General features: G+C 41.4%; 3 protein-coding genes and 2 long non-coding RNA genes across 11 annotated transcripts in view; 2 read left to right on the forward strand and 3 right to left on the reverse strand.

Moving 5' to 3' along the window:
- Window positions 1-6,784: 6,784 nt before the first annotated feature.
- On the forward strand, window positions 6,785-87,796 carry WASL (WASP like actin nucleation promoting factor). 2 transcript variants are annotated; one of them, XM_032768828.2, is made up of 11 exons: window positions 6,785-7,215; window positions 40,524-40,658; window positions 43,952-44,038; window positions 44,723-44,819; window positions 56,224-56,247; window positions 66,750-66,921; window positions 72,516-72,558; window positions 73,033-73,186; window positions 81,291-81,805; window positions 83,403-83,511; window positions 85,092-87,796. In XM_032768828.2, the coding sequence occupies exons 1-11, from the start codon at window positions 7,099-7,101 to the stop codon at window positions 85,151-85,153; spliced, it is 1,515 nt and encodes a 504-aa protein (XP_032624719.1). In that variant the 5' UTR covers window positions 6,785-7,098; the 3' UTR covers window positions 85,154-87,796. The 2 variants fall into 2 exon arrangements, with proteins under 2 accessions (XP_032624719.1, XP_032624720.1); XM_032768829.2 differs by lacking the exon at window positions 6,785-7,215 and adding an exon at window positions 7,655-8,023.
- On the reverse strand, window positions 82,320-106,271 carry LOC142046764 (uncharacterized). Its single transcript, XR_012655775.1, has 3 exons — window positions 106,107-106,271; window positions 82,765-82,834; window positions 82,320-82,667 (listed from the first exon to the last, which is right to left on the reverse strand). It is a non-coding gene; the product is annotated as an uncharacterized LOC142046764 (long non-coding RNA).
- Window positions 93,393-96,120, forward strand: LOC142046762 (uncharacterized). Its single transcript, XR_012655771.1, has 2 exons — window positions 93,393-94,661; window positions 94,699-96,120. It is a non-coding gene; the product is annotated as an uncharacterized LOC142046762 (long non-coding RNA).
- Window positions 106,272-109,254: 2,983 nt separating the features above from the next.
- On the reverse strand, window positions 109,255-116,949 carry LMOD2 (leiomodin 2). Its single transcript, XM_032768836.2, has 3 exons — window positions 116,503-116,949; window positions 110,242-111,609; window positions 109,255-109,377 (listed from the first exon to the last, which is right to left on the reverse strand). The coding sequence occupies exons 1-3, from the start codon at window positions 116,773-116,775 to the stop codon at window positions 109,351-109,353; spliced, it is 1,668 nt and encodes a 555-aa protein (XP_032624727.1). The 5' UTR covers window positions 116,776-116,949; the 3' UTR covers window positions 109,255-109,350.
- Window positions 116,950-140,221: 23,272 nt separating this feature from the next.
- Window positions 140,222-144,179, reverse strand: part of ASB15 (ankyrin repeat and SOCS box containing 15) — a 35,189-nt gene continuing 31,231 nt past the window's right edge. For 5 of the 6 annotated variants that reach the window (XM_075065272.1, XM_075065278.1, XM_032768821.2 and 2 more), the window contains 2 exons: window positions 143,720-143,873; window positions 140,222-140,976 (listed from right to left, as the gene is read on the reverse strand). In XM_075065272.1, the coding sequence (XP_074921373.1) occupies window positions 140,804-140,976; window positions 143,720-143,873 (327 nt within the window). In that variant the 3' untranslated portion in view covers window positions 140,222-140,803. The remainder of the gene's footprint in view (window positions 140,977-143,719; window positions 143,874-144,179) is intronic. The other variant, XM_075065285.1, reaches the window with a different exon arrangement.

Consider the following 144,179-nt stretch of genomic DNA (forward strand, 5'->3'; position numbering starts at 1 on the left):
GGCATCTGAGGCAAAGGATAACTCAGACTCCATGTTGGGGAAGCTTCTTTACGGAACGTTGGCAGGAAAGAAGCCAACGGACATTTGGAATTAGTTCCAACTGGCTCCTGTAGAGCTACTTACCTTAGAACTTTATTGTGTGCGTCTTTAAAAAGATTAAACCGAAGCTCGGGGGATGTCCTTTATAGAGACAGTTTTGTGTGCTGTCAGATCTTTGGATCAAGCCCACCAGACCAGGCAATCAGATCAAGATCATCAGCAATTGTAAAGACATTAAAGACTATTAACATCTAGTCACTTACCTTAAACATCGTGTTCCTGAGTTCCAACTGTGATGGGTTAGATCACAGAGCCCCCCTTGAGAGCAGCCACCTGATGTACCAAGACTACTTCTGCCCCTGCTTTCCCGCCCTGTCAGCTTAGGACTTCAGTGCCCTCCCTGGTTTGAGCCAGACTCACTAGCCTGCTGCACACCCAGACCCAGGTCTGAATCACATCCCCTAACAGCTGTAGTCTTACCTGAAAGCAGCTAGCAGAGGTGTTCTTGTCCTTAACACTCAGATGCCCAACTCCCAATGGGGTCTAAACCCAAATAAATCTGTACCTTGTATAAAGCTTATACAGGGTAAACTCATAAATTGTTCGCTCTTTGTAACACTGATAGAGAGATATGCACAGCTGTTTGCCCACCCAGGTATTAACACATACACTGGGTTAATTAATAAGTAAAAAAGAGATTTTATTAAATACAGAAAGTAGGATTTAAGTGGTTCCAAGTAATAACAGAAAGAACAAAGTGAATTACCAAGTAGAATAAAATAAAACACTTCAGTCTATGGCTAATACAGTAAGAAACTGAATACGGATAAGATCCTCACAAGTTCCAGAATGCTTTCTTTTACAGACTAATCTCCTTTTAGTCTGAGTCCAGCAATCACTCATACCCTTTACAGTCACTGTCCTTTGTTCTAGTTTCTTTCAGGTATCTTTGGGAGTGGAGAGGCTTCCTCTTTAGCCTGCTGAAGACCACATGGAGAGGTCTCCCCTGGGCTTAAATAAACTTTCTCTTGTGGGTGGAGACCCCCTCCTCTCTCCTATGCAAAGTCCACCTAAAAAATGGAGTTTTGGAATCATCTGCTCAAGTCACATGTCCACGCATGACTGAGTTCCTTACCAACCAAGCCACATTCTTAGGAAAGCCTAGATGTGGATTGGTGTTTCCAAGTTCATTGTTGGCTTAAGTATTTCTTGACTGGGCAATTACTGAGAATAGTCTTTTCTCAGGAAGCTGACCAACTGCTTCACTACAACCTACTTAGAATCAAACAAGTATTCAGCCAATATTCATAACTGAATACAAAAATGATACATGCATGCCAATAGGATTAATAGATTCAGTAGATCATAACCTTTACAGAGATATGTTACATGGCATATGTAGCATAAAACATATTCCAGTTGTGTCATATATATACACTTATAAGCATACATCCATAAAGCCTTATGGGAGGGGAGCACCATCACACCACCATCTTACCTTTGGGACTAGTCGCCAGGATCCTGAGCACTCTCATCTTCCGGTCCCACTATTTCAGCTTCCACATCCCATGAGTCCATGAATTACGTGTGAAGACAAATGCATCTTAACCTCATTCCTGCTGGTTAAGAAAACCTAGGAACAGTACAGTATCCTGGGGTATTCCTTTGTTCAGTTGTTGCCAAGGTTCGGGTTAGTTGGGGCCTGAGTTTTATACTCGCCTCCGTTAAACCACAACTCACTTGTTATTTGGTTATAGTTCATGATTTTCCCATTCCCGTTACTTCCCTTAAATAAATCTGTTGTTTTGGGAAAGTCCTCTATCTCTTTTGTCCATTACAGCACACAAGGGAGATGGGAGGCCCACCAACTTCTATCTAACCCCAGGTGATAGAGCCTGAGGGGTGAAAAGATCCTGCTGCTGAAACCAGTATTGTAGCTGGCCTATTTACTCTGAGTTTCAGGTTAATAACTGGATATAAGCAGTGTTCCCTCTAACTTTTCCCACACATATGTGGAATAAATTTTGTTGTGTGCACCAATATGGAGGTGATGCGTGACCTGCATATTCGTGCACATAACAAAATTCATGTAGTGAGGGTGGGGCCACGTGGTTCAGAGTGTGGGAGGGGGCTCAGGGCTGGGGCAGAGGGTTGGAGTAGTGGCGAGGGCTCTGGGAAGGTGCCAAAGATGAGGGGTTTGAGGTGCAGGCTACCTCGGGGCTACAGCAGGGAGACAGGATTCCCCCCCCAGCAGCACCTGGGCTGGGGGGGAGAGGTGCCTCTCCCCATCGCAGCAGCTCCAGGAGGGGGGCAGCAGGGTAGGCACCCTTCCTCCGGCTACAGCAGGTCAGGGGCTGAGTGGGTTAGGGGGAGGTGTGGCTGCAGTAGGTCCAGAGCTGGGTTGGGACCAGGGCATGTCCCCCACAGCTGCATCAGGTCCGAGTCGGGACGCCCTCCCCCAGCCGGTCTAGGGTTTGGGCTGGGGGAGGTGCGTTTCTCCCCCAGCCGTGGCAGGTCTAGACAGGAGCTGGGTTCGGGTTGGGAGAGGGGTGCCTCTCCCCCAGCTGCAGTGGGTCTGAGCCGCGCAAGTTCCCTAAGTGCCTGCATGGTACTTAAAAAGCAGCCACACAGCTTACAGGGAACTTAGAATACAAGACTTATCCCTGATGAACTCCCACTAGAAACACCCTCCCAGTCTGACAGCAAACCATTGATAACTATTCTTTGAGTAAGGTCTTTCACCAGTTGTACACCCCCCCTATAGTAATCTCATCTGCACCATACTTCCCTATTTACCTATGAGAATGTCATGTGGGACTTTGTCAAATGCTTTATTAAAATCAAGATATACCTTACCACAATTAAGATATTAACAGATATGTTTACAAAGATAAATCCTCTAACAAGAAATAAACATTACTAAAATTTCACATTAGAAAAAGCCTACAAAAATAATTGAACTTGCTCATATTGAAGAATGTATGTCCTGGTGTTATGTGATGGGCACTTTTATAAGTAGGTTAAAAAACAAATGCATTTGTATGACTCTAAGAACAGCCACCAGTTACCACAAAGAGTGACAGAGATGTAGTCACTGTCACAGCGATCCACTCGGTTTGAATCTTAAGAGGACAAGGGAGAAAACTAGAACAAAGCCAGGAGAAACAAGAATAGAACTTTTCAGGAAAAAAAATAATCTAAGGTTCAGAAGCCCACCTGGGCGGTATATAGAACAGCAGTCCCCCTAAGAGCTTTTCTCAGGAGCCTTGCAACCTCTTAAAACAGTAGCCCATAATTCTGGTTGGTGACCTAGCAGATTTATTTGGGACTGGGGAACAGCAGCTCTTTGGTTTTGGTGCTGCAAATGCCATTATCAGAAACAAAAAAGTGGTCCCCTGATCCCCTGGCCAATTATTGATCTTTTCTATCCCACTGCTATGCCAATGCGGCAGGAACAGAAGGGAGTTTTGCATAGATGGGATTCATACGATAGTCATTTCCCCTCTGCCTATCTACTACAATTAAAACAGTAAGCAAGATCCTTTGGGTGAGGACCCTATAATAACTGAGGTGGAATATTGGAGTTTGGAAGTTCTATGACAGTTAGGAATGATTGCTGAACAGCTGAGTTGACCAAAGAGGTGCATGTGGCAGGGAAGAAATACTGCCAGTAGCATCAGGACTCTCAGGTGTGTGGCAGTGAATGGAAGAAATACAGGAAATGAGGAATAGTCAATAGGAAGTGGAGAAAATGTCACAACAGTCAGGGTGAACAAGGGACAATACAAAAGATGAATCTGCCAGGTTTTAATGGCTGGAGGTTTGTCCAATTTCCAGTACATGGTTTGGCCAGCAGTTAAGCCAGGTTTATGAATTTATCGACAGTAGCTATTGGCTACAAAACAGTGCACTATTTATAACACACAAAAAGTTGCAGTAGCTTGTAAAGTATTTCCATGTGTTATCATCTGTGTATATTTTCAGTCAATGTAATGCTGCCAACATTCTAATAAGGGGCTTCCACTAAAATGTTTCTCTCAGCACGTGTCTCAAGCATGTATATGCTTACACAGAAGAGGGATGAGGAACTTCAGTATCTATATAATAAAATTCCAGGATCATCACCTGTCTGCATCACTCTGAAGCATAGAATGTCTGTTGAGTCAGTGTGAAGTGATGGAAATAAGCAGGGCTGAGGGCTCTTCTGGTCCAGAACGTCACCAGGTTCAATCATCACTGGGATTCGTGGTTTATTGCTGTCCATTTTTTAAGTTTTCAACCATTTTGACTTTACCAATTACACCCATGTGACAGCAAGGCATGTATTGATGCCATGCCACTTCCTAGGCCATTGTGATACAAGAGATAACTCAACCAATCACCACCCTTACTCTACAGGTAATTTGCATGCAAAATTTAATTGATTGTATGAAGGAGACTGCACAGATGGTGGATTACTTGGCCCAACTGATACACCCATGCAACAGCACGGGCTTTCAGCTACGAGTTATTGAATGTCTTTGAAGGATCAGGGCCTAAGCTATGTTTTCCCTTTTTAAATAAATTACTTTCTCATAACCAAGGCCCAGGTCATCTCCTCTTCCTTCAAAGATCTGCACTTCCCACGCATTGATCTCAATCTCTCCACATCGGAGGCTCAGGACTTTCCACAATACTATCCCTCCCTCACATTCCCAGACTCCACAATAGGCTCTCTTAAATTTGAACCTATTAATTTTTTGTGGTTTCCCCCAACCCTCCTCAGTTTATTTTTAATGTAAGAAATGGATTATTAGAAAAGGTTGATTTAGCATTATCCAGGCAGGCGGCAACTCCAACAGAGAGAAGGAAGCTGACATAATATTCCCTTTAAAATGCTGAGAAAATTTTAGCTAGGGGCTCTGACTGACATCTGCTTTCATCTCAGCCCTGGTGGAGGCTTGACTGTTTCCCCTTTGCAAGTTGGGGGCTATGTGAATTGCTCTAAAGTGTGCCTATAGTTGTCCTAAGCCTCCATCTCACCAAGACACCCCACCCTGCCATAGGGAGGAAGAAGCCTAATTGATAAAATTACTGACTTGCGTATCTGTTTTATGACGACGTCTAATAGCTTGTCCACAGAGAACCTAAAGGATCTATTGCCATTACTACTAGCTAAAAGGAAAGTTTCTTTGCCTCAAATGGCCTGTGTTTCAGAGTCTAACATCCCATTATTCTCCTTCCTGCTCTCCACGTATGTGTGATTTATTACAGAGTTGTAATAGCCTCTCTACATTTAGGGTTTTATTAGGAAATGTATACAATCCTATTTTACCCACACTACAACTTTGGTTTGGGAAATTAGATTGGCTTGAAAATTTGTCAGATGTATTCTGAAAAGAGAAAAAAAAATCACAGGATTTTTAAATTACAGGCCACTACAAAATTACCTTGAATTCAATTTTTGACTTCTATGTAATGTTCCTTTTTCCCCTTTCACTCAAAACCAATACCCCTTCAAATACTCCATAAAGTAAAACCTCCTTGAAAACTCATACACCAATTATAGATCATGAAAATAAGTTACAGCTAAGAAAATGTTATCAATGAGTTTTTTTTAAGGGAATAGTTCTTGATACAATCACACTCCAGTTAATTTTAATGGAGCTTAAGGGTCAAATCTCTCTCCCTTGCTCCTTGGGAGTTGTTGGGTTTTTGTTGTTGTTGTGTAAGCTATTGACATCAGTGGGAGCAAGATCAGGCACCCTGGGTTTGATTTACAGAGTTGCTGAACATCCGCAGCAATCATTGACTTCAGAGAGAGTTGGCAAATCAGGCCCCAAACCTGTGTGTGAGTGCTACCTGCAACTGTCACATTGCAGATGAGAACCAACATAGGGCTATTTCTATAGCAGAGAGCTAATACATAGCTTCAATAGAAGTGGTAGAAGTTATTAGCAATCCAGGTTCCCTCACCCCATACCCTCCCAGGCTATCTGCAACCCAGGCTCCTACCCATCCCTTCCAGGGCCATTTGCAACCCAGGCTTCTTCCATCCCCTGCCCCCCTTGCCATTTGCAACTCAGGTTCCGCCATCCCCTCCCCCCAGTTCATTCACAACCCCGGTTCCTCCATCCCCTGGCCTAGAGTCCTGCCCCCCCCCCCCCCCCCCCCCCAGCCATTCACAACCCTGAGGCTTTCTCATCCCCGGGCCATTCGCAACTCAGGCTCGCCTCAAGCCAGTTACAACATATGGCTTCCTCATCCCCTAGTGACTCTCAACTCAGGTTCCCCCATCCCTTGGCCCCCAGAGGCCACTCATAAATCACGGCTCTACCCTCTCCGCCATTATCAACTCAAGCTACCCCACCATCTGGGGTCCCACCCAGGTACTAGCAGAGCAGCAGCAGGCTCCCCCCTCCCCGCCATTACCGAACCAAGCTACCCCATCATTCGTGCACCCACCCAGGTATTAGTAGAGCAGCAGCAGCAGACTCCCCCAACCTAGCCTATTTGCATTCCTGCAAGCGCCTTAGTCCCCGAAGCAAGAGCCCAGCACCGCCCCAGGCCCCTCTCGGCTCCGCCGCGCTCGCTCGCCTGCCGCACAGGCAAAGCAGGTCGGACCAGGGGACGGTAGGGCAGGTATTTAAGGGGAAGGTGAGGACGGCGCTGCTCACTAGCTGCACCAGCTCCCAGCCAGCCAGGCGCGGCCCAGCACAGCGGCTGCAGGCGGGGCCGGGCTCCGTCAGCGTGTGGCGGCAGCGGCGGCGCAAGTCCCGGCCTCCCCTCTTGCTCCGGTGCCGTGTGGTCTCGCCCGCCCCCGCTGCCATGTTGGATTGTGTGGCCGTGGGAGCCGGGGAGAAGTTAGAAGTTTAGTGCTGGTCCGAGGGGGTGGGGGCGATCGGGCAGCGGGAGCCTGTGCTGCCCCGCCCCGTCCCTGGGCTGCCGGGCGCCGCCAGCTGCCCCCAGAGGAGAGGAGACGCCGCTATGCAGCCGCTGTGAGACCGCTGGGCCAGGGGACGCGGACGGCGAGTTGCGAGAGGCGAGGGCACCGCGGAGCCCCGGCGGCCAGCCCCGGCCATGAGCAACAGCCAGCAACAGCCCCCGCCGCCGCGGAGGGTCTGCAATGTGGGGTCGCTGCTCCTCACCCCGCAGGAGAACGAGAGCCTCTTCGGCTTCCTGGGCAAGAAATGCGTGGTGAGCCCCGGGCGGCGAGGGCAGGGAGCGGCCCGGGGCAGGGGCAGCAGCCCCTGGGGAGGAGCCGAGCGCAGTGCGGGGGGGCCAGGGGCTCGGGCGGGTTCATTCACCCGCGCCGAGAGGGGCCTGGCCCTGCCCGCGGGTTCGCTGCGCTGGGTGGCGGCAGTTCCTTGCCGCGGCCTTTTCCCGGGCCCCTTGGGTAGCTGCCTCGCCCGAGGTGCTCCCCCCTGTCCCAGGGAGCTGGCCCGAGGAGGCACCGGGACAGCTCGCTCCCGAGCAGGGGCTTCCTGCCTCCCGCGAGGAGAACCGGGGGAAGGGGCGGGAGGAATGAATGAAGCTGGGGCGAGGGGCGGCCGCCGGCGCTACCCGCCTCCTAGCGCTCTGCGCTGCGGAGGTGCCGGGCGCAGGTGACTGGGCTTTTCTTGCCGCTCCCTGGGCTCTGGAAGTAGGAAATGCTGCTGCTCTGCTTCCCCGGAGCAGCGCCCGGAGGGCTTGTTTCCCCGAAATTCTCCGCCAGGCCTCGCCCTCTCCCCCCGCCCTTGTTGGCTCCTGGGATGCTGCCATGCGCAATGGAGCCAGCGTCTACGCTTGCTGGTTCTGGAGGACTCGGGAGTTGGGCCAGATTGAGGGAGTCCCAACTGCTGAGGAGATGGGAATGTCATTATGGGAAAGGGGCAGGAGTATTCGTTACAGTGGCCTGGGTGGTGCAGATCTGCTCAGACCTGCTTTTTCAGCGGCTGGGCTCGGAATGCTGTTGGCAGCTCAGTTTCTCCTCCCCTCTTCTACCTGCTGCTGAGTACTTCTGTAGGTATGTGTGACCAGGGCTTGCCCAGTATGCAGTGCAGTTAATTTATGACTTGGTATGGGAGCTAGTCAACAATAGAGCTATTGCTGCATCCGGTAGAAAAGTTTAATCAGTTGACTAGATTGAACAAATCTGGCCAGAATGCACCTGTAGTAGGACATAGCAGAATTCACAAAGCTACAGGAAAACTCTTAGCAGAGCTGCGTCTAACTTCGTTTTAGCTTGTCTGTCCACGTGAGTTTGTTAGCCTAAACAATGGATTCAAACTTGCAGATGCAGTAACTCCGTTGCTGCGTTCATCCTTGCAGGGAAAAAAAATACAATAAAAATTTTTTAAAGCCATTCATAGACCTGGTCCTAGCCACCTTAATTAGTTTCAGGTTGTCTAGATGACATCTTGTATTCTAAAGGTAGAGGATAAGCTGCTTTGAGGTTGCAAAAATGGAAAGATTACTATCCAGATCTTTGCCAAGGAGGAATCGGATCTATGGAATACTCCTCATAATTTTTGAAGGTTTTAAGAATCATCCCTTGTTAATCTGGTATAAAACTCATTGATAGGCTATAGTATTGTACAGTACATTGACTTGATACTATTCTTTGTATGCCATGTGCCTAGATCATCAGTAATAGGCACCTAATATTTTTATAATATGTTTTTATTGTATGTATGGTTTATATTGTAATTTAATACTTAGTTTTAAATAGGGTATCATGCACAAGTCTTAGCAGAAGTCACAAAGGTTACACAGTTTAAGTGAGGTCTGATCAAACTGACTGCTTTCTAAATTGTAAGGGAAGTATGGAAAATATGGTGATTGAACAGGAGGTATGCAATATTTGCATGTAGACAGACTCCATAAAATTATAGTAATTAAATTACTATCACCTTATTCTAGGTGTTTAGATGGTTCAAAATGTGTAGTCATGAAACATGAAAAGGAAGAGAAAAGACAAGAGAAGATTTTTAGGGTAAACTTAGGGCCAGCTTCACCCAATTACCCGAGCTACTCATTTACTTGCACTATAGTAAATTAAGCCTATGCATACTTCGAAGGTCTAGAAGAAAGATTTGATTAGGTCAGTGAATTCATATATGCTTGATTGCAGAAGAAAATGTAGTGGCTTGGCTCTTTAAAAAAAAAAAAAAAAAAGGCATACAAATTACTTTTTTTTTTTTTTTTTTTTTTCTTTGAAGAGAGACCTCCTGGGAAGAATTGTTGGTTTACAAACCATTCTACTACACTAAAGACTTTCTAACATTTTTTAGGAAGAAGAGATAGCTCCGTGGTTTGAGCATTGGCCTGCTAAACCCAGGATTGTGAGCTCAATCCTTGAAGGGCCCATTTAGGGATCAGGCAGGGGGGGATCTGTCAGGGACAGTACTTGGTCCTGCTAGTGAAGGCAGGGCACTGGACTTGACCTTTCAAGGTCCTTTCCAGTTCTATGAGAGAGGAATATCTCCATATAGTAGTAGTAGTTTTTTTTTATTATTATTCGCCATTACTTTGCTCTCCTATAATGCTTTCTCAGAGGCACTCGCAACTCATTATAAACACTGATGAATTAAACAACTTCTGAGGTAAACACCACTATTCACATTTTGCAGACAAGGAAACTGAAACACAGATAGTTATTTGGTAGTGTCAGGATGTCAGTGCAGATGGCAGCTCTTTTGGGATGACTTTTTAAACCATGGTGGCCAAATAACACTGGTTTTATCCCATCTTTTCTTAGATTCTATGCATATTTGTGGCATACTCTGAATCTTGGTTATTTTTTAAATTGGTTGAAGATTTTAGGAATTCAAGAAAGATTATGCTTTTATTATGGTCTGACTAGTAGGGCTGCCTAGAAAACAAGAGTTCCATTTTGCAAAAACAATTGAGGTTTTAGCATTTGGTTTTGTTCTGTAGCAGAATGAAAACTAGGCCTAAATTTTTTTGTAGAAAAAATCAGACTCCACTCTGGAATAGGCTGTAGTCCAGTGATTAAGGCACTGACTTTGGATAACAGGGAATTGAATCTGGGTCTCCTGCTCTAAATTAGGCAGAGCAGGCACTTGAACCTGGTTTCTCACACCAAATTGAGTAACCTAACCATTAAGCTCGGCACGCTTGTTTTTTTTGCTGGTTTTGACCAGAAATTCCATCCTGGATCTGCAAGACATTTTTGACCAAAAAATTGTCAAAACCATACATTTCCGCAGAATTTTGGTTTCGCAAATCAGCATTTTTTGATGAAAAAATGTTTCTTCTAAAAATTCCCAACTAGCTGTACTAATCACACAGCACACTCCAGTTTGCAATTAGGTACACCTTAATTGTTGTTGTAGGGACCTGTAACTAAAGTCTGCCTATTGAGTCTTCTGGATTAGTCTTTGGACATCTTGAGTGTAGTGTTCTGGATGCATTAGGACCATCTAGTATTCCACAACCATCCTCCTTAATGGTGTCTCCTGTATCATCCTCTCAAATTGTTGTGCTATGCATTTATCTGACAGATGAAACATGAGGCAGAGGCTAGAGTACTGGTGACTTGACAGGCTTCAGCATCAGAGTATTTAAAGTGCATCAGCGTAGCATACAACGCTTTCTTCTCTGTTAAATACATGATATTTCTTTACTTTTCTAGGTGGTGAGCATTTGCCATTTTCTGGAAACAATTAAGTATTTCTCATTATGACAAGTTAACCTAACTTGGGATCTGAGATCACTTGGATTTAGATTGGGTTGACTGTGCACATGGGTTTGTGTGCAGGTCCAAGTCTAGATGGGACATGTGTCACTAGTCTGTTTTTACCAGTTTAGCTCACTAATACGTTATATTGGATGTTCTGTCAGACTTCAAAGCAATTACTGTTTACACAGCTAGTAAAATCAAACTAAGAGTTATTGGGGTGCATTGCTGGTGGGGAATGTCAGTGCAACCCTAAACACTCTTTATATTAGTAATAGCTTTAGGGCTAATCTACACTGGCAATGTTAAAGCATTTTAATGTGCCTTGTGTATTCGCAGGAGAGCATTGGGAGAGAGCTCTCCCAGCACCCTTTTTTTTTTTTTAAAAAAAAAAAAAAACCTCCATGAGGGGCATAGCTATCAGTGCTGGGAGTGCGGATTCCAGCGCTGGTGCACTGTCTACATTGGCGCTTCTAAAACTTGCTGTGCTCAGAGATTCTTTTCACACCCCTGAGCGAGAAGCTTGCAGCATCGTGTAGGCAAGCCCTTAAACAGTACTGCTGGGGAGAACATGGTGATGGCATCTAAAATATATGGGTTTGTTATCTGGGACCTCATCATTGTTTGATATTAACTCTTGTGCTAAACTTTCAGCTGTAAAGGTCTAACAGTCCTCTTTGGGACAGATTTATTAGAGAAAGTGATGTGTGGTGTCACTTGGAGGGTTTCATCCTATGCTAGCATAGACACAAAGATAGCTTTTTGTTTATCTCTTCCAGGTGATAACGGTAGAGTGTCCATGTTGAGGTCTTACATTTGTTGGTAAATTTGGTACTGTTGACCCTTTCAGGATGGTATGGCCTAGTGTGGCTGTTATCTTGGAAGATGTCTTTGTAAGTGCTCTTACACTTAGCACGTTCTGCTACCTGTCTTGTTACTCAACATGTATTGTTGACCAGTAAGGAGATATAGCAAGGTGATTTTGGCTTCAGAACAGTGGGTATGCAGATTGCAAGCAGGTTTGTCTTTTACTGGACCCAGCCCAGACACTATTGGTGCGTGACAGAGGATGGATGACAGTAAAGTAGAGGAATCTCAGTCCATACAAGAGAGCAGATCTTGTTCAGATAAGCATCTAAAGAGGATGATCCTGGCAATGTCTGCCCCATCATTAACAACAAATGAGTTTACCTGTCATTAAGAGTTGGGTTTAAAGGTTCTCATGTGGTCTGACTACTTCTGGTGGTTTTGATCTATAAAAATACCTGTTTTGTTAGAAACTGGCATTATATTAATGGCTTTTATGAAAGAAGTGGTCATAGCCTTTCAGGTTAGACTGTCATAATACTCTCTTAGTAGACCTACATTTGAGATTATTTGGGAGCTTCATCTGTACCAAATGTGACTGCCTGCTTGTTCGTGTTTGGAATACTATGTTGGCTTTTTGTTTGCTTCCAGGGGCAATTCACGGTGCTGAAACAGAATTGCTTTTGGTCCTTGTTTGCACACCATCACATTTGCCCTCCCTGTGTGCCGCCACAACAGTTGAGACTACCTGATGAGTTCATGCTAACAATATTGCGTTCACCTAAATTCATGTGTCCATTTAACAAATGGAAACATAAAATTGCACTGCTAGGTAACTTCACTACGTGCTTGTTCAACTTATCATTTTAACAATAGATCTAAAGCTTATTTTTGTTCTGAACTGATCATCTTTTTTCAGTGAATGTTGCTAGTCTTGGTTTTTTGTCTTTTAGACAAAGCTACTGTTATGGTTTTTATTTATATATTGTATTTTAGCTAGTCTCTAGTGACTTCCTGTCTATGGCTTTGTTATAAATTCAGTTTACTGATTATCGCCTATCTTCTATAGTCACAGTTGGGCTTGATGGAAGACATTTTGGTGATCCTAGGCAGAGATTAATAAAAGTTAGCAAGGCAGGTTATAAACATTACTACTGAAATCAAGTGCATTTATTCACAAGCCTGTAAGAAAGTGGTGGGTAGGGTTGGGGTGTGTGTGTATGTGTTTGGGGGAGGTTGATCCAAAAGTTGGGGCCACAGTGTGTTAAGCTGTATGTCTTGAACTGCAACTTTACGTTCCAGAGTAGGACAGCAGCACAGAAGAGACACTGTCTCTCCCACTTAGGTCTAGAAGTCTGACTTTTATATGCAGAAAAAGCGTTGTTTTGATGCAGGTGGGACGTGGAGTTTTTATTAGCATGGGGGGAGGGGCCTCAGAAAAAGGTTGAGAACCCCCAATCTAGACCATCTCTGACAGGTGTTTGCCTAGCCTGCTCTTAACAGTCTCCAGTGATGGAGATTCCACAACCTTCCTAGTCAATTAACAAATATTTAAATTGACTGTAGATTTCAGAGTTAACAACTCATTGAGATGAATTGTGTAATTAAGAACTCTTATAGTAGTTTTGTGCTGTCTGGTCAAACTCTAAGACAACTTTCCATGGGCTTATGTTCAGTTCGTGTTTGGGAGATTTCCTTTGCAACCAAAAGAACTAAAAGCCTTTTAAAATGATACCTTAAGTTCCTCTCTCTCAGCTGCAGGTGTGGGTTCTGTGCTTACTCCACAGCCATAGAATATGTAGGGCCCTTCCTACATATATTTCAAAACTTGCTAATAGATTGAACCTGTGCATTCAAGGGTTTGTTACAAGGCATTAAAGCACCTTACATTTTCTTCATTTTCTGTCCAGATAGAAATCAACAGTCTGCAGAAAAGAAACTTCATTATAAATTAATACTGACAATTTCAAAATCACAGTTCTTATGTGCCTTTAATGAAAAGTTAATACCGTTAAAATTACATGGGAGGGATGAGAGCAACAATATATAATTGTTTGGATCATTAGAGCTAGTTGGAATAATTCAAATAGCAGATTTTAACAAAATAATGTTAATTTAAAATCACAGGTGCTGTTACGTTTGACTGAACTTCTGATGGAACACTGCCTGCCAAGCAGATTTCAAAACCTGTCTAATTTCCTGACAGTTTCTCTTCCCTCTTCATCCCTCTGGAAAGGGCTCCTCAGCAACATACATTATGGGCTGCTAGGGAGCCTGAGCTGTCCTGAAGCCAGGGTTTCCAGGTTCACTGCTCTGGAGCACGGTTTCCACTCCTTTTTTTGCAGAGAATTCTGAAATTTGAGTTTTGTTCCAAAGCAGAACTAAACCCTGTTTTGACACACTGAAACAGAATTATCTTTCTCCATCCAGCTGTAGTCATGAAGCTAGAATGATTGTTTAATATGTACATTTGTGACACCTTTTCTCAGCACTCTCATATCAGTGCAGTATTTAATGTTAAAGTACTAAGTGCTAATCATAAAATAATTTGAAGCATTTAAGTTCTTTCTTCTCTCTGATGTTCCATATCTTTAGATACCTGGAAGTGGCTTCAACATAGTTTAAACTCAAGCAAGCTAGTATTGATACTTTGCTTCTAATCTTCATTCTTATAAGCATTTAGAGGAACATGAGCACTCTGTTTTCATGGTAGTACAACACCTAATATAGTGGGGCCCCATTCCTGATTAGTCTCTGGGGCTCTATAAATGATGGGGTGCATTTCCACCCATACTGTTGGAGCAGTGCATTGAATCTGACAGACATCTTGTCAGTTTTGTCTTTTTACTCTTGCCAGTGTCATAACTGTCCTTGACATAGGAAAAGTTCTGAAGAGGAATTGCTCCTGCAAACCAGGAGGAAACAGAAAACGAGGGAGACCTAAGTAACTGACACATGTAGCAGAGCGGGACTGGGGCTCAACCCTCCTTGAGGGCGGAGGGGAGCCATACCAGCTCACCGCACTCCGTCGGTCCGAGGCCCGTCCCTTGCTGCGGGGCTGAGTGAACCAACAGCAGTTAGTAAGTGGCTCAGGCCCTCTGGTGCAGGGCTGAGCAAATGACTGGCCCCTAGACACCCAGGCCTTGGGTCAGGGCGGGGCCGTCACACAGTCTGAGCTCAGGCCTTTCAGCAGGGGCTGAGCGAATAACCACTGTGAATGGCCTCGGGCCAGGGGAGGGGGAGTCTGCCACCCTTGAAGGGGTGGCAGGGGGAACGCAGGCCCTCCCACTCCACTGTGTTCCAGCCCAGGGCCCTAGCAGCGGTCAATGGGGAATCCTGACCGAAACACACTGACATTGGCTCAGGTGAGTCTGCAGCCTCACAGGAGTCGGCTGCCCCCGGGCCACTTCCAACCTCCCCCTCACTGGGTACCTGCCCTCTGCCAGTGTCGTCTGGGGGGTCCCAAACCATGGGTTCCTCAGGGTGTCCGGCGTCGGGAGGTCCCGTCCACTCGTCGGGGTACTGGCCCCAAGGGAGGTCAGGCCAGTACCCCTCCGGATACTGAGCACAGGGTAGGCCGGGAGCTCGGGCCCCAGCGTCTGCCTTCTCCGGCAGTCCTCTCCTAACTGAGTGCTGGGGCCGGGCTTATGTACTTCCTGTCCCGCCCCTTGACTTCCGGGGGGCGGGGACAGGCAGCGGTGGCCTGGGACTTCCTGTCCCGCCCCTTGACTTCCGGGGGTGCAGGGACAGGCGGCGGGGCCTCTGCCCGTGGCCACGCCTTTTCTGGCCTATTCCCCTCAGGAGCACGGGGGAGTGGGGCCCCCTCGCTACATAGCGGCTTCCATGTGTCACAGTTTCAGGGCTGGCTGCATCTGTTATCTTTTTGATCAGTTGGGGTACTTCCCCCAGGTGTCTATCCTTGTGACTTTACCTTTCCTGGCATGAAATACCACAATTCTCCCATTCTTACACAGGGTACTGGAGCCCAGGCCCTGGTGCATCAATCTTGCTTACCCAGCAAATTCCGTACTTGCATTTCTTCCCATTGTGAATAGTGAATACAGTGAACAAGCAGCCTTTTTAAAACCAAAGTATTTAATTTTAATAGTAGAAACAAAGTACTTGCAAGGAAAAAATTTTAAAACAATAAATAGTCTAACTACGCATCTGTTTTACCTAAAGCCCTACGATCTTGTTATGGTAGCCTTGGCAGGCCTCACTTCTTCAGACACCCTTGTGAAACTAGGCTTTCCCCAAATATCTCCCTTTCTGAGACGGAGACCCTCTTGTCAGTTCCCGGACTTCTGGCTCAGTTTGTCAAAACCAGGTCTGTAGGCTCAATGGCAGGCTGAGTCAAGCTCCTTGGAGCCAGAGGCTCTGTTGTTGTCCCATAATGACCCTCAAGTGTTTGCTAAGGGGTAGCTTATCCTTAGCTTTTTCTTCATCCTTTCTGCTTGTTTTCTTTACAGCCTGCTAGTAAACTAAACCAACAAATGACTGGTCAGACCATGCTTTAAAGTTGCGTCTAAAGATCATGACTATTCTTAATGTACATGGCATGTTCCCTTGTGAGATAGCCAGAGTGGAACATTAAATCCTAGTGAAAGCCAGCATGACAGGTACTCTTGCATTCACGTGGATAATGTCCTACTGTCAATTCAGGGATGTCTGACAGTTGGGAATGGACATCCAAATTGGTTCAAGCACATATGCATCCAACTTGATATATGGGGGCCAACACCGAGGGACACCACACCCAGATAACTTGATTTCTCCAGAAATAGCAGTTGCACATAAACTTCTAGAGATGAGAGTAGTCCTGTATGGTTTAATGACCTTCAGAGATCTGGAATCTCCAGCTGAAACTCTTTGTTTTTACATAACAAGGAATTTACCAGTTCTTGCCTACTGGATCAGGAAGCACTGCAGATCTATGTCACAAAATATTCCTTGTTGCTATATTCTTGACAATGAAGAAGAACATTCGTGTGACAGATGTCGATACCCTTGAAAACCCTTATTGAATTAAGTTTAAGTATCTTTGGAGTCCAGTGCAAAGGTTCTGTATTATTGTGGGACTGGAAAATCAGAGGACTATATTGAACAATGTGGCAGACAAGAATGGTTTTTTGGGATAATACGTGTGAAGTGGATTTCTTGGGAAGTATCTAATAGTAGGTGAAAACCAACCTTTTGATGCTGACTCCTGAGGAAAGGACCGTTGTTTACTGATTACCCATTCCCAGAACCTGAAAATCATAAGCGAAGGCTGAATAAAGGAAAGACTAACCTACGTATGGGTATGCTTGCTCTGAGTTAAATCTGTTATGAACTTGTAACCACAGAAAAACCTGCTGGTGGGGTTTGCAGGACTGACCCTTACTGAGGACCTTGTTGGAATTGGGGGTGATCTCTGTTAAGCTTATTAGCATTCATGCAAGTTCTTTACTTGTTTTAATGTCTTTTTCTGTAATGCTTTCACCTTAAGAATAACTGTGCTTGTTTAGAAAGAGCTATGTGGTAGCTTATAACTGAGGCTCAGATTTTGTCAGGGATTTTTTTAGTAAAAATAAGGGACAAGTCACAGGCAATAAACAAAAATTCATGGAAGCCCATGACCTAAAAAGATCCCTGACAAAATGGGGAGGGAGAAGGGTCCAGCACCCACAGTGGTTGGGGGCTCTGGGATCCTCTCTCACCTTCCCCTTCCCCAGCAGCTGGTGTCTCTGGGGTCCCCTTGTTCCCCCTACACACATGCAACAGCTGCAGAGGGGCCCCTCACTGCCTGCTGTCACTGGGAGCTCCGGGGTCCCCTGCTGCCTGGCTAGGAGCTGCTGGGGGCCCACTGTCAGCAGTGGCCGAGAGCTGCAGGGCTGCCTGCTGATAGCTCCAGCCCCAGGGCAGAAAATGTCACGGAGGGCTCTGGAAGTCACAGATTCTGTGATCTCCATGACGTAATCATAGCCTTACTTATAATTGTGGGCAATTACACTGTTGATAGCCTCTGGACAAAGCAAAGTACAGATGCTGGCCTGTTCTATGGGTCGGATTTGCTGGGAATAAGACAGTATGGGCAGAGAAATGTGTGGCCTGGAAAACCCCCAGTTAAGAGTGGGAGTGACGTGGTTCTCTGCCCAAGAAGTGCGATGGCTGAGAAACTTAGGGGCTGTTCATGGTTGTGGGAAGAAATACTGGTGCAGTTTCCCTGAACTATAACAGATATCAGAGAAGCTGAATTGGTTCATAATAAATCCTTGCAAGAGATTCCTGAGTCAGAGAAGCAGATCAGATTTTCCCCCAGTGGATAATGGCCATGCCACTTCTGTCTGTAGAGGGCTCCCCTATCTATTGTATATGCTATTCTAGAACATCCCTCCTTGCCATAGCATCTGAGTGTCTTCAAATAGTGCATTAAGTGATGCAACTAACATCAGTCACATGTGTTTTGTTTTCTTTCATTCTCTCCCTAGTAGGCAGAGTCCACTCTGTTTTTTGCCGCCCCAAGCACGGCAGTCAGGTGGCCTTTGGCAGCACACATGCAAGTGGTCCGCTGGTCACACAGATTTGGCGGCATCTCTGTGGGTGATCTGCTGGTCCCGTACCGAAGTTACGGGGTCGGTGGACACCTCACAGGTATGCCGTCGAACACTGTCGGACTGCCGCCCTCACGGTGACCGGCACGCCGCCCCAGGTATGCGCTTGCTGCGCTGGTGCCTGGAGCCACCCCTGCTAGCAGGAGAATTGTATGTGCAATATAGTTTTCTTTTGGTAAGTTTGGTCGATTTTTTTAAAATGTATATGCTGCTATTTGTTGGACAGAGAAATCAGGTCAAAGAAAAAATAACAGGAGTACTTGTGGCATCTTAGAGACTAAGAAATTTATTTGAGCATAAGCTTTCGTGGTCAAAGAAATGTGCCTTGCACTTGAAGTGGAAAGTGATGATGTTTATAATCCTACCTTAGTTCATGTAGGAGTTGATTTCACAGTCTTGGACCAGCTCCTGAGAAAGCTCTGCACAGATGAGCGTTACTTTATGGTAGAATGTTCCTTTCCACCTGAGAAACTGAGTTGTTGATCACTGTCCTCGTTCCCGTGTATTAAGGGTTCTTTTGGCTATCCCGAGCCATGACACTTCAGTGTCTGGAAGATCAGGGCTAAGACTTTGAACTTGATATTCTATAAGAAGCCAATGTAGAGGGGAAAAACAGGTTTAGTGTACTTGCAGGAGCAGTATCCTGTGTTGCTTAGAAGACACTGCAGAAGTATGTCCTAGCTATAGCTTCCTAAAGGCTGATGGCTTCGTAACCTCATATGTTGCATTGCTGTAGTCCAGATAAGAGGTTAAAGAGGCATTGCATAACTGAGTTCAAGTCATTATTGGGATCTTATAGCTAGTCACAGATGGTAGAAGGTGTTACTTATTACCCTGGGATAGAGGGAATTCTCAGTTTGTCCATTTTATGTTTACTGTGTACTAGTCAAACAATGCAAAGCAGACTAAGTGGACCCAAGACTTCAACCTGGGCTATGATTTTGTTTGACATTTTGGAAGCAGTGTACCAGGAAGGCCAAGGGGAATAGGATTGTTTGTACTTTACCACTCCTGTATGATCCCCTTACTTGTCTCACACAGCCTGACTGAGTCTAACTTAAGTATGTGTGGCTGCTAGCTCAACCTTTCATGAGTGAGGTAGTGGCAGGTGACTTCTTTTTTCTGCAGCCCCTTGTCACATTGAATCTCCTATTAAAAAGCTTCTTGTGGTGGGTAGTGTCATATCCAGTGATGGATCACTGGATAATGAGATCAATGCACGAATATCCAAAGCAAGCCAGGCACTTGGCTGTCTGTGTGTCGAAGTTTTAAACCACCACAACATCCGGATGTCAACAAAACTGCTTGTGTACAGAGCTACTGTTCTTTCATCTCTTTTGTATGGGTGTGAAACATGGACACTATATAGGCGTCACATCAAGCAGCTCAAAGCATTCCACATGCGTTGCCTCCGCAACATCTTGAAGATCCGCTGGCAAGACAAAGTGCCCAATCTTGAGGTCCTCGAGAGAGTCCAGATGACAAGCATCGAAATGATGATCATGAATGCACAGGTACATCAGACCGGTCGTGTCAGCTGCATGGATGCCAACAGAATCCCCCTGCAGCTTCTCTATGGTGAGCTCTCCCAGGGCATCTGGCATATAGGTCGTCCATGAAAATGTTACAAGGATACCATCAAAGCCAATCTGCAGTATAGCAGTGTCAAACCCAGGGACCTTGAAGACGCCAGCGACAGAACACAGTGGCGTGCAACAGTCAGAAATAACAGCCTTCGAGGAAGACTGCTGCTAGTGTCTACAAGAGGCACGCGAATGACATCACAGAACACCAGCAGTGCACAACCCATTGACTGCGTACTTCCCATGCACCATCTGCAGCCAAATGTGCACCTTTAGAATTGCACCTTTATAGCCATCAGAGGGCATACCATGAGACCAACAATAGATGATTTGTTATCGTCGGATCGATAGCCTACCAAGAAGAAGAAGAAGAGAGGTGCTGTGGAATATTGTGGTCCTGAAAAAGGTGATGAAAGCTTCTCTTGGACCACTCAGCTTATTAGAGCTTATTCTGGGGTGTTTTTTTGCATCACGGGTCACTGTAACCAGGAAAGTTATTTCAGTTTGCAGGGTTTCAGGCCCAAATGGCAAATTCACTTTGTTTCAGATTTTACACGGATAAAGTAGGGCTAAGAACACATGCTAGATTCCTCTTAAAGATAGTGGTGGCATTATACACTAATAAGCATAACATCCTGTAAACATTTCTTAACAGCTGTACCCCCATTCCAATGAGACCTTTATTCTTATGTTCTATATCAAAAGATCTTAGTGTTCTTCTGTTGTGCAGACTAAGGCCCTTAATGTCCATCCAGCTTTCTTGTTTCATATACATTTTCTGGACAGTGTGGTTGGTGGATCTTCTATGGTTTTGATACGGCCAGTCTAAAACTAGAAGGTTGTGTCAAGGCTCATGGTCAAAAGTGAGAAATATTCCTCATAGGTTTTCCATTTTTTAACATTAAAATATATTTTCACATGGTCATAATGTTAAAATGTCCTTTAGTGTAGAAACTTCTATACCTAGCCATAACCCAAAAAGTGAGATTTTTTTCCTTGTGTTTTGAAAAACTAAGGGAACTTTAGCGTAGCTGTTTGCATTCTATAAATATGGAAAAAATACCTTTCCTATCTTTTTTTAAAAGTGAGAGGTTTTTAGACAGAATTGTAGGGAAAACAGCTGAAACTTAAATTTTTTCCATGTACATAGCCTTCAATAAAGAGTGTCTTTTTGCTAACTTCTCAAGGAATTTGTGTTAGACTAGTTATGCCAGTAAAATTGAACCCTTTATGTGTCAGACAAGTATGTGTCCTTTGGAGCCAGGCTTTGTACTGACCAACTTAAATTTAAAATATACAGTAACTCCTCACTTAAAGTCGTCCCAGTTAAGGTTGTTTCGTTGTTATGTCACTGATCTATTAGAGAACAAACTAATTTTAAAGTTGTGCAATGTTTCCTTATAATGTTATGTGGCTGTGGGGGCTTGGAACCAGGGTGGACTGGCGGCTCCCCTATCAACTCCCCTTCACGCCCCCCCTCAGCACCTCCTGCCCACAGCAGCTGGATCAGCAACTCCCCTCTACCTCCCCACGCTTCCCACCTGCAACAATCAGCTGTTTCACAACATTCAGGAGGCGGGTGGGGAGGGAGGAGCAAGGATGCAGCATGCTCGAGGGGAGGTGGGGGGAATGGCGGTGGGCCTAGGTCAAAGCTGGGGATTGTGCACACACCCTGTCCCCTGGCACTTTGGAAAGAACAGCAAGAGGAGCAGCTGAACCAAGCTTCAGTCACTGCTGATATTTAAAATTGTTTAAAACTTATACTCTATATGTATATAATTTTTGTCTGGTGGAAAAAATTTCCCTGGAACCTACCTCCCCTTTTACATTTATTCTTATGGGGAAATTGGATTCACTTAACATCGTTTCACTTAGTCACATTTTTCAAGAACATAACTACAACGTTAAGTGAGTCGTTACTGTATGCCTTAAAGTTAATATGGAATGTTAAGGTTTTTATCAAAACCCTATAAAAACTTGACTTACCAGTAGTACATTAATGGAACAAATATTGGATGGAAGAGGGAGCGACGGCTACTTTTCAAGATGAGGTTTGAAACCACTGAATTTTGTAGTATTGCTTTGAATGTAATGCAAGTTATTTCCTGTTTTTGTATTCTTATGAGTTTTATCTCTTTTTCTAAGTTAGGGCCAGACTTTGTATGTAGACATTCTTCCTTTGCTCACTCTTGCCCCCAGCAAAAACCAATAGAAGCATCATTTGGTTTGTGAACAGACTTGAAAGGATTAGATTTTTATCAGTAAATGTTAATTTCATTGTACACATTAAACCCAGATAAAATATTTCAGTAGGTGATAATTGAAATGTACAGATGAGCAAAATAAAAAAAATACTACTTGAGCACTTACTAGATTTTGATTTAAGGATATTTGCTTTGTATATTTTGCAATGTGATGCTTACAATTTGTTAACTGTTGTAAAGCCTTAACTTTTTGAATCTCAGCATATTGTTAAACATTCTGCCCCCTCAATGACTGTCCCCACCATAACTCCTGCAACTGTGAAAATATAAATCAACAAAAATAAAAATCCTTAAAAATAAACATTGACATGTCAATTATTAAAAAAAATAATAATCTGCCCAGCCTATTTATGATGCTAAATATGGACAGCCACATCTGAGAAAGCTCTTCTCTCTATATAAAGGCCAAGTTGCTTTTTTTTTTGGTTAATTGAAAACAGAGGAAGAACGTTATGAACCTCCTATAGTGGTGTGGTTTTGTGGTTTTCTTTTTTTTTAAGTGAAATACCACAGATTAGCTTCCTCCTTCAATTGTTAAAAGGAAGCAGTAGGATCAGAAAAATGAAACTGCTCAAATGTCTTTCCTACTGACTTTAGTTGATAGTGAAGAGTATATATCAAACAAAATCTTTTTCTCCTAGAGGGAAAATAAGACTAAATGATTCCTTCAGTCATTTCACTAGTCAGTTAAACTTATTATTTTGTATACTTAGCAATTGCCATGTACCTATTTTGGGAAGGGGAAAGTTGAGGTGATGAATTTAGGAATTAGTCCCAAGTCTACATTAATCAGGCTCTTTATTTGGGAGTGAAGGATTTTAGGCCTACAGTAGAAGTAGAATATGCCTTGTGGTTTGAACATCTTTGGGTAATAAGCTTGGCCTGTACCTTTGGGCATTATATACCACCATTCCTCACCTTTTCAGTCTATGAATTTCTATTCTACCAGTTTGCATTGTAGACAATTTAAATGTCACTGCAGAAATATGAATTGTATTAGCTTGATTTCTAGCAGAAGGCCCAATGATATGAAAAATCAGTTCTTAAATTAGAAGAAATGAATGATTAAATCAGCACAGATGCAGGTTCTTAATTGATTAAACCAATGAGGCAGATTGCTGCACCTGAGATATATTGCTGACGCACAATTTGTAATCTACCACAGTAAAGCCACTAAAATGTATTTCTAAAGTCCTCCATTTATGCAAGACGTGACAAGCTCTTGACCTGTCTCCAATACTGCTGCTGTATTTTCTGTTGCATCAGAGGGCCACCAACCACTGAAGAGTCTCTCATCAATTTCAGTAAATTGAGAAGAGATTCCAGTACTTTCACAAATTGATATAGAAGTATATAACACTTCAGATCTAAAATGTGATTAGTATGCATTGATATTCTTTGGACTTGTGATACTTGCTGACTAAATTTCCATTGAACTTCAGATTGAAAATTTTGTTTTCATATTTCATTCAGAAAGGAGAATATTCCCTAGGAGTTATTTGGCTGTAGAATTGAAGCAGCAACACTAACACTCAGCACTTTTTTGTTTCAAGCTGTAGTCTAAATAAACTAAAAAAACTCAGACTAGCCCAAAGGAGTATTAGATAGTGAAGTGTAAATGGAAATCTGTACTTAATGCAAAAAAATGTGGTGTGGTTTTGAGTTTGGGTTTTTTATTTGGTTGAAGGTATTGAGTGTATTTTATATTCAGAGCTTCTTGTCTTTCCTAAATTGAGTGAACTTCAAATGGTTCTTATGAGTCAGAATAGTAAAAACTGAAAGCTTGTTGTTTTTCTAATTTGTGTAATATTTTGTTTATGTGGTGCACTGGGTTGCTAGTACAAACCTGAGTGGCATTATTGACACCTTGAAGGCTGTAACAGTATCTGTTCTGGGAAAATTCACTTCTGAACAAAACTTAAATTCAGGTTGGTTGTATGTTTTATGACAATGTACAGTTGTAATTCACTGATCATTTTGTTACAGAAAGCTGTGAAGGCCCATGAACAGGTCCACTGGAAAACTGCAGAAGCTGATAATGCATTTTCCTGTTCTTGAATGGTCAACCTTAATTCTGGATTTCCATGCTTGACATTGAACCATGATTTTCTTTTAACAAAGTTTATATAATATCAATATATGTGCAACTACTCAAATTTAATATAGTCTTAACCTAGGAAGCAAATGTGATTGATTGGAGTACTGTTCTGCTTTGTAAGCTTTCCTTAGGCTAGAAATCAAATCTGTGACCTACTAATAATACGCAGTATGGTATATTAAGAGTGTCGTTTTTTTTTTTCAGGTTGAAGTTTTAAAGTTGCTTAAATGTATTAACACACTTATGAGAATCATATTGAAGCCTGACTGCTATATTACCCCTTCTGTACTCAATCATATGAAAATTAGTTTGCTATTACAGTATTGCTCATTAGTGCTGAGCTGCTAGTTTTTAGATTATATTTGTTTAGAAAAATATAACCTCTTTCATGGTGGTGGGAAAACCGTCAGAACTGCAAAGATTTCATAGAGATGGAAAATCAGTCAGTCTGTTCTAGAATCTATTAGCATCCTTCAGATGTTTTTCTTTTTTGTTATAATAATTATGCATGTTTTAGTCTTCTAAATAAACATGTTTCCATGGTCTTAGTGCTTAAGTCAAACTGTTGATCTTGCGTTGCTTAAAAAAAATATGATTTCCCTTCAGAGAAATGTATCCAAAATTTATACTGGCCAGTTCTTTGTTTCCAGGCAGAGTTTAAAGTGCTGATCTTTGATCTATAGATACTTAAAGGATTTGAGATCTACCAACTTGAGAAGCTGCCTGCCTATCTGGAACAGTTGTAGTTAGCAGAGGCTCACATTGAGACTATCAGTACAGAGAGTCTGCTTTTTGTTTTGTGATGGTACATTGTGTTGAAAGGTATCAAAGCTAATACCTGATATGGAAAAATCTTATAATTTAGCATTTTAGCTAGAAGTTTCACGAGTGGACATTTTTTCTTTGTGTTCAGAGCTTGTGGCTTTAAATTGCTGCGCATATTGACTTTTCTGTAATTGATAAAATAAGTTTGACTCCATTTTAAAGAAACAGAATATTCTCCAATGGTGTCAAGGTTCCTTCCTCACCCTGAACTTTAGGGTACAGATGTGGGGACCTGCATGGACACTTCTAAGCTTAATTACCAGTTTAGATCTGGTATCACTGCCACCACTCACAAGCACTACTTTTCTTCCCTGGGTAGCCGTGAGAGACTTCACCAATTTCCTGGTGAACACAGATCTAAACCCCTTGGATCTTAAAACAAGGAGAAATTAACCATCCCCCCTCCTTTCTCCCACCAACTCCTGGTGGATCCAGATCCAACCCCCTTGGATCTTAAAACAAGGGAAAAAATCAATCAGGTATTAAGAAAAAGGCTTTTATTAAAGAAAAGAAAGGTAAAAGAAAACCCTCTGGGAGAGAGTAGCATACCAGCTACTCTCACAGACAACAGATTCAAAACACAAAGGATGTTTCCCTGGGCAAAAATCTTAATACACACAAGAATACCCAAATTTGATAATCCCCTTAATGGTACCAAGACACATTACAAAGAAAATAAACATAAACCTATTTATCCCTTTCTAAAACTTACTACTCTGATAAGAGGCTGGTTCCTTGATCTCTTTCACTCCAGCTGAAACTGACTAAACAAAGGAAACTTCCCTCCTTCCTTTTGAAACATCTTGTTTCCCCATTTGTTCCTCTGGTCAGGTGTTAGCTCGGCTAGGTGAACTTCTTAACCCTTTACAGGTAAAAGAGGCATTAACCCTTAACTATCTGTTTATGGCAAATGGAATAGTTGCAGTCCATTAAAGCAGTGGTTCTCAACCTTTTCAGACTACTGTATCCCTTGTCTGATTTGTCTTGTGTACCCCAAGTTTCACCTCACTTAAAAACTACTTGCTTAGAAAATCAGATATAAAAATACAAAAGTGTCACAGCACACTGTTACTGAAAAACTGCATACTTTCTAATTTTTACCATATTTATAAAATTGATTTGAATATAAATATTGTACTTACATTTCAGTGTAATGTGTAGAGCAGCATAAAACAAGAAATTTTAGTTTGCACAGATTTCTCTAGTGCTTTTTATGTAGCCTGTTTTAAAACTAGGCAAATATCTAGATGAGTTGATGTATGCTCTGGAAGACCCCTGCATAGCCTCTTGAGTACATGTACCCCTGGTTGAGAGCCACTGCATTAAAGGATGAAAGAAGCATGTGTATTATACAATCAAAGACTTGAATCCTATAAACGTAATGTCTTCCTGTGTCACCCCTGCCAAAGGTGTTGGGGGACAAGGGGCGAAACAGGTTTAGCTGCTCTTTCTTGGTGAACATATTCTGTGGGTAAATTATTTTATGCAAGTCAGTATTTTATGCTTTTTGCCTGTAGGTCTCCACAGTAATAGTGTTCATAGTCTTAAGTAATGGTTAACTGCTGTCTGGAAAAGCTGTCATCAATAGAGATATTGGGATGGGTTCTGAAAGAAGAGACTCATCTGTATGGGGAAAAAGAAGAAAGGGTTTCTTTCTCTTTTGATGTTTGCTTGTGATTAATGGATGTCAGATTAAAAAGGCAAATACTGTCAAGAATAACAGTTACAATTACTCAAAAGTTAATTTAATTTATCTTTTCTTCATCCCATATTTGCATGGGTTATTTTTCTTAATAGTCCAACCTGGCCTCTGTTCTCTTGTTGTAGCTGAACATTGCATTGCTTGGCAAGCCACATCTCAAGATTTCAATTTTCCTCACTTTTATTCCCCATCAGTAAAATATTACTATCCTGGTATAACTTCATTCAGTAAGCATTCTGTTTAGAGAGTAGCCTAATAAGGGGGAAACGTATCAAAGCACACAAAATAACAAATGGCAAGTGAAATTACTTTTTTGCATGACAAGAGTCTAGGAATAAAATTGTGAAAGGCTAGAATCTTAAAATTGATTAAAATAAATACATATATTTTTAACTAGTTATTCATTAATTTATTGTTGCAAAGTAGCAGTGAGACAGAGGTTAGTAGGAGTCAAATAATTAATAAATCCAGAACTCCAATATTCAAAACTAGAACTTTTTCATAGTTATTTGTGTCTGATAAATGTATAATGATACAACCCTCATGCTTCATGGTATAAGCAAAACAGAAACTGAGAGTGTTTGGATGAAACTTCTTTTGGCAGGTTATTTCATAATTCTCCATTTGATTCCTGATCCTGGCTGCTGTTAGACAGATGGACTATCACTTGGATGTGGATGGCAATTTCTAAGTATCTCTCATTAGACCTATTGGTTTCCTTTCTAAGCCTCCTCTTTCCTTTAGGGCTCTGCTTTAATTTTTGTTGTTGAAAATTTCCCCCGTGGGTGTTTATAGAGTATCCTGGAATTTGTGAGGAGGGTTCTGGATGACTTCTGGTCCTGTGGTAATTCTCTGTGTTTCGTCACTTGGTTTCGAGTCTCCTCCCTAAAATCCTGCTTCCTCAGTCTTAAGAAAAACAACCAAAAGGATTAGGGTGAAGATGTATAGTGTGGAGGGAATTAATGAACAATGTAACAAAATTCAAAAACAACCCAGTAAGTAAACCCACAGTTTCTACAGAGAATTTAAATTTGTAGTACATATTACTTGAAAAGGAATTGTAGTACTTTCTCTTCAAACTTGTTAAGATTTGTACAAGAACAACCACAAACAAAGGGCTTGTCTTCTGAGTGTACAATGTACAATAGCTTTTGAATTCAGCCGATGTAATTATAACTGCTAAATTTTCTTTGCTACTTTTTCCAAAATCACAGCTGCCCGTCAAAATTTGGCCTTTGAGGGTGTTTAGGCATCTTAACAGACTCAAACATTTTGCTATAAATTGACCTTATGTACATTTACTGACTTGCTTATCTCTAGTTTCAGTTAGTAACAAAGCAATTATTGTACATTAATTACTGAACTAAGAGTTTGGCTTGCTGAAATATTTCCTAACTTTTGTTTTATATATCCTTATGTCTTTTATATATACTAACTGGGTTCACTTTTGAGCGAGCTGTCAGGACACTAGTGGAATGCGTATATCTTGAGCTGTCATTCATAGTGATTTTACTTTTAGTAGCCTTCTCTGGAAGTTGGTTCATATTAAGAAGGTGTGTGCTTGTCTGTGTTGGCATAAAAGTGATAGCTTTAATAAATAAGATTTAGTCGACCTACATTTTCTCTTTTATTAAGTACTCTGAGCTGTTTTTTATTCTAATGTTATCAAAGTCTGTGGAGTCAGAAGTGTATAAGCTTTATACAGGGTAAAACAGATTTATTTGGGTTTAGACCCCCTTGAGAGTTGAGCATCTGAGTGTTAAAAACAGGAACACTTTTGTCAGCTGCTTTCAGGTAAACCTGCAGTTTTGGGGAAAGTAATTCAGATCCTGAGTCTGTGTTGGAGCAAACAGGAGTGTCTGGCTCAGCAAGACAGGGTTTTGGGGCCCCGAGCTGGCAGGGAAGTCAGGTATAGAAGTAGTCTTGGCACATCTCCTCAGGATAGGCGCTTTAGAGCCAGTACCCATGCACCTCAGGGGCAAAAGTTTCTATTCTCGTTGCTTCCTGATACTGAAGAAAAAAAAAGAGGAGGCTGGAGACCCATACTGGGCATCAGAGCACTCAACATACGTAAGAGTGCAAAAATTCAAGATGATCACCTTTTCAACGTTCATCCCAGCATTAGGAGGAGGAGACTGGTTCTTGGCCTTCAACCTTCAAGACCCATACTTTCACATCTGCATCATACTGAGGCACTGACGTTATGTCAGTTTCACGCTAGACCAGAACCATACCAGTACAGAGTGCTCCCTTTCTGCCTCTTAGCCCCCAGAGTATTCTCCAAGGTCCTTTTGGTAGTGGTGGCCCATCTACGCGCTCAGGGCATCATGATTTTCCTTACCTGAATGATTGCCTTTTCAGGGCATGATCCTTTGCATAGACCCAACAAGTCATTCAGGTCACCTGGGACCTGTTTCTGTGTCTGGGCCTGCAGATCAACAAACAAGCAATGGACCTTAAGACCAGTTCAAAGACAAGAAATGCCTGCGGTACTGCTCCAGAAAGGGGATCCGACAACACCCCAGGGGAGATGGTTTCCTTCTGTGGGATAAGGGTCTTATTTATGCCTTTCCCCTGTTCCCTCTGCTGCTGGAAGTTAAAGATAAAAAGGGAGAAAGCAAACATCATTCTGGTTTCCTCCACCTGGTGCTGACAGACATGATACCCTTACCTATCACAGCTGGCATTAAGTCTACCGATTACCCCTTACCTCCTGTCACAGAATGAAGATCACATCCTCCACCCCAGTCCACAGGTCCTACGTTTCAAAGCTTGACTCCTTCATGATTCCACAACATAGGCATCTTGCTCTGGGGAAGTACAGGAGGTACTGTTGCACAGTAGAAAGGGTGCTATTCGTTGCACCTACATACAAAAATGGAAGAGATTTTAGATAAGGTGCCAACCCAGGGGTGTTACCCCTGATTCAGCCATCTTCCTGGTGGTCCTAGACTACCTGTTATCCTTAACAAAATCGAGTCTGTCAGCTCACTGAGGGGTCACTTAGCAGCAATCTCAACCTTCCACCAACAGATAGAAGGCTACACAATCTTCTCCCACCTAACTATGAAGAGATTTCTTAAAGGTATAGCAAACCTTTTCTCACAACCCAGGACCCCCACTCAACTAGGCTGAGGTTCCATTGCATTCAAGGGCCTGACAAAGACTACTAGGCCACTTATTAACTCACCTTTCTGTGAAGACAGCGTTCCCCATCACCATTACCTCTGCCAGAAGAATAGGGGAGATAGCAGCAGTGATCGCAAATTCTCCTCTTACTATGTTCTTCCCCAACAATGTCACTCAGGCCACATCCAAAGTTCACTCCTAACGTGACTTCTGCATTTCACATGAAACAACTTATTCAGCTCCCAACATTTTATCCAAAATCTCATGCGGCTAACAGGGAAGCCATCCTGCATAAGCTCGGTGTGAGAAGGGCCTTGGCCTTCAACTTAGAACAAAGGCCTTCAGAAAATCTCTGAGACACTTTTCTCTACATTTCAGATAAGTCAAAAGGTGCGGCGATCTCAGCTCAGTGACTCTTCAAGTGGGTCTCTGGCCATATTAAACTCTTAGTTTTGTATGTGTGGGGGTAACACCTCCATCTTCAATATGCACACATTCTACAAGATCGATCTCCTTGTCGATTGCCTTCTCCAAGGATATCCCCATATCAGAGATCTGCACAGCAGCTACATGAGCATTTGCACATATCTTTGCAGATCACTGTTATTCGGCTTCAGATGCCCAATTCAGGGCCACAGTACTGACCTCTATATCAGACTAGACTCCGAATCCCAGCCTCCAGCGGTGGGTACTTCTCAGGAGTCGCCTACAATGGAGCCCCCATAGGGACACTTTGAAGAAGTTACCTAGTGCAGTAGCAATGGCTTTTGGAGATGTGGGTGCTTCATGATCTACCCTCCTGCTCTCTGTTTCAAAGTTCCAGTGACTCTGTGGTAGAGAAGGAATTGAGGAGGAAATGCACATACACATTGGCTAGCCTCATGGCCAGATGGGTGCCATGTGAGCAGGAAGGACAGACTGCTGTTGAAATTCTCCAGTCGACAGCATGTGGGCTCACACACACCTACAGTGGAGTACTCATAGTGTTATGCTTATAAGAAGCACAAAGAATCTTTTAAAGAGCATAAGGCAATATACTGTGTTTATTGAGAGTACAGTTTAAGCATCGAAATCAGCATATGCTTCCTTTTTGTCTCACACTCTCTCTTTCTCTCTCTCCCTCCCCTGCCCCTCCCCAGCTGGATCTTATATTTACCAGTCCTTGCTGTTGCTCAGTCAGTTCCAGTGGCCAGCTGAAACTGAACATGAGGGAGGGGTAGCTGGGCTCTGTTGGACACGTTTGAAGCTGTAATGTTGATGCAGAATGAACCCAAAGTCCCATGGCAATACACCCTTCTTTTATAGTAATAAGTTCCCATACAAATCTTGGGACCTTGCTGCGTTATGCAGGAGGTGTTCAAGGTTGCTCCAGTCAGCATTATTTCAGTTGTTACTGGGAGTTATCCACAGCTGTTTCTTCACTCACACCAAACAGTAAATAAGGCAGTTACAGCCATAAAACTTCTATCCTTCTAAAAATGATCATTAACACACAATCAGTAAAGAATAAACTCAAAACAATTTCTTCTTAATTCAAAGCTGGCAAAATAAGCAAAATGGAATACAATTTTACTTGAGACAATTTCTTCCCATTAGGCTTTTGGCCTTTTATAGGGGGACACATCTCAAAGAAGCGTCGTTCCTGCATAAGGTGAGTAACCTTTTCCTCCTGCTGTCAAAGGGAAACTTGAGGGTCTTTTATTGGGTTTTGGTTTTGTTTGTGGAAAGCACTACAGAGTGGTATGTGACTTTATTAAAACTTAAAGATGCCTTAGATAAAAAGGCAGAGTCTGCATCTTGCTAAATTATACCTGACAATTCAGATTTATACCTGTTTTGGGGGTTTTGTCTGTGTGTTTTACCAAAAACAAGTTAAGCTATATTTTTCTGAAAAGATGGGGTTTTAGATAAGAACCACGCTTCACACATGTAGCTGTTGAAGAAGTAAAGGAATGTACTTGGAGAAATCTTAAGTTTAAGGAGATCAGCACTGGAACTTTGTGATATTCTTCAAACGTTGCCTGCTTGGATACCCAATGTAGGGAAAGTGCATATCCTCAGTTATGGAGCTAAAATCTTTCTGGATGAAAGTACGTCTTTGTGACTGCCATCCCAAAATAGTAGGCCAATAGGTGGATGAGTAACAATTGCAGCTAACTGTAACTAGCTAACATCAGGCAGGAATGCAGTTAGAGGAAATTGCCTCTGTTCATGTTTTAACTAGGTAAGGTAATTCAAATGTACTTTGGCACACTAGCTCAGTGGTTTGCGCATTGGCCTGCTAACCCCAGGGTTGTGAGTTCAATCCTTAATGGAACCGCTATCTTCAAGCTCTGCCTCTGTTGGGATGGCTCTCTTCATGATGGGCAAGCAAACTCCACTCCAAGATAGAACAGACCCCATCTCAAGCACTGCTCTGTGTGCTACAACTTCTGCAAAAGTTGCACGCTTGAAGGCAGCTATATAGAACTTTTTTTTGGTTTTGTGAGGAATTTGATATAAAATTATCCATCCATGTCCACTAAGTACAGTGCTGGCAGCCAAATGTCATACATGCCCAAAGGTTTAATGTGAGGGTTTGGGGCTGTTTTTATTAATAAACTGGTGGTTCAAAATCCTTAAATTAACAGAAAAAAGCTCAAGGAAATGTTCTTTACTTCCTAGATTTAAACCACATATCAGAAATTGTCACTTAAATATGGCTGAATATCCAGTGTTTTATTAAAAAAAATTTTTTTCCGAGGCAGGGCATATCTGAACTTCTTAGAGTGTTAACTATATGTTGTGCTCTAGGGTAGGAAAGAGGAGCACCTGCAAGGTACATACGTTCAATCTAAAATGTCAGATTTTTTTTTCGCTTGGAAGTAACTGAAACTTAAAACTTCAGTAGCATGACATAGCTATTGTATGTCATGCGTGTAGCTACAAATTTTGTCTAGTCATATCTTGTAAGTTTATAGGCAGGAACACAATGTACTTGAGATTATATGAGTGAATGATGTAAACAGGTCTTTACAATATTCACATGCCACTCTTTATTTGTAGAAGGAAGTCAAGCTGGTATCTAGTGTAGTAGATCTTCTTAGACAAATTGGCAGACAGATGGATCAGTCAAATATTTACTTGAGAGCTTTGAGTGGCATAATTATACTGGAATGTGTTTATGGTTATATCCTGTTTCTGGAAGGCTTCAGTAATACTTGTTTTCTAGTTTGGGATTGATGTTGCGGGGGGTGTTAAATTATGCTTTGTTTTGTTTTTTTTTTCTTTTTTTCCTTGAACCAGCCTTGGGGTTGTCCGATTTGAACTGAAGTTTGGTGTTTTGTTTAGCCACATCTTAATTGTAGGACTTTTGTGAACCACAATACAAGCATCTCCTGTAGTCTGAATATTGGGGAAAGTGATGGGGATTGCTATTTCCTTGAATATAGCAGGTTGAGTGCTTATCAAACTGCATTAATAACATTTTGCAAGTCGTGTATGCTATATATGACCAAAAATGTGAAGGTAGTTTCAGAAAATGTGGATGTGATATTGCTTATTTTACTGCATTTTCTCAAGAAGGAATTTGTGGGGTGTATATGGTAACTTTATTAATAATTTTAAAATCCTAACAAACATCCTGAAAGCAACTTCATTGAAATATAAGCAGTATGTTTAATTTATGGAGTAGATTGTGGATGTGTTTCTGCAAATAAGTGTGAAATCAGTATCTCATTGAAATAAATGGTGTGCTTTCTCTTTCCCTGTGCAAAAAATCCATTTTAAAATGGGCTGTAATTTCTTGGTCTGATCTTTTTAAGGAATTATATGCCTTCTTTAATTTAAATTTTTATATCTTGGACTTCTATATGTATTTATGTACAAAGTGTCTTAAAAACTTCAAAGTTAAAATCTAAATACAAAGCATCACAATTGTTAATTGAACAAAAACCTATAGATAAACTGTGCAGAGAAAACACGTCAGCATTAAAATCCATGACATACCCACCTTTTCAACTTCTCCCAAAAAGAGAGAGCTCCCAGTTAGAGAAAATTTGGAACACTGAAGGCCAAGGAATCTTAAAATAGTCAATCTCAACTTTCCATGTTCTTCAGCATTAACTTCATATTGTTTGAGTTACATCTCCAGCCACTCCTTTCTCTCCTCTTCTTCCCCCCCCCGCCACTGCCCGTTCCCACCCCCCATGGCACGACTTTATGGTCATGAGGATTTCCATAACCGGGGAATCCTGAGCAGGGAACTTTTGTAGGTGATTTCTATTCCTGTTGTGTTGATTGGAGTAGCACTGAGAATCTGTTGCAAAGGGTTGGGTTGTCTCTTTGTTCGTCCCTTGCCTTTTATTTTTTTAAATATGTTTTGTCTGCAGGGTGAATATGTTGGACACTACTCCTGTTCTAGCCCTTCTTAAGATCCTTCACATTTTCTGAGTGACTTGAAGTATTGTGGTAGCTCTCCATTGCACTTTCTCAATCACCTTTATTTGAATGGTTGCAGCATCTTTTTATGTTGTGGACTTGTCTCTCAATAAATACTCCTAACTTCAGGCAGAAAAATTGGAGAGCATAACAGTAAAGAGAGTAAAAAGTCATGTGCAGTGTATATTCACAACACAACTTTCAAGTAGAGCAGGTATTTCGGATGAGAGGCAAATTAGAGCCCACAACAAAGGTTGTCTAGCAAAAACTCTGTCTGCTGTGTTTTAAGGCAAATGCATAAAGGGAGACTGCTGTTGAAGTGTGGGGTTGTTTGGATGGTTTGTTCATTTTAAAGGCTCAATCTTGTCCCTCTCCTCAGCAATCCATCTAAATCCACAATTAACTTAAAAACACGATAAATACTGGCAAGTCACCTGAAAGTGAGAACAGGTGTTTGCATGGCAACACAAATACAATTCAAATATTTGTAATAAAAATAAAGTGAATTCTGTATTGTAATTGAAATCAATATATTTGAAAATATAGAAGACATCCAAAAATATTTAAATAAGTGCCATTCTATTGCACAGCTGTGCAATTAGTTGCAAATGTTTTTTAAATCACTTGACAGCCCTACTTTCTACCAATTTTCCCTTATCCCCAGGATGATATTCAAAGTCAAATGAGACAGAGCTACTTAGTCTTGTCTGACAGACCTGCTATAGGTGTCCAGCCGCTACCTATCCAGCTCCCATGCTGCCTAGACCCGGTTTCACAGCTTGATAATGAGATGCTTCAGCCAGACTTGAAGTCCCTGTTACTGACACTCTAGATGATGTTTAAGTTCTTCAGTCAGAGTCTGCTGTAAATGAGTCCAGGAATTCCTGATACAGAACACAAAGACACTGAGCAGCGACTTATTTTTTAGTATAAAAGAGTTCTTGATATGGTTTGTGAAACATAGTCTAGACCCTGTACAGGCTACAGTTTTGAAGATGCTCCTCAACTGCTTCTTGCAATAACAAAGAGTATTTTTCAAGTCCATTAAGGTCCACCTCACAGCATTCTCAGCTTGCTATCCTCCTGTATAGTTGTGCTCAGTTTTCTCTCACCTGACTGTTTTGAAGTTCAAGGGCCTACTACATACTTGCTCGCTGGTCAGAGAACCTTCTCCTGCCTAGGATGTCAACATCATCCTCTTGAGACTCGCAAGGCCTCCCTTTGAGCCACTTGAAGAATTCTACTTACTTAGAAGATTGTCTCCTAGTTGCTATTATGTCTGTCAGGAGAGTGAACTTCAAGCACTTATGGCTGACCCTCCCTTCAGAATGTGGTGCTGAAATCTCACCCTAAGTTCATCCCCAGAGTTCCATATCAATCAGTTCACTTGTCTTCTTCCCAAAGCACTATGCTATGTCATGAGAGACAGAACTACATGCTAGGTGTTTCGTGTGCCTTAGTTCACTACGTTATCAGAATCAAACCGTTTAGACCCTCTCTTCACTTACTTCTGGCTATAAATGGCAGTTCCAAAGGCCAGGCCATCTCATCATAAAGAATATCTAAGTGGATAACACTGTATATCTTACTGTGCTACTAGATGGCTTCCATTGAACATCAAGACTCACTCAAGCAACATCTCCTGCCTGCTTCAGAAATGTGCCTGTTTCCCAAGTTGGCAAGGCAGTGAAGTCAAGTAACCCACTGACATTTATCAAACCTAATGCATTGGCCTTAAGTACCAAGTTCAGGAGAGCAGTATTACAATCACGGTTTGACTGATATAGCTGGTATTCCTCATTCTACCATACGGGAGAAGGAAGGAGTACTACTTGCCAAGTATCTACTGTGGGATCCACTCTGTTATCGAGAGAGAGAGATTATTTACCTGACAATAACTGTTGGGTTTTTTCCCAGATGTTCACACTGTACAGTCCATGACCCTCCCTCCAGCTCCAATTTAGGAGTCTTCCACTTATACAGACTTCTTTTTCTGATGGCATTGGTGGGGGAAGGGTGTGTCTTGCTGTTCTTCCCTCCCATGAGAGCAAAAGGAGGCAAAGGGGGCTCATGCATGGCCCTGACAGACACTATGGATCAAAAGACCATTGATCCTGAGCACGTGCACACCTACGGTGGGATTCAAGCTGACATCCTGAAAAATCTGTTACTATATGGTAAGCAGCTCTTCTGTAGTTAATTCTTGCCCAACACCACTTCTCAGAGAGCTTGGATTAGGAAGGTAAAAAAACACCACTCCTCAGATGGGTTTGTAGAGCCTGCTAGGTATCTTGATATCTTGGAATTTTAAATTTGATGAATAAATTGCATAATTAAGCCAATTAACTAAGTAAAATGGTAGTGTTTGAGTGAATATTCCTACATGAACACAAATAATTTTTCCAGGTATTTAGAGGATTATACAATAAAAAATGTGTGTAGTATCATGAACTGTAATTTGAATCTCATGCTCATTAACTTAATATCCAGGATATAATTACACATCTAACATCTCTATTTTAGAAATTAAATACAAAACTTAATGAAGTGTAAACATATCCCTCTTAAAAACCTTTTTGTTTCTATGTGGTTTCCAGTCTGAGTAACATTTCTGCTTTTTAAATAAGTTTGCGTCTGAGTTCAGGAGTAAAGAGTGGGGTTAAAACTCCCACTTCATAGTTTTAAAAGTATCTGGAATTACCATGAACTAATTGCTTCCTTATTCTAAATGACTGTTTTCTTTTCAAACAGTGGTTTAGCAAATGTGTAAGCTTTGATTCTGATGTTTATATTTATGCATATTGCAAAAATATTTCTTGAGCGCCTTGTCTCAAGATGACATTAGAAATGCTTTATATCTTATACCTACAAATGTGATTAAAATTCAGATTGGATCTTCCTCTAAGAGGGCTAGGAATAATCCATTATTATGATCACGGGGTTGCAAGTTATTGATCAGCAATTAAAATATCTAAACAAAGCTTGGTGTTAGCTAAAGGAGGGGGAAATCTATCTTTAAATGTTAAGTTCAGAGCCAGTCTTTCACCATCTTAGTGTGACACTAGCTCAAAAAGCTTAACAGAGTTTGTAAAAGACTGGGTTTAGATTTCATGAAGGGTGTAATCATGTGCAATTCATTAAAAGTTAGATCTAATCTATATAATATTCCATCAAGCCACTATAGTTGAATCAATTTGAGGTGGGGTGTTATAGGACTAGAGGTGCTTTTATAAGTTGACTGCCGTGGCACCCAGTTTATCTTTGAGTACAATTCAAGATGCTGGCTTTGACCCAAAAAGTTCTTCACAGTTTGGGTTCTTTGAATCTTGGAGACCAGGTAACGGGTGAAATCAGCTGTGACATCCAAGCTGAAAATTCCTAAACCAGTTTACTGAGAAGTCATGGGTATGTGCCCTCAGCAGAGGGTTCTCTATTCTGGATCTGCTCCTTTTTACTTTTGTCCTCAAGTCCAACAGAACCAGCTTCTTGACATTCAGGACATGTTGCAATGACTTCATATTTCCTGGAGTAAGGAGATAGTTTATTAAAGGGACAGTCAACTTGAAAATCACCCTTTAATGATAACAGGTGCCAATAGCACCTAATCTTACTATAGCTGAAAAAGTTAGCAAAAGTTATTTATTTTTGTATGGCTGGCAATGCTCTGTGTACAGTCACTCTCACTGTTTCCCCTCTTTAGTTAGTGGTCCGCTTTCTCCCTTGCAAAAATGTCCCTTTAACATACGAAATGTATTTTGTGAGAATTATTTTTTAAAAGGGCATCATTTTTGTAGGATATGTGATGGCTTGTACCCCTGGGGGGGATCCAGGAAGCCGTTGGAACTGTTGTGCCCCCAAACCATTCAGCTAGGTTGGCCTCTGCCCCTTCTCTGCTAGTGACTTACAGCAAGCCCCCTCTGGGCCCTGTTATCACCCAGCATGGCAGCAGGTGGTGCCACACACCCAACTGAGTCACCTGAGTGCTTTACCTAGGCCACTCATGGACCGATAATGGAGGCACCAGCCAATTTCCCAGCTCCCAGTCTTGCACTGTCTTGCATTGCAAAGGGGTCTGTACGGTGTGAGCTCACTTAAATTAGTCAGCTTTCCCCTCAATGTGGGGAAGATATGAAACAGCCTTTGTTACCAGAGCTAAGATTTCCAAACACTTCACTCAAAGACACACTGGTTAATATAAAACGGGTTTATTAACTACAGAAAGATAGCTTTTAAGTGATTATAAGTAATAGCAAACCAATGAAAGCAGGTTACCTAGGAACTTAAGCAAAATCGCAGTCTCTCAGGATAGGATTTGAATCTGTAATATCTCACCCTGACGATTCAAACAGGTTTTAGCTTCCTTACACAGGAAGTCCTCTTCTTTCCTGCCTGGGACCCTTTCTCCAGTTAAGTCTTTGTTCCTCTGGTGTTTCCAGGTGTTGTCTTGTAGGGGATCAAGTCCTGGTCATGTCACTTCCCCTTATATAGTTTTTCTATAGGGTGAGAACCCCTTTGTTCCAAGCCAGGTTTCCAGACCTGTTTGTAGAAAAGTATAGGTACCAAGAGTTCAGTATCATGTGATCTGGTCACAAGCCCTTTTGTACTCCGGATGAGTCAGACAGCCTATGGATAATGGCTGCCATGAAGTGTTCCCAGGTGAGGACAAGCCTTATCCATGGTCCATTGTCTTTGTTGGTGGGGCATTAGCTCTGTCTAGCTTCTTCATTGTTGCAGCTGAAAGGCTAGTTGTGGGTGTTTCTAACTTTACAGTATCTTTCAGTAACACATACATAGCAAAACTTTACAACTTCACATACAATCCAATGAGATATTACCGTTTAGCAGATCAAGACTTTTAGAATAATACCTCAAGGCATATTTTGTACAAAACATCATAATTACATCACCATGGTAAATATGAGATGCTTTGGAATGCAGAATGTCAGAGGATATTTTATCAGAAATTGAGCTCTTGAACAAATCAGATAACTTCAAAAAAGCCTGACACATCAAGCAACATACTTCAAATGAAATTATGTGGAGAAAGTCCAGCAAAGAGCAACAAAAATGACTAACAGTCTGGAAAACGTGACCTATGAGGGAAGATTGGGGGAAAAATATGGGTTTGTTTAGTCTGGAGAAGAGAAGACTGAGGACGTAACCTTTACTGTACTTGAAAAATGTTGTCACAAGGGGCAGGGAGAAAAATTGTTCTCCTTAATCTCTGAGGATAGGACAAGAAGCAAATGACTTAAATTGCAGCAAGGGAGGTTAAGGCTGGACATTAGGAAAAACTTCCTAATTGTCAGAGTGGTTAAGCACTGGAATAAATTGCCTACTGAGGTTGTGGAATTTCCATCATTGGAGATTAAGAGTAGGTTAGACAAACACCTGTTGGAGATGGTCTAATACTTAGTCCTGCCCTGAGTGCAGGGGCTGGACAAGATGACCTCTCGAGGTCCCTTCCAATTCTATGGTTCTGAGATAGATATTTAAAATTAAAACTTGGTTCAATGTTCTCAGGCTACGCTACATGCAGTTCTTAAAAAAATAAACTGGTTTTGAAGTTTGACTAAAATAGTTGATATTCATAGTGGTTGACTTGCAACATCTATTGGTACAGTAACATTAAGTTAAGAGCTTTGCCAGCAGAGCTTCCAAGTCTCTGGACCCTGAAATGAGACTAAGAGTTACTTGTGCTATCAATCTTGCAGAAATTGAGTAACGTGGAGTGTCAATGGAATGCATAAATTGCCATATGTGAGGCCCTAAGTGGTGGTTGATGTGGAAGAGTAGGAATTTGCTGCTTTTCCCAAGATGCTAAAACATTACTTGCTGCAGAAGAAGCAAAACTTTCTGAAAAATGAAGCTGTTTCTAGGCTTTAAAAATCCCATTGGAGACACCCCTCAATTGTTTTTAATTGTTTTAACTAACCTCATCTTAAATTCTAGAGTTGACAGGACACACGTTAATTAACATGTGAAAACATCATTAAAAATCCTACTGTAAGCAAGTCCTAATTGAATCAATCTCTCTATTGAGTGTTGTAGCTTTCACATTAACTTTTGCATAGGTGCTTTGCAAATTGATACTAACTCCATCAGCTACACAATTACCTAGTTACCTATCTGCCTCTTCTTGTATTCATTTCTACTAGCTGGTGTCTGGTTAAGAACTCTCAAAATCCTGTTCTTTTTAAAAGAACATCTAGAGGAGCTTACATAAGGATATAAAAAAATAAATGTTTAGACCTTCTGAGCTCTGCTACAACTGATGATTGGTTGCTTCCTGATCTAGAGAAACCTACACCTAGTTTGATTCTATGGAAGAAGGAATGTGGAACTTTTAATTTTAAGCTTTAACCAATGTGAATTTTCTCATCTTTTTTTTTTTTTTTTTTTAGACAATGTCTTCAGCAGTTGTCCAGATATATGCAGCAGATCGCAATGCCATGTGGTCAAAAAAATGCTGTGGAGTAGCCTGCCTTGTAAAAGACAATCCACAAAGGTCTTATTTTATCAGAATATTTGACATCAAGGTGAGAAACTTTTCTGTCTAATTTTTTTACTTGCTACGGTAAGTCATTTTATAGTAAATGTGACATTTCCTTGAATTGTTTGTATGAATTTCATAAAGGGATCTTATAAAGTGAGTAATGCAAGAGTTATGCCTATTAGATTTTAGTATGACTTTGATAAAGTCCCATGTGACATTTTGATAGCAAACTAGGAAAATATGGTCTCGATGGAAATTACTAGGAGTGGTGTGTATAGCTGACTGAACGACTATACTCAGAATCAATGGCTTACTGTCAAACTGGGAGGACCTATCAAGTGGCATCCCACAGGAGTCTGTGCTGGGTCCAGTAATAATTAATATTTTTATTAATAACTTGGATGATGGAATGGAGTCTTCCTATAAAATTTGTGGATGACACCAAGCTGGGAGGAGTTGTAGGTACTATGGAGAACAGGATTGTAATTCAAAATGATTTTGATAAATTGCAGAATTGATATGAAATCTACACTATGAAATTCGGTAAAGACAAGTGGATAGTACTTAAGTATGAAAATCAAATGCCAAATACAAAATGGGGAATAACTGGTGAGGGAATACTGCAGAAAAGAATCTGAGTGGTGTAGTGGGTCACAAATTGAACATGAGTCAGCAGTGTGGTGCTGTTGTAAAAAAATGTATTTAATAGGAGTGCCATGTATAAGATATGGGAAGTAATTGTTCAGCTCTGCTTATCATTGGTGAGGCCTCCACTTCAGTTGTGGGCACGACACATATAGAAAGGATGTAGACAAATTGGAGATACAGCAGAAGATAGCAACAAAGAAAGGTGAAACAAGAAATGTGCAGTTCTAGAGAAGAGAAGGCAATGAATGAGGGAGACACATTTTTCATATATGTAAAAGGCTAACAAAATGGACAGTGATCAGTCGTTCTCCCTGACCAAGAAGTAATCCTCTTAGTTTGCAGCAAGCAGGGGTGAAAGTAAGCTGATGTGGGCCACTACAGTGTGCTGGTAAAGTCGCTGCTAGTACCGGCCTGTACCCAGCTGACCTTAAAGTGCTGCCCCTTTTGCGCCCCCCTCCCTCATCAGCAGTCCTGCCAGATCCCTACCGTGCTGCCATGGCAAAGGACCCTGCTTAAAGCGCTGCCGCGGCGTGGGCCGGGTAGTGCAGATGGGCTGGCTGGGGAATGCTGACCCCCCAGCTCTGCCCCTTCTGCCCAAGGCGCCGGCCCGCGTACTGGTAAGTCCTGTGTTCTACTTTTACCCCTGGAAGCAAGGAAGATGTAGAAAGCTTTTCCTAGTATCTAACCTAATTGTAAGGATAGTTAAGCTCTGGAACAGGTTACTAGTGAGGTTGTGGAATCCTTTATCCTTGGAGGTTTTTAAGGACAGGTAAGGCAAACATTTGTTGGGTATGGTCTAGATATACTTATTCCTGCCTTAGCACAGAGAGATGGTTTAGATGATCTTTTGAGGTCCCTTCTAGCCCTATGTTTCTATGATGGGGGAGGAGAGGAAATTGTAGGGGGCATTTTTCATATTTAAGTATGCTGTGTAACTGACATTTTTAAATTCATATTTTAAATTAAACTGACAGACACTTTTTTTTCATTTCTAAGCATCGTTTCATCTGAGCCATAATTTTAAAGAGAGGCTCCTGTGAGCTGTTTCTAGAGGAAATCATGGGGAGTTGGTGCAGTATCACTGGTACGCCAACTCTGAGCAGTTATCTAGACAAGGGATCGGCAACCTTTGGCACATGGCCAGTCAGAGAAATCTGCTGGCGGGCTGGGATGGTTTGTTTACCTTCAGCATCCACAGGTTCGGCCTATCACAGCTCCCACTGACTGCGGTTTGCTGTTCCAGGCCAGTGGGGGCTGTGAGAAATGGTATGGGCCAAGGGATGTGCTGGCTGCTGCTTCCCGTAGCCCCCATTGGCCTGGAATGGTGAACCACAGCCAGTGGGAGCTGTGATAGGCCGAACCTGTGGATGCTGAAGGTAAACAAACCATCCCGTCCTGCCAGCGGCTTTCTGTGATGGGCCACCTGTCAAAGGTTGACGATCCCTGGTCCAAACCAAGTAGGTGTCACAACCTGAGAGTATCTGTTTTGGAAAGTGCTGAATAAACAAAAGTATACCCTATAGCAGGGGTAGGCAACCTATGGCACAGGTGCCGAAGTCAGCATGCAAGCTGATTTTCAGTGGCACTCACACTGCCCGGGTCCTGGCTGCCAGTCCGGGGGGCTCTGCATTTTAATTTAATTTTAAATGAAGCTTCTTAAACATTTTAAAAGCCTTATTTACTATACATAAAACAATAGTTTAGTTATATATTATAGACTTATAGAAAGAGACCTTCTAAAAACGTTAAAATGTATTACTGGCACGAAAAACCTTAAATTAGAGTTAAAAAATGAAGACTTGGCACACCACTTCCGAAAGGTTGCCTACCCCGGCCCTATAGCATGTACTGTACAATAGATTTTCCCATTGTACCCTGCTAATGTGTCTCAATTCAGACAAAGCTTTCAAAGATGCCTAAATCGCATGTTCAAAAGAGACTTGAGCACCAAGGAGCCATATGTCTGATTTTTGTCACTTGATCATTAGGCACTGGACTGAGACCACCTATTGTTTTGATATTGAACTCTTGTAACACCTTTCATTCAGTCATTTTAGAACACTTCACAAAGGTGAAATTTTGTAGTCTTCCAATTGTTACAAACCTGACCTTAATGTGACACAGCAACCTGTGAATGAAAGGTTCCATAGCCCCTGTCTTATTTTGTCCCATTATTTAGATTTTGACGAGTGTCATTGTATATGTATAAAATTTTGAAAGATATAGTGTATTGATAAAAGAACAGGAGTACTTGTGGCACCTTAGAGACTAACAAATTTATTTCAGCATGAGCTTTCATGAGCTACAGCTCACTTCTTTGGATGCACAGAATGGAACACAGACTTTTTGCGGATACAGACTAACACGTCTGCTACTCTGAAACCAGTGTATTGATGATATCTGAAAACTTGGGCAATAATATAGTAACCTGTACGAATAATTTGGCTTTCCTGCAAGCTCCAGTAATCATCATCTGATTTAGATTGTAAGCTCGGTGGGGAAGACACCATCTCTTCTTTTTGTGTGTGTGTCTGTGTGTGTACATGCAGTATCTACCAAAATAGGGCTGTGATCTCCAGTTGTGGCCTCTGAGCACTATTGCAATACAAGTTTGTCTAGTCAGTCTTTGTAATTAAAAAAAAAAAAAAATTCTTCAGTTTTCAGTATCTGCATTTCTTTCCTTTCCAGGATGGGAAACTATTGTGGGAGCAGGAACTGTACAATAATTTTGTATATAATAGTCCTAGAGGATATTTTCATACCTTTGCTGGAGATGTAAGTTTCAGTATTTACTTAATTCTTTGAAATCTTTGTCCTGCTTTTTTTCTTTGCACAATAGCTTCTTTTTATATATCATGTTTTTCACCTTTCACTTTGTAAATCAAGTAATTTTATAAAGTACAGTATCACCTATATCTTCTTGCTAGCAACTTGTTGCAGAGTTAATTATAAATAAGAACTTTTTCTAATGTCAGTGGTAAAATAGAAAATCTAAACTGCAAATGGAACAGGAGCACAAAAACACCTCTTTAATGTGCTCTTTCTCTGACAAAGAAATAGCACCTTCAGTTGCAACTGATAGTTGCTTCATTAGTGTCACCAAAGAAGCATTTTCAGGGACATAAGCAATTTTTATGTATCCTTAACATAATTTTCTTTTTTGTCATTCTGTGTACTTTAAATATTGCTAAGATCTGACAAAATGTGGACTTTGTTAGGAAAAAAAAAATCACAATTTGAATATATTTTTTAATTGGGCGTTAGTATTTGCTTCTACATTCTTCACTTAAAATTATAAGGTGATGAGTCTTAATTGTTTCCAACTTATTCCTTCATAAAAAAAATCTGTTCACTTAAATTATGAAATATACTAAAAATTAAGCTTTTTTAAAAAAAAAATCTTATAAACAACTTTCTTCATCTCTAGTGGGGGGCAAAACTGATTATGTTTTCTTTCAGACATGTCAGGTTGGTCTTAATTTTGCTAATGAAGAAGAAGCTAAAAAATTCCGGAAAACAGTAACTGATTTGCTTGGACGACGGCAAAGAAAATCTGGTAAATATCCAATTTAATGCCTCATTAAATTGAGGCTAGGCTAGAGGTGTAGGGGGGATTAGCTGATACTTCTATATCTGAAAGCTGTATAAGAACTTAGTGAAACTAATGTCTGAATATGGCACTGTGTAAGCTTATTTCATGTGTGATATAGAAAAATATACAGTACAAATTTCCTGAAGTAATACAAAAATTGGTTCATCTTAAAGTCTCTTTGCAATTTGAGGCTCCGCTAATATGTGGTATTTGAAAGCACAGACGGGAGGGGGTAAAGCAAGCTTACTTTGAACTGGAAATCTTTACATAAGTTGTAGACAATTTAAACTAACCAGCCATTCAGCTCTGGGGTTCTCTTAACTAACTCTGTTTAAATTTGGCCCAAATGATTAGTAACTGAAATCTCTTACTATCTGGTATGTCCAGTAGTCCATGTGAAATTGACTATTGGTATCAATCCAGTTATTTGTGGAGAAATGTCTTATTCACAATTGGTAAGGCTACCTATGTGTTATGGCATGAAAAAATCACAGAAAATGATACTTTTTTTTTCTTGTTTGAGTTTTTTCTATGTCCGTGTCTCACCCTGCAGTGGGGGCTTCTGCAACTCCTGTGTTCTTAGGGGCTGGCCCCCTGCTCCAGGTGTTTGTTGTCTTAGAGCACCAGGTCACAGCACTGCTCAAATATGGCCCAGTCATCCCTCCCACTGTGGCGGAGGGTTGGGTGAGTGAAACTTGGAGGGTGCTGCAACCCCCCATGCACCTGGTTACAACACCCAGAGCAGAGTGCTAGGTCCGGCCCCAAGGGACACTGGAGCCAAGTTTAGGGTTGTGGCTCCAGAGGTAGATGGTGCTGCTGCAAATAATTGATGTCCCCCTGATGATGCAAAGAGGATATTTATCAAAAATCATGTGGCAGTCAAGTGACTTAATAAATTTACTATGACTGTGCCATTATTTTTGATTTAAAAAAAAAAAAAAAAACTGACACATCTGCTGCCCTAACAATTGGTAATCAAACCAGAGGCCAAAACCTGAATACATTTAGAGGCTACGGGCCTGATCCTGCAATGCATTCCCTATTGAATTCTGTTCTTCATTGGGGCCCCATGCAGGCAGAGCTCACTGCAGGATTGGAGCCTACATTTCTTTGGGTGGGATTCCCTAAATTGTGTAGTTTCCTAAGTCTGGGTTTAAGCATTAAATCTGTTTTAGGCTGTGTTGCAATTAACAAAACTCCCACCAAACTCCGTAGGCGTCTAAACTCGGCACCTGAATTTTCAGAGTAAAAGTTTCCTAAACATTTAAGTTTCTGCCTCTGGGTATACACACTGCTGCCTCGCTGTAGGTGTCTGGGTACCTTCTCCCATCTCAGCCCCAGCAAGATTCACAAACTAGAGAAAGATAGGTGGTTGGATACCAGTCTTGCATGCATGCCTGCTCCAGTAGCTGTGCTCAGAAGTCACCTACCAGATTCGATTCCATTCAGAATCTGACTGGAGGAGATGGTGGAGGTGCCCTTTATAACTTTTGTGGCTAGAACACTCACCTAGGATATGGGAGACGAGACCCAGGTTCAATCCCCCTCTGTCTGAGGGGGAGAGGATTTGAACAGGGATCCCCATATTTCTCAGAATTAGAGCTCAATGATTAGAGCAATGGGATAGTCTGATGTGAGACTGCTTCAGTCTCTCCTGTTCAAGTTGTTCCACTTCAGATAAATAGTCACTGAATCAAGGGGTCTGGACCCTGCATCTACCACCATGCTCCAGAGTCATTCCATAGCTTTTGCATTTGCATGTGCCTAATGACTCTTTATTTTATTTATGATTAATAATAAAATAGTCAATGAGCTAACGGTGATAAAGTGGGCACCACCATCACCTCCTGTTTTGTATGAAGTAAGGCAGGCACCTAATTCCTTCTCACAACACACACCTTGGTGCCTTTGCCTCCTGACTCCAGGAGAGAGGTTCCCGGCAGTGAATCACTGGTAGAAATAGGCACTTATCACCAAGAGAGAATAGAGACTTAGGACACACCGATTTCATTGGCATCTCCCATTGCTAGCTTAGGTGGCCCCCCACCAACCATGCTGGCTTTTGTGGATCACTGTCTGTAGTGCCTGTCTCAAATCATTCATTTTATAGGAAGCCAACGTGCATAACTAAGGCTTTAAACTGCAGTGTTGTTCCTGTGATTATTTAGGCACTTAAATGTTAGGCATTGTGACACTTGACATCACAATACTTTGTGAATGTCTAGAGTTAGAACATATTAGTGGGAATGGTGCCTTGCTTTAACTATTCATTGGGTAGATATGTTCTCCAAAGCTATAAGCCTTGCAACTTTCACAAACCCAAAGTTTCACTTTCATAAAGATACTACTACAAGTAAAGCAACATTTTAAAACTCTAAAAGCTTTTATTCATATATGGCTGCAGAGCAGACTTCTCCATGATGTTGGCCATGGTAAACTTTCTTCAAAAATACAGGAGAAAGATGATTATTAAAACTAGCATTATTTTTATTATAGTATTTCTTTCATGTAAAGACACTTTTATTTTAGTACACAATATAAGCACACCGTTATTAACCTGTACTGCTTTGTGTTCTTAAACTTTGTTTTATGCACCGTAGTAACATTGACTTATTCATGTTTTTTGTAAAGTTTCTCTGTTTTAATTAAAAAGGCTACATAATCAACAGCTACTTAATTATATCGTTTTCAGTTGATTGCTGTTCTCCTTTTTAATTAATTTCTAGGGTTTTTTTCCTTTCATGTTCAAAACTTGTGAAGTTCTCTGATCAAGCCACCAGATGGAGTTCTGAATTTATATACCTCAGACACGATTTTATCTAATTTTGGGTGTTTGAATTAATAGCTATTATATTTCTCACTTATCTAAAGACTACACAAGTATAGCTTGATTAGTAAATTGATATGCTTACATAATGCTTCTGATGACTCTCCCTTGTTTCATCAGATGTAGAAATAATGTATACTAATACTTTTAGTGCTGTCTCTGCACATGGTATTAGAATAGTCATAAAAATCGAGTGGTCTTGGTAACGGATGATACTCTAGACTTCCCAGGAATTACTTTTGATAATGCCAAACATTGGAATGTTAATCTTTTTCTGCTTTTTACAAGAATCCTATCACTCTAGTATATCTCTCAGAATAAACTTCACCTGGAACAGGTGCCACCTGACATATTGGCAAGTGGTCACACTGCCAAAATACTTCTGGCAGGCTCTGACTAGCCCGCAAGACTACTAGAAAAGTTTCCAGTTGTCCCTTGAGGCTTTTCATCATTGGAAGACAGTGCGCAAAACAATTCTATGCTCTTTTGAACTAGCCTCTTGGAGCTGAGGCTCGCACATAGAATTTGTACTTGCACTTTCTCGTTTTCTGCAAGCCTCTTCCTACTAGAAGTGCTGGGATGTGATAAGGACGCTGATTCTTTAACAGAGGTGCCCAGGAGCAGCAGCAACAGCCACCCAGAGGTGCCCAGGAGCTCATCATCTAGCAAGGCTAAAATAGATATTTGGAAGACAGGAAAAAGAGGGGAGACCCCTGGTGTTCCCTAAAAGGGAAATAACAGTGTGGAGGGGAGAGTGTAGCAGAATCGTCTGGTAGGTCTGAGTGCAGGTAAACAAAAAAAGGAGTATAGATTGACTGAGTAGTAAACAAGAGGAGAAAGAAATTGAGTTGGAGGAGGAATGGATGGATAGAAAGAGAATCTGGGTGAAGGAAGGAGAGAATTAAACAGGAGAGGTAGAATGGAGCGGAAAAAACACAAATTACTGAACATGTTCTGATTGGGTGATTGGAGGTTTTTGGTGGTGTATGGCTGTGACTGACTCCTAATCAAGCACAGGTGAGAACACTCATAAAACAAAAGTTTTAAGCCCATGTAGCTAAATGGATAAAACAAAAGGAAATAGGGGCAAAGAGTCTTCACTGTATCTTCCACCTCTACACCCAAGCAGTATTGGTTTGTGGAGTGTTAGAGAGAGATTTTTGTTCTCAAATGCTACAGATTTTGGCCGGGAAGGTAATTTAACCTTCTTGTAGACCTGCAGCCATGCCCTTTGCTTCTTGTCAGCCCCTTCTCTCTCTACCTCTCCTGAAAAGATATCCTTACCTGCCCTCACCTTAAATTCTGAAGGAACAGAACTAGAAGTCTTACATTGGCTCCCAATTTAGATCTCTGAAGAGTCATCTTAAAAAACACCGGGCCATTTCTAGAGTAACAGCTGGCAGCTTTTCTTTGAACATCTAACTGCGGGAGGAAAGCTACCACTTCCCCCGCAATCCAATTGTTACTCACCAGAGCTTTTATGATCAGTTTCAGTTGTCTGACTGGAAAATAGGTAGCTCTGAAAGCTGTAATTAGACACCCTGCTTTGAACAAGTTAGTCATCTTAAATCCATACTTAATCAAAAATGCTGAGTACATGCCACTTCAGTTGACTTCATTTGTAGTATGGGTGCTCAGTGCCTTTAACATCAAGGCTGCTTTCAGTTAGATGACTAATTTTAAACCAGAAACTTAAAGTTTAGCTGCTTGCTGCATTAGGAGGGATAATCAGGAAGCTAATATAGGTAAATAAAAACACACATCCGTTTGTGCAATAAAGTAAATCTAAATTAAACCTTCCCACTTTAATTCCAAAAAACAAATGAACTGATCCCAAATATGTCTCTCACACAAGCATTTACAAACAGAGTGCATATGGGTGAAGAAGAGAATAATATTGCTGGAGGGAAAGCCATTTTAAATGGTATAGTTCAATATCACAGCTGACCCCTCTGGTTGCCAGTTAAAGCTGTAGGTTGGTGGCCAAGTTGGCCCTATTTGGCTTGTTCAGCTTTAGACCTATATGAAATACTTGCAATTAAATTCTAATATTTCAGAATGTAATATTTTTTGCTTCAGTGGGGGACAGTGTTTCTTAGTGGATAGAACATTGGACTGTGAGTTTGGGAGACCTGCATTCTAACCCCCGCCAAGCCACTGGCCTGCTGGGTGACCTTGGGCAAGTTGTCACTTCTGTGCCTCAGTTTCCCCATCTGTAAAATTGGGGTGATGCCTCCTTTATAAAGTGCTGTGAGATCTACTGATAAAAGCGCTATATAAGCACTTCAGATTGTGAGTAGTTTCACCTAAATGACTAAAGTTGCATGGTGTCTGTTCAGAGGGGACTTTACAGAGCAGAGTGCATTCTCTTTAGAAGTTCTGTTTTAACAATCTTTGCATCAAACACATTTTTAAATTTTTCATTTGAAAGCTAACATTATGTGAACACGTCACTGTACAAAATGTTAAGGCCTCAAATTGGTCTTAATCAAATTTTCAGTTGGGGAAAAAGGTAGCTAGTTCCGCACAGTCTTACTCAGTGTAAACTGTTCAAACTGCTAATTCTTTCCTAATGTGGGTTTTATAGTTCTGTAACTTCTAATTTTGCTGTGATGATTAGGCTGTCTGTGGCATATAATCTAAGGCCCTGACTCTCCAAAGACTAAGCATATGCTTCGCTGTAAGCATGAGAAGTCTCAATTCTTCTTCGAGTGCTTGCTCATATCCATTCCAGTTAGGTGTGTGCGCGCCGCGTGCACGTTCGTCGGAAGATTTTTACCCTAGCAACACTCGGTGGGTCGGCAGGGCGCCCCCTGGAGTGGCACCGCTATGGTGCCGGATATATACCCCTGCCGACCCAGCCGCCCTTCAGTTCCTTCTACCGCCCGTGTCGGTTGTTGGAACAGTGGATGCAGCAGCTTAGCGACCTCACCGCTTCCGCTAGCTACTCGTAGTTCTTGTGTTATAGTCATTGTTATATCCTTTAGTTGCATATTACTTATGCGTTTTTTTCTTAACTAGTCTAGTTAGTTTATAATAGTTGGCAGGGTTCGGGCAGTAGCCCCTTCCCGATAGTGCCGGGAACCCATGCCCGGCTTACCGGTTTCTTAGACTGTGCTTGGACACCTAGACCGTTGCTTGACAGGAGACTCCACGACTATCGCTTGTTTAGGGTGCCTCGGGGACTGAATTCAACAGCTAAGTTGCCCAATTTGCAGGCGTTTAAGCCGAGAACAAAACGGAGCGCACTTTCATTTCCCCTCCACCTTCTGCAACGAGCGCAGGCTACTCGGCGAGACAGAAGCGCCTCCTCGCACCGACCCCTCCGGGCATGGCCATTACTTGCACCGAGTCGGACTCGCACCGTCTCCCTCATCTCTGAGGCGTTGCGGAAAGCCACGCTCTTCTGCCAGTGCTGACAGCTCCGCGGCACGCGCCTGGGTTGACTCGACCCGGCTCCTGCTTGCTTCTTGTGCCAACTGCACCGCCAGCCAGAGACTCATTTCAGTTGGATCGCCTGGCACCACACCTGCAGAGACGCTGAGGACACCGCCACTGTTGATTCCGGTCCCGCTGGCCGTTGATTCCAGTGCCTGCCTGCTCCGTGGCATATCGCCGTGGTTGAGCCCTGCTCCTGCTGTTCCGTGCCAACTGCACCGCAGCCAGAGAGCTTGTCTAGTCGGATCACCCGGCAACGACACCTGTGCGAGCCACCGACAAACTAGCGACGCGGCACCGTCGCTCCGGTCCGCAAGGGCCGTCGATCCAGTGCCTGGCGCTCCCGCGCTACGCGCGTGGTTGAGCCTCCTGCTCCTGTTCTTCCGTGCCAATCGGCCAACTGCAGCCAGGGAGCTCATCGTAAGTTCGGATTGCCCGCTCCGACAAGCATGCCGCAGCACAAACAAACGTCGGCACCGTTCGATCCGGTCCATAAAGGGCCGTCGATCCAGTGCCTGCCTGCTGGCCTCGGCGCCACACGTGTCGAGCTCCCCTGCCTCTTCTTCCCGTGCGACAGCACCGCAGACAGAGAGCTCTGTCTAAGCCAGATCGCACCGGCAGCCGTACACCTGCTGATGGGCACTGGCGAATCAAGCACTGTCGATCCCGGTCCCACAAGGGCCGTAGAATCCTGTGCCTGACAGCTCCCTGGTACGCCTGTTGGTCGAGCTTACTGTTCCTCCACGCGAGGACAAATTTCCAACGGCGAGGGATCTCATGCCCTGACAGAGTTTTCTGCCTGACATCCGCACCGTTGGTGTGGGTATTGTCTCTGGCAAGCCACCTTGAATAAGGACCATCCTCTGTTCAGCGCAGCAGAGTGGCAACCTGTTCAATGATCATAGGTCCTACCTGCAGACGCCCCACGTCGTGTCGGGCTCCCACTCCCACCCTCTTTACAATCCCGATGCTGTTCTCCTCGGCACGGTTCGCACTCGCGCGCAACAGGTCGTGTCACCGTTCACCGACTCCGATATATCTCGGCACCCGTTCGTGCTCTCCAGCAACTGCCTATTGGGCAACTGTGGCTACCGGAGCCGCTCCCAACCTCGAATCTCGTTCGACCCGGCACCGCTCTGGTCTCAGGTCCGGATCCGTTCCGGGTACCACTGCGCCTTCCGGTACCGGTCCAGGTGCCGAGTTGGGCAAGTGCTGGTAGAGTCAGGACTCTGCCCGTGGTTTTTCAGGCACCTCCATGGCCATTCCGGGCACGCATCAGTGTCTTCCCACCGGACAGCTTTATGCTCAGGACCGCGATTCAGTTGTCCTACCACAACTTGAGAGCCCATCAGGACCTCCTATGGAAGGTAGCACTCAATGTGGACCTCCAGGCAAGAGGTCCCGGAGGTAGGGGACCGGTAGTGCACATCCTATCGGCGGTTGCCCCACTAGAGGGCCCGACCTGTTTATTCGGACCATCCAGGCGAATGCCGATGCTCTATGGAGGGTACAACTACTTGTCTGTCCATCTCCTTCCCTGCTCACTAGTCATTCATTGGTTGAGAAAAAGGGAACGCATGGCCAACAGGCCGCCACCCCCCCCGAAATCGAAGGGGCTAGGCAAATGACCCTACTCGGCCGCAGGTGCATTCTGCAAGGCCTTATAGCCCTGCGTGGCAATCAATAAGCCCTGCTTAGCCCCTATAATCATAACACCTGGAATTACGGTGGATAAAGTTATGGAGCTCTCCATCAAGTTCCCGCCAAGAATTCATTGCCCTCTGGAGGAAGAGAAAAGGCGGCCAGAGCTTCTCTCCAGGCCTCGTTACATGAGGAGCATCTCCTGGCTTCAGGTTTCAAACTCCGGCCTGTCACGACTTACCATTGTGGTAAAGGCCTCTTTGCGGGGAAATCAACCCCAGGCTGAAAAACCTGAAGGGCAACAGGGTCCTAATGTACTCTCTCTGGGCGTGCGTACGCCGACGACCATCTGCAGGCCTTTCCATCCCCAGCCACACGGCCAACACTCTGTTGCCTAGCCAGATAGAACTTTCAAAGGTGCGTCCGAGGGCTGCATGACTGGTTACGAGCGGGATTCCACTTCCTACTGCCTCTTGGCATGATCCCAGTTAACTTCAGTTCGCTGTTCCCTACACATGTGGAGAGTGAGTACCACCTCCACTTTGTTCAACCCTGTCCCTCTCAGGGACTCCTCTCGGGCGCAATTCCTCTTACACGAGGTGCACACGCTGATGGATGAACGGGCACTTACTTCTCTTATTCCGTAATCCCGACTTGTATGGAGGTCTCAGACCTATCGTAGACCTACGAGGACTAAACCAGTTTATGATAAGGTTGAAGTTCCACATGGTAATCCCTGGGAACCATTATCCTGTCCTTAGATCCTGGAGACTGGTATGCCACCTCGATATGAAAGATGCGTACTTTCACATTGCATCCTCCTCGCACAGGAGATACCTCCACTTTCTAGCCAACCATCGGTACTTCAGTTTACGATCCTGCTGTTTGGCCTTTTCTACAGCCCCGCAGGCATTAACCTAGTGTGTGGCCGTAGTCGCCAACCCACCTCCGCCGACCTTGGATGTGCATTTTCTGCATCTGGACGATTGGCTTATCTGAGGATACTCCACGACGCAAGTCACTCAGCGTGTGGGCATCGTTAGGACCAAATTCACATGTCTAGTCGCTGGATGATCACTATGGAAACATCCACTCTGGTTCCCACGCAGAGGTTAGAACTTCCTAGGGCTATCCTGGACTCGAGCTAGCCGGATTTGCTTACCACAGCCACGGTTTCAGGCGATGGCACCGATCATCCGAGGTCTGCAAACTTTCCCGATGACCTTGGCTTGCCCTTGTCTGGGTCTCCTGGGTTCCATGGCTGCCTGCAGTTTGTAACAAACACGCTACGCTCTACCTCTGTCTTCTCCAGGTTTGGCTCAAATTGGCGTACCGCCGGGACAGGGCCCAATGGTCATGATAGTCACCATTCCCTCGAGCACTCTAGGCTCCCTACACTGTGGCTAACTCCCTCCCTGGTGTGGGTAAGGATGCCGCTCTATCCGCCACAGCCCTCACTGTCCCTGACGACGGATACGTCATCTCTCGACTCAGGTGCTCACCTAACAGTAACGGGGTTCCAGCAGCAGCTGCGAGGCAGTGGCGTCTCAGTGTACAGCCAGCACAACGGCCATGTCCTACATAAACAACCTGGGAGGGACATGGTCCTCCTCCTTTTGTCAGGAGGCCATCCGTCTCTGGGACCTTTGCATTAGCCAACGTCGAAAAAATCTGGTAGCATCTTTTTCCTCGGTGCTTTGACTCAGCAGGCCTTTCCTGTCTCATGATGCTCGCCCTGCCTGATGTCATGCATTCTGTTGCCAGCGCAGTGGGGATTTTTCCCACATATGTGGCCTGTTCGCTTACCACGAGAACGCGGAATGACGAGGTTCTTGCTCCTCGCAAGGTCTCTCTCCGGCCGATCTCGGACGCTGTCCTCATGCCATGGAAGGGCCAATGCCCTTTATGCCTTCCACCGTTTCCCCGGCTCATTGGGTCCTGCTTCAGATTCGCAGGGGCAGGGCGTGGGCAGGGCCAGCGGTGTCATCGCCAAGGGTACACTTGGCAGCCATCTCTACCTTCCTTCCAGGCTAAGGTGTCGTTCTGTGTTCTCATACTCTATGGTTTTTGTGAGGTTCCTCCAGGGCTTGCAGCGCATACAACCTTAGGTACGCGCCCAGCCCAACCTGGGACCTCAACCTGGGTCTAACCAGACTTATGTCTCTTCCATCGACCCATTAGCGACCTGCTCGCTGTTACCTGTCTTGGAAGACAGCTTTCCTAGTAGCCGTTACGTCGGCCAGACGAGTCTTCGAGTTCAGGGCTCTTATGGTGGTTCTGCCATACATTCTGTTCACAAACCAGGTGCAGTTAGAACTACACCTGGCTTTCCTCCCTAAGGTGGTTCGGCCTTTCATGTTCACACACACTCAACGCGATGGGGGACAACAATTGCACCCTGGACGTCTGTGGAGCGCTCGCATTTATGTCGAGCGGACAAAACCGTTTTGTAACTCGCCCCAACTCTCGGTCGCAGTAGCTGCCGAAGGAAGGACCTACTGTTTCTCTCAGAGGAATCTCATCTTGGGTGCTGCTGTGCACCCGCCCTTGTTATGATTTGGCTCACCATTTCCCCAAGCCACATCACCATGCGTTCTACCAGGGCTCAGGCTTCATCTGCCGCCTTACTATCTGTGTACCTACCCATGAGAATCTATCGCGCAGTTCCATGGTCCTCGGTCCACATCCTTGCTTTGCATTATGCTCTGGTTCAACAGCCACGGGATACTGCAGCCTTGGCTCAGCAGTTTGCATTTTGCAGTATCTCACTCCGACCCCACCGCTTAGGTAAGGCTTGGGAATCACCTAACTGGAATGGATGATGAGCAAGCACTCGAAGAAGAAAAGACGGTTACTTCACCTTTGGAACTGTTGTTCTTCGAGATGTTTGCTCATATCCATTCCACACCCGCCCTCCTTCCCCGCTGTCGGAGTAGCCGCAAGAAGGAACTGAAGGGCGGCTGGGTCGGCAGGGGTTAATATCCGGCACCATAGCGGCGCCACTCAGGGACGCCCTGCCGACCCACCGAGTGTTGCTAGGGTAAAAATCTTCCGACGAACGTGCACGCGGCGCGCACACACCTAACTGGAATGGATATGAGCAACACATCTCGAAGAACAACAGTTACAAAGGTGAGTAACCGTCTTTTATAAACGCTTGCAGGATCGGGGCTCTTTTGATATATAAATGATTTCACTGATCTGTTGTGCTAAACTTTATTTCAGTTTTAAGTCAGTTTATAAATGACATAAATCTGATATTTTTTCCTCTGTTCTTGGACGGTAGAACAGCTAAAATAAAACATTGGCAATTATGAATAATTTGTATATTACTATAAGAATAAAATTCATATGTAGAAAGTCTGTATAGTTTGTAAAACTACAAGTTATGGAGATGTGTAATGTTGAAGAATTCAGTTTTCCTTTTTGAATAAATACTTTTTTGTGTTGTCTTTTTAACAGAAAAAAGACGGGACCCACCAAATGGTAAGCTTTTGCATAGGGTTACTTCAGTTCTTTTTCTTAACTCCTTCATGTTTAGACATAATCACTGACTTTTGGCTTTTTTTAACATAATCTAATGGCTGTATTAAACAGTCCTGAAAGGATCAATTCCAGGAAATCAGAATTTTAATGTTTACATGAACTACTGTACTGGTAAGTAATCATGACCACTACCAGTGAAGATGAGGGGAGGCTATTGAACTGAGATTTGGAATTGCCTACAAGTAAGGCAAACCATAGATTCATATACAAACTAATTCCAAATTGCAGCAATCAAGTTGCAAACAAATAAGCCTTTTATCTTAAAAACAGGAGTGCTTAAGTCTTAATAGACAGTGATTTTTTTTAAAAAAAAGCATAAAATTGACATATTCATCTTTCACAAGTATCCACAAGGTTCTGGACTGCAAAAATGAAATTGATCCAAGTCTTGTCAGTTTTGTGCAGCTGCTTGTAAAGGCAGAACAGGCATTGGAACTACCTGTTAATTTAGGAAGGCAAACTGCTTTAGTTTACTTTGTGAAGTTTACTGTCTGCTCAGCAAAGTGCTGCTAGAAACTTGAGGGCACGTGCTCAGCCTGATCTTCCAGAAAACTCTTTGAACTTATTTGTAGCATCTAAGATTACCATAACTTCAAACCCAGCAAAAAATCTTTCTCAGTTTGGTTATTTTATGCATTTGACAGCACTTTGTGTACGGTTGATTTCTCTGTCATGCTGGTCCTTTGCACTCCTTTGTTTTCATGCTCAGTACTTATGAGACATCACTCTTGGCCCTGCTCTGAGGGAGAGAGCACACATGCACAATTTTCTCAAGGCACTAGAGTTGCTCTTTGAGTTTAAGACCAGAAGAATGTCTCCTTCTTAACCCAGAATCTCTGCATGGAGCCAGGAAGTAATGGGCAGCCAGAAAAAGTCCCTCTTTTCGCTTCCCAGGCCCCTGTACAGGGTTGAGGAGTAATGGGAGCCTGTGTATATTCAGAAGTCACCCTTCAGTTCCACACAGGGATGGCAGTAGGGTGACCAGACAGCAAATGTGAATCAGGACAGTAGGTGAGGGGTAATAGGAGCCTGTATAAGAAAAAGACCCAAAAATCGGGACTGTCCCTATAAAATTGGGACGTCTGGTCACCCTAGATGGCAGTGAGGAGAAATGAGGGCTGGATGAATGCTCAGGCCAGGAAAGATGCTTTCTTTTTCACTTTTACCACTACCATGAACTGGGAGAGAAGGGAGGCAGTGAGTGGTGTGTGGGGATGGAATCCTTCATAGATATGGATTAGGCAGTCAGGCATTAGGCTGCAGGGAGAAAGGAGGCATGCTATTTCCACCAGAAAGACTTGAAGACAGAAGTGGGGTAGCCTTCAGCCTCTCCAGGGTATTTGAGTAAACAAGCAGTTGCATAAGGGGTGGATCTTTCTGTCAGATGGTAGGAGGAGGCACAAGTGTGTGCATGTGCACAGGTGGCGGTGAGGGAGGAAAATTCCCCTCCCACTCCTCGATATTGAGCACACTGGGAGCTGAATGGGATTGAAGCTGGAAAGCAGTGATTCCTGGGAAATGATTTTCCAAGGATCTCAGGGAACAGAGGCTGCTGTGGTGCAGAAGGGAAGCAGTAGAATTCCTCTGCAAGTCCTGGGGAGGCGTTTGGAACCTGGCTGGTCTCATGTCAATGTTGCTGCTGAAGAGCCTGCCACATAGGAGGCCCTCGGATCTGGGGAAGAGCTTGAGAAAGAATGGGCTGAGCATATTTGATGTCTTAGGCCAGCCCAGTCTCCCCTGTTGAAGACACGTAAACATCAACAAGGAAGCGGAACTGTCCTTCATTCTTCTTTCTAAAAGAAGAAAAGATTTTAAACTGTGACACTTATTAAAAGGTTTTGCTATCAATTCTTTAAAGTAGCTGGTATCAGAAAAATCAGACAATATTAATTTCATTCCAAAAGTTTTCTGCAAAATTTGTTCTGCATTAATTTCACAGCATTTTGTGGAGAGCTCACAAAGACCAAATCAAAAAGACCTATGGACACTCAAGGAGACTTAACCCTTTGCTACATGTAAATGTTCTAGAGGTTTTTTGTTTAGCCTGTGTAGCTTACCTGCCTATGATCCAAGGCCGAGCTATGACCGATAATACTGCAGCAATTTCTACATGAAAAAGCAAGGGCTTGATTGTCCCCTCCCTCTCCCTCTCCCTCTCCCTCTCTCTGTCAGCAATTGGTGCATTAGGCCATCACATCACTTCATCTGCTAGGCTGCCAGAATTAGACACCCTAGCAGATCACTAGGTAGATAGTTCTCATGAGATTGCAAATGTTCAGTCGAGGATTCCAACCTACAGAACACTTCCACCAGTGAGGTCTCCTAGTCATGGAGGAGTTTGCCTCAGAGGCAAAGTGTCAATTTCTGTTCCAGGGAAGGTCTGAGCCCTGGATCCCAATCCGTTGCTTTCCTTATCCCAGGAGTCTTGAAGGTAATGTATGCCTACACATCAATTCCTCTAACATGAAGGGTCTTGAGAAAGCTTAAGAAACCCCTCATGGTAATAAATCCTGGAATTAGCAACTTGGCCTAGGAAACTTTGGTAGGCAGATCTGATGAGTCGATTCAGCAATTGGTAATGCTACTGCTAATTCCAGTTTCCCAGAACAATGAAATACCCCAGTGTCCGCAGCTTCTTGATAGTCCAAACCAGATGCTAGATGTATGTTCTATGCAGAGCTGCCAAGAGCGGGTTTGGGCCCCAGTGGAAAAATATTTTCGGGCCCGTCAGCAAGGGCGGACTGGCTAAACGGGGCCGACATACAAGGTACAGAAACTTGGAGTTGGGCCACCAGAGCCCTCAGAGAAGGGGTGCTTGAGTACTGTGGAGAGCACTAACTAATTCATCTACCAAGGCTGCAGGTAGAATTCAGACAATTGCAGCAAACCAGATGTTCTTGAACGAATAGGTCTTGCTGCTTCTTGTGTGAAGTCCATGTCTCATTTATGGATGTAAATAAGTTTTTGCTGAAACAAGGATCTATCAGACCTGTGTGCTGCCTGTATTGTTGTGCAGAAACATGGACCCTCTTACAGGCAGATTTGGATCAGTTAGAGGCATTCTATACACTCAGTGAGTGCAGAATCCTGAGCGTAGAGTGGGTTTGACTTCATGATCCTGCTCATTCTATTCAGAAGTTGTTTGTTTGCATGCTCTTCAGCTGAAGGAACATAAATCCACGCCATGTAGAGGTCTAGCATAGGAGTTTTACGTACAGTGCTGATGGAGTGTCACCTTGCTTATTAGGCTCGAAGACACTGTCAGTCAATTGATTACAATAGAATATATGGATTTTCCATGGGTGGGGGAAAGTGACAGGGTAAGCAGTTCCACACCCTAGGATAGGTCTAGCGGCAAGACAAGATAGCATAGTCGCCAATGGTTAAAAGGTTACATAATGTCTCTGCCCGTGGTCTCAAGTTAGCAAGTTAACATTAATACTTTGATAAAATGTTATTAGTATAAAATATATGTCAAATTCTGATTTGGGGTCCATAAGAATGAAGCAACTCCCTTTGATTGTCCAACAGGTACGTTCCTGGGGTTAAAGCAAAGAAACAGTGAAAGTGTATGGCAGTAGAGATTTGTCTGTCTTGTGTTTTAAGGCAGGCATTGGTCCCTGGGAAAGGGAGGTGGGAGGAGGCCATATCTTATACTGACATGTTCTAACCTTTCATAAACTCAAGGTTGGACGTGTAGGAAGAACTTTTCCCTACAGAAGAAACAATAGGAACAGGGATTCTTTGTTCAATTTGCAACTTGAATCAGACAGTTATTTAATTCTCAGCTCCAACACCTGGCAACTTGCTGACTAGCTTATTTTAGCAAAACAAGATTATCTGTTTACCCCAGCTTTCACTTAGCTGATCACTGTTTGCTAGGCCTCTGGTCTCTTGACCAAACTCTCAACTTTGGGTCTGGAAAAGAGCTGGCACAATCCATATACCAGGTTGTTATATAAAATGCATATGGATTTTAACCCTTCATCAGCCATCTTGCCAGAAAGGACAAAAACACCCTAGCCATTAGTCTCAAACTCTCCATCAGCATACAAAACGGGGTATATCCTGACCCCAGCTGTTGCCACCTGCGGGACCACCCTAAAGATTTGTGGATTTGCAGGTTTGAAACAGATCTGTGAACTTCACTACATAATGTGACACCATCAACTATGGTCACTCTGACGCCATGGTCCTCAGTAGATTGTAGGTGTCTGATCACCCAATTACAAAAAGACATACTGTATTCTCACTCCCGAAGGTAGGTAAGTTTCTGAGGGCCCTAGTCTACTCATTTCCTCTAAGCTGCCCTTCCTTCCTGGGATCTCATTGCACTCAGTTTCCTCTCTCCGGGAAGATGGTATTCCTAGTGGCAGTTACATCACTCTGCAGAGTGAGGAAGTGCAGCCACTCATGAATGGGCCGTCATACACTGTCTTCCATCGAAACGAAGTTCTCCTTAGAACATCTTTGGTAAAAATTTAGGATAGGCCTGTCTTCTATCTGAATCAGATGATCCATTTATCTTCAGTCTTCCCTTGGTTGGCATGGGAATACGGGAAGGATAGACTTCACACCTTGGATATATTTGAGGACCTCTCCTTTTGCCTTAATGGAACTAAATTATTTGGGGTCTCCCCAAGGCTGTTTATGACCTTTATCCATAGGACAAAGTCAGGCAATATTCACCGAGAGGCTTTAAGTGCGTAGCTAATTGTATTGGGGCATGTTATAAGCTAGCTAAATTAGACCTTCCTTTACATACAGATCTTCACCTAGCCTGAGGATGCTCAGGCATCCTCTGCAGCTTCTTTGAGAAATGTACCCACTCCTGATATTTGTAGGGCAGCTGCATGGGGATCATTACATGCATTTTTTAGGCATCTAGGTCAGATGTCCATTTTGGCAAAGCTATTCTACCGTCACTATTCAGGTAGCCTCCAAGCACTCTCCTTATTTACGTCAATTCACTGTTGTAAGTCACCAAAGTGGAATACACATGGACAAGCACTGAAAGAAGAAAACAGTGATTTACTCTACAGTAAGTGTGGGTCTTTGACATGTTGTCCATATATATTCTGCAACCTGCCCTCCTTCCTGCTACTACAGAGTCTGACAATACCTGGATTCTGTATTGGTGAAGGAACTGAAGGCTAGTTGACCCCACTCCACACTTTGTCCTCAAGGTTCAGGGATGGCCACAACAGATACTGCTGGTCAAAATATTCTCAACTTGAGATGTGCAAGGGGTGCACCAGAACTGAATACCTATGGAAAACTCACCTCTAAGAACCACAGTTACTGTACGTTAACTAACTATTCTTTCATATAACTTCCTCCAGCTCCTAGAAGGTTCCAGTAAAAAAGCAAAAATACATTTCCTTTTTCTAGAAAAACAATTCTTTTACTTTGTGTCATCTCAATACATAACTATTTTTATAAAAGATTTTGTGAGCTGGAATATAACCATTATATATAGACACATAGTGTGAAATCCTGTCCCCGTTAAAGTTAGTGGTCATTGATTTTACTGGGGCCAGAATCTAACCCAAAATGTTTAAAAGTCTCTGAAGTTTTCTGTACATGTAGAGAAGGCTGACTGTAGAGCTATACTTCGAATAAAAAAATCCTCTGTTTTGGATGACCTTTTGATGTTAAGGATTTAAGATTTCAAAGAGAATTGCAGGATTAAAACCAAATTAGCATTAATGATTATGTAAAATGCATTAGCCTGTAATTTCCTGGGATTTGTTTTACTCTCATTGGTAATAGCAAAATCTCTTTATGCAGATTGAAGGAGTTGCCATAGTTATACTGACATCATGGTAAAATTCTGGATCAGAAAAGAAAGGGATTTGTCAGAGAATTAGGTTTTGAGAGATTCTAAGAACCACGTGGTACAATTTTTATTTCAGCTCTAATACATTACTGCAACCAATTATATTTATTCTAGAGTTGTCTGCGCTCTGGGACAGGTGACATTCAAAGCTTTAAAATACAGAGGATTCTATAAAATACAAAATACTGAAATGTTTTGTACTACTTTTTCTGGAGTCTCTTTTGAAGATATTACAGATACTAACATCAGTGGATGCTTAGGGCCACTATATTGTCAAGTACTTCCAAATGATGAGCTCTATTTTCCCCTCTCATCTTCATTTATTGAGCTGTCTACAGCTGACGGGGAAGGTGCATGTGTTATGATGGGGAAAATTTTGTTGGATATAAATATGGCAGTACTAGAAAAAAATGATCGTTCATTCAGAGGTTCTTGTATTCCTCATGGACAACTGAGGTCTAAACCTGGCGGTAAGTGTTCTCATCTGGCTAAAAGTTATTTGGTGAATTTTGGAATGGGTATTGTTAATATCAGGGAACTTGACTAACATTTCAAATATTACAGCTGAAAAAGATTAATTATGAAATTATCTAACTCTTTGGACAAGCATTTATAGTTATAGCATTTTACATACCGTGTATTGGCAGCATATATTCAACATACTGAATATTTGAAGATTTAGTCTTTCTGTCAGAAAAGGTGAGATTAAATGTTCTGATCTCAAAAGAAAATGCAATATATTTCCCCCTGCTCCCCCAAGACAATGTTACAAGTTCCATTTCATTTTTGGAATAATTCTTTAAGAGTAGTATTTTAAAACTACTGCTATCATGCAAATGCATACCCATAATCATGAAAACTAAAAGTAAATCAATAGTTACATAAGACTTATGTGATGACTTCATTTTGAAATTCATCTATATAAGGGAAGCATGTAATTGTTAATGCATCATGTAAATATAAATGTAATTTCATTTTGGTTTAAGATTTGGCTGCAAGTCAGTGAGCTTCTTTTAAAATACTGTTTTTAAATGTTATCTGCAATGCCACTACACAATCCTGTCAGCTATAGCAATATGTCCTCACTGCCCCAGTGACCAAGTACTGAGCATACGATTAGTTTGAATCTTATCATTTATTCATTTATATTTAGTAAGTCTCTGAAACAATAACACACAAGCATTCTTTCAAAGGACAAATTTCAGGAGTCAAACAATACTTAACATGTTCAAGGCTGTGCAGAGAAAAATCTTTCCCTACTAAGGAAAGTCCACTAAAAAAACAGGCAACTAAAAAAGGAGACCTATTAGCTAATACTACCAAAAAATATGTTTTAATAACCTTCTTATATTAAAGAAAATGTAAGATAAATAATTCCTGAATTCATTAGTATCAGGAATATCTGTATTTAAATGTAGCCAGTTGCCTTCAGAAAATAAATTCTAGTTGTTAATATTGAGTGCTCTATTTTTTCAACTTATCAAAGTCAAATGTTCAATTTATATTTAATATTACATCCAAAACAACTGTTAGAAGAACATGTGCTAAAGTTGCAAAGTCAAGTACCCAAAAGTTAAGAAATGCCAGAATTAAGGTTTCTTGTACAACTTTAATCAGCCATCTTGTGTGAGTGTATTTGCTAGACAGCCAAGGAATATTGAGAGCTGTGATCCTAGGTTCAGTTCTAAATTCTGGAGAGGAATATCCTGTAGTGACTATACACCGTTATGTTTGTCTTTTTTATTCCCCCGGCCTGGCCCCTTCTACCTCCTCCCTGCTAGTTTGTCACCCTCTTTCGTCCTCCATCTGCATTCCAGTGAGGCTGCTTCTTTCTCTGTGCAGTCTGGGAGCCAGCAGGAGGGACACTGAACAGAGGAAAGTCTTGCTCTCATTTCTGGTGCCAGTACCTCAATTGCTGTGAGGTCCAGTTGTTGAGAAAGTCCTGCTCAGCCTTGCAGCCTCAGGGTGGAATATGCTCAGCCACTCTGCAGATGGCACATGCACAGACTGGTCAGCACTAGGAACAGTGAGGGATGGATTTTGGCTGCCAGCCTCTAACAAACCTCTATATTGAACAAGTGCAAACCGACTTTTCAGTGGCTCATAGCTTAGATAAACTTGGGCAGACTTCCTTGGGAACTGTAAAATGCACATCCCTGGTACTATGACATCCCCCTGCCAAATTTCAAGCTCCTGCTCCAAAGCATAGAGAAATTAGTGTATCAATGAAAAGTTGTAGGAATTTAACAGTGGTAAGACCAGTGTTTTTCCCAATTTTCGTTTTCTGAAATGGCTGAACTGTTTTAGCCAATACTTTCCAAACCCAGGTCCACCTGAACCATAAGCGGTTTCAGCCCAAAAGATTAAAGTTTTCTAAAGTTATAAGCAACTGAAAATAGGGTCTTATTATGCAAAGTGTTGAGCAGCCTTAACTTTCGGCATTGCTATCAGCTCCACCTATAATTAATTGGAGGTGGAGAAAAATAATATTGACTTCTAGAAACACAGACAGGTGTATTTGGAAGATGTCTTTTTTTCCTACAGTGAGAGATTCTAGAAAAACAAGCTAAAAATGATTTTTCTTTTTCAAGACTGCAGATTTACCTTTGTTTCCTTACCTTCGTTATTCAGTCTTTATCATATGATGTGAAATTGCCCATGGTTCAAACAAAATTTTAAAATTGAAGCATTTCTAACACTGCAAAGGATTTTTATGGATATCTGGTACTTTAGGTTGTATTCAGTTAACAGTCAGTTGTCCACCAGTGACGTATCTTCCGGAGTTTGAGCAGGGACTAGATAGAATGATCCTTGTGGCTGCCATTTACTTACAGCATTAAAGCCCAATCCTGTGAACACTTGTACTGGAATCTAGGACTTGCCATACCTAATCAGATCTTGAGGCTCATCTAGTCCAGTGTCCTGTCTTGGACAATGGCCAGCAACAGAATTCAGAGGAAGGTGTAAAAACCCTGTAAGAGGTAGACATGGGATAATCTGTCTGTCATATTAAGTCTTGTTCTGGTATCTAATAGTTGTAGATTAGCTTGGGCCTTGAAGCATGAGTTTTAATGTCCCTTCCAAAAAAATTTCATGTGGATCGCTGAACTGAGACAGTAAATGTTTAAAAATCAATGGGACTACCCATGGAAGTAAGCATAAAACTCTCTCATATATGCCTCCTTGGTCTCCTTCCAGTAATCAGATTATTCACCAAACCCTGCTTTTTAAAGCTGCTGCTTCATCTGAATCTCTTTTCTTTGCATCTATTTGTTTGGTTAGTTGTGCTACAAATGTATATTACAAGGAGCAAGTAATTCTAAATAGCTCTAAGAGGTTAATTGGGCAACTCAAAAATAATTTGGTGGCATGTGTTTTGTGTCCACTTCACTAAGTAGAGTGCTTCTGTAGAACTCGTTATTGTTTTCCTAAAAACCTATGTCTGTGAGAAATAGATCTGTCTTTATAAAGCCCTTTTAACTTGCACTGAAGCATCATCAGTTGAACTACTACATTAACATCCTCCTCTTGAATGACATAGTACAAAAGAATGACTCACTAACAGCATTGGTTTGTATAGATGTACAAGTATATCCTTAGCTGGTAAATTCTCATAGTGCCATTGAGTTCAATAAAGAGATGACAGCTTACACAATCTGAGAATTTCATTGAATATCAGGGTTGGAAGGGACCTCAGGAGGTTATCTGGTCCAACCTGCTGCTCAAAGCAGGACCAATCCCTAGATTGATTTTTTGCCCTAGATCCCTAAATGGTCCCCTCAAGGATTGAACTCACAACCCTGAGTTTAGCAGGCCAGTGCTCAAACCACTGAACTATCCTTTCTGCCATGTCATTACTCTCCTTTACCTTAGTAGCCTCTTTATTACAGTGGAAATACTGACTGGATGAGTCAGAGAACCAAATCCTACTCACCTTACTCATATAAGTGGTCGTATTGACATGAGTAAAGTAAGTTGGAATTGGCTTTTGGGGAGTTTGTTTAATTTTTGGCTGCTATCAATCAGAAACAGAGTAGCTATCTGGCTATCTACTGACCTTTTTAAAAACAGATTGTCTAGAGTCTAGTGAACATCACAGGCATCCATCATAAAAATTTCAATCATGGGCTAACACTCTGTTAGTCTGAGGTTTCTTGTCTCTAGAGATCAGTTGTTTGCCATGATATGTGGATAGTGGTAGTCAGCAGCAGTGTACTATATAGCATTTAGAGTTCCCTATTTGAAACACAGATCTATGTGCAAGCAAATCTTACTGTTATGCTTCAATGAAAATCATGGAATGAACAAACTGTCTTTTTTGTTTGATTTCTTCTGTACAAAAATGACACACAACAAATGTCCTGTTGGTGAAATTGTGGCACTACCCCAGATCAGACTAAAGTTCAGTCCTGTATAATGAATAATTTATCTTGAGCCTCTGTACTAATTCGTAATCTACTTACACTCAGAACTCAAGCAGAGTATCACGTTTGGGGAGCAAATGGGTGCGATATCTATATGTCAGAATGATCCAGTTGGTAGGTTAAATGTGTAATCCACTTTGGTTAAGTATAGTAGTGAAATCCGTGTCTTCTCTTCATAGGTCCAAGTCTACCAATGGCAACTGTTGATATCAAAAATCCAGAAATTACAACTAACAGATTTTATAATTCACAAGTCAACAATATTTCGTATACCAAAGAGATCAAGAAAAAAGGAAAGGTGAAAAAGAAGAAATTGACAAAGGCAGATATTGGAACTCCAAGCAACTTCCAGTAAGGACACTTGTATTACTGTTCATTTCCCACTTAGAAAAACAGTTCAGCCACATATATATGGCTTGTTTAAATGGTTGTTAGCAAATTAGCCCTACATTTCAAATTGACTGCTTAATCAACAAATCTTCTTCTTAACAGTTTGTTAGGTATCCTATCTTTTTATATAGCTTAACAGTTCTTTTCTAATTGCATTTCTTTTTACACGTGAAATATGTTAGATCCTATTTCACTTACATTATTTTTTTAAAATTTCACATTCATACCATTTTAGATTAATTCTTATCAGTTTCCTGAATAGTAATTTAACAGGATTTAATCTCAATGCTTTTTAAAAAGGAAGTGTGCATTATCCACTCATTAGCAGGGAAGGAGAAGTAATGACAGATAACACCAAGAAGACTGAGGGGTTTAATGCCTGTTGTGTTTCAGTCTTTCCAAAAAGGTCCATTGTGACCCAGATGCTTAACACAATATTAACAATAAGGAGGAAAAGAACACAAGCTAGAGTAGGGAAAGAACAGGTTAACGAATATTTAAATAAGGTAGATATGTTCAAGTTTACAGAGCCTGATGAATTTCACTCTAGGGTACTTGAGGAACTAGCTCAAACGAACTCAGAACCATTAGTGATTTTCTCTGAGAACTCATGGAGGACTAGTGAGAGTCTCAAAGGACTGGAGATGGGCAAACATGGTAGCTATCTTTACAAGGTGGAACAGAGAGGACTGGGGAATTATAGACCAGTCAGCTTAACTTTGTTACTCAGAAAGAAATCTGAATAAATTGTTAATCAAGAAGAAGATAAGGTAATAGTAGTAGCCAATGTGAATTTGTCAAGAACAAAGCATACCAAACAACCCTAATTTCCTTCTTTAACAGGTTTACTGGCCTAATGTATAGGGGGAAGCAGTAGAGATAATATATTTTAATTTTTAGTAAGGATTTTGACACAATCCCACATTACATTATTGTAAGCAGTTAGGGAAATGGGTATAGATGAAATTACTATAAGGTCAGTGTACAACTGGCTCTAAAAAAAGTACTCTGTAGTTATCAATGGTTTACTGTCACTCTAGGAGGAAATACCTAGTAGAGCCTTGCCAAGATCTGTCCTTGGTCTGGTACTAGCCAATATTTTTGATAATTTGAGGTAATGGAGTGGAAAGTATACTTATGAAATTTTCAGATGACACCAAGCTGGGAGGGGTTGCAAGTGCATTGGAATTCAAAATGACCTTAACAAATTGGAGAACTGGTCTGAAATAAACAAGATGAAATTCAGTAGATACAAATGCAAAGCACTACACTAAGGAAGAAAAAATCAAATACCCAAATACAAAATCAGGAATAACTGGCTAGGCAATACTGCAAAAAAGAATCTGAGCATTTTAGTGGATCACAAATAGAACATCCGTCAACAGTGGTGATTCTGTTGCACAAAAGGCAAATGTCATTCTGGTATGTATTTAACAAGAACATTGTATGTAAGACATAGGAGGTAATTGCTCAGCTCTACTCAGCATTTGTGAGGTCTCAGCTTGAGTTCTCAGTACCACACTTAAAGAGAGATGTGGGCAAATTGGGGAGAGTCCAGAGGAGAGTAATACAAATAAGTTTAGAAAACATAGCCTGTGAGGAAACATTAAAAAAAAAAAAAATGTGCACACTTTAGTCTTGAGAAAAGAAGATTGGAACATGGGGGAGGACTTGGTAATAGTCCTCAAATATGTAAAAGACTGGTATGAAGAGGATGATTCTTAATCTTCAGGGAGGAATATTTAGGTTGAATACTAGGAAAAAAATTCTGACTATAAAGATGGTTAAGTACTGGAATAAGTTACCAAGGGATGTTGTATAAACTCTGTCATTAGAGATTTTTAAGAAGCAGTTAGACAAACAAAAACCCAGGGGAAGTGGGGTGGACTAGGTGACCTCTCAAGGTCTCTACCAGCCCTGGGTTTATCCACTAGGCTTCATAGTCATATTATAACAGTGGGAATGTATAGAGCCTGAGTTAGCTACAGAAGGCATCCACTTCAGTTCCCTTAATACAGAATCAAGGTTTTCTTCAGTGTGGGCTTATGTCCTTGTCCTGCAATCCTGTTTTATTTAACCCTCATCCTCCATCACTAGCATGCGGGGATAGACTGGCAAACTTTCCCATGGAACTAGTAGCACTATTGTTACAGTAATCTCATGTAATAGTGTTTAGAAAGCATGTGGAATATAGTGAGAGCTCAATAAAGGTGAGGAAAGAAAGGATAAAATGTATCCTTTTTCCAAATGTGATTCTTAAGTTCTTTGAGGCAGGAATCATTTTATCTGTTTATACAGTGCCTAGTACAATGGAGTCCTAGTCTGTGACTGGGGCTCCTAGGCTCGACCAGAATACAAACAATAAAAGAAGCATGACCGCCAGAAAACCAGACAATAGGGAAAAGCTGAACTGCGTGGCCTAAAAGAAGGAAAAACTCCAGTGACCGTCACGCCTTAGCTGAAATCCCCAGTGTAGACATTTGTGGCCCACTGGTGGTGGAGCTCCACTGATGTATATCCCTAGCATAGATAAGCAAAATCCATAATAAATGATCAGTTGCACTAGTGGAGTTTATCGTTGCTTAAACCAACACTCTGTGTGCACTAGTGCAGCCACACCAGTGGCTAATCACAGGTATCTGTCACAAAGGCAAAATTCCTACTGAAAAAAATCATTTATAAATCTTTGCCATTGTTTTTTACTTTGGTGGGATGTGGTCTTATTCTGAGGTGTGTGTAATGTGTATGTCTACATACATACATTATAAGCTTCCCAGTAAAAGTGACCTAGTATTGTGGGATAAATGTTTAATACCTGCTTTTGTTACAAACATAGGGACGTTCTTATCTTGATATTGTCAAGACAGCACAGTTGAATAATTTGGTCCAGCATAGATATAAATAAGTACTGTAGTTAAAGTATTGAACTATTGAGCATCATAACTAGAGCTGGTTGGGAAAATTCCAGTGAAACATTTTTTCATCAGAATTTGCTGATTCCTCAAAAATGAAACATGTCACACTAGCCAGAATCTGGTCGGTTTCATCATTATTTGATGGTGGGCAGCACTGAAGTGATAAGAATCATGTTCATTTCAGTCAATATCCGCAAAGGCTTTTGGGGTCCTTGGTTCTACTTCAACCTGCCAGGGATCTCAGGGAATATATTTTGTTTTGGAAATGCCCACATTTTTATCAGCCCAAAAAATATTTCCTGAAACTCAAATTTCACAAACCTAAAATTTGGCTTTTCTGCCAAGTCTAAGCATAATTCATGTTACATATACCTTGTATAAATCAAAGTTGAACCTGGATAACTAAAGATGTCATTTGAAACCAGTTTAGTTAGTTGTGCACCCATGAGTTAACTGAATTGGTTTAAAAAAAAAAATCCTCTTAGTTACACTATTGCAGCTTTCTTGTGTAGACAAGCCCTTACCTTACACATAATCATAAAACTTGTATGCAAAATATTTTAGCATTTTCATAAAAATTCATTTTTGTTTGTTGAAAAGAGTAATGTAACATTTTTCAAAATAAATTTGGTCAATACATAAAGGTAATCTGTGTGATGTTTTTCCATAGATTTTTTTTAAATTGTTTTTAATACCACTAGCAATAACCATGAATGTTTAAGAAACAAATGAGCATACAAATGTTGTTAATTTAGTGCCAGTCATGATCTTCTGTCCATCAGCTGTAAGTCTTTTGAGAAGCAGTGTGAAATACACAACTAGCTTAAATGTTTTAATTTCTCTGATAATTTCAGCTGACTTTATACAATAAGTGTTAGGAATAAACTGTATATGTAATTATATTTCATATTGATATGAAAAAGGGTTATATAAATACTTGTAAAATTTAGCTAGAAATAGCTCATGTCATTTCATATGAATGTTTAGAATAATAGCATGATTAATAAGGGGTTTTTTAGAGTAGACTTTTGTTCATTTTGTGCATCTTATCTAAAAGACTTCTAATTATGCTACTTAAAAATGGTCTTTGTTACTTTTTGGTCTTAATTTGTATCATTCTTGTAAGGGAATATTTGTAGTAGAGTAGCACCTAGAAGCCCTAGCCAAGACTGGGACCCCAGTGCGGTAGGCACATATGAAGGCAGTCTCTTTCTTGATGAACTTAATCTGAAGTCTGCTGTTTGTCAGCTGGATGTCCCCCTGATGTATTTTTGTGACCCTCATGACTTACTCAGATTGTGCAGAATCTCAGCTTGATTTTTAAAAAGGTGTTTTTAAAAAGGTGTTTTTAAGTCTTTGTTTTTGTCAGAAGACGTTCCAAATATGTAATGCTTGTAAACTAATGTAGTGCTGCCTTCCTGATTCTGTAGGCAGCCTGAAACAGTGGCTAGGAGATATGTGAACTCTTGTCTCCTATTAATCTCATGGGAATGTCAAACTGTTGGCACATAAATGTCAACACTGACTATTTTAGTGGATGGAAGGGTATGGGAGACACACCTGGGCTGATGAGAACTGGGACTTGCCTAGGGAAGGAAATGCAGCATAGAACAGAAACACTAAGCGAAGGAAAAGGGGGAAAGGAGCAGTAGGTGAGGAAAAGAAATAGAGCAAAAATGGTGGTTGCCCAAAGAACGGCCAGCATACTTTCCCACTGTGTGGTACTGAATGTGACAATAAATAACTTAAATAGTAGCAGAAGTGCAGTTACTGTATAGAAGCCAAAATCTATCCTTGATGTTTGTGGGGAGGGATAGCTCAGTGGTTTGAGCATTGGCCTGCTAAACCCAGGGTTGTGAGTTCAATCCTTGAGGGGGCCACTTAGGCCAGGTCTACACGACACGCGAAAATCGATTTTAGATACGCAATTTCAGCTACGAGAATAGCGTAGCTGAAATCGATCTACTCACCTGTCTTCACCGCGCGGGATCGATGTGCGCGGCTCGCCATGTCGATTCCGGAACTCTGTTGGTTTTGGTGGAGTTCCGGAATCAATGTAAGCGCGCTCAGGGATCAATACATCGCGTCTAGATAAGACGCGATATATCGATCCCCGAGCAATCGATTGTAACGCGCCGATATGGCGCGTTGTATAGACGTGGCCTTAGGGATCTGGGGCAAAAATCAGTACTTGGTCCTGCTAGTGAAAGCAGGGGGCTTGACTTAATGACCTTTCAAGGTCCCTTCCAGTTCTAGGAGAGAGGTATATCTCCAATTATTTAAAAAAAAAAAAAAAAAAAAGCTCCAGTTAACATCAACATATTATTCTGGGGTATGGAGTCCTAAATTTATGCCACACTCCATAACCAAAAGTAGTGGAATTCAGTCCTCCCTACCAAATGAGTGTTACTCATGATCTGGATGAACAAGACAAAAGATGGGAGAAAAAGTATTTTGTAGCGCATAATACAAATGGAGATCTGAAGCACTGAGAGGTGTTGATTGATGACTTACCCAGTGTCTCACAAAAAGACTGACATAACCTGATACTGAACCCAGAGCTCCTGGAGTCCTAGTCCAGTGTTCTAACCACAAGACTGCCATTTGTCTGACATGGATTTCTTTAATTTTGCTTTTTAGACACATTGGACACGTTGGTTGGGATCCAAACACAGGTTTTGATGTAAGTAACGTCCGCATTGTACATAACATATCAGATGGTTAAAGGCATTGTGTTTTTGACTAAGGTGTCCAAGAATGGTATCAAAAACTAAAAGTTCCATCGTGAGCCATGCAAGTCATGGCTACTGTGATGCTACAGAATGATGCACTCTGGAAAAGTTATGTGGAGGGAAAATACTAAAAAGATTTAAGGGGAGAGGGGGGAATTGTAGAAGACTAGCTAATCCTTAAATTTTGTGCTTAATATTTTCTTTCCACACCAAGAAAAGTCTGTTCTTATTAAGGAATTCAGTACAGAAATCTGTGCTTGAGTCTCATTTTTTGTTTAGCTGTTCCTCTTAGCTGGATGGGATTTTTTTAACCAAAAAAAGGTTTATAAGTAAAATAAGAATCTTTCTTTCTTTTATTTGTTTACTTTGGACAAGAAAAAACAGTACCCATCAATAAATTATAGGACTAAGTGTCTGATTTGCAGGTGAACAACTTGGACCCAGAACTGAAAAAACTGTTTGATCTGTGTGGAATTTCAGAGGCTCAATTAAAAGACAAAGAAACATCGAAGGTGATATATGATTTCATTGAAAAAACAGGAGGAGTAGAAGCTGTTAAAAATGAGCTGCGTAGGCAAGGTAAGTCTTCAGCAACTAATGCATCAGACTGAGCTATTTGACTTAAGGATTAAAAAACGTTACTCATGTGAAGCAGTTTCTGGAAGTCTTCTCATGTCTTTACTTTGGAATAGAAATTGGATATTGAGTTTGAGATTTCTGTACATTACAGTACACTACATAAGTGTCCCAGTGTCACCCATGAGTATAGTTCTAAAATATTTCTCTTTATGATTAAAATCTTTTGCATGTCAGTAACACTTTTCACTGACTGCAAAGCTATGCAACATCTCCCATCTGAATTTAAAGTAGTTTCCATTGCATAGTTTGTTTTTGGTCTTTCAAAATCGTAACTATTTAAAGATAGAATTCAAGAAATCCATTGCTGCTGTCAGTTCAAAGTAAAGAACATGGTTGAGTCATCAAGTGTAGGAGAGACAGATGTGTGTCTGATGCAAACTTAAGTTTACTAGTACAGTGGGTTATGAACCTTCTAATATACAGAGGTCTGCAGCTTGTTCTCCTTTTAATCAAGTAGTGGCACTATTGCTTGGTAATCAAAGGGTCTCTGAGCTAAGTTTCTACTGGAACTTTATACATAAATGAGCCATTTCCAGCATACTACTACTTAATGTATTTAAGAATGGTTGTTCTGGCTCAGACCAAAGGTCCATCTAGCCCAGTATCCTGTCTTCTGACAGTGATCAATGCCAGGTGCCCCAGAGGGAATGGACAGAACATTCCCTGTCTGGCAAACAGAGTCTAGGGACACCATCCTTGCCCATCCTGGCTAACAGCCCTTGATGGACCTATCCTCCATGAACTTATCTAGTTCTTCTTTGAACCCTGTTGGCCTTCACAGCATCCTCTGGCAAGGAGTTCCACAGGTTGACAGTGCCTTGTGTGAAAAAATACTTCCTTTTGTTTGTTTTAAACCTGCTGCCTATTAATTTCATTTGGTGACTCATAATTCTTGTATTATGAGAAGTAAATAACACTTCCTTATTTACTTTTTCCACACCAGTCATTATTTTATAGATCTTTATCATATTCTTCCCCCTCCCCCGTCATCTCTTTTCCAAGCTGAAAAGTCAGCCTTATTAATCTCTCTCCCTTATGGAAGCTGTTCCATACCCTTAATAATTTTTGTGGCCCTTTTCTGAACCTTTTCCATCTCCAATATATCTATTTTGCGATGAGGTGACTACATCTGCATGCAGTATTCAAGATGTGGTCATACCATGGATTTATATAGAGGCAATATGATATTTTCTGTCTTATCATCTGTCCCTTTCTTAATGATTCCCAACATTGGCAACCTTTTTGACTGTCGCTGCACATTGAGTGGATGTTTTCAGATAACTATCCACAATGACACACAGATCTTTCTTGAGTGGTAACAGCTAATTTAGACCTCCCATAATCCCAACTATCTATATTTTTATATAGATAGATAAGTTATGGAGGCAGCACAAATTCTGAATCATGGCAAAGTTGTATATTTTTCCAGTAATCCAGAAAAATATACATAGCTTCTTACTGAAGATGTTACATATGGTGACAGTGACCTCAAGGAGCCAAAGGGGAATATTTCCCCAATACAGCCCATACTCATGATACCAAGGGTGTTGGCAGCATTGATTTCTGATGCAATAAATCTATGAAACTAAGGTGTGGGCAGGGAGTAGAATATCTTCCTTTCCTCCTTTCTATATATTTTTATATAGATAGTTGGGATTATGTTTTCCAGTGTGCTTTACTTTGCATTTATCAACCTTGAATTTCATCTGCCATTTTGTTGCCCAGTCACTCAGTTCTTCACAGTCTGCTTTGGACTGAACTATCATGAGTAGTTTTGTATCATCTGCAGATCTTGCCACCTCACTGTTTACCCCTTTTTCCGATCATTTATGAATGTATTGAATTGTATTGGTCCCAGTACAGACCCCAGGGCAACACCACTGTTTACCTGTCTCCATTCAAATATTTGCTGTCATTATATTTATCTGCTGTTTTTCATAACATCTTAATGTAACTATGGTGATGGGAAAGTGTAATATAACATGTCATTCTGCTAAAAATACATTGATATTATCAGAATTCAAAATAATTCCCTGATTATTTTTCAGGAGTACCGATATTAATGCTGTTGGAATTATAGTAGTTTCAGGCTGCTCGGTAAATGGCTTCATATTAGTTCGGTAACTTATTACATTTATTCTCTAGGTCCCCCACGTTGGAGTGGTATGTATTTAAGCATATATCACTAAAAAAATATGTATGTTGTGACTGCGTGACTCTTACTTAATGGATAAGAAGTGTTAGACCAAAAACCCATTTATTAACAATAAAATACACAGTAATGTGACACGAAAAAAATCTAGTCAAAAACTACCTTTCTGTGTTGGTTTACCATTGAAATTTGGCTTGGATTAGGACTTTTTATATGAAAACATTGAATTTGCAAATTTCCAATTGTATTTCTCGCCTTTAAAAGTATGAGTCTCCTTTAATCTTAAAATATGTATAAAGTACCGAATTTTGAAATTGCCTGACTTTGTTAGTCTTTGAGTTTTCTTTACTTGTCCTTGGTGTTTTACAGATAGCATACAATGCTAGCTTTTACAACATGTGCATTAACTTAAAGTTCCACCACTTTGCATGGATGTAGTTAAACAAAAAGCTGCTGCCTCATGTTAGCATGCATGACACATAAAATGAGGGGGACTCCTTTGTGTTAGAAATAGCTCAGTAGTCCTAAAGGTCTTGTCTTTGTCAGCTAGAATGCTTTTATCTATAACTATTATACGCAATATTCAAGGTAATGTTTAATCTTGACTGTGGTTTGAAGTGCTTTATGATTTTTTTCACTGAAAAACCACCTCTCCTCTACTCCCCTCCCCACCCCCCAATTTTTCATTTGCTGTGTTTTATTGCAAGATTCTCTGTGCTTATGGATGGCATTAGGCCTGACAGGATGCTGGGTAGAGGTTTGAGTCCATTCTGCTGCTAGCTGATTTTGAAATAGAAGTCGTTTGTCTTGCGTTTCTTTCCCCCTAACTGTTGCAGAGTTGATGAGGTTTTTAGCAAGGCTGTTTTCATTCGAAGGATTTAAGAAACTTTGGACATAACTATTGGCAAAAATAGAGTAATTTGGTTCAGTTAGCTTTTATAAAGACAGATGTATCTTTTGCTTGGAATGTTTCTCATGTTTTTTTCTCATAAACCTCTGAGATACTCTATCATTCTGTTTTCTGGTGTGAGGTTCCTCTCACTCCTTGAGTTGTACAGTTTTGAAAATCCATAAGGTGTTCAGCCATTCCCTTGGTGGTATGTAACATTTGTTCAACAAATTTCTTTCTTTTAATGCAAGTGAGCCTCATAGAACCTCAGACTCTTATTTCCACAGTCATCGGGTTGGTGGTTTCACTATGTTGTCTGGGATATGGCATGTTTTTCCTCTCTAGATATGACTCTAATGCATGTGGTGGATAAGTTTTTTCTCTGTAAGTCAGAGAGATTTTAACACCACTCTGTCAAGGAAAGTGGACTGCAATAAGTTATGGAGGCAGCACAAATTCTGAATCATGGCAAAGTTGTATATTTTTCCAGTAATCCAGAAAAATATACATAGCTTCTTACTGAAGATGTTACATATGGTGACAGTGACCTCAAGGAGCCAAAGGGGAATATTTCCCCAATACAGCCCATACTCATGATACCAAGGGTGTTGGCAGCATTGATTTCTGATGCAATAAATCTATGAAACTAAGGTGTGGGCAGGGAGTAGAATATCTTCCTTTCCTCCTTTTTGGAAGGAAGGGGGAGGTAATAACAAGGAGAGGAAGTGAATGTTGAACTCCGTTGGCACACACCTTTTCTTGTCAATGCTTTTCCTGCTTCACGTTCAGGAGGAATGGTTTGGGAGCCCCTGAATCTTCCCAGTGAGATTCAGGGGCTCCCAATCAATCTTCCCGGTGCCTTCTACAGTTCCTGCTTCAAATTCCTCTTCCTGGTGATTTGACTATAATCAAACCTCATTCTTCAGGGCATCAACCAGTCACAGGGGTCAGAAAGCGCCATCCCCACCCTCTGTGCATAATTGGCCAGATGTTTTGGTAGTTTTCCCTTTGGAGTATTGGGAATTGGCCTCATCTGAACTCTGGACACGAGATGGGATGGACCAGTGCTCTGAGGAGGTACAGATAATGATCTTTCGTAGATGCCTGGCTTGTGTGTCTTGCTCACATGCTTAAAGACAAATGATCAGCAGATGTGGGGTCTGGAAGGAATTTCCCACAGCTCATATTGGCAGGTACACTAGGATTTTTTTTCTAGAGCTGTCAATTAATCGCAGTTAACTCATGCGATTAACTCAAAAAAATTGTGGGGGGGGGCGGAAAAGAATCTCAATTAATTGCACTGTTAAATAATAGAATACCAATTGAAATGTATTAAATATTTTGGATGTTTTTCTACATTTTCAAATATATTGGTTTCGGTTACAATACAGAATATACAGTGTACGCTGCTCACTTTACATTTTTGATTACTAATATTTGCCCTGTAAAAATGATAAAATAAACAGTATTTTTTTTTTTTCAATTCAGCACATACAAGTACTGTAGTGCAATCTCTTTGTTGTGAAAGTGCAACTTACAAATGTGGGTTTGTTTTGTTTTTGTGTTTTTGTTTTTTGGGGATTGTTTTTTTGGTGGGTTTTTTTTTTTACACATAATTGAACTCAGAAACAAAACAATGGAAAACTCTAGAGCCTATAAGTCCACTCAGTCCTACTGCATGTTCAACCAAACAAACAAGTTTGTTTACACTTGCTGGAGATAATGCTGCCCACTTCTTATTTACAGTGTCACCTGAAAGTGAGACATTCACAGTGCACTGTTGTATCTGGCGTCGCAAGATATTTCCGTGTCAGATTCACTAAAGATTCATATTCCTCTTCATGCTTTGGCCATTATTCCAGAAGACATGCTTCCATGTTGATGCTTGTTAAAAAAATTGATGTATTAATTAAATTTGTGACTGAACTCACATGGAGAATAGTATGTCTCCTGCTCTGTTTTACCTGCATTCTGCCGTAAATTTCATGTTATAGCAGTCTTGGATGATGACCCAGCACAAGTTGTTCTAAGAACACTTTCACTGCAGATTTGACAAAAGGCAAAGGAGGTACCAATGTGGGATTTCTAAAAATAGCATCAGCACTTGACCCAAGGTTTAAGAATCTGATGTGCAGTCCAAAATCTGAGAGGGTCGAGGTGTGGAGCATGCTTTCAGAAGTCTTAAGAGTGATTCCGATGCAGAAACTACAGAACTCGAACCACCAAAAAAGAAAATCAACCTTCTGCTGGTGGCATCTGACTCAGATGATGAAAATGAACATGCGTCAGTCCGCTCTACTTTGGATTGTTATCGAGCAAAATCTGTTCTCATCATGGGCGCATGTCCTCTGGAATGGTGGTTGAAGTATCAAGGGACATATGAATCTTTAACACATCTGGCACGTAAATATCTTGTGATACCAGCTGCAACAGTGCAATGTGAATGTCTTACTTTCAGGTGACGTAAATAAGAAGCAAGCAGCATTATCTCCTGCAAATGTAAATAAACTTGTTTGGTCTGAGCAATTGGCTGAACAGGAAGTAGGACTGAGTGGACCTGTAGGCGCTAAAGTTTTACATTGTTTTGTTTCTGAGTGCAGTTATTCTTTTACATAATTCTGCATTTGTATGTTCAGCTTCCATGATAAAAAGAGATTGCATTGTAGTACTTGTAAAGGGAGAATTGAAATACTATTTCTTTTATTTTTTACAGTGCAAATATTTGTAATAAAAAATAAATATAAAATGAGCAGTGTATACTTTGTATTCTGTTTAATTGAAATCAATACATTTGAAAATGTAGAAAACATCCAAAAATATTTAAATAAATATTTTATTATTAACAGTGCAATTAATTGTGATTAATTTTTTCACTTTTCCTTGTAGCATAGATCGCTGGTAGGTTTATGGGAGCTTATCTCAACAATTCAGTTTCCTAACATTGCAGGTACTGCAAGCATTGGTAGCACCTCAGTCTCTCCTGTTCTTTCTCTGTGGCATATAACAGCTTGATCTTTTGAGTTACAGTAAAGCATTTCAGTCCTCAAGTTATTGACTTAGGTGTAGAGGCAGCTGGATGAAATTTAATGCCCTGTGATGTACAGACTAAATCTAATAATGGTCCTTCTGGTCGTAAACTTTATGAAACTTCCTATTATGAACCCCTCCCCCTTCTTGCGAGGTAGGAAGGGAGCTCTAGCTCTGCATTTCGCAGGACAGAGGAGCTGAACTTATACCTTCAACTCCTCCTCTTGTACATCACCCTTCCAGAGCCTCAGGACTTCACATAACATGCTTTCTTCCAAATCATAACAAATTAAAAGAATGCACATTCTTCTCAAACAACCTAAAGACCATCCATCTAGCTAAGTGTTTAAATAAAGTAAACAAACTATAGTATCACACAAGCCATTAGAAGAAGCCCAGTTGAAAATAAAGTGATACTATGCTGTGGAAGATAACTATTGTTCAAATAAACTCATTTCAATAAAAAATTCAGTTAAGCTAAAGAGTTATCAAAAATGTATTCAGGCGGACATCTAAAAAGTCATTTCCTTCTGTCATTCTTTCACATAAGGATATTGTTATAAAGAGTAAATTTGTCATGATCTGAGCAAGATGGAAGGCGGTTCAAAAAACAAAAACAACAAATCCGCATCTACAAGTTAATTATAACGTCAGATTCACTTTGAGTGGTGACACTCAAACTGTAAGAGTTGAACCTTCACATGGGCAATAGAGCATTTTTTCTATTAGATAAATGGAGAAGCATCAAAATTTAATTTTCCACAGTTATGTGTCTGTCCATCCAGGACTAATGTTTATGCATTCAGGCACCTCTGGAGAGCTCAGGACACACAATCACAGAAAAATAAGATCTTCCCAATGTGAAACTCTCTACACATCCAATATTAACTCTGAAACTTGTCTCAGAAAAAGCCTGAGTACAAAGATGGGTTATTGAATAACACAAAATATGCTGAACTATCAAAATGCACATATGCTGTCTCTATGACAGAGTATTTTCAAATATGGGAATTAGAAGCATTGAAATACTTCATTAGATAGAACCATAGACTAACTGGTGTATAATCCAATCTTGTGTACATAATCTATGTGGGGTAGAGGGCAGGTTCTAATAGACACTAGTTTGGGAGGTATATTACGTGCCATATTAAAAACTGATGTTGACCAAGAAACATTGCCTATAATTTGAGATGCTGTATCTGCAGCACTGTTTAATCCTAACAGGTTTGGTTTAATGTGCATTGCTGAGAGTAAATTCTTAAGATTGCAATTGTTTGCTATTGGCCTGCACAACAACATAACTATATGTGCAATATTGTGTGCCATCTTCTCTTAGCAAGAAAGTAATTATGGTCACTCTTGTTAGTATTATCAGAAAAATGTTACAGAATTACTAACAAGCCATGCTTTTTAAAAATACACATTTCCCTAATTTTTGAAAAAATATACTATTTTCTCCATATTTAGGGTAATTACTAGGTTTCCATTTGAGTATTTTTGACCTGCTCACCTTTAACTTAGCAAAAAACGAAATATTCCTGAAATCTTACCTGTGTATCTGAGGTGAATGTCTTGGAAAGCTTAATGTTAACTTCCTAAAATATTTCCCTATACAAAAAGGACTATGGATATTCAGGGAAATTCATACCCAATGATATAACACAAGCCACTCATCAAGCGCCAGCTTATGGTTTATAGCTTTCTTTAACAAACATAGTGCAGTGCTGATAGCTGGTATTATACGAGTTCTTTTCCTTTAAAATACATGAGAAAGATGACATATGGACGATATTTTCAGCATAACAAGATCAGGACTAGTAAAATTTGTATAGGCACAGAGATCCTTATAAAAGACATGGCAAAGGTGTTTTGGCACTGTTACATTTTTACTCCTTGCTATGGATCTCAGATGGAATGACTTGGGATAAGAATTTTGTGTAGTATATAACTAGGCACTATCTTGTGTGTTGTTTCAGCTCCACCACCGCCACCACCATCCAGAGGAGGACCCCCTCCTCCACCACCACCACCTCCACATAGCTCAGGTCCTCCTCCTCCTCCTGCAAGGGGAAGAGGAGCTCCTCCTCCTCCTCCTTCAAGAGCTCCCACAGCAGCTCCTCCACCCCCACCTCCATCTAGACCAGGTTCAGCAGTGCCCCCTCCTCCTCCAAACAGGATGTATCCTCCACCACCTCCAGTGCACTCATCATCTGCACCAGTTGGCCCACCTCCACCGCCTCCACCACCAGCAAGTGGATCATGTGTACCGCCGCCTCCACCACCTCCCCCTCCTGGTCCTCCTCCACCACCTGGCTGCACTTCAGAGATTGATAACCAATTTCCAGCTCCTGCAGGAAACAAAGCAGCACTGTTAGATCAAATCAGAGAAGGGGCCCAGTTGAAGAAAGTGGAACAGAACAGTCGACCTGTATCCAGCTCAGGAAGAGATGCACTCTTAGACCAGATACGACAGGGTATACAGCTCAAGTCAGTAAGTATCTACTGTTTGTCATCTTCTAAATTTCCAAAGTTATTGAGAGCAATAGCCAATGGGTTGGGTGTTTTTGTTTTTGTTTTTGGTGGCGGTCATGGGGAATTGGCATGTTGTTGTATATTTTTGTTTGTTTTTTGATAAATCCTAGGCCACTTTTCTTTAATATTATGTATTGGCTGTTGCCGCACCATAATTAAAATTGATTCTTCATTTCTAGTATTTGACTCTTGGCCCACCTCTGAAATCCTTAAAGGAGATTTTGGCTACAAAACTCTGGTGTGATCTATGGTTGTGTCCGTCAGAGAATTTTTCCATTATTTTTTAGGCAAATCAAACCTTTTTCAGTGACATTTTAAATAATAATAATTGAATAATTCTTCTAGATTTTAGTTTGAAAACAGAAATTAAAATTTAATTTATTGGAATTATCTAGTATAGATTTAACGTGCAGTCCTACACCTCTGATGTTGCAATCAAATTACATTTTTTATTAAATGTTAATTTAGTAATGTCAGCATGGCACATGAGGTGGTGGTGACCTTTGCCAGGAGCATCCATACTTTAATAAAGTTTTCTGAAGAACTGTAGAGGATGAGTTCCATGGGGGAGAACACCTGGATTTCTCCTTACGCTCCACTTCTCGTCACTGTTTCCCGGTCTTCAGTGTTTCACGTGCTCATAGATCTGCACCAGCTTTCAACTCCTCTCCTAATGCATGTATACAAACACCCTTCGTTCTGACCGCTTTTCTCAGTCTGTAGCTCCAACAGTCCCTCTTCCAGTGCAGCAGGCATACTCATTCTTGTCAGATCCCTTCTCAAACTGGGCTGCACCATCTCTCATCTTGCTGTCACATAGTCTTAAAAAAAAAAAAAAACAGCAACAACAAAAACACCTGAATTTGGAACATTTGTTGATGGTGCAATACTCACATAATATTTGTTTTGTTTCCTTACCCCAGATCCTTGCCTGGTCTGCTTCTAGGTTTTTCTGAGCATGTTCTAAGCTCTTTGGGATGGACCAGGTCTTTCGGTAAAGCACCATTCAAAAGTATGGAGACGTATAAATAGTAATAAACTTGTTAATACATGGGTGCAGTACCCAATTTTATAAATCCGCATTAGAGAGATGCAGGATTTATCTGCCTAGGCTAGGATCTAGTTAACAAACTTGAGCAAAAAATTTTCATAAGTTTTCTATTATCTCGAACACAGAGCATTATGCAACTGAACAAGGCTTGCCTATTCAGATACATTACGGAACTTTCCCTCGGTTGTGGAGGTCTCTTCCTGATAAGGCTTGCCGAGTTTAGTTGTATGTATTTAATCATCACTGTGTCAATCACAGTATTGACTAACTGGAACTATGTTGTCATGCAAAAAACAGTGGGAGAATTTGTATTTAGAAAACATGGAGTTTCCAAGCTTTCTTTTTTCTTAGTTTTCTTAGCTCTAGCTATATCTGAGGTTGTAGTCTCAACAAATTTCTAATCTCCCTTCATAACTGAAAATGTTTTCAATTTTCTAAAGGATTTACCTGGAAATATAAAGGTTTTCCGTTTAATTATATCATAGCATTATATTCTTCTTTCAAGGTATCTGATGGCCAAGAGCCTGTGCCACCCACAGCTGCGCCAACCTCAGGAATTGTGGGTGCATTAATGGAAGTTATGCAGAAAAGGAGCAAAGCCATTCATTCTTCAGGTAGGTTTGTGGGAACTTTTTTTGCTTTGGTTGTCAGTGTAGGTGTTAATATACCGTAGACCATGAAATTTTAATTACATTTGGTTTCTTTCATGATGACTGTACTGATTTTAGATGTATAGTGAAACAGAATACACCAGAGCTAGCCACTGGCCCATCTGCAGTAGTCTAGCGTACTTCGTCAGGAAATGGCCAGTGTTTTGTACTTTGCAGTAATGCTGTATTGAAAATTACCACTTAAGACTAGCCACCACCTGATGTAAAATCTTAGAATATAGAAAGTGATTACTAATTATGTCTGATCTTAAATGTAATTTTGTCCAGCCCAGTGTTTGGTGCAATACCAGATTAATGAACACTGCATACAGGAGTCCTTCATTCAGAAAAACCTTTAATTGCCAGAGAGTCTGTTTCTAACTGAAGATGCATCTGTTAGAACTATAACTATGCTCTTTGAATGTCACGTGCTGCCCAAACAATAAGTAACTACCATCACTTGCTCATGCCTGCCTTGTTGCAATTTTGTTGTTAATGCTGTGGGTACAGCTGTTTTGCTGTATTGCTTCATTTTGCCAAATCTTCCCTTGCTGCCTGCAGATACCCGTACTTTGATATCCACAGGTCACTTTGCAGTTTGATTCTGTGTGTGAACATTTTGATTAATTTGGTTCTATCTTTGTGTGAGAACCTTCTAATTTTGAGGTCCTCTGCAAACTTGATCACTGTCGAATTTACTCCAGAGAAACATCACAAGGACATTAAGTACAATGCCATGCCCTCCTTAGCTGATTTAAAACAAAAACAAAAACTTCAGCTAGTCAAAAAATAATTCTAGAAATTCTAGCAATTCTGGACTGCACTACTACAAGCAGCAAACTGAAGACTGAAACATACTTCACGCTTAGGCAGATATAACTTCACCAGGGGCGGCTCTAGGCATTTTGCTGCCCCAAGCACGAAGCCACGGGACCAGCGGACCCTCTGCAGGCAAGCTGCCAAAGGCAGTCTGCCTGCCGCCCTCGCGACACTGGCAGAGCGCCCCCCGCGGCTTGCCTCCCCAAGCTTGGTGTGCTGGGACCTGGAGCCGCCCCTGAGCTTCACACACAAGTTAGAAGTATTCCATGAACCACAAGTGCTCTGTGGGCATGATAGAAATACTTTTGTCTTCTTTTGAAGGGAGAAGAAACCCTTCTTGGTAGGAGTTTAAATTTGGAGAGGCAAACATCTAACTTGGTTTTTTCATCTTTGCAAAAGTAGAAAACCTAATTTAGAACGTATTTGTCACCCTACCTCACTCAAAGAAAAAGCGTGAGGGCAGGAGTATTTGAAAATACATTTTTTACATTTATATCTAAAAATTGTTTGTGTTTTTTTTGTTGTTTTTCTTCCCTGGAGAAGAAAACACCCAGAACTGGAACTCGTATATTCGGTATTGATAATAAGAGCAATTCAGAGTTGAGTTTCATTTCTTGTGATACTAGTAACTATACTTCAGCTGTGCAGCTACTTGATTGATTTCTAATGGAAAGATCATATTTTTTGTCATGTAAATGCTCAAATGACTGTTGCTCCTTTTCTAGATGAAGATGAGGATGAAGATGATGAAGAAGACTTTGAGGATGACGACGAATGGGAGGATTGATCAAAATATTATATTATATATATTTTTTAAGGTGAATGGAATACTAAACACTACTTTCTATCTATGGATTCTGTAAAATTATCATGTAAATGTTCTACCAATTTGCTGTATATTTTTGTTGCCTTTTGCTTTTTTATTAATCTGTGCAATACCTCATTTAATCTGTAAAGGTTTGTCATAATCCTCTACAAAGCTACTCCCTATTAATGTGTGCAAGTTTACATCTGGATGCTCAGTGTACATGTGAATACTTTCCATTCCATCAATAAGGGAGTTTAAATGTAATATGTGAGACTGACAAAAACCTTAATGTAATTTAGTTATAATGCAAGAAGGAAAACACTATTTTCATACCCTACTTTTCTGTATCTAAATTTTCTTATTAAAACTTAGTATAGTACTACATTCTTTAAGTGATGCAGCTCTTAGTTTATTTAGCCCCTTCATTTCGAATACAATGCTACATGAATGTTGAGGCTGATTATAATATTGCACGGTTTTCAATACATCACAACATTGCAGTTGTTCGAATCTTAGTATGCTTTTCATAAAACTACAAAAATACACAGCTAGTTATGAAAATTAATAACTTACCATTATACTGTAGCAATATTGTCTGTTGTTGGATAGCAGTGATGTTTTGAAGGCTTTAATTAGGGAACACTCTGCCTGAGTTTAAACAGGATGGCTTTTTACTCTAGCAATGGTGAAGGCATCTTTGATGCAAACCAGTTTAGTCCTGCTGTCTTTCAGAATGAGGAAGAGCCTAAATTGCTGGGGCTATACTGTAATCTGGCTGTTGCTACAGTCATTTGATTTATTTTTTAAATCAATTTTACGTGTTTTTTTGGGCTGAAGGGCTGCGTTTAATGCTTGCTTCAATAATGTTGGGTTTAAATTCATTTTAAAATGTGTAGGGCACTAGTATACTAATAAAGTAAACTTACGTGGTGTTACTTTGCAGTCTTTATGGATTATGGTAATACCAAACACGAAGACACCAGTCCTACACTTAAAAAAAAAAAAAAAAAAAAAAAGTTGAAAAGCTTATAAATCAGAATATACTCTTTAAATATGTACTGAACTTTATTATTGCAATATTCTGTCTGCATACGTTGGCTTTAAGACCAAGAGTTGTGATAAAGATCAAGGACCCTCTTCATAAGAATAGTGTTTGACTACATAATTGGAAAATGGGTTTCTTGTTTCACAGCTTTCACCTTTATATAAGATGTACTTAATAGTGAGGTAAAAATTGGAATATCTGCCTATTAAAATACACTACTCTGCTTTAGCCTGAGTATTTAATGTCTGCAGCACTAATTATTGTACTTGCAGTAAGATTTAGGAAGAAACTCTCTTTTTAAAGAACCATATTATCTCACTGATAACAGAATGTTTAGTTAAGTCAGTCGTATTTGGAGTATAGTTAACACATAGTATCTTGAGACTTTCTGATTATAGTCAAGGTACCAAACTGCATTTAAGTTATCCAGAGTTGTATTGACTGAAACCCAGTGTTGGCCTGATCTTGACAGGCTGGACCTGCATGATGTGGCTTGGGATTTCTAACCCAGCTATCTAGTCTCTAGTGATCAAGTACTTAATCGGGTGAGAAGAAAAGAATTTAAAAGGTTATGTTGCTGAAAACTGGTGTGAGAGGAGTTAAATTATTCCAGCGCTGCTAACTCCCTTCCAAGTGTAACTTTTTAAGCATGTAACTTGGGAAATCTCTTCCAAGTGGTCTCATTTTCTTGCAATAATATTCACTTTGCTCTCTGCTGCTAGAAATACTTGTACTGGCTTTGCTGCTGTAATGGCTTGAGCATTCTGAGTGGACTATGGTGAGGCTTGGGGAAGCTACTGTCCAGTGGGTTTAAGAATGTCCATATGGAGAATATTTTATGGCTTTGATATAACTTCTAGCATTTTCTCTTTTTTATAGCATTAAGGGCATTTTAAAGTTAAGTGGACAAGGCCCAGATGTTCTCCTAATACATTGCTTAATAGGGTATGTTTAACCCCTGTGGAGTTGAGATTTCTGTACTTCAATGAATAATTAGCTTTCATCAAGAAATCTCTATTCCCTGTGTTGGGAGAGCTGGAAGTTAGACACTGTATACTTGGGATAACTGTGTTTGATCCATGGATCACTTAGCAAAGAAGGCATTTGATCTTCTATAAAAATATATCCACTTTACTGCACAAAATCCAAATTAATATTTGCTTAAATCTAGGCATGAAGACTGCAACTGCAATTAAACTAAAATAATGTCATGGCTGCATGTTTCAGTGCTCCACCACTTGCACTGTGGGCAGAAGAGTGTTTCATGGCATTGATTCACTATTGCTAAACATTGTAATGAAGGCCTCTCTATATACTCCAGTTAAATGACTGTGTCCAGATAGCCTTAGCAATTAACAAACTAGCATGAGGCTTCTAGTATCTCGACACACTGTGCATAGACAATATCAGCTAGCCACTTATTGTACATATGGAATTCATAAGAACTTCTCAATCATTCAGTTTTCCATTTATCAAATTGAAATTTTTAGTATGTGAATTTTTGAAATGTACAGTGAATAGGATGTTGCACTGGTGGCAATTCATCATCGAGCGTAATAAAATTAATTTGACCCAAATAGTGTAAAACTGTGTAGTTTTTTAAGTGCTAACTGTAGCACAGCTTTTAAAATATCTCTATGTATTGTTTACACACTTCAAAAGTAATTTCAACTGCTGAGCCAGGACCACAAAGCAGTAAATAATGTCCTCAAATCTGAATAGTTCTCATGTCTGGAAAGTTGGATTGTGCCACTGAATAAATACATTCTCTTACTCATCGTAACACCCCATCCTGCTGGCAAATGTGACAGCTGCTCAGCAGCTCCCTTGGAAACAAGTGCTGCTACAGGCAAGTGCAATAATGAATTAACACTTCAAGGTCAAACAATTGTGGCTTGTAAATCCAAACTTTGTACCTAATATTGCAATGGTTGAGTTTCAGAGGACTATTTCTTACCCCAAAAAGATAGTTTGAGACCTTTTCTAAACTATGAATTGAATCCTTATCCTTCCATGTTTGCAGTCTTCTGCCTTTCTCTGCTGTAATCTAAACATCTCCATTCCTAAACTTGGAGATCCAAAATACCTCCCAACAATCCTAAGTGTAGGGCAAGTTGAATTCAAGATATTAGTTTATGTATTTTTAAAACAACAAACTAATGTTAACGTTCTCTCAATTTAGTTAATATTGAGAAATAAGAATGTTTTTATATTGAATGACAGTATTCACTAGGATTACTTTCAAGAGTTAAATGTGTGTAGGAGTCTTAGGGGTTTTTTATACTGTTGCCTTTTCATCACAACAGCTTTTATCTAATCGTTAGAGGAATGCCTAGTCTAGTTAGTAAAGTTCCCGAAGTTCAAGTACAGTGATAAAGTCTTATTTATAGTACAACAAAAAATTGTTTAAGGGATGTTTGGAAGAAATTAACACTTGCTTCTTTTTTCCCCACAATAGAACACTGTCATGTTACAACATCACAAGACAAGGTTAAGTTATTGTGTATTAAATAGTTCTCTGTCTGAGGCTTGCGTTAGGGTGGCATTGGAAGGGAGAAAGGAGAGAATTGAGGCTACGAGAGTAAAGAATAGAACTTGAACTGCAGTTTTCATTCAATTTGATGGTGAAACACTGGCATCAACCTTGCTTTATGTTCTGACGTTAGTATTTCTGTGCATGTTTACATAGTTAAGGAGGAAGCTTTTTAAAAAAAAAAAAAAAAAAAAAAAAACACCTCTTCACTAAGGAGAAGAGGTAATAAACTTCATCAGTATATGCTACTTTCCAATATAATCAGCGGTTGATTGAATACAGTAAGGTTGCTTCACGGATGTTTTATAAGCAGAGATTTGAAACTAACAGGAACATTGAGAGTAAAATAGAAGCATTACACATTCTGCTTATTTCACCGCTTCATTGTCAAGAAATTGAGCATTGCTGGAGTTATTTCTATATAAAGATACTTGTGCTGAATTTTACAGCCATTTGCACAGTAGCCTAGTAGGTAGAGCACCTTTATGGTGGGTCAGGACACTTGCTTTCTCCTCAGCTAGCCAGCTGTATTTTTGGGCTTGGGTATCTTGCACAGCCTCTGTTCCTCACTTTTACCCTTCCCTAAAATGGGGAATAATACATACCTTTCAGACATGTTGAGGCTTACTATGTATAAAGCATTAGGTACTCAGTAATTGCTGCAACTATGCTAGTAATAGCTAAAGTTGACTCTTTCATTGAAAGCCAATATTGTCAAAGGTGTACTTTTTCGGAATTTATGCATCTTGGGCTGAAATTGCTCAGGGAAGCAATGATTCCCCCGCCCCCCGGTTTTGACTGTTTTGATAGTCTTGAATCAAACAGTTTGGATGCTGAACTTGCATTTGGGCAGGGGGATTGGAGATATTTCTGAGTCCTTCTTTGCTAAGTTGGGAAAATGAGGGGGAAATATTGGTGGCTACTAATTACAATTTTCTGTTTAGGATGCAACATGGTCTGGAGTGTAACTTCAGAAGGATAAATGTGATGAGACTGTGCAGTAGTGCATAAGATATTCATATATATCCCCTTGTCCTCAAATACTCTTAAGGTGATAAATACAATGGGGATGCAATTTATTCCTAAAAGTGTTTTGGGTGAGGCCTACCAGCTTCACAACAGCTTGGTGCAATGATACACAACAGTTTGTAATCATGGTATTGTATATAACTGAAATTGTAAGTAGAAAATTTCTTACTAAACTGCAATTTAGCTAGAAGATTAAGGAGGACACCTTCATATAGAAGTTCTGTAATGAATAAGAATCTCTGGGATATGAGTTTTACATTGTATCTGAACAATAGCATTTCCAACCATTTCCCCCAACTGCTTACTAGGCAGGGTATGGTTCAGTGGAAATCCGGAGAATGCCATCTCTTGAAAGCAGAACTTCCTGCAGTATTTCGGTTTTCTTCAAGTGCTGATCACTTTCTTGTACCAAAATTTCCTTTTCCTCCACCTCACTCCACCACAGAGAAATTGCAAACAATCGCATGTTTACTTCTGTACATATATATTCCATTGTCTTTATCCATCTGCCAAACACACTCAAGTTTGGGTTCTCTTGGCCAGCAGTGTCTGTTGGGGACCACAGCTGCAGCCCGATTGTCCTCATCCTTCCAGCCAAGGATGTAAAAAGCTGGGTGATCCTAAATGCCCTCAGTTGCTGCTCACTGCCAATGTATGAGTTGAAACTTGCCGTCTTCAAGCCTCTTCGCTTGCTATGTAGTTTACCCATTGTTTTGTAACCTGAGACTTAGCTGTTAATTTCCTTTCCTCTTAAATAGAAATCTTATTTATTTTCCCTGAAAGTCTGATCTGGTAATGAGATCAGTCACAATAACTAAACACAAATCTCCAGGCTTTAAGAATTGTCCTTAATGTCAGTCAGTAATGCCTCTTAATGTGGTCACATTAGATGTTTAGTGTGTCTGGGCTAAGGGCACATAGAAAAGGATTTATATATTCCTCAGTAGACAGCTTAGGCCTGGTCTACACTACGCTGTTAAACCGATTTTAACAGCATTAAATCGATTTAACGCTGCACCCGTCCACACTACACTGCTCTTTATATCGATTTAAAGGGCTCTTTATATCGATTTCTGTACTCCTACAAAACGAGAGGAGTAATGCTAAAATCGATATTACTATATCGGAATAGTGTTAGTGTGGACGGAAATCGACATTATTGGCCTCATTATTTTACAGTAGCTACCCACAGTGCACTGCTCCAGAAATCGATACTAGCCTCGGACCATGGACGCACACCACCGAATTAATGTGCCTAGTGTGGACGCGCACAATCGACTTTATATTATCTGTTTTTTATAAAATCGGTTTAAGCTCATTCGAATTTATCCTGTAGTGTAGACGTAGCCTTAGAGGAACCCATGAGGTTGAGTTTTCATTGTTTGTGGTGGTGTAGCCATGGTGGTCCCAGGATATTAGAGAGGCAAGGTAGGTGAGGTAATACTTTTTAGTGGGCCAACTTCTGTTGGTGAAAGAGACAAACTTTTGAGCTCCTCAGATCTCTTTGTCAGGTCTGTGGAAAGTATTCGGTCACAGCTTAAATACAAGGTGGAACAGATTGATCTGTATAAGTAACTCATATTTTGAGAGGCTATTCAAAATGAAGTGGCCCACTAACACCTCTACAGTCATAGGACAAAAAAGGGGAGATAGTGGGTTAGGTTGTAATAAGCCATAAATCCCATGTCTTTTTTAGTGTCTCTAGCAAAGTTAAGAATTTAAGATCCCAGGCTCGTCTTTTGAAGGTATAGTGCAGGTTTCCTTTGAGGACAAGGACTAAGGTAAGATATGGAATGATGCGTTTGTTTGCCCACTGGTGCTATGGTAGTTTTGTCTTATCATTTCTCTGTGTGAGTTTATGCGAGAGCATAGTGATTATCTGGTTTCATCCTACAGTCAGCTCTACAGGAAACCCACAGATCTCCACACTTCACAAATCCGTAACAACCCCAAACACCAAGCAATCTGTTATCTACGGTCAGGCACTAAGATACCTTAGAATGTGCTCTGAGGAGAAAGTCTGGGATACAGACCTTAGCACACTTAAAACTGCCTTCAGCAAACAAGGATGCTCCACCAGAGAAATAGATTTCATCATGGAACGGGCCACTTAAATAGCCTGAGAGGGGGAAAAACCCTCTGACTGCACCCTTCCTAGTTATCACCTATCAGCCTGCACTGGAAGCCATCGGGGATATCATAGGATTAGAGGGACCACAAAGATCTAGTCTAACCCCCTGCTAATGCAGGATGTATTGTCTAACCATCCAAGGCAGATGGCTTTCCAGCCTCCTTTGGAAAACTTCCAGTGAAGGAACTGGAGGTTGTGAAAGTCCATTCCATTCTTACTGTTCTTACAGTTAGGAAGTTTTTTCCTGAGATTCAATCTAAATCTGCTGTGCTGTAGTTTGAACCCATTGCCTCTTGTCCTGCCTTCTGTGGCAAGGCAACAACTTTTCTCCATCTTTTTAATGGTAGATTTCAAGTATTTGTAGAGTGCTATCACATCCCTCCCACCCCTCCTTAATCTCCTCTTTTTCCAAACTAAACATACCCAGTTCCTTCAACCTTTATCATTAAACAATTACAATACGTACTTAATAGGGACTGCATTCTGAAAGAGAGCTTTCCTGAACCCCCTTTTCTGGTCTTCAAATAATCCCCACTCCTGCCAAACCTGGCCAAACTCATTGTCAAAAGCAAGCTGCCAATAGCGCCAACCCCTCCCATAACAGATGGAAAACCTGCAAACATATCTCCAGTGCTGTGATCAACACACACACCCTACATACATACACATACAATACACTTTGCCAGATCCATGGGTCCTATGTGTGCCTATCACACGTGTACCTCATTCAGTGCACTCATTGCCCCAATAACTATGTGGGTCAAACGAGACAATCCCTATGCTCTCAAATGAACTTGGACAAAAAAATGATAGACAAAAACACTATCACCCATGGGTGAATAGTCACAAAACATCACTCTATATCGCCCTTAGGCCTATACAAGAAAGCACCTAAAATTCTACAGGAGAAAGTCATCTGCATCTATCATCTTGGCTGCTCACCAGCCCTTCATGACCATCAGGGCAGCAGTTTTGCCACTGTTGCCATCACAGATGTCAGTGACAGATATGTCCCTACTGGGGAGCCTACTTAGACAACCTTCAAACACAGGGCATGTGGGCTCTTCAGGAAGCCCAGCTTCCCATAAATAGCTTGCCACAAAGGGCCATTCATCAGTTTTCTTCCCAGTTTGAAAAGGCTGAACAAGTGAAATCATTACAGTAAGCCATTTTTATACACACAAAGGGGAGTATTTCCCTATAATGGGTCTTGGGGTGCCCAGGACGGTGAGAGAGAAACTTGCTTATGCTTATCTAGCCATCAGTGTTAGACACCCAAACTTACGTATACTTGCCGCAAAGCCATGGCCAAGCATTGGTACTTCAAATAAATAAATAATTTCACACCCTAGGTGTTCTTAGAGGACACTCTTTCTATTCAGATAGAACTAAGCCATTTAAGATGGCCCCCAGGTTGGTCATAAGTTCTGGAGATAGGGTAAAAGATCAGGCCATATTTACACAGACGCTGTAACTGGATTAAGCTGTACAGTAGAACCACAGAGGTATGGACACCTCAGGAATGGAAGTGGTTCATAACTGAAATGTTCATAACTCTGAACAAAACTTTATGGTTGTTCTTTCAAAAGTTTAAAACTGAACATTGACTTCATACAGCTTTGAAACTTTACTATGTAGAAGAAAAATGTTGCTTTTAACCAGCTTAATTTAAATGAAACAAGCACAGAAACAATTTTCTTATCTTGTCAAATATTTTTTAAACATCTTTATTTTTTAGTAGTTTACATTTAACACAGTACTGTGCTGTATTGGTTTTATTTTGGTTTCTTCGTCTCTGCTATCATGTGGTTGCGTACTTCCAGTTCCAAATGAGGTGTGTAGTTGACCAATAAGTTGATAACTCTGGTGTTCATAACTCTGAGGTTCTACTGTACTATGAGTTAGCCAACATAGACCCAGCAGGGAGAGTGAAGGTTCAGTCTGTGAGAGTGCAAGCAGCTTCTGAATTTCTTCGAGAAATGTTCCACGCTAGAACTATGTAGGCAGCTTCTTGGGGTTCAGTGCACACATTTGCCCAGCATTATTCCAAGTGTCAAGATCTGATGCTCATTTTGGTAGAGCTGTGTTACAATCCTTGTTTAGGTAGACTCCTACTACCCACCTCCTGTGGTCTGGGTCACTGCTTTCGAGTCACCAGAAGTGGAATCCATGTGACAAGCACTGGAATAAGAAGCTGTTACTTACCTTACTGTGCTTCTTTGAGATGTGTTGTCCATGTGTATTGCATTTCCTGCCTGCTATTACAGAATCTGATAAGTCATAGAGGGTGCTAGTGAAGGAACTGAAGTGATTGAGTCGCCCTGCTCTTTATGCCCTGGTTGGAAGCATGAAGACGCTCAAGGTGCAGGAATGGCCCTCAACAACCACTGCTGGGCAAAAGAATCCAAACTCAGGTGTGTAGGATGCATGTGTACCAGCAGCAGAATATAGGGTAGAGATGAAGAACCACAGTTACTGTGAGGTAAGTAACCATTTCTTCCTCATCAGCCCTAGCCCTGCCACATGGCACACACATTAAGGGCCAGACTTTGAAAGTCCTTTCTATGTATATGCAATGTATGTGTCGGGGGGCAGGGACAGAGTCCTAAGGAGAGCTTTCCCTTCCTGCTCACGTGGTCCATAGAAAAGGCAGGCTGAATTTGACTCTGTGCCATGCCTGCATCCCCTTTCACACTGGCCTGCAGAGCATGACTGGCATGGGGCAGGGCAGGGAGTCAGCTACTCTTCTGTGCATTGGCATCGGGCATGTTGTATTCTTCAGACAGATGTCTCCTGGTACAAACTCAGGGGTGGTGCATCTCTGCACAGCCCCTTGCCAAGGACTGTGCCTATATGGCATAAATCAGCTTTAATTGTAATTCCATAACAAATGCCTCAAAAGTTGAATTGAGTTGCTGTGAGCCTAATGTATCTAAATTTGCTGACTTCTCTGGCTATCCTAGAGGAAGAATGGTCTGGTGGTTAAAGCACCAGTTTAGGACTCAGGAGACCAAAGTTCACGTTTCCTGCTTTGCCACAGATTCCTCATGACCTTGAGCGAGTCATTTGAGACTTGTCTACACAGTACTTTAATGGGCACCATCGGGGGGGTAAACTCTAATGACACCAATGTGTCACATGCTAACTGGTCCGTGTGGGCCTGCTGGCATGCACTGAAAGTTCCCTAGTCTGTGTTAATGCAGGACTGTTGGAAATTTTTAGTGCATGCCAGGAGGACCCACATGAGCCCACTAGTGTGTGAGACACTGGTGTGCATTACAGTTGACACCACTGTTGGAGGTCACTGGAGTACCATGTAGACAAGCCCTTACTCCTCTCTGTGCCTCAGTTTCTCATCTGTAAAATGGTTATAATAGTATTTAATTGGAAGTGATGAATAACAGGTGCTGATAAATGCATTAGGCTATGAGACATTCAGATACTGTGGTAAGGGGAGTACATTTTTTTTAAAAATTTAATCTGATTTCATTAACTTTAAGCACATTTATTCATAGAATGGATCTTATCTAATGTTTTTGTTCTTTCTTGCTACTGGGTCTCATTCTCAGAAACAGCAATTATTTTTAGGCACCTCAAAGCACTGCAGGGTGCCAAACCATGCAGTTAAACTAGGCAGTTACTTTATCCATGTCTGTAAATACTACGTCATGCTCCAATCCGTTTGTTGGTTGTCCAGTAACTTAGAAACCTAAGGCTGGTTGAGCAAACATTAACACCTGAGTCAGGCCACTTTGACCTGTTAAACTTTTTACTTTCATTTTCTGACATTTTCAAAATCTCTTTTCCCAACTTTCCTGCATGAGCAGACCCCTGGAGAGCCAGTTGCAGTACATTTCCCAGTGCATTCAGTTTTACTGAACTACGTGTAAAGACGTGGAGTTTCTGTGAACCACGTTTTTGGCTTTCAATTATAGAACCAGTGCTAATCCTGCCTGCTTATAAGTGAAATGGATTCTCTGGTTTCTCTAGCAGTTCATGTCCCAAACCACCATACCAGATGTGCCTTGGTATGATTGACAGTATCAGAAGTTGAGGTTTAAACTTTATTGTACACAAAGTCCTCAGTGAGGATGATTCCCTCCTGCTCAAGGTTATGATTGTTACAGAACCAGTATTGGTCTAACTTGTATCATCTCTTTCCATGTCATTGAGCGCTGTGTACATAATAAATCAGACTTTTCATTGTTGGGCTGCCATGAACTGTTGCCAAAGATTTTCTTCCCCAAAGATAAAAGAGCAACATCACATTTTGACCAGGTCTAAATCACTAAAGGATCAATTCCATTTCTGAACCCTCTAACAACCGCAAGACAAAAGCAAGTGGTAGCGGTGCATCTAAAAACTAATTGGCTTCTGGAGGTTTTAAGTATAGAAGGCATTTTGTTTATAGGATGGATTTAATACTGGCAGCTCTGTGTAGGTCAGCCCCTGCTGGTTTCACCTTACTGCCTTGCCTGTGCCTGTCATTCCTGGTTTTCATCTCTATGCATGCTAAAGCTCTGGCGTTCTTTGAGCAAGGGCAGCCAATAGTTCTGAAGTGTGTGATAACATTTTTGCTGCATGACAGTCACAATCTATAATCCCCGGCCTCTCAGATCATCTTAGGACAGTAGGGGAAAAATTATTCTGGATAGGGCTGAAATTAAATTGATTTATTTCCTTTTACATTCCAATATAGTTTTCTACCTACATTTGATACATTAAATATTACAGTGGCATGGTAAAAAGGTGCCTGGTCTCTGTTTCAGCTGAACAGCTTGATCTATATGGTACTTCAGACTGTCAGACTTGCTATCAGGGCTGGTTCTAGGTTTTTTGCTGCCCCAAGCTCAGGTGGGGCTGGGGCTCACAGGCCGCACCAGAAGCGGAGGGAGTGATGTCACCTTCTCCCAGCACCTACCGGGCTTTACCCCCTCCCCCGCCCGGCCACGCAGAGAAGCCCCAATATAAGGGGCAGCACAAGGCAGTGCAGCAGCCAGTGCGCAGATGAGGTGGCGCAGCCCTGACTGCCCAGCAGGACTCGCCCTCTCCTCCCCAGGTAGCAGCTGGGCCCTGACAGCTCAGTGTCCTGGGGCTGGGGCCTCCCCTTCCCACTGCAGCTGGGGGCACAGCACCCTCACCCCATCTAAGTGGTGCAGCTCTGAGAGCACAACTGCTCCCCAAAACAAGGATGGCTGGAATGCTGCCCCCGGAAATGTGCCACCCCAAGCACGTGCTTGCTTTGCTGGTGCCTAGAGCCGGTCCTGCTGCTATATATTCTGAGAACCAGCTACAGAATTTATTAATCTTTCTGAATAATTTTCTGTGAACAGCTGCACTGTCAATTTAGAGACTGGGAGTTCTTCCAAGAACCACAAGGGCAAACAGAGCACTTTAAATCTGACCTCCTGGTTTTATTATTACTAAGGCAGGGAGGTTCTAATTTAGTAGTATCTACTTTGCAATACTAGAGAAAGAAGAGGAAAATAAAATATTTGCCCAAGCCTTCCGTGTTGCTAAGTTAAGGCAAACTAGCAGTATGCTCGTGCCCTGTTCAGGAGAGCTCTCAAAAAGGAAGATTATGTATATGTTAGTCACAGAGTTTTTAACCCATTTTAATTACTGATAAGCCTTTGCACTTCTGTAGCACCTGCCATCTCAGGATCTCTAAAGCATTTTACTAACACTACTCAATTAAGACGCAAACACCCTTGTAATCCTGTACAGAAGCAAAGCATTATATTCCTTGTTTTACAGATGGGGAAAACTAAGGAACAACGGTTAAATGAGTTGACCAGGGTCCCAAAGGAAGTCTCTGGCAGAGTCAAGAATTAAGCCAGTTTCTCCTGACGCCCCATGCTACACTTTAACCATTGTGCCATCCATCCATGGAACCTTCCAAAGCAGCACATGATTAAAACTATTAAATTAAAATGAAATGCTTGTGCTGCCTTCATCAGTTAAATTCTTGGACTGCTGTACTGATGGAATGGGAATTCCTGTGCAGAAAGAATCCTTCAAAGTGTTTTACTGCATTTATCTTTTTGGCCTGTGTTTCTGAATTTAAAAATTTGTGCTAAACTGGTGTTATGCTTAAAGTACAAGCTTGTCAAAAACTGGTGCTATTACCATGTGTTGAGAATTCCATTAGATGTTTCCCTCTGTTCAGTATCTATAGTGTTCTGCACATATATTTAGTGTTCTTATTTATTTGCATGATAGGATCTGGGAGCCCCAGTCATGGATCAGGACCGCATTGTATCAAGCACTGCACAAACACAGAATCAAAAGACAGTCCCTTCTGCCAGTTAAATCACCTTCCAACCAAAGGTTAAAACAAGAGACAGCAGATGGTTACAGAAAGACCGACAGGGAGTACAAGGAAACAATACGACTATGTTGATCAGCAGGATATTCAGTGGGCTCAGCACACAAGCAGCCTAAGTAGATGTTATATTAGGGTGTGTCTACTTTATATCAGCATTTCTTTTCCTGTGTGTCATTGTACCAGAGGGAGTAGGGCCAACATACAGGTTACAAAAGTTAGCATAGGAGCTGGGAGAGTATTAAGGAGTCTGCACACTATGTACAATTAAAACAACCAAACTTATCTGCAGCGCATATGAGCACTTGGCAGACTGTGTAAAACAGAAACAAAGGCTGGAATTACAGGAGCGATGAGGGCTTTTGTTGCATTATCTCAGGCAGTGCCCATTACGCACGAGTATAGGAATGAAATCAAGGCTCATACAAACACCATCCTTGACAAGGATACATCGGGGACCCACAAGTTCATACTACAGTTTTGGCAACTCTTTCAAACCACAAAACATTTGCCATTAAGAGCATTTGTAGCTGCCTATTTATCTGTCATAGATTTGTGTGTATTTAAAAATCAATAAATCTATCCTCGTGGATCTAAGTACTGTCAAAAGAGAATATGCTTTAAAAGGGGAAATCAGTTATGACTTATTCTGAATGTTGCAGACTGGCATGCTGGGAAAATACTGCAGATTCTTCTGTTGAAGGACAAAAGGGTTGTTAGTTTTGGAATAGATTATTTTAGGAAATTTTTGTAATAATCATATATATATTTCTCTCCTGAACCATTGTGTTTATATGTGACATTAGTGAATGTACAGCAAAATGTCTCTCTGATTTCCCTCCTTTTTCCTAATAAAACACTTTAAAGAGAATAGAGAGAGCAGGCTTTCTTAAAAAAGAAAACAGTGAGAACTGCATTAAAAGTAGCTTACTTCCCCCCATCACTACTGTAACGTTTTAGTCAGTGTTTGTTTACAGCAGCAGCTTCAGTTTCACATCACTTCACTGGCTATGGGAGCCTCTTGTTTCGAGTGACAACAATTCAGTCTGTCAGAATCAAGATGCTCCACCTCAAATATACCCCAAGGATTTGAAGATCTTTCACTGTTGTGTATTTTTATCATGAAATGACTCTCTTCTAAAGTGGTGTGAGGGTGTCTGACTTGTAGCGCTATCAAAGGTAGCTTCACTCTTTGTTTCTTTATCAGGCAGATTATGTGGGAAGGAAAAAGCAGCTTGATGGACTTGTGATTTAGTCTCCCTCAGATAATAGTAAAGGCATCTTTTCTTTACCTCAGTGAATTTACTTCTCATATGCCAGGAATAATGCCAGGTCAGATTAAAAAACATAAGAAATTTTGCAATATGCTTTTGTCATAAACAGATAGCTAAGGGTTAATGTTTCTTTCACCTGTAAAGGGTTAACAAAGGGAACCAAACACCTGACCAGAGGACCAATCAGGAAACCGGATTTTTAAAAGCTCGGAGGAATGTTGGTCTGTCTTTTGTCTGTCTCTGCTATGAGAGGGATCTTTCTATCTTCAAGCTTAATCTTCAGTTTCCAAGTTGGTACAAAGTAGAAAAACAATAGGTTTATTGTTTTTTTGTATTACATGTGTATATTGCTGAAGTTTAAATTGGATATCTTTGAATAAGGCTGTATTCATTTTCTTTTAAGCAATTGACCCTGTATATTGTTTCTTGATCAGGACCATTTTATGTCTTTCTTTCTTTTTATATAACAGCTTTCTTTTTAAACCTGTTGGATATTTTTTTCATAATGAGGCTCTAAGGGATAGAAAATCCTTCCAGGATACAGCTACTACTCAGGAAAGACTGGGAGGGGGCAAAAAGAAGGAGAGGAGGCGAAGATAATTGCCCTGCTACTGTTTTGTAATTCACGGGTTGAAGTAGAGTTAATTTCCAGGAGAAACCCACGGAGGGAAGCCTGGGGAGGAAGTAAGTATTAAGACAAGGGGAGGCGGTATATTTCACTCTTTGTGTATCCCCAAATAGAAGAAATCAAAAAGGCATCTAAGAGTTCATTTGGTCTCCCCAAAACCTTCCCCGGGGGAACCCCCGAGTGAGCCAAACACTGGAAATTTTTGGCTGGTGGCAGTGCTATCAGATCCAAGCTGGTAATTAAGCTTGGAGGTTTCATGCAGGCACCCACATTTTGGACTCTAAGGTTCAGAATTAGGAATTATGCTTATAACAGCTTTGCCACTGGACACGGCTAAGCCCAGCACAGATACTTACACGAAAAAGTGACATAGTATACAATAGGCTGAGCACAAGGTGATAAAAGATATCTTACACTTTTGTTGTGCAATATATTTTTCTGAAAGGAGTAGTTAAATGGGAAAATATTCCACAGCAAACATTGAGGAAATAAAGCCTCTTTCATGTAAAACAAAAGTACTTATTTCCTGAAATGTAGTGGAAAAAGAGAAAGGGGACACTACTGATCGTCTTCGACAGTAGTTGTTGCAAAAATGGGAAAGGAAATGAGGAAAAAATAGAAAAATGCCAGTAGCTAACCAAGTGTAATCAAAGACACAATGTAGTGGTAAGGTCAATGTGAGGATTTAGAGCTTTGAAGTGGGAGGTTATTTATTTGTAGTATGTTGCACACTACTTCCTCACTCTACTACTTTAAAAAAAATTCTTCGGTTGATGCACACAGGGGCCCTGGAACAATTTGTATAGTGGGGGTGCTGAGAGCCACTGAACCAAATTGTAAACCCTGTATATGATGGAAACCACTTCAGGCCAGGGTGCAGCAGTACCCTTAGTTCCAGCACCTTTCAGTGCACAAACTATTAGTACATCAGGTTTTGACTTGCTAGAAAAACATCATGGAATATATCATGTTTTCATTCATTGAGCAGAATTCTCTTAATGATTTCAATGGGGAGGCCTGCTCCAAAACTGAGCTGAGCTGATCCAGGGAATCTTGCCAATGGTAACCAAAATGTTTGCATTTGAAAACTTCCTAGATCATCTATATTACCATTTTAGGATGCAGATGATGATATAGATATGGCTGCAACAGCAGCTCCAATCTAAACCCCAATTTTTAATTTCTTTAACGCTGTCTTTAATAAATTATCTGGTGATTGAACTGCCTCATGGTTGTTCCTAGTTCAAAGTTCCAACCAAATCAGATGAGCTGCTTTTAAAATTGTGATGGTCTCTCTAAAAGTTACGTGTTCCTGTTTCAAAAAGGGGTCTAACATTCCGTACTCAAGTAACTTGCTTTAAAATGTCAACCTTACTATGGTACTCCAGGATTCAATGCCTTTGGCATATTAGGAAAGATTTTTGTGTTAAAAATCAGAAAGTTATGAATACAGTGAATGCTTATAAGGCAGCAGCACAGAGCTTATCTCAACACTTGGAGCAAGTCTTCTGAAATGATGTGACATTTTAGGTTATACATTCATGGATAATTTTCTAAAATTCTCCCATCATCCCAGTGCTGCAGCTCCACCAACAGCTGTTCTGGTCTACACTGACCCTCCCTCCACCCCGACACTTTAATGCCTTCATCAAGTCTAGCTCAGCACCCCTACTAGTGCAGTGGTGGGAGAATTTCAGGGAATTGGCAGCTCAGGCAAGGCAGGGGAGAGAAGTTCTGGGACAAGTAAAAGCAGATTAGGGGTTTGTGGGGCACTGGGCCCACCCCTTCCACCTGCAGTCTGCCTCACCTCCCTCTGGTGTTCCTGCGAGGGAAATGGGGTTGGGACATGGGGGCTTCCCCTGCTCTCCTGTAGGAGCACCAGGCAGGCAGGGAGAGCGGGGCAAACCCTCATGCCCCCATCCCACTCCCCGGGAGGAGTGCTGGGTGGGCGGAGTGGGCTGGGGTGCAGGGGTGCCCATTTTTCCAGGGCGCCCCAATTGGCAGGGGCCCCTGGGCATGGGTCCCTTTGGCCCAGTGGCTAATCCACAGTCTCTCAAACCTTCAGACCTTTGGCTGTCCTACAGCCCAGATATACACCTGCTAACAAGCTTAGACTTGGTACTCCAGTTACTCACTGCATAACCCTTTTCTCAAGTTGCAGCTGTATATCTATCCTGGGGTGAAGACATTAGAGGAGTTCCAAAGCTGTAACTGAAGCGGCAGTGGCTGGATGCTTCAGAACAACTGATATAATTGGTCTGATCATGTCTAATTACATTGTGTAGAGAGGGTTGGCCCCAATTAGTATTTGGATGGATGACAAGTGTCCTTTTCTTTTTATGGGTCTGTTCAGCTCCCATTGAAGTCAATGGGATAATCACATGTAACGTATGCTCAAAGCACTGCACAGATAGTAACTGATCAATCCTCCCAACACCTTGTGTGGAAGGGGGTGAATATTATCCCCCTTTTACAGATGGGGAAACTAAACCAGAAAGACCAAGGGACTTACTCCAGGCTACACAGTGAGCCAATAGCAGAGCACAATGGCTTGTTTATATTTTAATTGCTGCCCTAGAAGTCCAATGATGCGTGGACATTAGGGGGTTGATTCTGCAGGGGGTTGAACATTCTGGCAGCAATGCATTTAAGCAAGAGCTTAATTTTAAGCATGTAGGTAGTTAATGGGACTGCTCATCTGCTTAAAGTTAAGCACATGCTTAATTGCTTTGCTGGTTCAGGCCAGAGGGCTCAGCACCTGGCAGGATCTAGCTGTATATAAAGAAAATGTATTGCTGAAGGCAAAATATCTTGTAAAGCTTCCACTGATGGCCCCTTTGAAAATGTTGTTGGAAATACAAATAATTCTGATACTGAAGAATTTTGAACTAAGAGTGTCACAGTATAAGGATGATTGGCTAGTCTTTGTCTTCTTTGGCCTGCAAGCCGTTTCATCTGCAGACTCAGAGATGCTCTAATTCCAGAGTCTTCCATATGTTTTTTGGCAAATCTTCTCAAGAACATTCAAGGAGGCTCAATTCCTGCCCACCCCCAACCAGGATCTGCATGCTACCCTCTACGTGCATGTGTACAGTGCAGCACGAGGAGCATATTAGCCATAACTTTACGTGAGGCTACACACATGGGGTTAGAACAGAAATTATGAGATTTTAAAAAAGATGTGAAGTCAAATCGCATGTACCCTATAAGCTGCCTTTCTGCCTGTAAACCTCAGCCACCTTTCCTGGACTATCAGGTAACTATGGCCTTGGCTACACTTAAGAGTTACAGCGCTGTTGGTGGCTTTATAGCACTGTAACTCACTCCCTGTCCACACTGGCAAGGCACATACAGCGCTGTATCTCCCTGGCTACAGCGCTGCTTGTACTCCACTTCCCCGAGAAGAATAAAGAGTATAGCGCTGTTCCTGCAGCGCTGGGGAGCCAGTGTAAACAGGGAATAATCTTAGTACGCTGTGACTGACCTCTGGAAGCTTCCCATAATCCTTTTAAGTGAAGGGTCTGCTCTTTGTTTTGTCGTGAACTCTGGGACCTGCTTATCAAAAAAACAAACACAGCCCCTGTTTGCTGTGAATGAGCAGAGGTAGGGGTCTCCCTTTGGAATGCCCACAGCTAGTGTATGCTTGAGGAGAGGGGGAGGGAGGGGGCTTGAAGAGAGAAGCAGTGCGGTGGGTGGGAGGGACGGGGCGTCCATTTCAGAGCCGCTGCTTATCTGGTTTGTGAGGAAAAAAACAAACAGCTGCTGTTTGCTTTCAGTGAGTGAGAGAGGGGGAGGCAGGGGGCTTGAGGAGAGAAGCAGCAAGGCCGGGGGAGGGAGGAGCGGTCCGTTTCAGGGAGGCTGCTTATCTGGTCTGTTTCCGTTCAGTGAGTGAAGGGGGTAGGGGAGGGGATTGGAACTTGCAAGGCAGCTGCTGACACAGTGTTGGCTCCAAAAATCCACTCTTTCTCTCCCCCACGCTCCCTGTCACACTCCACCCCCCTTTTGAAAAGCACACTGCAGCCACTTGAACGCTGGGATAGCTGCCCATAATGCACCGCTCCCAATGCTGCTGCAGATGCTGCAAATGTGGCCACGACAGTGTGCTGGTAGCTGTCAGTGTGGACAGACTGCAGCGCTTTCCCTACTCAGCTGTACGAAGACAAGTTTAACTCCCAGCGCTGTATAGCTGCAAGTGTAGCCATACCCTCTGTAAAAGCTAAAGGGCCAGCGTCTGCCAATATTGCTCACGTTGTGTAGTACTCTACTCCCCCATTTCAATGGGGTCGCGCTAGAGAAAGGTACTGCTAAGTGTGAGTAAGGGTGGCAGAATCTCCTTACCTTCCTTATTCATGCAACTGCAGTATCTCTGCTCTTCAGTGACTCAGTCATTTCAACGTCTGATGACAGGAAAAAGTAATGCATTCCTAATGGAGTGTTGTGTGTGAGTCAGCAATTCTGTACCTAGTTCCTTCTCATTCTGTTACAGCCGAGGCAGAGCTATCTTGGTTACCTTGTCAGCTTTTCCCTTCAGTTCTTACTTACGTGGACCATCCAGTTGATTCCAATAGGGAAAGGTTTGTTAGATTAGACCCCTTTTACTATGCAAGTGCTTGCTTTGCTTTGCTTTGAGTGTGATCAGACAGGTGGTCCCATAGCAGCACCACCATCATCCTGCTACGAATCTCATGAAATCAGGTAAGGAACATACTTGCATTGCTGGACTCCATTGTAAGGTACTACAATCAGCTTCAAGGAGAGCAGATTACTGGATATAGTGCAGTTGACCCAAGGATCACATTCTTTAGAGGTCAAACAGGAGGCCGTCAGCTTCCAGAGGAAACTATTTGCCTGCCTTGATGACTCAAGGGAATGGTACAGAATGTGACCTAAGCTGCGAACAGGAAATGGGCCCAAGGAAAAATACAAGCTTCTGGTGCTGCTTTTTCCCCATGAGATTTTAAACTAGGCAGTAACATAACTGCCAATATTTCACTCATGTGAGGCTTTCAGACCCTTACATAAACTCTCAAATCTCATTCTAACCTAAACAACATCTCCCAGAATGTTTTTGTGTGCATTCATTTGGTGCAAGAGGGTCTAGTTAAATGTAAGCAAATTATTCTCCAGCACCATTTGTAAGTCACCTCTGGAAGGGAGAAGTTTGCTCTTTCTGTAGATGTTGCTAACTTCTTCAAGGCAGGGAAATCATCTTAACCTTCTCTGCAGCTGGGTGGCAAAATATTAACTACGTGTGCCCGGAAACCTTCCTGCCTAGCACATCTGTGAACAGAGGGTAGGATTTGCAATATCTCCCGCTGAAACAGGGAAATTTAGGTAGACGGAATGTAATGTCCTAGATTAGAATTTGACCAGGACACAGGGTAACACTTCATCATGAAGAGAGCCATGAGATCTTGAATGACAGTAAGTGATCAGGGCCGCCTTGTTTTTACATTTTATCTATAATTCTCACCTTTGCACAGCTGGGCCCCAGCACTGTGCACCCAAATTGAACAACTTGTCAGCAACTATAAGGGTCCATGTCCGTTTGCCTGCCCCCGTTATGGCAGTTAGACTAAATGAAGTGTTTAAAATCATGGATAAATTAAGCAATGTTTACTACTGACCTCAAAGCTGAGTATGTGTTTTCTTGCTTTTTCTTCCCTTTTTCAGGTTTTCCATTCCCTTCACACAAACACTTTTTTTACCAGCAACTTTCCCTCATTTCTTTTTTTCTGTTTGTTTTCATTTTCTGTACATTTTTTCTCTTTTTATTTTCTCCTCTTCCTCTCCCTGCTGGCTTACACACTGCTTGTTTGCCTTTTCCCTTTCGCCCTCCATAGCTTTCTTTACCTCCAAATTTCCTACATTGCCCTTTCCCTGAACCCTGCATTTGTACTTCAGTCTACTTTCCAAGCATTGGCTTGCTCCCTCCGTATTTGCCTCCCATTTCACTCTAGCTTTTACTTACTTTAGAATGGGTTCCTGGTGCAAAAGATCTTGGGCTCACATGCCTCGTCCTGGTTGCAGTCTGTGTTCCACTGTAAGATTGCCATATTGCGTCCATCCTTTAAGCATCCTGATTTCAAACCTCCATGGGCCTGAGGGAGGCTGTGGATTGTGCCTTGGGCCTCAAAAGCCTAAAGAATTGTAGAGGTTTCCAAAGAGTGGATAATCAGACAGACCATATTTATTGTGATACTGAGGCAAAAGGGTAAGTCATGGAAGGAGCCTCAGTCAGCTATCAACTGCTTTTGAAGGGGTTATACTATATATTATAAAAGCAATTAGAAATGGAAAAGATCCATTAGTTTATGTCCTCTATCCTCCCTGCCAGTGTACGAGTATTGTTCACAACATAGTATTATATGCTTTGTCCAATCTGATTTATTTAATTCAAGCAGCAACCTGTCTTTCACCTCCTGCCTAAGAAGGATAGACTATATCTCAAGAATATGCATCCGACGAAGTGGGTATTCACCCAAGAAAGCTCATGCTCCAATATGTCTGTTAGTCTATAAGGTGCCACAGGACTGTCTGCTGCTTTTACAGATCCAGACTAACACAGCTACCTTTCTGATATCTTAAGAATATTTCCAGAACTTTAGCTTACATTTATTTTTTCAGTTTCAGCTGATTCTATTTGCTTGGGAGAACATAAACAATTGTTTTGTGTTTATATCCTTCCAATACATATAAAGAGGTAGAACAGATATTATTTAATGTTGAAACAAAATAAACATATTTAGTTCTTTGTTTTCCTCACAAACTCACACCCTTTCGAACTTAATGTCTGGCTAATTTTCTCTGAGTTCCCGTCTAATTATCATAGTGTTTCCGATAGCTGAAGTGCTCAGAACTGTAACTAATATTCTAGATTGTTGACTAGACTGGGAGACTCACCAGTGCTGCATTGAGAGGGGTTTTCCACTATGTTGTCTGTGATGCGACACCCCTGTTGCATTGATCCCAAAATCTTGTTGGTTCTCAACAAATCATACTGAAAATTCATACCCAGCTGAAAGTTCAGCCCATATAACCTGGTAGTCTTTTTCTGCTTGATTGCTGGCCTTGCTTTCTTGGTTTTCCCATCCCACTGAATCTCTGTTTGGGATTATTCCTCCTCTCCCCTCACCCCAGCTGTATTAGTTTGCATTTGTATGAGATAGTTGTTTCCAGTGTATATTTCAAACATTTTTTCCTCTTTGTATTATTCTCTGTTCTCCCTGGGGTTCCCAACACCTCTTAATTCAACACCAGCTGCCACTTTGCCAGTCGTAGCTGTTTGTTTAGTCACTCCTTTTCATTGTTATGTAAATGGCTAGGTCACTTCAAAGCTATTTTCATAATGGGAATAAGCCCCATTTCCCTAACCTTTTGGCATAATTTAGGTTCCTATTACCTGTTATCTTTGCTGCCCTACACTGCACCTTTTCTGAGGCTCTAATATGCTTTCTTTGACATGTGGCATGGTGATCAGCACTGTGCACAGTATTCTACATGGAGTCTGTCTAACATTTGCTTTACAACATAAGATCACTTAAGAACATAAGAACATAAGAACGGCTGTACTAGGTCAGACCAAAGGTCCATCTAGCCCAGTATCTGTCTACAAATGGTGGCCAATGCCAGGTGCCCCGGAGGGAGTGAACCTAACAGGCAATGATCAAGTGATCTCTCTCCTGCCATCCATCTCCATCCTCTGATGAACAGAGGCTAGGGACACCATTCTTTACCCTTCCTGGCTAATAGCCATTTATGGACTTAGCCACCATGAATTTATCCAGTTCCCTTTTAAACATTGTTATAGTCCCAGCCTTCACAACCTCCTCAGGTAAGGAGTTCCACAAGTTGACTGTGCGCTGTGTGAAGAAGAACTTCCTTTTATTTGGTTTAAACCTGCTACCTATTAATTTCATTTGGTGACCCCTAGTTCTTGTATTATGGGAATAAGTAAATAACTTTTCCTTATCCACTTTCTCAACATCACTCATGATTTTATATACCTCTATCATATCCCCCCTTAGTCTCCTCTTTTCCAAGCTGAAGAGTCTTAGCCTCTTTAATCTTTCCTCATATGGGACCCTCTCCAAACCCTTAATCATTTTAGTTGCCCTTTTCTGAACCTTTTCTAGTGCTAGAATATCTTTTTTGAGGTGAGGAGTCCACATCTGTACACAATATTCAAGATGTGGGCGTACCATGGATTTATATAAGTGCAATAATATATTCTCAGTCTTATTCTCTATCCCCTTTTTAATGATTCTTAACATCCTGTTTCCTTTTTTGACTGCCTCTGCACACTGCTTGGACATCTTCAGAGAACGGTCCACGATGACGCCAAGATCTTTTTCCTGACTCGTTGTAGCTGAATTAGCCCCCATCGTATTGTATGTATAGTTGGGGTTATTTTTTCCAATGTGTATTACTTTACATTTATCCACATTAAATTTCATTTGCTATTTTGTTGCCCAATCACTTCTTTTATTATATATTAGATTCCCATTGATATTTTAAATTAGAATCTTGTTTGCCTATATAATGGCTCCTATGCTCTTGACTAAGAATTCCAATGCATTATTTAATCAATCTATGTCTGGATTTTCAAAGGTGCTGAACACCTGCACATCCTACTGAAGTCAACAGATGCTGTGTGTGCTAAGCAATTCTGAAAAAAAAAAAAAAAGACCTCTAGGCATTTATACTCACCTCTTCACCCCAGTAACTGGATGTTTAACCAATGACACATCTGTGCATAAACACCTGCCCGATTTGTACTCACAGAAACTCGGGACTAAAATAATTTTGGTTGCTTAAAAACTTCAAACCACGTTTATTGTAAATTCATGAAAAAAGAAAAAAAACACAGATCACTAAACAATTACATCTCAATGTAAAGAACATGTCCAGTGATGTGCAATCACTCAGATATTGAAAAGAATATCTAAATAAACTGCTATTTCTCCAATAGAAATCTCATTAAATAAAAAAAGATGTTTATTTCCATATTTACAGATTAAAAGGCTTATGCATTCTTAAAGCATTGGTTAATGTTTAATAGGTCTATCTCTTTAAAAAGAAAATAAAATTATTCAATTCTAAGAGTGCCCTTTGGAAGCAGCTCACAATATAGTCTATTTACCATCACTGAACAACTCAGTAACCTTCCCTTGACCACTGTAGAGCTTTCGTTCTTCTATATTCCATGCTTTCATCGAAGAGCTTCGGGAACTTCCACCTACAAGATAGTGGGAGGGTTTCTCATTACATTTACAATACTGGCTGGAAAAGCAGCAGCAGCGTAGTGTGTCCCGATATGTATATTGTGCTTAAATAATATGATAGTGATTTACATGCATTTTTAAGGTGCCTGTCGCCATAGTACATGGATGCCATTAAACTTATTTAGAAGTACATTCATTCATTCTATGAAGAAGACTAGAGTACATTTACATTGGAGCTGGAGGTATAATTTCTCTCTCAGGAAGACATACCCATGCTAACTTTCATTGAACTAGCACACTAAAAATAGCATAGTAGCTATGGCTGCATGGGTGGCAGGAGCCAACACAAGTACAATCCCATCTGAAACCCTAGGGACGTACTCAGGACAGCTAGCCTATCCCACTGCCCATGCAGCCATTCCCATCCTTTCCTCCATAGCGTAATGCTATTTTAAGAGGTGTCAGATTGAGGTGTCTTATTTCCTTGAGCAAGAAATCAAGCCCATTTCACAACTCAATTCTGAAGAGAAAACGTTGCTGAAAAAGACTAGTTTAACTGGGAGGTGGCAAAATTTCACCTCTGGCTCATTGCTTGCTATACTCACTTCTACAGCAACTCTCTACTGAGACTCTCAAGCCCTAAGAAGTCTGAACGTGGGTTCTGTCAGCACCCTGGATTCTGTCAAAACTGAGGTCAAATTAAAATGGAAAGCATAGTCATGAAAGCGGGTTCAAATGTAAAACTGCTCCCAAATATGCTGATATTTATCAAAGTGCAATCTTGTATTAAACATCTATGCTTTAAAATTCATGATGCATGTTTTGGATTATGCCATATTTGAGCCATAATCAGTTATTTAAATGTGGTCCTTACTTACCTGCTTTAACTGTTTTATGCTGCTTCCCCGAATTGCTTCCATAAGGCTATCATGAAGAGACATTTGTGGGGTGGAGGGTCGAGTAGATGGTCGCGATCCTTCTTCTGATTTCTTGTCTGAGACTGATCTTAAGGAATTTTTAATTTCTTTCAATATGCTATTCTCATGCTTTTTGGTTTTTTTTCCTTTTTTCTTTTTGTGTCCATTTTGTAAGGCATTCTTGGAGCTCTCCTGTTGTTTGATGACTTCAGCTATATTCCTTGTTGGCGCCTTTTTCTCTGGAACAATAAGGGGAGGTGGGGGAGGTGGTGGGGGAGGGGGAGGAGGAGGTGAAGGTGGAGCTGGAGGCTGAATTTTGACAGGCTGAGCTTTCTTAGGGAGTTTTGGAGAGGACCAAGGTGAGCTCTTAGGCGATGCGTAAGGTGAGGACCCAGGAGTTCCTTTCTGCAAGGCTTTGGTCTTTGGATTGATTGCTCCATCGCAACCAGACTCTTGCTGTTTTTGCTCCTGCATACGTTTTTGCCTTTGTTTATCCATGTTTCTTGTGAGGATACTTGTCATGCTCATTCTTGGTCCAGCAAGCTCAAAGTGGTACCCTAGCTTCACCAGCGTGGTATTGTCTTTCAACAATTTAGCTATGTCCATTTCAACCTGACTGCCCATGATATGCCGTTGGTTGTGGAATCGTAGTTCTGTTAAAACCTTGTTATGCTGCAAAGCTCTCATAATGGCCAATATCCCTTTGCCTGTGATAAAATTTGAATCAATGTTCAGACTTGTTATATACTGATTCACTTTTAACATCCCAGCAATAGCAATTGCCGCACTATCATCAGCTCGAGTATTGGCTAGATTGAACATCTTAACCACTGTGTTGTTCTTGAGGGCTTGAGCAAAATGTGTCAGCATCTGTATGGTGATGTTTTCAATGTTATTTAAGTTGACTTCAGTGGTGTCAGGGTCATTGTTCCTAACTTTTTCCAAAGCATCCTCAATAACGGTTGGGTTTCCACAAGGGTGGATGGCACCCATTTTAAAGCTCATGTCTTCTGTGTCTTTGCCACCATCGCCATTCATGACATTTTCATTTTCCTTCTGGATGTTGCATTTCTTGCGTTTCGAGTGGTCAGAACTCCTGTCACTTTCACAAGTCACAGTCCTTTCACAAATTGCAGCATTTTCCCTTTGTTCTGAGTCACCTTCATCACTTTCTTCTCCTTCTTCTTCTTCTTCTTCTTTTCCTTCTGCTTCCTCTTTTTCTTCTTCTTCCTCCTCTTCAGTGTATGTCTCCTCAGAAATTTCACTGTTAGTTCCTGTGAAATATTCTTCCTCAGTGTCTTCTGAATTGTCATCTTCTTGCTTCAAATCCTGAACAGGAATGTAGGTGTCGGTATTAAACATGATAGCAAAAATATCAAGCTTTACTTTGATTTTCCCCAACAGTAATTATACTTAAACTATATGAAATTAATGTTAAAGGTTTAAAATAAACTGACAGAAGCATGGAAATTTAAGAGAACTGAAAAAAAATCTCATCGGATTTAATATTCTTTTTTTTAAAATTTCCTCCCCTTTCTCTAGAGGCCAAATCCTTGGCATCAATTGGCTTAGTCTACTGAAGTCAAAGGAGCTATGTTGATCTACACCAGTGGAAGATCTGGCCCATGACACTGCAACACAGATATACATAAAATTACCCATTAGTTGGTATATTCACAATGGAATGTCAGATGGATTTGCCCTATCTGAATTTCCATGCTTATGTGGGTTTCACTCAGACAGACTTATAGTACTATGACAGGTTTCAGAGTAGCAGCCGTGTTAGTCTGTATCTGCAAAAAGAACAGGAGTACTTGTGGCACCTTAGAGACTAACACATTTATCTGAGCATAAGCTTTCATAGGCTACAGCCCACTTCATCAGATGCATGTAGTGGAAAATAAAGTAAGAAGATACATATACAAACACAGAGAACATGAAACAATGGGTGTTACCATACACACTATACGGAGAATGATCAGTTAAGGTGAGCTATTATCAGTAGGAGAGAAACAGAACTGTTTGTAGTGGTAATGAAAATGCCCCAATTCCAGCAATTGACAAGGAGATGTGAGGAACTGTAGGGGAGGAAAAATAAGCATGGGGAAATCATTTTACTTTGTGTAATGGGCCATCCACTCCCAGTCTTTATTCAAGCCTAATTTGATGGTGTCCAATTTGCAAATTAATTCCAATTCAGCAGTCTCTTGTTAGTCTGTTTTTGAAGTTTTGTTGTTGTAATATTGTGACATTTAGGTCTGTAATCCAGTGATCAGGGAGATCTACTGGCATAGCTACCAATGTGATATATGCCATCATGTACTAGCAATGCCCCTCTGCTATGTACATCGGCCAAACTGGACAGTCTCTACGTAAAAGAATAAATGGGCACAAATATATATATATCTCTTCCTACTTATTTTCCACTACATGCATCCGATGAAGTGGGCTGTAGCCCACGAAAGCTTATGCTCAAATAAATTTGTTAGTCTCTAAGGTGCCAGAAGTACTCCTGTTCTTTTTATAGTACTATGTTTTTCAGAGTGGCCACAACCAATCAGCTACATTTTTTACGTGCAAAGTGACATGCTCCTGTTTAATGACATGGAGTTTAGGTACCCAAATTATTGCATGTCCCAAAACTCAGACTTCCCTGCACAAATGCTATAAATGCATTCAAATCAGTTAAATGGCTGCCTAATTTCACACACAAATACCATTTTCACATGAAAATTTGAGCAAAAAAAAGTGAATTACAATAGCTGTCCACCCAAGATTCTGGATGGACAATTTTGGGCGTGCACACTTAGAGGCTGTTTGAAAATATGCTCCATAACGTTATGCTAGCATCACTTTAATACTTTAATAAGTTCAAAGTTGCGATGGGACTGACATGCCAAATTCATACCTACATACAAACTGTCCCGAAGTTCAGTGGTATTCCCAGAATTTGGGCTAGTTGTCGAGGGCACAGGGCCAGCTCCATGCCTATGCACCACTAAGGTCTCATTTCAACTCCATTTTGACAGCTTAAGAGGCAATGAAGTGCTGCAAAGGCCTTGTGCTGGTCCTTGACATACAATTGACCTTAAATCCCTTGATCTCACAAGCTCTACTCTAATAAATCCATATAAATAATCTAATAAATCCTATAAATCCATAATATTGAATTTTTAGTAAAATTCTGGGTGAAAAACAGAGGCTTTGCATGTGCTGCTTTATTAAGTTGAATATGTTAATCCTTATAAAATATCTCATTAGGACTGGGTACATGCAACATACTTACAGAGATGCTGGTTTTGACTTTGACAGGAGTCATGCAAAAAAGTTATTAATATGACAACGCCCCAACCATCAGTGTTTAAATCCCCACAAAACTGCTAATTCAGTTTAAACAAAGTGTGGTTAATGACGTGTATATATATCCCTGCAGTACTGATACCCACACCTTGCATGGTATCTCATAGTCTTGAGCAGATTTCTGTGGCAGGACACATACTAAATAGGGTTATCATCATTATCGTGCTTACAGAAGCTTGACTATGGAGGTACAAAAGGCATCAGGGTGACAAACCATTTGCCCAATCTTACAAATGCTCTATGTGATTCACTGGGAGCTCAAAACATGGAGAATATGCAGGATTGAGCTGATCCTAAAATGAACTCTGTGCAGGCAGTCCCCCCTCCCACCCCCTCCCACCCCCCATAATCCATTGACTTCAATGCCACTGCCTCAATAGAGCTCATTACAGGATCAGGACCTATATCTATAATTTTAGCACAGATAAGTTTAAAAGTTGAGAATATGCCTGCTGCACAGAACATCCCCTTTGATTCCTACACATATATCTATTTATACATCGATAGCACACTCTTCAGCATGGTCTCTGAGCACCTATTCACGACTTGAACTTTGTAATGTACTAATTGTGACTGGTAATATTCTACAGTGACTTTAGAAGATTAGTGTAAAAAAAACCAAACTTGCCAGAATAGTGTTTGAAGTGGAGAGGGATTCAATTCTCTTTCATATTATATCCATCCTTCAATTTCATAACCAGCTGTTAGCATTAGCAGTAAGTTTAAAATTGCTACTTTTCTCTTTTTAAATTCTTCAGAGGCTTGCTCTCAGTCATCTTGATCAGATTATATCCCAGTGCACACTTGCTACATACACCTAGGGCGAAATCCTCACCTCACTGAAATCAATGAGAGTTTTGTTGTTACCTTCAGTGTGGGGAAGATTTCACCCGCAGATTCTGCTGACATCATATGGCAGTGTGTTGACATTTATGGATACATTCTGTAGCTCTCTCACCTCCATAGCAAAAAGTGTGGGTTTTACTGACACATTACAGCCTAGGCTTATACCAAATGCTAACCCAATATTGCCATTTGGGATGAAGGTTGCTGCCAAGTCAGAAACCATGCCTTATGGACAAGATACCAAAACTAGGACTTCTCTGGCCATTTCTTATTCCTGCCTGGATGTAAGTTAAAGATGCAGTTGAAAAAAGTAAGTGGTTAACTCTGCTGTCCTGTCCAGATGTCCATATCTCAGCAAAATAGGTTCTGATGTCTGAGGCTATGGGAGCTAGTGCTTAGTGTGTAATGGTGGTTGTATTTGCCTACACAGACATTACAACCAGTATAACAGACACTATATGCAGTCAAATCCTGTGCCCGGTTAGTTCCCTGATTGTAAGATAACAGTATATTCATTATGCAAAGATGGTCCAACTCATCCCTGGTGTAAACCCATTGTAGTCTGTAGATCCAGAGTGTTGGCATCTTTAAGATTAACTGACTTATGTGTCCCATTCTGCCACCCTGAGGGCATGTCTCCTTGCAAAAAAGGGTCCTTAACTTGGGTCAGCTAACTCTCATTAGCTAACTCAGGTTAAAATAGCAGTGAAGACACACAGTGGCTTGGCTTTTAACTCAGGTTAGCAGTGTGAGTTCAAATCCATGCTGCCCTCTAGGCTTTAACTTGAGCTGCTCACTCAAATTAAAAACCAAGTTGCTGTCTCTTCAATTCTACTTTAACCCAAGTTCGTTAGCACGGATTAGCTAACCTGCATTAAGAATACACCTTTTTTTTTGGCAGTGTAGACAAACCCTTAATCCGGAAATCAATGAGACTACCTGCCAAGCAGCATACTACTCCTTGTGAGCAAGTGTGGCAGAGTCAGATCCTTAATCACCAGAGCTCAGTATGGAACTTTAGTTGCAAAATCATTGGCATTCACACAGCTAAAACTCCATGCTGTGCTTTGAAAGTTATAGTGCAGGCGTTAATCCTGCCTTTTATAGTGCTTAATCCTGAGAACAGTTTCTGCAAAGTGCTGGGTGGCATCAACACACACCAAAGTCAATGAAAATTGAGGGTGCTGAGTATGTCACAGAATCAAGCCCTTAATTATTATTACTGAGTTATACTGTTCTCAGCAACCAGCATCTATTGTTACTATTTATATAGAGCTCCCTGGGACAGATTGCATGATGAGTTCTCTATTAATATGTTGATTGACTGAATACCAACTCCAGGCCGCTATGATTACAAATTCCTCCAGCTGCATTCTGATAAGACAGCACACAGTGTGCCATTGAAATCATCAGATATTGGGCCAGATTCTCAGCTGGTGTAAATCAGCATAATTCCATTGACCGCAATGGAGCTAGGCTGAGTTACACCACACAAAAATCTGGGTTCTGCTGCACTTTTTTGCCCAACCTCTGCTCTGCTAAAAATTCAGAATTTTCTTCCTGTTGATCATTCTTTCAGTCTATTGCTCCTCAAAAAGCGATACTGATTATTTATTTATTTCCCAAGAGGAAAAAGCAGTCTACTAGCCTTCACCCTCCCCGTCCCCCCCAAAAGGTAACTTACCTAACAACTTATGTGGCTGGCTAGAAGCACACAGCAATTTGTGCCCAATTTTGTAAAATCACTTTAATCATTGCTATATTATGACTTATTTTAACCACTAATGCCAATTCCTTTTCCAGGATTTTTTTTCCCCAAAAGAGCTTTTAAGGCACTGCAAAACCCAAAACAAAAATCCCCTTTGCCAATTTACAGCACTCTAGCAAAAGATTGTCACTGGGGCTTTTCTTTATAATGTTGTAGTAGAGCAGAAGAAAATAAAGGTAAGTGATGGAAAGTCATTGAAGAGTGAGCCAGAATATTTCCAGGGCACAGTGAATGCTCCGAAATCCTACCTTTTCACATGCCCCCAACCTTTCTTTTTCTAGGAGTTTTCTGGTCTCTTTTTCCCAATAGGCCATCAATGCTTCCCTGCTGAAAGTTCCTGTAGGAGTTTTCTCTGTTAGATTCTTTTGTCTTTGCCCCACTGGAAGGTTACGGTCGGGCTCAATATCTTCGAGCTCCCTCTCCAGCTCCTTTAGCTCCTCGTCAGTCAGAGAAGCAAGGAGTTCATCTTCATCAATGGATTCATATTTACTAAGCTCTCTTCTGTAGCCAAAGGTAGACATGGTCCCGTTTGGTCAGGCCTATAGAAAATTGAAATAATTAGGCATTCAAGAAAGGTGAATCAAGTAGGCTGTATCGCTTTTGGTCAGCAACTGTTTCCCTGACTAGCTGAGGCACCCTTTTAAGAGTTGTCATGGGAGTTACAACAATGCATGAAGGGATGAAAGCATGCTCTGTTTTAAGCATCAGACGTCAGCTAGACATTTGGACAGATAGATTGTCACATCGCTAGTGTTTGCAGGTCCCTTAAACAGGGGGATTATTGACACACTGACCATTACCATATTTAGAGTAGCCTGAGAGCAGGAAAGAATATTAACCCATTTACTTAGCAGGGCAGAGGGGAATGGCAGGAAATAAAACAAGCAGCATAATTACACTGACTTTGTTCTCAAGCAACAATGGAAAGGGAACAATGAAAATGCACTTTAATTCTGAGTTGCTAGTGGCATCCAACAGTAAGAAAATACAGAGTGAAAACTGCACATTCGACCTTCCTTTGCCCCTTCATATGTAGGCACTGTAACACAGGCTTTAAATACACAATCATATGGTATTGTTCAAATAATACATGATATATCACATTTTTGTATTAAAAGTAAAAGATATTAAACCAGAGCCACTGTTCTCAGACATTTAGGCCAGCACTGTGTGGTCTTCTTCAAGCCTGTGCCCTTGTCCATAACCAGGAGAAAGACTGGTTTAGCAGAATAAGTCAGGATCAAGTCAATAAAAATGCACAGTGTCTCCATGTACACACTCATACCAAGTCCTTTTTATCTAATAGAGTTTTAAGAGTATATTCAGTGCAAGTGGAAAAGGAGGTGGTTTGGGACCACTGGTTTTGTTCAGTACCGTCACTGTTTGTTTGGTTCTTTTTAGACTGGTGTCCAAGACTAAATCTGTGACGTTCATCAGGATATTCTACATCTATTTGCGGATTGATTCTTCAGTGGCGCTGGGCAGAGGAGATGTAGCCGCATGCTGTTTATATACAGATTTGGTTAAGTTCCTCTTAGGATTTTAATTTTTGTATTTATTTCACTTGTTTTCATCTGAATTTTCATATAGTTTAGTATCCTGCAGAAATGGGATCAAAGCTGGGGAATACAAAATTAATCAGTGCATAAAGTATTAATGTAAAAGTTTGAAGTACTTAGCAAAGCCAGGTGACTAAAGTAATGCACTTGGATTGTTGTGTAATCAAATGACATATGTGTAGGGCCCCTACCAAATTCAATTTTGGTCAATTTCACGGTCAGAGGATTTTGATAATTGTAAATTTCATGATTTCAGCTATTTATATCTGAAATTTCACGGTGTTGTAGTTTTAGGGGTCCTGACCCAAAAAGGAATTGTGGGAAGGTCACAAGGTTATTTTAGGAGGGGTTCACGGTATTGGTATCCTTACTTCTGTGCTGCTGCTGGAGGTGATGCTGCCTTCAGAACTGGGCAGCTGGAGACTGGCGGATGCTGGCTGGGAGCCCAGCTCTGAAGGCAGTGCCACTGCCTGCAGCAGCACAGAAGTAAGGATGGCAAAGTATGGCAAAGTATGGCATTGCCTTCCTTATTTCTGCGTTGCTGCCAGCAGAGCTGGGCCGTCAGTCGGCAGCCGCTGCTCTCCGGTCACCCAGCTCTGAAGGAAGCGCAGAAGGGTGGCTATACCACGACCTCCCCTAAACTAACCTTGTGACCCCCCCCAACTCCCTTTTGGGTCAGGAACCCCAGTTTGAGAAATGCTGGTCTCCCTCATGAAATTTGTATAGTATAGGATAAAAGCGCACAAAAGACCAGATTTCATGGTCCATGACATGTTTTTCATGGCCGCAAATTTGGTAGGGCCCTACATAAGTGTGTTCAGATTGCTTATGCTTGCTAAATCTTACCATAACCTGAAAACAATGTGCCACTCATGTTTTTTATCTGTTACAGAGCTAGGGGCCATCATTGTGGCTTGAACTACTGTGAAGAAAACAAAACTTGTGTCAAATGTGTCCAGATGATACTTTGGCACAATGGTAGTTGTGCACATTTTTCTTTTGTTAAGATGACAAACTGCGTTTAGCATATATTACACCTAGCCCAAATCTTGGAAATATATGAAAAAATGAAAGAAATAATATGTATTGTTTATTCTTTTAACTTTTGTGTTCAGGAGTTACGGCTTTGATGGTAGAGTGGATGAAATGCAATTTCTGCTCAATATATCTGTCAGAATTCTCAGTTTATTTCTTCGGTATATTAAGATGGTAATCTACTTGCTTCCATTTGAGTTTGTGACATAGCAACACAATGTAATTTATATATAATGCACAGAATTTTTACAACAAACATTCTGGGCAGAGCTGAGCAAAAAATTTCTGATGGACAAATTTTCTGTCGGAAAATACTGATCTGACTACATTGAAACACTGGGAATGTATTGATTTTGTCAAAAATTGTCAACAGGAAATTATCAACTTTTTATATTATTGTTTCAATTATAATTATATTTATTATATTATTAAAATGATAAAGTTAAAACAAAATGTTTTGATGAGGTTCAAACAAAATATTTTTGGAGCATTTTATTTCACAGAAAATTTCAAAATCTTGGACTGTGGGATGGAAATTCCAGTTTTTGACCAGCTCTTATTTGGGGGTAGATTCTGTGTTTGGGCTCCTGAAAGGTGCAGAACAGAAGGCACAGACCAAGAGGAAGAGACCCCCAAAGTGTCTTTAAGAATCTCCTTTCACTTATGGCGGCCTTCCCATAGTTCTTTACAGGTTAAGTGCTTCAGCTATCCCTCCTCATACCTGTAACACACTGTCCTGACTCTGGAATGGCCCCTATATTGGGGACTATGAGGATGATTACCACAGTAGCAAACATGGGTCTTATGCAGCTGCTGTAATGGAGGAATTCTTCTCTGGCCAGTTATAGACCCCATATACTGTGGGAGTGGCACAATGGGGCCACAGTGGTGACCAAAGTCTGGCTAACTGTATAGTTTATTATTTTGTATTGTGATAGCTCCTTCAGAGCCTAATAATCAGCATTGGGGCCCCACTGTTCTAGGCAATATACAAACACATAGTAAGAGACAGTTCTGCCCTGAGGAGTTTGCAATCTAATTGACAAGACCAGAAAGACGCACCAAGATTCAAATAAAATAGGAACTGTCAACACTCTGATTCTGACACACACACACACACTCTCTCTCTCGCTCAAAACTGTCTGGTAAGGATATAAAAATGACTTTATTATGCATCTTTGACAACCTCAACTGCCCACTTATCTAGCTCCCTGAGACTAATTCTGCCATTTCATATCCTGAGTAGATGCAAACAGCAGCGAATTTTTAAAAATGACCTGCCAGAAAAGTATTTCCTTCTTCTCCCCAAACAGTGGATTTCCATATCCCACCCCTCAATATTACTCCTGGCTGAGGCCCAGGGTGGGCAAGATGAAGCCCTAGACCAGTGACACACAATAATGTTACAGCTTTAATGTTGAATACCTTGTGGCAGTCTAGTGCTAGGAATAGAAGTTTACAAAACTGGAAAAGGGTGATGCCCAGCTTCCCATTAGGAACTAGCACATGGCTCTAACACTGGAAGGGCCTAAACTAATGGATTTTAAAGTCATGAGATTAGCAAATACGGAAGAGCTATTTTATGTCATTAGGGATGGGGTTATAGCTGCCTCTGAGTCCTGTACAATTGGACTAGTGACAACTAAGGCCTCTGACTATAAACTGCGGGATAAGGGAAAAGCCTCAATAAACTTTTTAACACTCACTAGAACATCTGTGAAACTGATTTGCTACTAAATATATGGTATATTACACACCAAAAACTACCATATACAGAACAGTATTAAAGTTGCAAAGTCAAGCACTCAGAAGCCTAGGTAACAGCCCCCAGGCTGTAATTACATAATCACATGCTTTATTTTCCACAGGACCCCACCTTGTTCATTGCACTGGATGAACAGTTCTCTACACTGCAGCTGGGAGTGAGCCCAGATGGGTAGACAGACCCATACAAAGCACAGCTCCCATTGATTTCAGCTGCAGCTGGGAGTGCTCAGCACTTCTGCAAATCAGCCACCTGAGTCTGAAGTCAGGCCCAAGAAAATGAGGAACACACAATTAATGTGAAAAATTTAGTTGAAGTGACCCAACTAGCATCCCTTAGGAACTCTGTGGAAGAGGCAAGGATGGAATCCAGTTCTCCAGGGCAGCATTCAACAGACTGAACTTTGAGAACATCTCTCTTCTTGCAATCCCCTGCCTCATTCACATAAAAACATAAGAACGGCCATACTGGCTCAGACCAATGGTCCATCTAGCTCAATATCCTGTCTCTGATGGCGGCTAGTGCCAGATGCTTCTGGCAGCTAGAGGTTTAAGGACAGTGAGAGCATGGGGTTGCATCCCTGACCATCTTGGCTAATAGCCATTGATGGACCTATCCTCCATGAACTTATGTAATTCTCTTTTGAACCCATTTTTAGCCTTCACAGCATCCCATGGCAATGAGTTCCACAGGTTAACTATGCATTGAGTGAAGAAGTACTGCCTTTGTTTTAAACTTGCTGCCTATTAATTTTATCAGGGGACCCCTGGTTTGTGTGTGATGTGAAGTGGGTAAATAAGATCTCTCAATTCACTTTCTCCACATCATTCATGATTTTATAAGCCTCTATCAGATCCCCGCTTAGTCATCTCTTTTCTAAGTTGATCATCCCAGTCTTTTTAATCGCTCCTCATATAGAAGCTGTACCATACCCCTACTCATTTTCTTTGCCCTTCTCTGCACCTTTTCCAATTCTAATATACCCTTTTTTGAGATGGGGGCGACTAGAGCTACACTCAGTATTCAAGGCATGGGCATGCCATGGATTATATCATGTCATTATATTTTCTGTTTTATTTTATATCCCTTTCCTAATAGTGCCTAACATTCTGTTAGCCTTTTGTCTGCTGCTGCACATTGAGCAGATGTTTTCAGAGAACGATCCATGATAACTCTCTTTCTTGAGTGGTAACAGCTAATTTAGACTCCATTAGTTTATATGTGTAGTTGTGATTACTTTTTCCAGTGTGCATGCCTTTGCACTTATCAACATTGAATTTCATCTGCCATTTTGTCACCCAGTTTAGTGAGATTCCTTTGTGACTCTTTGCACCTTCACATCCTCATTAACAACCCTGCTACATCCCCAAAGCAAGTCTATCCTGTACACCAGGGGTTGGCAACCTTTCGGAAGTGGTGTGCCAAGTCTTCATTTATTCACTCTAATTTAAGGTTTCGCGTGCCAGTAATACATTTTCACGTTTTTAGAAGGTCTCTCTCTATAAGTCTATAATATATAACTAAACTATTGTTGTATGTAAGGTAAACAAGGTTTTAAAAATGTTAAAGAAGCTTCATTTAAAATTAAATTAAAATGCAGATCTTATCAGTTTAGTGCAGGGGTTCTTAACCTGAGGAGCACGCACCACCTGGGGGTGCGAGATACCCTTTCTGGGGGTGCGAGACACGTGACATTTTTTTAGAAGGTAAATCATCGAAAACACAAATTAAGCACAGGTACATAAATACAACTACTTTGTTTAATCAAACCTATGTATTAATTAACACTACATGTTTTAATGATTACTGTAATATACAAAGTTTTTAAGCTAATTGTAGTGTAATTTTTTATAAGGGCTGCAAAGCGCTGGGACCACACCAGGAGCAGAGCCCTGGGTTGGCTGCTGGTACCCCAGACCAGCAGGAGGGCTGAGCAGGGCTGGAGGCCCGGACCTCATCTGGCAGGGGGCCAGGCGGCTGGAACCCCAGACCAGCAGTGAGGTGAGCGGGGCCAGTGGCTGGTATCCCAGGGTGGCAGTAGGCTGAGCGGGACCAATGGCTGGGACCCTGACTGGCAAGGGGCCGGCGGCTGGAACCCCAGACTGGCAGCAGGCTGAGCTGCCAGCAGGGGGTTCCGTTCACTCAGGCCAGCAGTGGGCTGAGCAGGGCCAGCGGCCGAGACCCTGGCTGGCAAGGGGCCAGCCGCTGGAACTCCAGACCATCAACCAGAACTACAGCCCTCCGTACTTCCCACTGGCCTTGCTCTTGTGTCCTCTCAATCTGGATCAGAAAGTTCTTGCTCCTCCACGCTGCTAGGCCCAGAAGGGGGAGTATTGAGAGTACAGGAGAAACAGGAGCCCTGATCACATTTCAGGTACCCAAATCCAGTCCCAACACTGTCTACAGCAGCCCAGCGCTGCAGGGAAAATCCTGCTCAGCCTCAGACTGATGCATGCGTGGTGTGGATAGAATCTTCAGGGAATTTAGCTTCTAAAATCTGAGAAGTCTCCACTAAGTGTATGCAAACTGCAATTGTTCAAAAGCTTATAACTTGGCAAGGTTTGGGCATAGTTCTGAGGGGATGGCAAAAGTCACATTCCTGACTCAAAGCCCCCTGCCAGGGTTATGTTTAGGACATAGGTAGTGAAGCCTAATGGCCAGAGCCATGGAGGTGGCCAGGCCTGAAGGTTAGTGCCAAGCCAAGCTAGAATCAAGAATCACAGGGTACAGCTGAGAGCAGAGCTGGGCAGGGGCAGGCACAGGCAGCAGGATCAAACACAACTGTAGCATGGAACATGTTGAGCAGCCAGCAAGTTCTGGCTACTGCTGGGTCAAGTAGGAGCTTAGCTCTGTTATTCCACCGATTAGACAATCAGACGGTGCAGTCAATCAGACAGTCCCTGCCAGAGTCAGCTATGCATATTATGTTGCTAGGATACTGACCCTGCTGCAACTGGCTCCCTGATACTGCTCCCCCTCCTGCCAAATTTCAAGTCCTTGCTCTGAATCATGAGAAGCGGGAGGGTCAAAGAAAAAAGAATGGCCGAATTTTTTAATACAGGTAAAATAATGTATTTTTCCCTAGCATCATTCTTGGAAATGTCTGTTTGGTGGAAATTTTCCCCAGAACAAGTCAGCCTGAGGCAGACACCCAGCATGGCAAATTTTAGCCCAATCAATTAAAGTTTGGCAAAGTTATAAGCAACTGAAAACAGGCTCTTCTAATGGCAACCTTAATAATATGTGGTGTCACCAGCTCCTTCAATAATAAAGAACCACAAATGGTGGTGGTTGATTTTAAATGTTTTATTGGCAGTTATTTAGGATGAGGCATATCATTCAATCTGGCTTCAGTAATATACCCATCTAAAACTCAGACCGATAAAACCTTGCAAAGTTGCAAAAGCCATGCAGAGGGAATGCACGTCTTTCCTTGGCTTACAAGCAGTAGAATAGTCAAGGCTAAACTGAGTTTGCCCACTTCTCACTGGGCAAATACAAGCATTTAGTTTAGATTAATTTACCCACTTCTTTTTTTAGTCACTACTTACAAGCCGCTAGAATCCCTTGTACAGCCACTGATTAACTTGCACGTTTGTTTCATGCAGGATGAAGTATGCAGAATAAAGTTAGGAATTACAGCCATTTTTATAAGTTCAGGATTCATTCCCACATTTGAAGATACTTTGCATACAAATTTCTTTTCCTATGTGTGTTTTTCTATAGTGTCTTGCCACACCTTCTTTAGCCAATGGTAGTAGTAGATATATGGGGCCTAAGCCCCTCATTGACAGCTAATATTTAGGGCTGACTTGAATCTTTTTTCTCTCTATGTTTTCCAAGTTTTGGAAGAGGAGGTCCTTCCAGACACTCTCCCCCTCCATTTCGTCTCCACGAATTAACTGTCTCAAGTAACATTTTGCAATGTTATCAAGTTTCTAACAAGTTGCAAAAGTTTGGTCATTCTGACCCAATAGTTTGAAAGCCCACGTCCAATGCCTGAATGGTGAAATTCACACCTGTGCAGGGGTGTATACACCACAAAGTCCCACTTCCACTTTGGTCATTTGTGCACTATTTTTCCACTGACCAAACTATTGACCAACCAGTTCTCAAAGTATGTGCAATGTCCTGTTGTCGAGATGCCATTTCGTTCCATCACAGAGCACAAGGGAAGCCTGCCAGACATATTTTAGGTTGTTGAGAAAACAGCTGAATTGGAATCCCAAGCTCAGGAGCACTGTTCAATTACAGTGCATGTTTCAAACAATATACATTTATGCAAATAAAAAGGACATCTGGCTGTCCCCTTTATCTCACTCCCTCTGGGTTGTTCTTCCTCTTTCTCTACCCTTTGTTTCTCTTCTTTCCATCTGTTTCTTCATCTAGGCTCTTACTCTCTCCTCCACTTGCCATCCTTCATTCAGTGCTTTCCCCCTGTAATTTCCTTTCTCTCTCTTCCCCTCTCCCTACTGCATGCCCCTTGTGCGTTCCTCCTCCCCCACTGGATAACCCCTGCACTCTCTCCCGTTTCCCACTGCATGTCCTCTGCGCTCTTTACTCCATCTTTAGAAAGACACTCCTAGGTGCTACATGTATAGTTCCAGTGTGAATGCATAGTCCAATATGACTGATCCACTGATAGTAAGTATTCTAGGTGTGTGTAGGTATGTATATTTGCTTTCGCTGTGAGTAGTCACATACCATTGCATTCAGAAGTGCCTAAACCTTCTCAAAGTAGTTCAGCCTAAATCTACACTTCAGAGGCCTTTCTTTAAAGAGAAAAGGTCAGTCCTGTGTAACATCTAAACATGGCTGTAAGACAGAGTGATGGGACAAGCTGTCTCTGCTTTACCCTAGAGACAAACACAACTCTTGAAACTTGTGCACACTGAGCTGTCCTTGGAAGCTATGTGTCATCACCTACATTTAACAGTGGTATCAGCAAAGCAAGCTCGATAAAGCATGTGTTGAAGGCATGTGAAGGAATAACTTTTCAGCTGCTTTTCTCTATGCCAGATGATTCCATTGTTGAGATCATCTGTCCTGGTGATTTTGTAAACAAGGAGTCACATGGGAGAGAAGGCTCCTTCCCTTCCATCCATGCTGAGGAAAGACAAAGAGATGAGAGTTTAGAGATGGGCCTAAGCCAAAATCTTCCTTCCCTTGAAAACTAGAATTAAAATCTGGATTTCACAACTGATCTCCATCTCTATGATAGTCCAAACCAAAACCTCTGACCTGAATACCCCAGACTTAAAAGGGCACATTCCAGATCTAAAACCATTAGTGAAGTTTAGTATTGATAAATATGAAATGCAGAATACCCACAAACTCTAACCCCAGCCATCACCCTAATCTAACTCTAACCACCTCCATTACCCTAACACTAATCTTACTAGCAAATGCTATCTTAGCCCTAAGTTCTGCTTTTGCCTTAACTCTAAAGATGACCATAGTACCTTAAGGTTACCTATAACTGCAAATCTAATTGTAGCCAAAACTCTAACCAAAGCTCAAGCCTAGCCCAAATGTAAGCCCGAAGACCAATCAAATTATGGTGCTTATTCTTTAAATGAAATAGGATGCAATGGAGTGCCTACCCTACACTTACATGAAAGAATTATCGGGAACTAGAGAGCTCTGTTAAAGTACCTGGCTGCATATGGAGGGTGGGCCAGCCCCAACTACTGATGAATCCCAGGGCAGGGAGGATCTGGGAGCTAGAATAAAGAGAGGGAGTATGTAGTTGTAGCAGAGGGGGCCACAGAGAGAGAGAAAGGGAACTCTGCAGTTTCTCTCTGGGCCCAGAGCATGGGAAGAGCCCTGCAAGGTGTTCAGTTGAGGAGCAAGACAGGGAAAAAAGGTCAAGTGTGAAGAGGGCAAAAGGGGGTTATGTTTATATTTTTATGCTGGGATTTATTGGGCACTTCTACAGGATAGCCCTGTGAATCCCACAAGAAAGGCAAGCTTGGAGAGACTGTGGAAGGACCTGCTAATAGGCTCACATCAGAAGAAGCACAGAGGAGAGCGAGGGCCGAGGTTCCCCTACCAGCCAAGGATGTCATATTTTATGGGGCAGGGCTGCCCTAACTTCTCAAAGGTCTATATGCTCTATTTCTTTGCCACCACCACCCCCCACAACTTTGTAGGATATAATATAATTACGTGTTCTATATGTTGACACAACTTTGTTGTCCCCTCCCCTCAATTTTTCTGAAATTATGCCCCTGCTGCCAGCAACTGGGGAAGGTAGTGGGAAATTGCCCCTGAGAGAAGGAGATACGAGATGATTAAACCCTGAGAGAAAGACATGAAGATCACAGGGCTCAGGGTCAGGGCCAACAATCCTGATATAAATTGAACTTTTTGTTGTATTGGATTTTCTCTTACCCCAGAAGGAGTGGATTTAAATGCGACCTGGCCAGAGGGCTGAGTCACGGGAAGAGACTGACCAATGTGGAACAGGAGCAGCTGTCAGCAGGAGGCACTACACAAGACAGAACTGTTAGGCCATGTTCAGCCATGAGAAGGTGCTCCAGTTGTGAGTCCATGCTTCTATAGCATAGTATTACCATTAATCTTGTTTTCTCACTGAAACTTAACATTGTGTATCATACTGAAAGATACTTGTCTCCAAACCTGACAGGTTTAAAAGGATGTGGACATTGGTGGTGTCTTAGAGCAAGGAACATTCATGGGCTATTTTCCAAAAGAGAGATAATAAGGACCAGACTGCTTTGACCCAGATGAGAGGGTCTTCTCATGAAGAATTCTAGGTGAGCTTTCCCATTACAGAAGGATGCTGTGTGGCTTCTGGAGATAGGGGCCCTGCAATCAGAAGGGAAATGGTGCAGCATTGGCTCCCACAAAGCAGAAAGTAACAGTGTATGAGGCCAGCCAGCTGGATGGCTGGGATTGATTGGGCTGCCTCTCTTGGCAAGAAGATGAACTCATAAGTGGTAGAAAGATGAGTCAGTTCTTTGGGGGAGCTAGCAAGAAGAGTGTGAGAATCGGCCTTGGCTGGGAGGAGCACTCTGCCCAGGGAGGGGCACTGGAAGGAAAAGTTTGTTTGGAAAAGTCAGAGGGGATCATGGGAAGTTTGGAGTGATCCAAGAACCAGCCCACCTTGATTCAGAGAAGCAAAGCTCATTGCCTGGTACCCTCTCGCCTCAACTTCCAGTGACCCAGATACTGATGGTCTGTTTTATTATACAGCAAAACTTGAGTCACAGGATATAGCAGACTTTCAATATTGTCAGTTGATGAAACAGGCATTGTGCTAATAAAATAAACCACCCCTTGTACTTCTACTTCACCTTGCTGAATAACAATGAAATAGAGAATCCAATATAGGAAAACAAAAGTTAAGTGTACAAGAGTTTCTTCTCCACTCTCCTTTTCTCCCCATACAGTTAACACCTTCTTATCACTGTGTGTTAGTAAAATAAGAATCATGTCCTATAATGGGAGATGAGGCTGTTACCTTCGATAGCACAAACTATTTCCATGTGGCTTCTGCTCAAAGCAAGTACTTCTCCCTATCTCTGCTGACCATACACTTCCTCAATATCAGTTACTACAGTGCAAAAGAAAGACAAAATAGCATACATAATTATGATGATGATCTTATTTTCATATAGCTCCTTTTATCCCTCGGGAGGGTTCTCAACATGCCTTACAAGCATTACCAGCAGATTTAAAAACTATATATAGAAACCACTTCACTCACAACTGAAGTACAGACACTCTTAGGGTGAAACACAGCAGCTGTTTTGAAGCTGCACAGCTACACCACACAACAGTTTAGGACAGAAAGAGGAGAATACAGTCTGTGTCCCACTGAAAATGCAAGAGGCAATATTTTAGGTAAACAGAACATAATTATTAAAAGAGTAATGCAAAGAGAACACTAAAATTAACTTCTTCTTTCCTAATAAGTGCCATGGGACTCAGGCAAGCATAACATACTCCTCTGGACGTTTGGAAAAATCTGATCATCTGCATGTTCAATTGAGAGCTGGTATTTATTAAATTATTATGTAATTACAAAAAAAAAAATGTCTGGGCTCAATCCTGTACTGAGTTCCTCAGAGGTGGGAAAGCTACAAAAAAGTCAGCTACTGTTCCTTGACCCTGGGGACAGCTGGAGGCCTAACAGCCCATAGTTTGCATTTCAAACTGAAAGGCTGCTCTATTTTCTATACCAATAGCAGCACCACTTTGGTATTATTTATTTGATACACCTCTTGTTTCCTTTGCTCATCTAGTTCCCAAGTGATTAAAAAGCTGTGCATTTTTGCTTTTAAAAATCAACAGCAAACAAATCTAAAAACACTTGTAAATGAAGATTGTAATACATGGGGATCTAGCTACGAATAGACGTACAATGTAAGGGCAAAATTCTCCTCTCTGTTGCATTGTCCTTGTCCCATAAGTAGCGCTCATATTGACAATAATGGGAGTTCTGGCCACCATGGAATACCCTACGGACATTCTCAGTGCAGTGCAGACAAAAGAGAATAATTTTGCCCTGAGGCTGTATCATATTCAGGGGTTTTAGGTGAAAATATCAATTATGTATCAACTATGACAGCAAAATGAATGGTTTGTGCATGTCACTAAAGCTCCACTTTATAAAACCAGCCTTAGGAATAGTAACAGTTTGTGTATGTTTTATTAGAACATATACATATCACAATAACCATAAGCCACAGCACTATTCTTTCCCTGATTTATGTGCACAGCTTCCATTAATGCTAGTGAGATTTCTGTGACTATTTCAAAGGGAGAATGCTCCTGAACCCCAGACAAACACTTTAAAATATTTATTCACTTACTCAATGTACTTCTGTGACAAATGCAGGAATTTTGGCAACACTTTTATGAAGTCAATACATGCCTGGTTTCCCTCTCCTCTTGGTATTGCTGTGCATGGAGTGTACAAAGCAGGAAACATGAGGTCTTTTGTCATGTAATTGTCTCGGAAAGGTTGTTAAGGACTGGCTGGGAACTAACCCACATCAGTGGAAGACACTAAAGACACAGTGGAAACCCTAAGGACTGAACATTTGACACCTATCAGTGGGAGGTTCCCAGCTTGGCTGGGTGGAGCACACATGAACTCAGGAAGAAGGCAATAGGGGGAGGTGATAGGAGGAATAAGAACTGGGTTGAGAGAGAGAGAGAGAAGCAGGGTACATATTTCTCTCCTGGAACTAAGACTTACAGGTTTTGTCTACACTGCCAATTGAATGACAAAACTTTTGCCATTCATAGATGGTTAAAAAAGGCCCCCGCCCCCCCGACAAAAGTTTTGTAATAGCAAGCGGCAATGCAAAGAGCTTGTTGTTGGCAGGAGTGCTCTTCTGTTGACAATACGAAGCCCACTCTTAGGCCTGGTCTACACTATGCGTTTAAACCAATTTTAGCAGCGTTAAACCGATTTAACGCTGCACCCGTCTACACAACGAGGCCCTTTATATCGATATAAAGGGCTCTTTAAACCGGTTTCTGTACTCCTCCCCGACGAGAGATAGTGCTGAAATCGGTTATTACCATTATCGGAATTAGTGGTTAGTGTGGCCGCAATATTGACATGATTTGGCCTCCGGGCTGGTATCCCACAGTGCACCATTGTGACCCGCTCTGGACACGGCAATCAACTTGGATTGCACTGGCCAGGTAGACAGGAAAGTCCTGCGAACTTGTGAATTTCATTTCCTGTTTGCCACGTGGAGCTCTAGATCGCTGGGTTGGTGGCAAGTCCCAAATCCACAAAGGCTCCAGCATGTGACCAATGCAGGAGATACTGGATCTGTCGCTATATGGGGAGACAAATCTGTTCTCTCAGAGCTCCGTTACAAGACGAAATGCCAAGCATCTGAAAAAGATCTCCAGGCTATGATACAGAGTCCACAGCACAGTGCTGCCGTGACAAGCGTAACGGAAAGCCAAAGAATCAAATGGACGCTCATGGAGAGAGGAGGGGGTACTAAGGACTCCAGCTATCCACAGTCCCTGCAGTCTCAGAAAGCATTTGCATTCTTGGCTGGATCCCAATGCCTGTAGGTCAATCACTTGTCCGGGCGTGGTTCAGGGAATATGTCATTCAATTTACCACCCTCCCCTCCTTGAAAGAAAAGGGGAAAAAATCTTTCTTGACTTTTTTATATGTCACCCTATGTCTACTGCATACCGCTGGTAGATGCGGTGCTGCGCGCTGAGAATAGCACATTTCTCTCCCTCCCCTCCCCTCCGGCAGATTGTACTGTACAAAAGGACTGATAGCTGTCCTCTCATCCTGTAAGTGCTCCTGCTGGCCTCAGGTGAGGTCAGCGGGGACACCTGGGTAAAAATAGGATGACTCCTGGTTGTTCCAGTAGATGTACAGAGACGGCTGGTAACAGTCCTCATCATAACAACTGGGGGCTGAGTTCTGTCACCTCTCACCCTTTCATGTCTAAAGAAAAGATTTCTGTACTGCCTGGACTATCATAGTAGTGGGATGCGGGCTCCTCTCCCCCCCACCGTTTAATGTCCTGCCTGGTCTATCATAGCAGCTGGAGGCTGCCTCCCCTCATTTAGCTCACTAAACTCAGTGTTTCTTATTCCTGCATTCTTTATTACTTCATCACAAATGGAGGACACTGCCACGGTAGTCCAGGAAGGGTTGGGGAGGAGGAAGCAGAGGTGGGGCTGTTGCAGGGGCACCCCTAGAATGGCATGCAGCTCATCATTTCTGCGGGATCTGACATGGAGGCAGCTGTGCTCTCTAGTTCTGATAACTGGTTCTCTAGTACTTGCCCCATATTCTAGGCAGGATGACTCTATTTTCAGATAAACATAAAGGAGGGATGACTCAGGGAGTCATTCGCATTTTTGTCTTTGTGCCCCCGGCTGACCTCAGCGAAGGCCAGCCAAGAGCAACCCATGACAGCAGCAGCAGTACAGAGTGACTGATAACCATCATCTCCTCATTCAATTTACAATGGCACAGCAGAGAAGTGCAGAATGACATGCGTAACCATCTCTGCTACCTTGCCTGGCAAAATGAATGCTGCTGTGTAGCACTGGCAGTTCTGCCTCTGTCAGCGGCATCCAGTACACATACGGTGACAGGCACACGTCTCCATGGTTGCCTGGTATGGCATCTGCCAGGCGAATCCAGGGGAAAAAGGCATGAATGAGTTGTCTTCCATTGCTTTCACGGAGGAAGGATGAGTGACGACATTTACCTAGAATCCCTGCGAACACTGTTTTTACACCATCATGCATTGGGTCTCAACCCAGAATTCCAATGGGCCGGGGGAGCTGCAGGAAACTATGGATAGCTACGGGATAGCTACCCAGAGTGCAATGCTCCAGAAATCGACGCTAGCCTCGGTACATGGACGCACACCACCGAATTAGTGTGCTTTGTGTGGCCGCGTGCACTCGACTTTATACAATCTGTTTTACAAAACTGGTTTATGTAAAATCAGAATAATCCTGTAGTGTAGACATACTCTTAGGAGGAAGTATTTTGTCTGCAAAAGTGCTGACAAACAAACAGCATTTACATTGCCTGATTTTTAGCAACACGGACGTGTCGACACAGCCATGTCGCTAAAAGCTGTGTAGTGTAGACAAAGACTAAGATAAAGGACAGAGAGACAGAAAGGAAACCCCCAAGATGGTTCCTATAGCAGCATGGTTCAGGGATGCCCTGGCGTTGGCTAGTATGGACTAGGTCTTAAGCTTTGCTTCTCCATGCTAAGCTAAGGACTTCGTGATGTTGCACGCCAGTTGACTAATAAACTCAACCATGTTTCGAAAATCTGCCTGGTGTCACTGCAAATACTTACTGAGGTGCATTGATTCCTGAAGCAGGAATAATCTCTGAACAGGCATCTAGCTCAGTTGGACTCAGTGGGCAGACCTCGTGGGATGAAACAGGAGTGCTGGAGCTGGAGGCTCAGTCTCAGAGGCATTGAGGCCACTTGCCTCACCTTTGTGGAAGAGCGTAACCCCTGTGGAAGTCTGATACACTCAAAGTGTACCTCCCAAGGACTGTTTGTATGTCAGGGCATAGCACAGGTCCTGTGGATCTGTGGCAACTTCTATTTGCTTTATCTACTATTTGTCCTGGTAACATAGTCTGGATTCTTTAGAAGAGCTTTCAGTGCGAAAGGAGAGGGAGAAATCATTTAGAACAGTAATCATTATTATTTTTAAACATATAGTGTAGAATATGCATTAGGTGCTTTCAAATATGTAAAATGACATGGTTCCTGACTCAATTAGTGCAGCCTAAAAAACTGCAGATGAGGAATGGAAACAGGGAAGCAAATGACTGAATCATTATGATTGGAACATGTCTTGGTCAGGTCCACTTTTTCTGATACACTTTTCTTGAGTGGAAGTATTTATAGGATTCATGGAAGTTGTGTCCACGAAGGCAGGGCTTGGAAGAGATGGTGGAAGCATAGCAGACAAGATCAGAGAGTTCGAGCTGTGGGGGCTGCATGAAAGAAGGAGCAGAAATGAGAAGGAAACCAAGTGGGGAGGGGTTGGTAAAATGTGCCGCAAGGATGGAGTAATAGGGGGAGTGAAAAGAGATCAGAGATCTTCTGTAATCAGTTGTAACATTGTCTTTACATCATCACATGGCAAACAAAAGACACCTGTAAAATCAATATTCCAGAAGATTTTTATCTGATTCCAAATTATTGGACAACTAAGGACCAAAATAATTCCCCCAAATCGGCACACCCCAGCATTAGTTTGTGACCATCTTCTGCCCTCCCACTCTTGCTGCCCAAGTAGATTGCGGCTGCTGCTGTACACAGAAATAATCTGAGGAAGGAAGGACAAATCTGAAGAATGTGAACTGGAGCATATGAACCATGTCCCCTAATTGTAAACTCCCACCCGATGACCCCTTCACAGCTCAGCACAAGAGCCTGCAGTGTCAGGCTTCTAGGTTTCGGGGTAGCCAGTATTAGTGGGCAAGAGCTGCTCCTCCCTCACAAGTATAACTATTCAGATCCACAACTCAGAGGTAGAATTTGGTTCTTTGAACCAGGCTGTGAATGAGACAAAAAGCAGGATCTCAGCAATAACTAAAGGTGGCATCAAAAAGCAGAGGTTAAATGTCTGGCTGCTTCTGAAGCTCATGTGCCTGATGCAGCTGTTTGTCTCTCCTGGATAATGGGTTAGATTCTATAAGAAACGGAGACCTAATTATACAGAAATATTTCCTCCTGTCGCCTTCCAAAAAAAACCCTATATCACTGATAAAAATGCCTGGCCTGGAACATGCCTCAGTCAATATCAGTGGGACATAAGACAGCACTGGGTTGTGATAAGTCACACCCCATGGGCTCCAGTGGAAGCTCAGACAAGGCATGAAGGAGCAGACTATTTGCGCCTTCCTCTTGCTACTGTGGTTGCTGCCTCCACTCAGTCCCAGATCAGCTACTCCCCCTTTCTCCACCAACACGGTATTCAGCTCCTCAGGCATGTGGTCTAGTGGAGAAATAAGTGGAGAGGGCGGTCAAAGACCTGGCTTCTATTTCTGGCTGTACCACTGGTCTGTTGTCCGACCTCGGGCCAGCCACTTACTTCCTGTATGTCTCCCCCACTTTGGTTGTCTTGTCTATTTAGATTGTAAGCTCTTTGGACCAGGAACTCTGTCACTATGTGTTTGTACAGCAGCTAGCACAATGGGGCCACAATATAAGTTGGGACCTGGGTCTGCTGAACTACAAAGAACAAATAATCACAAGACAGAGGAATTGGTGTTTTAAAGGTCCAGCAGTATATCTACCCAGGACTGTTAACTCTCATACTTTATCATGAATTTCATATTCTGCTTCTTTCTTAAATCTTCAGCTCCTGGGGAAAAGGTGATGAAACAGATCAGATTTCTTTTAAAGAAGTTTCTACTAGGGCTGTCAAGCAATTAAAAAAATTAAACGCGGGATTAATCGCGCTGTTAAACAATAATAGAATACCATATATTTTTAGATGTTTACTACATTTTCAAATATATTAATTTCAATTACAACAGAATGCAAAGTGTACAGTGTTCTCTTTATATTTATTTTTATTGCAAACATTTGCACTGTAAAAAAACAAAAGAAGTGTATTTTTCAATTCACCTCATAGAAGTTGTGTAGTGCAATCACTTTATCAAGAAAATTGAACTTACAAATGTAGAATTACATACAAAAACACCTGCATTCAAAAATAAAACAATGTAAAACTTTAGAAGTCCACTCAGTCCCACTTCTTGTTCAGCCAATCGCTCAGACAAACAAGGCTGGTCACAATTTGCAGGAAATAATGCTGCCTGCTTCTTGGTTACAATGTCACCTGAAAATCAGAACAGGCATTTGCATGGCACTGTTGTATCTGGTGTTGCAAGATATTTACGTGCCAGATGCACTAAAGATTCATATGTCCCTTCATGCTTCAACCACCATTCCAGAGGACATGCTTCCATGCTGATGACGGATTCTGCTTGATAATGATCCAAAGCAGTGCAGACTGATGCATGTTCATTTTCATCATCTGAGTCAGATGTCACCAGCAGAAGGTTGATTTTCTTTTTTGGTGTTTGGGTTCTGTAGTTTCTGCATCAGAGTGCTGCTCTTTTAAGACTTCTAAAAGCATGCTCCACACCTCCTCCCTCTCAGATTTTAGATGGCATTTCAGATTCTTAAAACCTTGGGTTGAGTGATGTAGCTATTTTTAGAAATCTCACATTGGTACCTTCTTTGTCAAATCTGCTGTGAAACCATTTTTCAAATGAACATGTGCTGGGTCATCATCTGAGACGGTTATAACATGAACTATATGCAGAATGCAGGTAAAACAGAGCAGGAGACATACATTTCTCCCCCCAAGGAGTACAGTCACCAATTTAATTGACCTGGAAACACTACGGTCTCCTATCTGAGATAGTCCACCGGCTGGCTGCCCCAAAGCTGTGGTCCCTGGAAGCCCTAGAAATCCAGGGTGCTAAGGCACCACAAGCCTGGGAACTTGGGAGCTGGTGCTCCCAGTGTTTCCAGTTTCTCAGCTCCTTGTCAGCCAGGAGCGTCGGGGTGTGTAACATTCCCCAAGGTACAAGTGGACTATAGAATAGAGGTGTCCCCTTAGCTCTATAGCCTGGGGTGCCTTTAATACTGCTTTGCTGCCAGAACAGCCCATCTGGCCTGCTCACATACAGCCACTAGCATGTAAAATCACTCCCAGCCACATGACCATGAATGATATCTCAGCCATGCAAGAATTACACACAGGGAAACACCTGCATATTCTTCAGTCCCAGCCTTGTTCCCTAGACAGAAGGAGGAGAGGTGATGTGGAAGTCTCTGTCTCTTATTTTTATAACCTCCTCCTTTCTTTGAGAATTACCCCCCCAACCAGAGTGTAGACAAAGTCTGCTGTGTATGTGTGGTTTGAAACATTCCTGCAATGCAATGTAAATTTCTTGTTTACACTCCCCCCTGTGCTGGTGAATGGACAGTTAAGTAGAGAATAGCTTTTTAGCACCTGGCTGGCATGCTAGTGTACCTTTGTCTCTTAGAAAATGGTTTGAGTGCATTACACAGAACTACAACATATTTCAGTAACAATCACATAGCAAAATTTCATAATCTTACATGCAGCCATGTTACACACATTTCAGTCAGATAACGATATTCAGCAAATTATGAGTTTTCTAATGATACCTCACAAGTAATATGTTGTACAAAATATATCATAACCTTATAAAAGTGGTGAACATGGGTATAGGATGTTACGGTGGGAACTAGGAGCCTGGAAGTTCTGGTTGAGCAAGGAGATTGGGATCTGGCACTTCAAGGCTCTCTCTCAGTGCTGCAGGGGAGCCTAGAAGTTTAGGAGCTTGGGCTCCAACAATTCATAGATTATAAAACCAGAAGGAACTACTGTGATCAACTAGTCACCCAGGTGCTAAAAAGCTATTCTCTACTTAATTGTCTATCATCTAGTCTGACCTCCTACAGACCACATAGAACTTCCCTGACTTGATTGCTGATTGAACAACAGTATCTCTTTTAGAAAAAAAGTTCAACCTTATTTAAAAATTGTCAGTGATGAAGAATCCACTATAATTCTTGGGAACATATTCCAATGGTTTTGTTATATTTGGACCCAGCAGAGAAGGGTATAGACAGATGGAACTAATGGATACACAGCTGTCTGCTGTGGAAAGATTATTGTTCTTCTGGCAGTAAAACTGAAACCAACATGACAGTGAGGCTTTCCACTGAGGAAGGGTGAGTGCTGAAACATTTAAAAGGATCGGACATCACATTCCTCCACCCTACTTTAAAAAACCTTTCCAAATATATATATAGACTCACAGACTTTACGGTCAGAAGGGACCATTATGATCATCTAGTCTGACCTCCTGCACAATGCAGGCCACAGAATCTCACCCACCCACTCCTGCAACAAACCCCTAACCTATATCTCAGTTATTGAAGTCCTCAGATTGTGGTTTGACATTGTCATTTACATGGCTAACAAAAACTATATAACCTAACTAAAGTTGTGGGTGGTCTACTGCAGACTCGTAAATTGCAAATGATTATTTTACCCTGGAATAGCAACTCACTAACTGAACAACATATAAATTCAGGCACGCAACTGGTTTTCTCACTCTCTTGGGATAACATGGTGATGGTGGTGTGGCAATTCCCTGAAGAACAGGAACAGTTGGGGATAAGAAATCGATTGGATCTAATACCAAAGTTTCTTTCACCAAGTCATCAAAATTAGGAGTTTTAACAGGAGGAGGTTTGATCTGAGAAACAGAAAGTCCTACTGGAACATCCCTGGACTCTGGTACTTGTCAAGATTACAACTGGTCATATGTTATTTCTGTAAAATACTATCAGATAGTTTTACCACAAACAAAAGAGGTTCGGTGCATTTTACAAGTTCTCCAAGTACCCATTTCACTCCACGGTCATAGTTGCAAGTCTACGTTAAATATCCTACTTGAAAAGCACAATCATGAGTCTCATGTCATCAATTAGTTTGCATAGCTTGGGATTTGGCTATATGTGAGACAACATCAGGATGGAGCAGGTCCCAATGGGTATGCAAAGACTGCTTAAAGAAAAGAGTTGCAGGTGACTCCTGGGTCGTAGCATGTGTTGTGTTCCTGCAGAAAAGCAAAACAAATTTCTGTTTCTGTGCAGCTTCTGTGCAGTTTCTTTTGATGATTCAAAATAGACTAGTAACTAGTTGGCTCTTAAGGCATGCTTGTACATGTTTGTACAATGCTAAATGTTCTGCTAGTCCATTTTTAGCTGAGTGGTATGGAACAGAATGTTTGTGCTGAATTTCATTTGAAGCTAGGAACCTTGAAATTTTTCAGAACAGAATTGAGGTCCATTGTTACTCACCAACTGTAACAGTAAACCAAATTAGCTAAACAAAGTACAAATATGTCTAATGGTCTTGGTAACTGTAGTAGAAGTCATCCTGAAAATTTCTGGCCATTTCAAATAGGTGCTGACTACAACCCGAACCATATAACCTTCCAAAGGTCTGGCAAAATCGACATGAATACATGTCCAAGAAGTCTGAGGCCACGACCAAGGGTGCAGATAAGATGGTCCAGAATTATGTTGAATTTGTTGACACAATACAGCACTTTGCCTTTTTCTCAATATCTTTGTCAATCCCTGGCCATAGACATGACTCCGGGCTATGACCTTCATCCACACAATGCCAAAATGTTCTTTTGAAGAGTCTCCAAAACCTGAGATTAGAGTGATCTTGGAATGATCGCATGCACTCTTCATTATATGCAACTGTGATTCACAGACAATTCACACTGACATGACATGAATTGCACATATTGGGAATTTTTTTTGATCCAACACTACCTTGTAGTACCATTTCCTTCGCAAGAGAAGGCACATCATCCTTAGTGGTTTCTTTGTTGATATCTGTGCTAATGATGGGTACCTATCCATCAAATTGAGATAAAACACTTCGTCTGAAGTTTCTTTGGGTTGATAGCAATGCAGGCATGGCAGTCATCACAGCCCATCCGCATTGCCATGCTGAGTTCCTTTACTGAATTGAAAAAGAACAGGAAAGAGCTGAAAGTAGCAACGCCCATTGTTGCATATGAGCAGCAGCTAATGATGGAATTCTATGTTTCCGTCCAAAAATTGAAAGTAATGTCCATTGAGCCATCAGCAAGGTAAAATGTCTATCATACAAATGGAACTTCTGAATTCCGAAGATAACGCTGAGAAATTCTCGCTCTGTTTACACATATTTCTTCTCAGGTGTAATAAGTTGTTTGTGAAGTGAAGGCAATTGGTTTCTCCATGCTATCAGGAAGAAAGTGAGAAAGAATTGCACCCACTTCATACTGTGATAGGGTGACCAGATGTCCCGATTTTATAGGGACAGTCCTGATTTTTGGGTCTTTTTCATACATAGGCTCCTATTACCCTCCACCTCCGTCCTGATTTTTCACACTTGCTGTCTGGTCACCCTACACTGTGAAGCATTACAAGCCAGTAGCAGTGGCAACAAAACATCAAAGTCCATAAGAACTTTCACTCACATCTATAATTTCTTTGCTTACTTAAATGCATGCTCACCCTCTTCAGTCCATTTCCATTTTTTCTTTGCTTGTAATAGGTCATGTAAGGCCAATACTGTTGCCAGATTAGTCAGACATTTACCATAAGAGTTAAGTAGTCCTAAGAATGAGTGTAACCGTGACACGTTCTCTGGCTGGGGCACTTGAAGAACTGCCTTCTCTTTTTCTGGCAATTTCCTTAAGCCTTTGACATCAATTATATGTCCAAGGTATCCAACAGAAGGTGTGAAAAACTCACAGTTGTCTTGATGTCTTCTCAGTCCATGGTCTTCCAAACCTTACAAGACAGCATCCAAATTCTGACAATGATCCTCTTGATCCTTTCCTGTAACAAGAATGTCGTCCAAATAGTACTTTGAACTCCATTCAGCCCCTTCACAATCTCCTCCATGGCTTTCTGGAACAGGGCAGGTGCCGACGTGATACCAAAAGGCAACCTATTGTAACAAAATAAGCGTTTTTGCATGTTGATTGAGATATATTTCTGAGATGCCAGATCAATCTCCATTTGTAGGTATGCATTGAACAAATCCAATTTATTGAAACACTGTCCACCACTAAGATTAGCAAACAAATCTTCAATACGAGGTAGTGGTCAAACTGGTCTGCACATAAAGTTGGATTCAATGTCACTTTGAAATCACCACAAATTCAAACTGAGCCATCCTTCTTGATCATTAGTACGATGGGTGTAGCCCACTCACTGTGTGAAACTGGTGACAAGACTCCAATGTTCACTAAACTGTCCAAATCAATTTCTACCAGAGGCTTTTGAGCAAAAGGCAAAACTCTGGGCTTGCAATATTTTGGGTGGCTGTCTGACTTAACACTGAACTTCACTGATAAGCACAATTGTTGCCAAAGAATACCAAAGCCATAGACGGCTAAGCCATAATATCTTTCCCCTGAAGCTTTACAGTATGATTTAAAGGATGATTACTGTGTTTGACTTCTTTACATCTAAATAAAAAGAGAACTGTTTTATTACTTTTCGAGCACTTTACAGTAGGACCACAATTTAAAATGTACAAAACATCACATTTCAAGCCAAACACATGAAGGGTGGCTGGAGTCAAAACTTATCATACAAATGAAACAGAACATTTTTATTTTCATCATACTTCTAATTTCCACATGTACGCTTTTTAAAATAAATCAGTATTTTAAACATGATCTTTTTTATCATCTTCAACAGAGAACCCACTAAGAAAACTCTACTCGTAGCAGACATTAACAACACTTTTTTTCCAGGTTGAAGTGTACATATTACTCACCTAAAATCCAATCCTGGAGGTTTTGGGTTGCACAATGACTATCATCTCCTTCTCCATGCTCTTAGAATATCAAGACAGAATGTTAAGTAAAAACAGAAAAAACAAATTGAGTTTTACAGACCACATTTTTTTTAAAAGGGTTCCCATAAAGGCCTATTTACAGCAAATATCAAATGTTTTGAGTACATATAACAATATTAAATAATTCTCAATCTAGTAAAAAATTCTAAAGAATTAATTTACAAGTTTTAATTGACTGTTTTAAATCTAAGCTAAATTTAGCCCCTTTCCATAAAGATCATATTCTTTATATAAGATATAGTCCTTTAGAACTGGTGGAAGAGGAAGCTTCGCCATTGATGCTTGTCTCCGTAGTCTCCTTAGTCCCATCAGTTTACGTATTTTCAGGCGGCACAAATGTTTTAATGGGCGAGGATTCTCTGAAAAATAGCGAGGGAAACACATCAAGGGAAAAAACGGACCATTAATTTGGTAAGTGTGTCTCAGACTTAGAATCTCAAAACATGAGCTCTAATGAAACTCACTTCAGAAATCTACCAGCTGAAAGCTCTCCTGTTCCTGTTACTTTTAATAAAATACAGTTTTAATTTACTCCCAAATAAATGCACCACTAATAAAATTTCACTGGAGCAATAGTGACATCCAGTGGCCAGTTTTATTGTACTTATATGTTATTTTCATATTGGAAGCTCATTAAGTTGTTTTTTTCCTGTTTTTAATTGACAAGCCAGTTTATTTTAGCTAAATTCTAAATGGTAATTTTATGTGCTATTAACACCTTATAATTGGCACTTTTCCTTTAAAATTGTGGTAACACCATGGTCTCAATTTTTCAAACGTGAGCACCTGAATAGCATAACCAAATCCTTCATTTGGATGCTTAGATCAACACGTCAATTAGCACAATAAATGGTGACTAATTACATGATCTATGTACTCAATCCTGAAAGGTGCTAAGCACCTTCAATTCTCACTGACTCAGTAACACTTGAAGATGCAGTTTTAGACCCTGTGTGTTTGAGTTATTGCAACGTCTAAACAAAGACTACAAATATCATAAGATAACTGATATATCATGCCATCAGAGAGAGTTCATTGTAATTAAATGTTTTATATGAACAGCATATTTCAAAATACTTGACAGTAAGCACAACCAAATTACTTTGAAGCTGCTGTGACACCAAACAACAAAATCCAAAAAAGTAATTTTTTTGCGCACCAGTGTGAAATACAAAAGAAAAATAAAGACAGCATCAGCTTTAAATTTGAAAATTTTGCCTTTTATCAGTTGATATTACAATCTCCACATTATTCAGACAGAATTTTGTATTTATTACCCTAATAGAAAGAGAACTGCTTTGGTGAAGGTTTATAAAAGCATAAACACTCATATTAATTACCAGTTAGACTGAAACAGCTCCAAAGAGAACTGTACCAGATAAATATAGACAAACATATTTTCCACAGTTCAGTAAATTAAAATATATTAAATAGATCTTCATTTCAGAGTACCAATTCCAGTTTGTGTGCACATACATATAGATATATTTTAAAAATAAATGTAGATGCTCAATAGACTAACAGCTCTATCGCAATATAGCATATAAATATGTATTTAGGCACGTTACACATACCCTTAGGAAATTGTTTTAGGACATCTTCCTATACATATCTAATGGCAACTTTTCAGAATTTAATTGCAGCTGCTTTAAAGTGGCACTGAAAATATCATAAATTAATTCCTTGCCTGTATTACTAATAAACTAATGAAACTGGGAATTTTTTTAAAATGTAGGCCTAAAGTGTCCCTTAGACATAAGCATATACCCTATGTAGCCTATGTAAGGGACAGCAAACTTTGTGAAGTCATAATTATGAGGTGAAATCCTGCATATGTTTATGCTTCAGCTGGGTAGTGTGATTCCCAGCTCAGGCAGACAGACTCATGCTAGTTAGAGCACAGCTAGCACAAGTCAGTCTATCTGTGCTACCAGCTGCAATATAGACATAACCACTGAAGTCTATGACAAAATTCCCATTGACTTCAATAAGGGCAGGATGTCACTCATGGTGTTTCTGCTGGCAGGGCCGACGAGAGGGTGCGGGGGGAAGCCGGTACAAACTACCAGGGCCTGGTGGTCCTGAAGGGGGCCCAGGGCCCACCTTCCCCGGCTTTGTCGGCCCTGTTTAGCCAGTCCATCCTTGCTGGGGGGCCCAAAAATTTTTTTTCACCGGGGCCCGAACCCGCTCTTAGTGGCCCTGTCTGCCAGATCGATCTAGTAGAAGAGTAGGATTTCCAAAGGGTCAGGGTTCCTTCCACCCAAAACCGGAAAGGACTTCTGCTTCCTAAACCTGAGGATTCTTTCCTAAGATCTTGGCAGATCCTGAATGATCTACTGGATCAAGAGCAATCTGCATGAAGTTCCCATGCCCCCTCAGTGCTTCTAGACCCCCCAGTCTCCATGATTCCCGAATTGCTGCTGCTCCTGAACCTTCTCGGTCCTGGGGTTAATATTGTGGTAGAATGTCCCATCTAGTTTGTAAGCCTTTTAAAAGACAGGTATACACAGAACCTGTGAGAGGCTCAAATAAAATACAAAAAATGATACCCCGATAATGCACATTGTGTAAATCAGATTTAGGACATTGTGGCATACTAAACGCCAACATTTTACAGTCGAAGCGTTCCACATGCTTTCTCATGTTGGTCTCTGAAGAGCTATTAGGTGAAGGAGGGAGTAGAAAAATGAAAGCGTGGGCAAATGCCCCTCAGTAAAGGGTCAGCCTCTCACAGGATTACACAGTGATGGGTGCGTTAGAAATACATATGTCAGTGTAGGGTGAGATTCTGCCACCACTATTCACCTGGAGGTACCTTGCTCTCCAGATGAAATAAATGGGGCTTCCCCCAGAACAAGATACTATTCAGTGGGGAAGATCCTTAGCTGGTATAAATTGTCTTAGTCCAATGATGTCAATGGAACTAGGATGACTGATTCTACCTGAGAATCTGCCCCAATCTGAGAGAGGGTGTCAGGAACTGGCCCTTAGACCAGGTGATGCAAACAGAACATATCAGAATTAAATATAGCTGGTAATAGTAGTAATTTTTATAAACCTTTAATACCAGATCAAATCATTAAACAAATGTTAGACATTTACCTAATATCTGGCGTATCTCTGGCCATTCTTTCTGTGCTTCTAGGACACACTTTAGTTTTGAGCACAAAGGAACATAATCCATATAGTCTATCAAAATGCGAATCACATGTCCAACTAAATGTTTCAACCAAGGAACTGTAATAAAGGCACAGAACTGAAAGGAAAAACACAGATTACTTTTAAAACTCACCCAGGGAAATGCCAAAGTGATGGAATTTTAAAGAATTTATTTACAGAAATATCCTGTAAGAAACAGTCCTGTACTGACATCCCATGGGGATACAATGGATCACCTAAAAAGTCATCTCCAGCAATCTCTAACTTCTGATTCTTCGTTTGAACAGAAACCTGAAGGCCACTTTTCATTATGTCAAAGATGACAATATCTTAATAACTTCCTCATTGTTTTATTCCACTTTGGTTTTAGGAGTAGGTTTAAACATATTTCTCTAAAAAGGAC

This window comes from Chelonoidis abingdonii, chromosome 1 (genome assembly GCF_003597395.2).
Source record: "Chelonoidis abingdonii isolate Lonesome George chromosome 1, CheloAbing_2.0, whole genome shotgun sequence".
NCBI classification, from domain to species: domain Eukaryota; kingdom Metazoa; phylum Chordata; order Testudines; family Testudinidae; genus Chelonoidis; species Chelonoidis abingdonii.

Excerpts from the sequence above, each read along its gene's own strand:
- WASL (XM_032768828.2), top strand. The coding sequence starts at position 7,099 with ATGAGCAACAGCCAGCAACAGCCCCCGCCGCCGCGGAGGGTCTGCAAT. Across the intron at positions 44,820-56,223 it reads ACGACGGCAAAGAAAATCTG|AAAAAAGACGGGACCCACCA; the intron begins GTAAATATCCAA and ends TCTTTTTAACAG. Across the intron at positions 72,559-73,032 it reads ATCCAAACACAGGTTTTGAT|GTGAACAACTTGGACCCAGA; the intron begins GTAAGTAACGTC and ends TCTGATTTGCAG.
- LMOD2 (XM_032768836.2), bottom strand. The coding sequence starts at position 116,775 with ATGTCTACCTTTGGCTACAGAAGAGAGCTTAGTAAATATGAATCCATT. Across the intron at positions 111,610-116,502 it reads GGTTGGGGGCATGTGAAAAG|GATTTGAAGCAAGAAGATGA; the intron begins GTAGGATTTCGG and ends ATTCCTGTTCAG. Across the intron at positions 109,378-110,241 it reads GCATAAAACAGTTAAAGCAG|GTGGAAGTTCCCGAAGCTCT; the intron begins GTAAGTAAGGAC and ends ACTATCTTGTAG.